The sequence below is a fragment of the Electrona antarctica genome, assembly GCF_951216825.1.
Source record: "Electrona antarctica genome assembly, chromosome: 3".
Lineage (NCBI taxonomy): Eukaryota > Metazoa > Chordata > Actinopteri > Myctophiformes > Myctophidae > Electrona > Electrona antarctica.
In genome coordinates, this window is record NC_136808.1 from 12,236,668 (window position 1) to 12,365,597 (window position 128,930).

The 128,930-nt window shown below is 42.6% G+C and overlaps 6 protein-coding genes across 13 annotated transcripts in view; 2 read left to right on the forward strand and 4 right to left on the reverse strand.

The window, feature by feature from the left end:
• rnaset2 (ribonuclease T2) overlaps positions 1-3,446 on the forward strand; it is a 9,125-nt gene extending 5,679 nt beyond the window's left edge. For all 3 annotated transcript variants that reach the window (XM_079496926.1, XM_079496927.1, XM_079496928.1), the window contains 2 exons: positions 1,090-1,164; positions 2,803-3,446. In XM_079496926.1, the coding sequence (XP_079353052.1) occupies positions 1,090-1,164; positions 2,803-3,024 (297 nt within the window). In that variant the 3' untranslated portion in view covers positions 3,025-3,446. The remainder of the gene's footprint in view (positions 1-1,089; positions 1,165-2,802) is intronic.
• Positions 3,447-11,320: 7,874 nt separating this feature from the next.
• On the forward strand, positions 11,321-37,554 carry rps6ka2 (ribosomal protein S6 kinase, polypeptide 2; the record flags this gene model as incomplete). The annotated part of the gene is made up of 22 exons (XM_079496201.1): positions 11,321-11,425; positions 15,109-15,225; positions 16,862-16,943; positions 18,871-18,951; positions 19,482-19,561; positions 22,587-22,693; positions 23,200-23,237; positions 23,715-23,857; positions 24,537-24,607; positions 25,552-25,640; positions 26,492-26,556; positions 28,754-28,856; positions 29,013-29,146; positions 31,194-31,316; positions 31,951-32,040; positions 32,542-32,700; positions 33,673-33,834; positions 34,355-34,431; positions 35,109-35,226; positions 35,576-35,632; positions 35,742-35,822; positions 37,360-37,554. 22 exons carry the CDS (start codon positions 11,321-11,323, stop codon positions 37,552-37,554), a joined length of 2,277 nt encoding a protein of 758 aa, XP_079352327.1.
• Positions 37,555-48,700: 11,146 nt separating this feature from the next.
• On the reverse strand, positions 48,701-68,225 carry depdc7a (DEP domain containing 7, paralog a). 2 transcript variants are annotated; one of them, XM_079496592.1, is made up of 9 exons: positions 68,099-68,225; positions 58,379-58,826; positions 56,531-56,661; positions 55,256-55,448; positions 51,808-52,037; positions 50,842-50,984; positions 50,227-50,352; positions 49,544-49,622; positions 48,701-48,910 (listed from the first exon to the last, which is right to left on the reverse strand). In XM_079496592.1, the coding sequence occupies exons 2-9, from the start codon at positions 58,810-58,812 to the stop codon at positions 48,702-48,704; spliced, it is 1,545 nt and encodes a 514-aa protein (XP_079352718.1). In that variant the 5' UTR covers positions 58,813-58,826; positions 68,099-68,225; the 3' UTR covers position 48,701. The 2 variants fall into 2 exon arrangements, with proteins under 2 accessions (XP_079352718.1, XP_079352719.1); XM_079496593.1 differs by lacking the exon at positions 68,099-68,225 and adding an exon at positions 63,520-63,565.
• Positions 68,226-74,308: 6,083 nt separating this feature from the next.
• Positions 74,309-95,316, reverse strand: qser1 (glutamine and serine rich 1). Of its 2 annotated transcripts, XR_013789606.1 has the most exons (14): positions 94,694-95,316; positions 90,600-90,703; positions 90,039-90,185; positions 86,399-89,644; positions 85,535-85,863; positions 85,185-85,301; positions 84,501-84,634; positions 83,227-83,411; positions 82,258-82,395; positions 80,987-81,084; positions 80,505-80,651; positions 79,009-79,104; positions 74,664-76,370; positions 74,309-74,592 (listed from the first exon to the last, which is right to left on the reverse strand). XR_013789606.1 is itself a non-coding variant. In XM_079496662.1 (13 exons), the coding sequence occupies exons 1-13, from the start codon at positions 94,882-94,884 to the stop codon at positions 76,230-76,232; spliced, it is 5,073 nt and encodes a 1,690-aa protein (XP_079352788.1). In that variant the 5' UTR covers positions 94,885-95,316; the 3' UTR covers positions 74,309-76,229. The 2 variants fall into 2 exon arrangements, 1 of the variants encoding a protein (XP_079352788.1); XM_079496662.1 differs by having other exon boundaries at positions 74,309-76,370.
• A 362-nt stretch (positions 95,317-95,678) lies between these two features.
• Positions 95,679-102,287, reverse strand: prrg4 (proline rich Gla (G-carboxyglutamic acid) 4 (transmembrane)). 4 transcript variants are annotated; one of them, XM_079497715.1, is made up of 8 exons: positions 101,960-102,287; positions 101,595-101,707; positions 101,332-101,495; positions 100,484-100,511; positions 98,176-98,320; positions 97,854-98,036; positions 97,650-97,720; positions 95,679-97,532 (listed from the first exon to the last, which is right to left on the reverse strand). In XM_079497715.1, the coding sequence occupies exons 2-7, from the start codon at positions 101,701-101,703 to the stop codon at positions 97,693-97,695; spliced, it is 657 nt and encodes a 218-aa protein (XP_079353841.1). In that variant the 5' UTR covers positions 101,704-101,707; positions 101,960-102,287; the 3' UTR covers positions 95,679-97,532; positions 97,650-97,692. The 4 variants fall into 4 exon arrangements, with proteins under 4 accessions (XP_079353841.1, XP_079353842.1, XP_079353843.1 ...); XM_079497716.1 differs by having other exon boundaries at positions 95,679-97,720; positions 102,006-102,287; XM_079497717.1 differs by having other exon boundaries at positions 95,679-97,720; positions 102,003-102,287.
• Positions 102,288-106,907: 4,620 nt separating this feature from the next.
• On the reverse strand, positions 106,908-115,885 carry eif3m (eukaryotic translation initiation factor 3, subunit M). Its single transcript, XM_079496747.1, has 11 exons — positions 115,745-115,885; positions 114,771-114,903; positions 113,989-114,127; positions 112,817-112,940; positions 112,114-112,208; positions 111,353-111,436; positions 110,581-110,680; positions 109,478-109,559; positions 108,919-109,062; positions 107,476-107,536; positions 106,908-107,161 (listed from the first exon to the last, which is right to left on the reverse strand). The coding sequence occupies exons 1-11, from the start codon at positions 115,784-115,786 to the stop codon at positions 107,038-107,040; spliced, it is 1,128 nt and encodes a 375-aa protein (XP_079352873.1). The 5' UTR covers positions 115,787-115,885; the 3' UTR covers positions 106,908-107,037.
• Between the last annotated feature and the right edge of the window lie 13,045 nt (positions 115,886-128,930).

Sequence of the window (128,930 nt, forward strand, 5' to 3'; positions counted from 1 at the left end):
AATCTGAGTAAATGTTGTGTTTTTTTTGTTAGTCCACATACTGTACTACTCAGTGAGCATTATTGTGTTCATACCACTGTGGAAGTCAAATCATGTCATATTACATTGGCATGAAGATTGCAGTCTAGCATAATGTGAATGCATGATTGTATTGCGGATGACCTTTTCTGTCATGTATGCCATGTATGCTACAGTATGTACCTACAGTACAGTGTATGTCCATAGCCTTGCTGCCGTTGCATTAAGGCTCTGCCACTCTTTGCTTCTAGCCCTCGCATGAAACGCAGACAAGCCTCTCCTCTGTAGCGGAAATATATTAAAAAAAAACGTTTTATCTACTCACCAATACAAAGGCGGTTTGCGTAATTAGAAACACACTCTGAGCCCCCCACCACATGTATAAAATGCACTTTTTGGCCAGAAAGGGATTGTTTTCCACCGTAAAATAAATACTTTTAGTTACTCCACTGCGCCCTCTACCGATATTGCCAAGAGAAAAATCTCAGACAACATTTTCCTTCCGGAGAAAAAAAATCCCTTTCTGGCCAAAAAGTGCATTTTTTACATCTGGCGGGGGGCTCAGAGTGTGTCCACTAAGGAAAGTAGGCTTTCTAATTACACAAACCACCTTTGTTTTGGTGAGTAGGTAAAACGTTTTTTATATTTAAGCTACAGACGAGAGGCTGGTCTGCATTTATGCGAGTGTAGGAAGAGAACAGTTCCATAGCTCTAAATGCAACGGCATTAGAGCTATGGACCAGAGCTAAGTGTATGTATATCATTACTGTTGGGCAGAAACCTTGTAGCTCCATATATCATCTTTTGATGTAGCGAAAAAGTAGCGAAAATAGCCTATCCAGCGGGTCAACCTGTTGGACCTGCGGGCAACGGGCCGGCCCGCGCATCACCACTACATTGGATCCATTGGAACACATGCTCATTGTTCCATTTCCTGAAAAGCAACAAGGTTTCCGTCTTACAGTGATATTATGTCCATACATTATTCTTTTACCACCTCCTATACAGTATTTAATGCTCTTTTGCTATTCATGTGGACATACCTAAATAAACCATTTAATGTCTGTGTAGTTTGCAGACATTGAAGCAGCCATTGAGAAGGCCTATGGTGCCACGCCTAAAATCCAGTGTGCTCAGGAAACCCAGGTAAAAAAAATCACATTCACGTTCACGTATATCTAGTGTAGACGAACACAGGAATCCAACAGGTATAGATTACTGAGTGCAATTCGCTGGATGCCTCCTTTGTCCTAAAGCATCACCAAACGGTATTGTGTTATTCTAGTACTATAATTATTACAATATTATATTACACCTATACTTCAGTTGCCTGGCGTCCTGTAGACCAAAACTCTTCACCGAAATAGCCCATCTACAAGATCACAACGCGTTGATCTTGTAGATGGGCTATTGGGACGAGAATGTTAGTTTGCCTATTTTCACTTAATGCTATTATTATGACATGCCAAGAATTTGGACGCCAAGGTTGTTAAAAGACAAATCTCCACAATGGCCAGATCCTCTCGTCAGGTGGGAGCCGCGATGACTACAGTAATAGAGACTACAGTAATAGAGGCTTCCCAGAAAGTCTGCCACATTGCACAGTGGTGGGAAAAGTGCCGAGTAGTTTTACTTCAGTAAAAGTATCAATACTGTAATATAGTAATAAAGTATATATATAATAAAGTAAAAGTCCGGAATTGAAAATGCACTTGAGTAGAAGAATGGATCGGGTTCACAAGCATTTATTTAAACAGCAGAGCAACGTTTCGGTTTTTCAACCTTCCTCAGGCTTGATTCAGAATGGGCTGACGTTGATACATTCGAGAAGTATAAACAACCAATGAAAAAGCACGTGATAATTGTTTGACAGATAACGGCGGTGTAAACCAACATCATGTGACTTAAAGGTACAGTGTTTCTGTGAACAGTCCTCATTTGACCTTGACCAGCCGGTTGTAATAGGCCCTTTGTGCAATGTTTTTATTTTCCACTCTTGTCATTATTATAATCTGTTATTTGCAATGGTAAATGAGGAATGTTCACAGACACACTGTACCTTTACCTCACATGACGTTGGTTTACACAGCTGTTATCTGTCAAACAATTATCACATGCATTTTGATTGGTTGATGTTTATACTTCTTGAATGTATTTGCCCTGTGTCTCGCTGTGAATGTACAACGTCAGCCCATTCTGAATCAAGCCTGATATGAGGAAGGTCGAAAGACCGAAATGTTGCTATTTAAATAAATGCTGGTGAACCTAGCAAGTGGCAGTGTGTATAAAAATCTTTAGAAAATAGCAGATCTACAAGCTTCCAATGCATCGCATTCGATGCATTGTAAGCTTAACTCATTTAGACCAGATTCTAAATCCTGACAGTTTTCTAAAAAACCTATGTTTCTATCTATATCAGTGGTTCTCAAACTATTTAATTTCAAGGACCCCCAGAATTATATGTATTTGGTCGCAGACCCCCATCTCAAAATATGTTTTCAGGGACCCCCCAGAAGCAAAGATTTGAGTTAAAACCATTTGCTCTGAAAGAATATATATATTCAAAGATTTGCGCCACATTTTCACGCTTTTTCAAAAATAGCAGATCTACAAGCTTATAGCGCGGCACTCCGTGCTATGAGCTTGTAGATCTGCTATTTTTCTACAGCTAAAGTATAACATAATGCTTAACACACCAAAAGGTAGTATACTTAGTTACTTTCCACCACCACTGGCCACATGTCTGTCTGTAATATGCTTGTTTGTGGGGGTCGGTGTTTCCAGGTTAATGCAGGTGTTCAGATCCTGGGCCAGATTGAAGTCTGCTTTAGCCCTGAATTCACCCTCGTCGACTGTGAGAGGCAGTACAAGTACACCAATGTGGAATATGCTGCTGCTGCACCGGCTATGGCCGACCCGTTCCCTGCTGCTGCACACGGGTTCAGAGTGTGTGACCCCGACGTGCCCGTTTACTATCCACTAGTACCACAAACTAGATACTGGTAAAATACTGCCATGCGTACTGTATGTATCCATTGTACAGCCTCCATTACAAAACGTTACATACATGAGCACGTGACGCACGCACACACACACACACACTCCACAGACTACTACATTTCAATGAGCTTCATGGAGGTAAAACCACTTTCAATGTCCTTATCTGCAAAATCTACAAGCTCACAATCGTGTCACAATCAAGTTTAAATGCTTAATGGGTTTAGTGGTTAATGCCAGATACCGACACATCAAAGCTGTTATGCTGGAGCTACTGTCCTTTTCTGAGTTCTTGTGGAATTTCATTGACAGTGGCCAATATTGTTGTTTCTCAGGGATGTGGCAATCTACTGCAGGGGTTCTCAACGTTTTTGGCTGGGGACGCCCGGGAATGCTTTGGCCATGTCTCACGCCACCCGCCCCGCCCCCCATCCCCACCCCCACCCCCAATACAAATTGGCTGCTACATAAAGCAAAAATACATCATAAATAAATACTGAAACCAGATATAATCATTATGGAAAGTTTATGCATGCACTATGTGTACTATATGTAAACTCTTAATTTCCATTTTCTAGCCATTCATAATTTGGCGACCCCCCCGGGGGTCGCGACCCACGGGTTGAGAACCCCTGATCTGAAAACATTTTATCACATGCAAACTGAAGTGTATAAAGTGTTGTTCAGTCTATCATTAGGTTAAGTTGCTTATTTTGTCTGTTAATTAATGCATTAATTTGATTTAGTGTAATTATGGTATGAATTAATTAATTGTGTAAAGCAGCTATTCTGTGTAATGAAAAAAAGGTCCCGTACACTGTCTTCACATATAGAGCAGCAGTTTATTTCAGCTGAGTGACAACGTTTCAGTCTAAAACATCGTTTAGAACATCGTGTGCGGGACCTCTTTCTTTTCTCATGATTCGCATTTCTTTGCCTTGTGCACAAGGACTTTTCTCTACATAATATAGTTAAAATCATGAATGAAGTAAAGTTTTAGCAATCATTAAATGTATGACTTGACTGGCATTATTGTGTTCTAAGTCTTAACAAAACACAGTTTCTTATGTACTGTACTGTCTAGCATTAATTTTGTTCTCTTCAAGTTTCATTATATTTTCTGTCAGGCATTTGTTCATTTGGTGCCACCATGTGGCTAAAGTCATGCACTGCATCTCCAAAAACATGCAGTTTCTATTAAATGGTAAATGGTGCATTTATATAGCTTTACATAGATTGTGCATTACATTCACCCATTCACACACCGTTGCCGGAGGAAACGATGCAGGGTACCAACCTGCTCATCGGGAGCAATTAGGGGTTCAGTGTCTTGCTCAAGGACACTTCGACACTAACTCTGGGGGAGCCCGGTTTCGAACCTTGCGGTTCCCATCCGGCCACTCTACCCCTCATCCACCGCCGCCCATTAGTGGCATGGGTGAATCAGGGGTGGACAACAATACATGACCTTAATTATTACAGCATACTGTACATTAATATGCAATACCTCCTGAGTCTAAACATGCTATAGGATCTTCCAATATAATCCTATAGGATTCTGAAATACCAGTAGATTCATATAGGATTTCATCAGAAAATGCTATAAGACCATGTTTGAAAGATGAATCAGAATCAAAATACTTTCGCATTAAAAATTAAATTATCAGCCATCTCCAAATGTCCAAAAAGGGCACATAAAGGTCTCCTAGGTGAGTGGTTGCCTTTCCCCACCCCACATCCCCCCACATCACTGCAACATTGGAATGATGAGATTCTCAGGACCTATACATCTGGCCTCCTAAAGAGAAGGACACCCATATCACACAACAGGTAATGTATCAGAGTTTGGGATTCTTGCTTTCCCATTGTCCTCATACTTTTCCTCTTCACTAGCTTTGGATCCAATGATGGGCTGTCAGGATATTGCAAGTGGGCCCCCAAATAATTAGCAAAACACTAAGATTGTAATGATCATATACTACTGTAACATTTCCAGAACAACATCTTTAAAGCCTGACTCTCTAGCCCGATGGATAAATATTAAATATCAATATTTTGATCTCTTCAATTACGGAGCCTTAATCCCATGAAGACAGTTTAATAATCCGTCTGTTTCTGGGAACACTGGGCTAAAGAGTAAAGAGGTCTGGTAACGTTTCCAATATTCATCAAATGCACTTATGGCCCTAATTCCATCAGTGCCCCACCCCTTATCTGTAAGGCCTCACTCACACTGTTGCAACATGCATACAACATTTGTCTTGTGTCTTGTCCGTGTTTAATGGCCGCCCCAATGCATTTCCAATGGAAGTCACATGGTTTGACAAAACATTTTTGTCTGATGGCTGTGTTGTGCCCCCCTCCCCCACATCAAACAAATGTTTTGTCAAACCATGTGACTTCCATTGGAAATGCATTGGGTGGCCATTAAACACGGACAAGACAGATGTTGTATGCATGTTGCAACGGTGTGAGTGAGGCCTAAAGGTCTTTGCCTTTTTGTTTTGTTGAGGGGCACTAGCCCCTCCTATATTCAGCTATAGTGTAGAGTTTTGTCCTAACACAAAATTCCAATTGACAATGTATGGAGAAAACAGTATACATTGATCCCATCTACAGTTAGACAGTAATTGGTTATTGAATGCAGCTTGTGCCCACCAGATAACTTCAGAGAAGACATGGACGTGAACTCCTCAATATTCACAAAATAAGGCCTATAGCGACATATAAATACTATATACCGTATGAAACAGAAGACTCTCTGCTTTCATAAGAAAAAAACTTCTACTGTAGTAATAATAAAAATCACACCCTTGTGAAGTGAGTGGTGCAACTCTGTCCCATATTCTGTTCTCTGCTTATTCAATACAGCTCGCTATATACGGACTGAGGCAGAAAGTCATGTAAACCTTTTATTTACAGTTTGGTCTGTAAACTTCTACTGTAATAATAAAAATCACACCCCTGTGAAGTGAGCGTTGCAACTGTTCTGTACTTATTCACTACACTACTGTTCTCTACAGTTGCGCGGTGCAACTGTAGAGAACAGTTGCACCGCTCACTTCACAGGGGTGTGATTTTTATTATTACAGTAGAAGTTTACAGACCAAACTGTAAATAAAAGGTTTACATGACTTTCTGTCTCAGTCCGTATATAGCGAGCTGTAGTGAATAAGTACAGACGCCGCTCTGGTCGAGCGCCCGCCGGGTTGATCCAGAGGAGCGTCCCGCCGGGGCGGAGGGCTGCGGGGGTCTCCGGGCAGGCTGGCCGGCTTTCGCACGGACCATGGTGAGAAATCAGGCTGGAACCCACGGACCACCAGTCCCAGCAGCACCGTACGGACCACCACGGACCACCACGGACCACAACAACAACAACCGCCGACCTCTGATATGTTGATATTAAAGCGTCCAGACGTTACACCGAACACGTTGTTGTTCCTTTTCTGCAAATCCTATCAAACCAAAACACACTGTCTGTAACTGACTGAATGACTGACTGAATGCACGCTAGAGTTATAAAGTTATATTATAAAGTTATAAAACACTGTCTGACTTCAACATAGAGTTATACAGTTAGTTATAAAGCCCTTTCACACGGTCTCTCTCTACTGACTGCTCCACCACAGTTAGAAATAATACTAAACTTATGAAATTCAAATACCGCATTCGTCTTTCCTGTCTCGACTCTCTCAGCCAATCAAATTGAAGCTAGTGGGAGGGGCGAAGAACTATTGGGTATGATTGGTTCAGGAAACGATCCAAACAACGGAGCAGTTTAGAGGCGCATTACTGCCCTCTACTGGACTGTGTGGAACTGGAGAAAATATCAATATTGAATACATGTAGGCTATTTTATAAACTTAATACTACCGGTATCTTACTTTCTGTTTCTCTCGTCTTCTATTTAATGTTTTCCCTCTTGTTTAATTCTCTCTGAAATGGTATACTAATAATTGTAACATAAATTCTTCTTCATTTATTTTAACATAACCTAGGCTAATACAATACTAAACATTTATTTTAACATAACGTAGGCTAATACAATACTAAAATGTTAATAATAATTAAAAAGAATAATAATGCTTTCTGAACCAATATGTGAATGTGACCCATACTGTCTACCAATGTACACAACAGTCTACCATTATGAATATACAGTCAAATTAAAATACATCATTTGACATTTTTGCTTTTATTGAGACAAAAAGGTAGGCTACGCAACTTCTCCAGAGGCCTTTATTCCAAAAGGAGCTGAATTAATACGTTTTCTATAATGTGAAGGTAAATATAGACATATAGTATTAAAATAGAACATATACGGCTCGCTTTCCTACCTATTATATAATTATACATGTTTCCAACCTATTAAAGGGGAAAACCACCCATTTTCAACATTTTACTATGTCATTAATATACCTTAGAGCTGTTGTGTGGAAATAATAAAAAGGTCCCCCCATTCTGGGTTTCCTAGAACTGTAATTATGAAAAAAATCATTAACATGGTGAAACACATCTTGATGACATCAAGATGTGTTTCACCATGTTAATGATTTTTTTCAGACCTCTAGTTCTAGGAAACACAGAATGGGGGAACTTTTTTATTATTTCCACAGCTCTAAGGTACATTAATGACATAGTAAAATGTTGAAAATGAGTGGAATGCCCCTTTAAGTAATAAGACCTGGTACTTAAGACACGCAAAATACAGCCCTGTGTGTCAAATATCTTCAGATAACACATTGAGCCGTCTCACTTTCAGATATGGTTTAAATGTATTAAAAATTAGAGCCATTTAAATACATGAAAAATACAGTGCTTAGATTAGTTGTGTGTTAATTTCTACCGAGGGGCTGCTGAAGAGATATTCACATAGACACTTATGTCTAGTATTGTCTATACCCATTATCGTTTGAAACCTTGAAAAACGGCAGTCCTCACTCCTCACTGGAAGTCAAGCCTGACCACGCCCACCTCGCCTTCATCTCTGTCCCCCTCCTCGCCCCGTCTGTCGCCTCCTTCTCTTCCCCCTTCCTTCCCTCTGTCTCTCTCTCTCTTCTCTTTCCCACTTCGTTCCCTGTGTCTCTCTCTCTTCTCTTTCCCCCTTCCTTCCTTCCCTCCGTCTCTCTCTCTCTTCTCTTTCCCCCTTCCTTCCTTCCCTCTCTGTCTCTCTCTTCTCTTTCCCCCTTCCTTCCCTATGTCTCTCTTCTCTTTCCCCCTTCCTTCCCTATGTCTCTCTTCTCTTTCCCCCTTCCTTCCCTATGTCTCTCTTCTCTTTCCCCCTTCCTTCCCTATGTCTCTCTTCTCTTTCCCCCTTCCTTCCCTATGTCTCTCTTCTCTTTCCCCCTTCCTTCCTGTCTCTCTCTTCTCTTTCCCCCTTCCTTCCCTATGTCTCTCTTCTCTTTCCCCCTTCCTTCCCTATGTCTCTCTTCTCTTTCCCCCTTCCTTCCTGTCTCTCTCTTCTCTTTCCCCCTTCCTTCCCTATGTCTCTCTTCTCTTTCCCCCTTCCTTCCCTATGTCTCTCTTCTCTTTCCCCATTCCTTCCCTATGTCTCTCTTCTCTTTCCCCCTTCCTTCCTGTCTCTCTCTTCTCTTTCCCCCTTCCTTCCCTATGTCTCTCTTCTCTTTCCCCCTTCCTTCCCTATGTCTCTCTTCTCTTTCCCCCTTCCTTCCCTATGTCTCTCTCTCTTTCCCCCTTCCTTCCCTCTGTCTCTCTTCTCTTTCCCCCTTCCTTCCCTATGTCTCTCTCTCTTTCCCCCTTCCTTCCCTCTGTCTCTCTTCTCTTTCCCCCTTCCTTCCCTCTGTCTCTCTTCTCTTTCCCCCTTCCTTCCCTATGTCTCTCTTCTCTTTCCCCCTTCCTTCCTGTCTCTCTCTTCTCTTTCCCCCTTCCTTCCTGTCTCTCTCTTCTCTTTCCCCCTTCCTTCCCTGTCTCTCTTCTCTTTCCCCCTTCCTTCCCTATGTCTCTCTTCTCTTTCCCCCTTCCTTCCCTCTGTCTCTCTTCTCTTTCCCCCTTCCTTCCTGTCTCTCTCTTCTCTTTCCCCCTTCCTTCCCTATGTCTCTCTTCTCTTTCCCCCTTCCTTCCCTATGTCTCTCTTCTCTTTCCCCCTTCCTTCCTGTCTCTCTCTTCTCTTTCCCCCTTCCTTCCCTATGTCTCTCTTCTCTTTCCCCCTTCCTTCCCTCTGTCTCTCTTCTCTTTCCCCCTTCCTTCCCTCTGTCTCTCTTCTCTTTCCCCCTTCCTTCCCTCTCATACCTCTCTCTCTCCCTCTCTCCCTCTCTCTCTGCTTATGCAACACTGCAGTTCTGCAAAGCAAGCTGCTGATATGACAGTTCCAGGTGTACACGTCGTACACACACACACACACACACACACACACACACACACACACACACACACACACACACACACACACACACACACACACACACACACACACACACACACACACACACACACACACACACACACACACACACACACACACACACACACACACACACACACACACACACACACACACACACACACACACACACACACACACACACACACACACACACACACACACACACACACACACACACACACACACACACACACACACACACAAGGGATCAACCAGATCCGTCTAACTATTATGATTATGTGATTGGTGCCCTAGTTAGTAGATTTCTCTGTTTATTGATTTAGTTATCTCTCTCTTTTGTAGTAAAAGTGTTTTTCACCCATTCTTTCACTGGACAGGAGCGGAACACTTTGATGTAGAAACACTGTCTTCACTTACGTGCAAATGTATTATGCATCGTGTTTGCACGACCTTCATCAGGCAACAGATGCTTCGTGAAGGTCGTGTGAACGTGAAGGTTGCATTAATACATATTTTGCATGTAAAGTGCAGACAGTGTGTGCAGGATTACTATCTATTCTCACCCTGTTGACTTTCACTAACTTGTTGTTTGATCAGTGGTTCTCAACCAGTGAGGGGGTTCCAGGTGGTCCCCAGCTAAATTATGTTAGAGTTGGTAACCAAATGGACCCTTATAGATATAGGTTTCATTTTACGCTCTCAAGAGTTAAATTATTGTTGAACATCTGCATTACTTAAGAAGTCTATACAATTACAGAATGTACAGTCAAGAATTATTATTTTGATCAATGCTTGCCTATTATCTCTCCTAATGGTACCACATCAATACAGCATGTAAATGTGTACATATTCTATGTGTTGTGGCTGCAAGGCTAAATGTCATCAAATGGTGATCCCTGCATGGCTCCAATGCAGAATAAATAATGGGCTGATATGAAAAGGGCTGAAAAACCACTGGTCTGGAGAACATGTCATTCTCTCTAGAGATTATCCTTTGAGTGCAACAGATAATTGTTTTTGCACAGTTTCACACAGTTTCCGTCTTAGGTCGTGTATGTCGCGTGTCTCTATATACAGTACTTCTTAAGTCATTTGGTTTGGTCATGTTCTCTTTCACTTGGTCAGCATCCCTGCCTGCACGCGTGTCTCATTGGATCATGCCATGTGAGGGCGAGAGACAAAGCAAACCACGTGGAGGGAGGGAGAGAGAGACAGAGGTAACCATGAAAGACCATGTGACCCAGCCAGCTGTTGCTGTTTGCTGGTGGGCGAAGGGGGTGGGGGGGTAGAGGAAGCAAGGGATAACAGGAGGTGAGAGGGAGGGGTGGAGGGAGAGAGAGGAGGTATAGGGATAGAGGAAGGGAGGGGTTGGAGGAGCTCTTTTGGCACACAGTGTGACCAGTGTGACAATCCCCTGTACTGCAGAAAGAGAATACAAACACTCTCAGAGAGGACAGACAGGGAGACAGAAAGAGAGAGAGAGAGATCTCACGCACACCACCTCCTCTCTCTCTGTCCTGATTCAGCGGAACATTATAATATCTCGACTCGTGTTGCCAAGCCGCCGGCCGCCGGTAGAAGATAAAAATTGGGAGGCAAAGAGGACCGTCTGTGTCCCTGCCTGCCTGCCTGCGTTCTTATCCGTCTCTCTGCGTACCAGGCTTCCCTCCACCACAGGTGCAGGTTTGCGAAGAGTGAAGCGAGCAACAATGGATGGAATTCAATAGGCTGGCTGGGGGCGAGGAACAAGGAATGAATGAATCATGCATGTAAGAACTGTTTGTGTTTTTTGGGTGAGAAGAATCAAGAAAACTGGGAGAGGAATAGCAAATCATATTGATCTCTCTCTCTCTCTCTCTCTCTCTATGTTCTCTACCAGGACCCTTGCAGATTGATGAATATGATTATGGGATAGGCAGACAGGCCTCGATCCTTGTTACTATGGATACCAGCATGCGTAAATTCACTGTGCGAAGATGGTTCTCCATCTATCTGAAGAACAAGGCGGCAAGAAACAAAAACAACACCAGCATCAGTCAACTAGAGGTCAGTTATGAGGCTCTATCTGTCCAGCTGTAGCCTGTATACCTGGATGAGGGAGTGACAAAACTCCCTCTTCATCTTTAAAAAGAAGGAAGGGAGCAGTCAGAAACAAGAATGAAAGTTCTGTCACCTAGACTAGAGGGTGTGTGTGTGTGTGTGTGTGTGTGTGTGTGTGTGTGTGTGTGTGTGTGTGTGTGTACCTGTGCGCACACATCGCCTCATCGGTATAAGAGCGTATGTGTGTGTGTGTGTGTGCGCGCGTGTGCGCAGATGTGTGCACGTGCGTGTGTGTGTGTGTATTTGTTTTGCCTGTATTGTAGTACAGGATTTCTTTACCATTTCCCTGCTGTCTATATAGCAGGGAATGCCATTTGTACACTCAGAGTTAAATTAACATTGATTTTACAATATAAATTGGGGGTCCGAGAGATAGAAATGCCATTAAATGGGGGTGCGTAATGCATGTCGAACTGAGGGTCCTTGAAATTAAACAGGTTGAGAATCAACTGCTATCAACTCATGGGGGTCCTTGGCATATCTTTTCAAATGGGGGGTCCGCGGGCTAATTAGTGTCAATTTGGGGGACCTTGACATGAAAAGGTTTGGGAACCATAACATGTTCTAAAGAGAGAGACAGAGTCGTGCAGACAGTCCTATCGATTGACAAATCAATACAGATCCTGATTGGCTGGTGGGAGGAATGAGGCGCGAGCAGAGGTTCTATTAATAGCCGGAGAAAGCCACAGTGGTTTCAGATCATTTACCTGAGTATTGTATTTGGGATATAAATAGACACACAGCCCTGCTGCTTTGCTATAAAGGTCCTCCAGTGCATAAAGCATATAAACCAGCATATAAAGGTCCTCCAGTGCCATGGTCAATCCACTTGACACAGTTCTAACCTCTCTGTCTCTCTGTCTGTCAATATGACTTCCACGTACACCCGTCTATCAGTATGTCTGCCGGTTTTGTTTCTGAATTGTCCCAGTGGCATAATAGTGAGCCTGCGTCTTTTGATGTTTTGACTGCGTTCTGCAGAATAGAATATAACATAAGACATAAGATGCTAGATTGAACCACAGAGAGCATACTGACTGGTTGCTTCACGCCCTGGTATGGCAACTGCACTGACCACTAAACCGCAAAGCATTGCAAAGGGTTGTGCGGACAGCCGAACGCATCAGCTGATGTGCTCTCCCCTTCCAAGCCCTGTACGATGAACGCTGTGTCAGCAAAGCTGGAGGAATAATGAAGGACCCAAGCCATCCCAACCGCAGTCTGTTTGAGATGCTGCCGCTTCGCAGTATCAAAGCCACTGGAAATAGACTTCTTTCCCCGAACAATCAGATACATGAACGAACTGATAAGAACCAGAGTGTATCAGCAGGGAAAACGCTAGCCCCCCCACCCCCCCCGCACCTTTGCCCTCTTCCCGCACTATTAAGCTCGAATTGCACCTCTCTACACTATATATTTATGGAACATAGCCTACTGTGAAGTTATCTACAAAAATAATAATAATAATAATACAAATAATAACTTTCCTACTACAAGGAAAACATGCACATGTACATAATTATGATACTCTTTTTCTACTCTTTGTTTTCTCTTTTTTGCACTCTATATTCTATTCTTCTGTTTGCTGTGTTTTTGCTGTGTGTTTGCGGTTTGATGTTATATTATATTATATATATATATTATATATTTTGCTGCTGCATTGTCTGTAAGGAAGCCAAACAAAAAATATTTTTACTCTTATGTACCGTACACAAGATGTAACAATAAAGTACAACCTTGAACCTTGATTCATTTGGATTTGACATTCCTCCATTACAGGCCGAATAAGGAAATCACTTTCTGAATTTCAGATTTGTATTGAAGGGATTGCTTCTTGAAATGCAGCATCCAATTATAATCATCCCATGATAATCCCATAAACAACAGATTTAGCCATCCAACTAAAAGGTTCCTGCCCTCCACGATGCCTCCATCAGCTCTGCTGCATGGGGCGCTCCAACGAAAACAATTGCTGCCAGAAATATGGAGAGGGCATGGGGAGGGGAGGGGGAGGGGGAGGGGAAGGGGGGGGGGGGGGGGGAGGATGGGGAGGGGAAGGGGAGGGGATGCTTCTTGTTGTCATACTCTAATACAGACCCAATGCCCCATCTCAGCACTGGCCTCAATGGCATGCCTCGCTAATCATTAGACTCCCATAAACTGACATTCATTTTCATTTATTTTTCGTTTTTCTTCTAGGTTATATGACCTCAATTACACCCAAAAAACCTGAACATTCAGTGGATTTTCTGTGGTCTGAGATTTTCTCTGTGTCTGTGAAGCCTTTTGAGCTGCAATGAAAACAGGCAAAACAGTGAAAACAGTGACATCTGCTTACATCACACTCCACAGGAAAATCAGAGCACTTGTTTGAGCCAGAAAACCCCAGACCACAGACAATCTACTGAATGTTAAAAGTTCAGGGTTTTTTGGGTGCAACTGAGCTCAGAAAACCAAAAAAAAATTGTCACAAACAATCCCTTTAAAGTTAAGTTTTAGACCGCGACAGAGTCTGACATACCTAGCTGGTTAAAACTGAGGCGATGGAGTCCGACATTAAGACTGAGGTGGGTTTGGGGTAGGGTTAGCAATGTCCGACATACACACATACATACGTGGCCGGTTATAAGACTTAGTGTAGGCTTAGTGACTACTGGGTTGGGCTGCTGGATGCAAGGGGTTGGGCTGTTATGTCTGGCCGATATAGTTGACGGATGATTTCACCCGCGTGCCAAATAGCATGTTCCTGCGCACGCATTACACCCTCCGTGTGAAACGCATCACTGACTGTGTCAGGTGAAAATAAGCGTCTGGTGATGTGTTCACAAGTGCAGTGCACGTTTTCTTTCTTCACATGTGCACAACTGCACATAATGTACAGCTAGTGACTTATGAGCAAGCCAGTGGTTTGTCTGAGCCAGGTATTGTCTGAGGTCATGACAGTGATACTGTTATGTAAACTATCTTTATGCTCAGAGCAGTATTGCTGAGTGCCACTGTCAGCCAGTGATAAGGCTTACATTACACCACAGTATCCTTTTTTGCTCGTCATTTAAAATATCTCCCAATTTGTCTTGGGTAGGGTGCAGACAATCACGTGTCTCAGCACATATAGAGTAATGTTATATTATAGCTAATCTTATAGAAGTATAATTATATACCAGTAAAATCATATGTGTTAATTTATCCATTTCTATCTGAGTATACAAATGGACCTTTATGGGTCCATTTGGCAAATGGTAAGTAGTGCATTTACATATTATCTAAAGAGCTTTAAATTACAATGTGCACTACATTCACCCACACACACATTCACAGCAGGAAAATATGCAAGGAGCACAGGGACACTTGAGCCATGCAGGGATTCGAAACGGGAAAGTTCCCAATGAAGCAGCCGCTCGATAGTCAGTCACCATATTCAAAACGGCGGCCATTTTGCTATTTATGTTAATGAAATGCCACCCCATTCTTTTGTATGACGTGTAAAGCAAAATGCATTTCGTATAACGCACTGCTGCATTGTCAGTCTCCCCTCCCTCTCATCTATTAGCTATTATTTGCAACTGTATACGTGACGACTATTTCTCAGTGGCTGTTTTACTGTATTTCTCTCTCTCTCTCTCTCTCAGGATGACAGTATAGTGAAGGAGATTGACATCAGCCACCATGTGAAGGAGGGCTGTGACAAGGCGGACCCCTCGCAGTTCCAGCTGCTGAAGGTGCTGGGTCAGGGCTCCTATGGAAAGGTGAGTGAGCACCAGTGGTGTAAAGCAGTGGTTCCCACACTTTTTATGTCAAGGACCCCCCAAATTGACACTAATTATCCCGCGGACCCCCATTTGAAAAGATATTCCAGGGACCCCGATAAGTGAAGAGTTTTATGGCTCTAGCAGTGATTCTCAACTTGTTTAATTTCAAGGACCCCCAGGTTTGACATGCATTAGTCATGTCCCCCCCCCCCCCCCCCCCCCCTCCCCTCCCCCATTTAATGGCATTTCTATCTCTGGGCCCCCAATTCATATTGTAAAATCAATGTTAATTGTTAACTCTGAGAGTGTACAAATGGAACCAGCTGCACCTGTTAGGGTCCATTTGGTTCCATTTGTAAACTCTCTTGGTTACAGACCCATAAGGGTCTGTTTGGTTCCAAGATATCATTTAGCTGGGGACCCCCCTGAAACTGCATGCCTCAAGGACGCATATCAACGCATTGTGAGCTTGTAGATCTGAAATGAGTACTTTTACTTTTGGTAAGTTCCAGTACATTTTGATGCCAAGACCTTTGTACTTTTACTGAAGTACATTTTGAATAACAGACTTTTACTTGCAACAGTATTTGTAACAGTATTTGTAAAGTAAAGTACACTGCGGTATTGATACTTTTAGTACAAGATATGAGTATTCTTTACTTTTTCCACCACTAGCATTGTAATCTTCCCACATTTACTTTCCCCACATGTACTACTTTTAACCTAGTCCCTATTTTGCACGTCAAACTCATTATAGGCTAAAACCAAACAAAAACAAATTTCACAAAATATCAAAAGTATAAATATTTTCAAATTCACAACTCAACTCATCACATTGTTATACTGTATGCATGTTATGTTGTGAACTTGTACAGTACTATTACTGTACTTTGGCTATTTTTGCAATTTGTCATACAATGGATAGGGTGTAGACTAGGGCTTAAGTGGTTAAACCACATCCATCATCCCAATTCAAATATGATGGATTAAAAAGATTATCAGATTATATTGTACAATGTGATTGACTGGAAACAAATAGAAATGTGTACTCTTACTTGAACCAGAATTTCCCAGTGCGATGATGCTAATAACTAGGGATGTCCCGATACACTTTTTCGTTCCTGATCCGATCCTGATACCACAATTTCTGCATGTGTTAGCCGATACCGATACCAGTGTTGTGATCTTGTGTTGTGTTTATAGCTATCTAGCTATATATCTTGTGTTGTGTAACTTGTGTTTATAGCAGACTCCTCACTCAAATGTGCACTTGCAGTTTGGGCAATTTGAAAGCAAATCCACATGACCCAACATTGTATTTACCTGCCATAGTGTCAACCCCTTACCCCTGTGTCGGATCGGTGGTTAGACTGGCATATTCGCCGATACCGATATGACCCGATATGACAAATAAGGGCCGATACCGATACTTTTCCGATACAGTATCAGGACATCTCTATTAACAACATTAGATGATTATAGAGGATGATACAGTGGTGATGAACCAGTGTAGGGCTGTCCAATATAACAATATTATAAGACATTGTTGTGATATGAGACTAGATAGCCTATCTGGGATTTTAATATTGTAATAATGTGATATGTGTAATATGGTTTTTAATCTTATTTGCAGGTATTTCTGGTCAGAAAGATCAGGGGACTTGACAGAGGACAGCTTTATGCCATGAAGGTGCTGAAGAAAGCTACACTGAAAGGTAATTAACTTACACACAGTAAGTGTAACTAAGTACTAAGTACATTTACCTATAGTTTTGAGGTATTTGTACTTTACTGGAGTATTTTCCAATACCGTACTTCTACTCCACTATAGATCCAAATATTGTACTTTTACTCAACTATACAATTATATGAAAACTTTAGTTACTAGTTACTTTGTACCAGTAAGACGCCTGAGGGCGAGAAGGTACCTCGCCCTAAAGGGCGCGCCGTCTTGAGTGTACAGGGTTTGATGAGGTCAGATCAACATATGGAATGTCGGAAAAGGTCAGCTCCATATATGGAGATCTAAGGGAGTCAGCGGGGGCAGTGTCTTGAGTGTACAGGGTTTGATGAGAGCCCAGGTAGGGCCAGGCCTTAATTTATAGGCCTGTTGAGAACGTAAATATTGATGACATCAGGGATCTCCATTATATGGGCTTAATTGCGACAGCAAATCGCATTTACTATGACATCAGGGATCTTCATCACTGATGATGTCACGTGATGTCATGAGACCTGGGCACCATGGGCTTTCCCATGTAGGGGGATTTTGAGTGATACACTGACGGACAGGAAATGCACGATTCCATAGTTAACTGCGACCTTCGGTTGCAATAATTTATTCAATCGCGATGCTCAAGGACTCCCTCAAGGACCCCTGGGGGTCCCGGACCCCACTTTGGGAACCACTGCTTTAAGGTGATGGAACTAAATTAAACTCTTTTTCTCTCCTCTCCTCACGCTCGTCCTCCTATGGAGACTCAGATGCATAATAGCGCAAAAACCTGTTGTTTTCATTTTGATTAAACCTAATAAGATTGATACAATTTTGATTGATTGCAATCAACAGATGCGCATTGTTGTGAACTCATGCCGCCTAATCCAAACAATGTGCCAAAAGAAAATGGAATTCATATATTTATTTATTTTTATTTTTATTAAACTACTTTGCAACTAATTTAGATAAAATTGTAAGAAATTCAAGAAAATGTCTAATGTGTCAATCCTGTGGCTATACGCCCAACTAGACGGGGTTATACTAAATTCAAAATGTGTATCCAGTATCTTTGAGCAAGCCTTAATCCTCTTAACCTGCATGTCTGCAATTTGTAGAGTTGATCCCCTGATGCCGTGCATGAGCAAGTGGCACAGACACAGATTTTGTTGTTATATAATCATAGTCGACCAGGCGGGGTCCCCCGCTCTCTACTGTAGGTCCACTTCTTTTATTCCCTCAACACCAAATCACAGAAAATAGACAATGTACGTAAGCTCACAATGTGAAAATGTAATGTTCGCCCTAGAGTATACAGGGACGCTAGGGGTCAAACTTCAAAGGTTTTAAAAGTGCCAGGTTTTGGAAGAGATGGACAATATTACTCCATGGGCTCAATACACGTTCTCTTCAGTTAATTTAAGGAAGTTGTTTCTATACAAAACTCAAATATGGGTATGAGAACCTCGCCATAGCTTACTGATTACGATGTAATTTAGGTTCCATGGATTGTGTGTGCAGAACCCCCCCCCGGCTGCAGATTGAGGGTTTCCATGGAACATGGCTGTGGACTAGGTGTTATTATTGTTGTATACTGTATCTTAATATTGTAGCCATTCTTATTACTGTTGCAGCCCATCTTTGTGTCTTCCCCTCTATCCCTATATCTCTCTTGAGATAGGGAGATGTCATCAATGAGAGTCATTCATTACACCAAAGTAAGCATGGGACCCTCTCTGCACTTTTGTCAAATGCCTGATCAGGGGGCAATTGTCTCTCTGCTTTATATCTGAACTTGTTGTGACATGGCACTATAATAAAAAATGAAGTGAGATCAGAATGAATGCACCATTATTAATAACAAATAACTTTCAGTTCTTTTACACATGAGTGTATTAAATGCCCCCTCTCCATGTTCTACTCCTCAGTTCGAGACCGTGTGCGGTCGAAAATGGAAAGAGACATTCTGGCAGAAGTGAACCACCCGTTTATAGTCAAATTGCACTACGGTAAGTCTCGTTTTACAGTCTGCTGCATACCGTCTGTGTCCGTCTACGTCTGAGCCTAAAATGTCTGACAAAGTTAACACAAAATGTATGTATTTTGAAATCTAGCTGCTCTCATGCTTTCCAGCCACCAAACCTTATCAACAAAAAAAAGTGTCCAGACAGAACTATTTAATACCACCAGACTTTAATGCAGATGAGAAGCTTAAGGAACTGCACAAGAGTTACAATATACAGCTTAGCGCAAAAAAAAAGAAAAGCCGAGTAGTTGATGGCGAATGTGTCCGGTGTGAATATTGGCTCACATAACATATAAACCCTTCATTCAGTATTAAAACCTTGAATCAGCAGTGTGTGTGTGACTATAAGCTTGAAGGTTGGCTGGCTTGCTGGTTTTCGCTTACTAATAAGGTTGCTTAAATGTCTTCCTGTCATGTTTTTTTATACGTGTGTGTGTGTGTGTGTGTGTGTGTGTGTGTGTGTGTGTGTGTGTGTGTGTGTGTTCGTATTTGTGTGCGTGCGTGTGCATGTAGCCTTTCAGACAGAGGGGAAGCTCTATCTAATTCTAGACTTCCTCAAAGGAGGGGACCTGTTCAGTCGTCTGTCCAAAGAGGTAGGATTTTAACCTTGTCACAACCAGCAGGATCATGACTTTGGGTTCCTGGGGATATAGGGGCTGAGCATCTTAAGTTACAATTATCCTTAAACATGCACATTTCCTTAGAATATCTTATATGAATCTGAAAACTTAATCTGAAACACTGGAGGAAAAAAAGTAATGGAGCTGGGAACTTCTCCTTTGGTCCACCCATTCTTGGGACATGTGAGAATGGTCCAGTGGGGGAAAATCCCCTTGTGGGAGTATGGGATTTTACTCTATCACTCTATCACTAAGCACGGGTGAAATTTCACCTGTACACCTGCCTGTAGAAAAAAAACAGGGATGTAGGCAGGGAAACAAACCTGCCTTCTATGATGTCACTGAGCATCATTGAGGTACTGAAAGGCCCACCCACCTCAGACATCAGCAACATTATGATGTCACTGAGCATCATTAAGGTACTGAAAGGCCCACCCACCTCAGACATCAGCAACATTTTCAAAACCACAAAAACATAATTGTCTGCGTGATAATCACCCGGGATTATAGTGTTCTAGGGTTAAAGCATGTGCTTTTCAACTCGCTCATGTTACGTATTTGTGTTTGTTTTCTATTGTTTGAGTGTTTGTCATCACCCTCACTGGCAACTGAGACATTCATGAGTCATGACAATTGGACTTAACGTCCTAAATGATATACAACAGGTCATTTCGAGGAAGCAATCTGATTGGTTGAAACAGCTTTCTAGCCGTGCTTTTTAACCACGATTTTGGATTTGGATCAAAACTCAGCCGTGCTTTTCTCCCAGAGCGCAGCAGACTCGGTGGCTAGGCTAGCTAGTTTCTTGGGACATTTGTGGTCGTAGTGGCTACATCCGTCATTAAAGAAAATATTATTTTTCAGCGATTATCTTAGTTTTAAGGGTAACTGTTGTATAATTGCAATACTACACCTGAGGGTGTTCTTCATCGTCACTTCTGGGATGCCTTTCAGAACTCGCCGGCTGACGATAAAGAACACCCTCTTGTGTATTGCTTAAATATAGCACACCACACCACCGACCCAAACAAATTAGTTGTGCCTTCTGTACACAGTACAACATGTCCTTACCTGGTCCCTCAAGATTTGAATGATTGCATTTGGCAACGTCCTCTCTGTGTGTGTGTGTGCGCGCGCGCGCGCGCGCGCGCGCGCGCGTGCGTGCGTGCGTGCGTGTGTGTGTGTGTGTGTGTGTGTGTGTGTGTGTGTGTGTGTGTGTGTGTGTGTGTGTGTGTGTGTGTACGCGCGCGCATGTGTGTAAGTCTATGTGCATGTGCATACATGCATGCCAAATTTGTCCTCTAGAAGATATCTTTCTAAAGATATTGTTTACCATTAACTGCAGAATCTGTAACCTGATAACTGTGTATGCAATCATGTTAAATAATTCAAATTAAACTTGTGAATGGGTTCTTATGGAGAGCTTGTCCGTCAACCTGTTAAGAACAATTCTTTAAAAGCTCTGAGGTGACCTTTCCATTCATAGTAGTGACGTTTTATTACAAATCATGAACTGTGGCTCTAAAAAATAATGCTCTGAGAATACAAACACCTGACAGCAGGCCTGGGATTTCTTCATTTTATGGACCAGGCCACATGGCCTTTGGTGTTGTCAATTTTTTCTGCGCCATGGCAGTACGGCCATAAACAAAGTCCAAGGAAATATCTTATTCTGTAATTTATGTGAAGTGAGATAGATCGATAGATAGATAGATAGATAGATAGATAGATAGATAGATAGATAGATAGATAGATAGATAGATAGATAGATAGATAGATAGATAGATAGATAGATAGATAGATAGATAGATAGATAGATAGATAGATAGATAGATAGATAGATAGATAGATAGATAGATAGATAGATAGATAGATAGATAGATAGATAGATAGATAGATAGATAGATAGATTTGTCCAACAGCTCCAGTGCAATAGGCTACATACAGAATAAAAAGAGCATGATGAACATATAAGAAATACATTACATCAGTAGATAGAATGCAGTAGAAAAAGACAATAGCTATAGGTTAAAAAGGCATAAGTTAAGAATACAACTAAAACAAAACAAATACATTAACTAACCAACCTCCTCCCGCCTCGTCTCCCCCCATTGATTCATTGTACAGTCTAATGGCCTTCTGGATAAAGGAGTTCCTAAGTATCTGTGCTACATGTCTGGGATAAAAGCCTGTTACTACATTTGCTCTTCTAAGAGTGCTGTGTGCAGTGGGTGACTGACATCATCTAGAATGGCTAGTGTCTTGGCCAGAGTCCTCTTCTCTGCCATCACCGCCACAGAGTCAAGCTTGGTCCCAGTCACCTTGCCAGCTCGCTGACAGGGACCAAGCTTGACTCTGTGGCGGAGGAGAAAATGGTACAGAGAAGAAAATGGTACTGTACAATCAACTGGGGCAGTGCGGGTGGGGCATCAAGGCCACTGTGGCCTCATAGCATGGGCATACGTTTTTGAGAGGCAGAAGGCCAAAGTGAGGGGCAATGGCTGGGTTTCCCAATTAGGAACTTTGTAAGAAGGCCGCCTTAAATTATGCTTAAACTTAGCTCTGTTGGTAACTGTGACTGCCTTCTTTTAATTATTATTTTTAACTCTTTCTATATCAATCGATGTAAGCTATAGGCCCAGGGCATATGGCCCAGTGGCCATTTTGTGGTGCCACAATTCGAAAGCCCATTCATTTTTTCCATAGAGATTTCAGAAGATATTAAAACAAATATCGTTGAATATATATTCTTTCACAGCAAACGTTTTTAACTCATATCTTTGCGTCTGGGGCGGTCCCTGGAACAACATATTTTCAGATGGGGATCCGTAGCCATATACTTTTTGGGGGGTCCTTGACATGCCAACCACTGACATAGAAACGTAGGGTTTTTCAGAAAATTTAGAAGACATACAAATTTTGTAGAATCTGGTCTCAGGTCTCAATGGGTTAAACCGTTCTTTGTTGTGATATTTTGTATTTTTTGGTTTTGTTCCAGGTAATGTTTACAGAAGAGGAGGTAAAGTTTTACCTTGCAGAGTTAGGCCTGGCCTTGGACCACCTCCACAGCCTGGGGATCATCTACCGCGACCTCAAGCCTGAAAAGTATGCGCGCGTGTGCACACACACACTCACGATCTAGCACGAGTAGTGAGCTTGTAGATCTGCCATTTTCCATTACAATTTATTTTGCCTATAATGACATGAACAAAAGGTTGAAAGTGATTAAGAAAACCTGCCAATATGATAAAGGAAAATAGGAAGCCCATGAGTTATTTCCCTTTTCATCCAATAATGTCCAAAATAAAATGCCCACGAAATAAAGCTTGCATTTAATGGACGAAAATGAACGAAAGTTGCACTAATATTTTAGGAATAGGTCAACAATACAAATGACGTTCGTTTTGTGGATTCATTTACTTTTAATGAGTGCCCCCCACAAAATGGACCCTGAGAGAAAGAAAAATTATGTTGTACATTACATTGTTTATTTTAGGTTTATCTGTATGTTATTGTATATACATATTTTTTTTTACAAGACTGTATGTTGATCTTGTATCTTCATTATGCTGAAGCAAATAGTGATGCTAATTCTCTTTTTCTTAACACAGTATTCTTTTGGATGAAGAGGGACACATCAAGATAACTGGTAGGTACCCAAACTCAATCAAGACATCATCTAATAGTAAATGGCATTCTGGGAAGTTTTTCACCGGCCGATTTAACCCTGGCTTACACTTAGTTGTCTGGCTATTATCATCAGCCAGGGCACAGTATGTGTGTGACGAGCAGGCTGCACTACTCTGATTGGTTAACCAATAGTCCGCTTGAATAGTTTCGTAACCGCCCCTTGGAAAAAAAATTAAACACCCTGACCAAGGGGAAACCAGACTAATATACACGCAGTGATATTAGTATGGCTACGCGAGGCTACCTCTAACTATAGATACTGTACCAATCAATAGATTATTATGCTTTCTTCCTTCTTCCCTCTCCATAATTCTTATTTTTCCTCTTTTCTATTTATTTCTAACGTCTCACATTCCTTATTAATAATAATAATAATAACACATTTACCTTTTGATTTTCTTCCTTTTATTCTGTCTCCAATGCTGTCTCTTTTTAGACTTTGGACTGAGTAAAGAAGCAATAGAACATGATAAAAGAGCCTATTCGTTCTGCGGAACTATAGAGTATATGGCTCCAGAGGTGGTAAACAGACGAGGGCACACACAGAGTGCCGACTGGTGGTCATTTGGGGTATTGATGGTAAGACCCTAACCCAGTCTTGCACTTATTACAGTATATTCCACTTTGATAGATCCTTCTGTGACCTAACCCCACTCCGCCAGGTGGTGGCGGTATTGAGTTCACACACACACAGTGAACTCAATACTGCCACCATATGGCCGAGTCAGGTTATCTGTGACCTACTCTACAGAAATAAGTTGATTGTGAATTTTAGGTTGTATATAGGGGAATAATCACATATCTATATATGTATATACATACATTATATATATATATATATATATATATATATATATATATATATACCAAGTAACTGGTAGTGTACTACGAAATCATTGCCTTTTAGTTGGCTTGCTCCCAGTTTACCCACGCTCAGTTTTCACGCTGAAAACAACCTAGGACTAGCAAAACAGTCTTATGTGTATGATTGTTGTACGGTTTGATCCATTGTTATAAAAAAAATAGTAATATGTTTCTACGCTACATAATATTGTTCTAGATAGATGTGCATCATTTGATTGAGTTTGTGTAGCTGGTGCCGTTTCTTTTAATAATATGCCAAAACGCCACTGAAACCTGATAACCACTTACTTAACCAACTAAACCATGACAACATTCAGCCACTATACAGTAAAATATCGCTCTTTACAGTATGAGCCCTGACAGAAATGCCATTGTTTGTTTGTTTTCATTCCAGTTTGAGATGTTGACAGGATCCTTACCATTCCAGGGAAAAGACCGAAAGGAGACAATGGCACTTATTCTGAAGTAAGATAATGTAATAATCATAGAGTAATAAAAGGATAGATCTACAAGCTACGAGCTTGTAGATCTGCCATTTTTGAAAAATCGTGAAAATGTGGCGCAAATCTTTGAATATTTATTCTTTCAGAGCGAACGTTTTTAACTCAAATCCTTGCTTCTGGGGGGGTCCCTGGAACAACATATTTTGAGATGGGGGTCGGCGGCCAAATACATATAATCTTTGGGGTCATTGGCGTGAAAAGTTTTGAGAACCACCAATATAGAAATATAGGTTTTTTAAAAAAAAGGTCAGATGCCGACATCGTCGAGTATCCATGAGTGTATTACTGAGTATAACGCAACTATAGGACCTTTCGGTTTGCCACGCCGCTGCCTTTGATAAGAGTTATTTTTCTTTGTTCTCTTTTCTTTTCTGCACTGTAACCATCTAATTTGGATTTCTTTTGTTTCATGCATCCTATAATGTAATTTTATAACAGCGTTTCCTTTGCTTGATGATCGAGTTCGTGTAGAGCAGTGGTTGTCAACCTTTTTACATCAAGTACCACCTCAGAAGATATCGGCTCTCCATGATGTACCACCAGAATGACTTAATAACTGATGTTAAAATACAGGAATGTAGACTTGCCCCATCCTATTCAGCTATGCATAGTTAACATAGGAAGGAAATGTAATTTATTCTTTGAATAGTTTTTTTTTTTTAATTATTATTCCCATGCCGATAATGCTGCTGCTCTGACGAAACTGTCTAATCCGCGCAACTGATGATATTTCTAATGTGATTAATCCGTTTTCAAAATCTTCTATTACATGGTATACACACACCACAGGTTGAGAACCGCTGGCGTACAGTAGACCATTGAATTGCCTTGTTGAAATGTGCTCTGCAAATAAAACTGCCGTGCCTACATTAGTGTGCTTTCTCCTCATGCCTTATGTGTCTCTAGGGCCAAACTAGGGATGCCACAGTTCCTCAGTCCTGAAGTGCAGAGTTTATTGCGGGCGCTCTTTAAAAGAAACCCGGTTAATCGACTGGGTAGGTGTAAGCATCACTCACTATACCTACTGTATGATGAATGATAAATGTTATGATTAACTAAGTGTGCAGAGGAAAGGAATGGCCGTGATCTTGGTTGGCTGTCTCAGTTGGGCAGAGCAGTCAAAAATAACACCACTGGTGGAAAGTAGCTAAGTACATTTACTTAAGTACTGTACTTAAGTACAATTTTGAGGTATTTGTACTTGAGCATTTCCAATTTCCAATACGTTTACATCTACTCCACTACATCTCAGATCCGAATATTGTACTTTTACTCCACTAGATTTATTTGAAAACTTTAGTTAATTAGTTAGTTTGTACATTTTGATTATTATTACAAAACACACATTAACCACTTCAGCCCTATATACATTTCGACCATTTGAAAATAGCCGATCTACAAGCTCACAATGTGCCGCGATGCGACGCATTGTGAGCTTGCAAGTTTTGAATTCCGGCCATTTATTAGATAAGAGGCACCTAGGATAGAGGAGAGATTGTTAATGTCGTTAGTGTTGAGGCCACAGGGAGTCATTATAATTCCAGACCATGAGATAATAATGATCTCATGGTCTCGCGGTTTGAGTAACAGAATGAAATTAAAGTAAACGACTTCATTATGTCAGGGTTATTGGTTGGATTGACAGGTGTAAACGATTGTCAGCCCATAATGTCACCTTGATGCTGTCTGTCTGTTTGACAGACAGTTGCGGATACAGTCGCAATGTGCAATGTGGCAATGTGCCACATTAATTGAAAATGATTGACAAGTTATTAATTATATTAACGGGTCTTAATAAAAAGCTCTCTCTCTCTCTCTCTCTCTCTCTGTATATTTGGATTGGCAGGTGCAGGGCCAGATGGAGTGGAGGAGATTAAGAGACACCGTTTCTTTGCTCCAATAGACTGGAACGTAAGCAAATGCCATTCTCTGTCTGCCAATATCATCAATGTGAATGCCACAGACGAAAAACAGTCTAAGTCCACACTATTGATCCATGATATATAAATGATAGATAAGGGTTCAGGACAACGAGGCCTTTTCGTGGAGGGGTCAGAATGAAATTTGGACTTAGACTGTTTTTCGTCTGTGGTACTCGACTGCCTGAATGCCTGTTTTTCAATGGCCTTTTTTCATTCACAATTTATTGGGGACACCTACTGGGTAATCCTCACATCATAATCTGACACATACGGTGTAACGAAGAGTGACAGTGTTGTGTAAAGGCGCAGTTAATCGTTCCATAATTCTTTTGTACTTTTATTCAAAAGGTACAAAAGAATATCGAAACCTAATTGTTTCTGATAATGCAAAGCCATTACATTTAAAAGTAGTTTACAATGTGCATTTTGATTGGTGTAATAATGCAAACAGGAGGGGCAAAAACAAGCCATCAAGCACAATCCATTATTAAGAATTGACAACAAATATTAGTTCACTATAACTACAACTTAAAAGTTAAAACCCATGAAAAATAGATTTGTGCTTGGACATACAAATTACATTAAATCCCTGTGGGTCGTAACCTGTAATATGCTGTGAAATAAAATAGGAGCCCAGTTTTGCGCCCCAAGTTATTTAATAAAGGACTGCACCACCATGTCCAATTTGTGGGTGCTTTCAATGTGTGACATTAACTGTGTTGATCGATGTTAAAAACTGTTTGATTACATGTAATAAAAGGATAGAGACTGAACCGGAGCGTTAGCCCCGCCCCCCGCTATTCATTTCAGTGGAAGTTGCTCAGTGGCGTTTTGAAGCACCCGGAAGATCCGTCTACTTCCGCATTTGCCAACCAAATTTTGGTTGGCAAATGCGGAAGTGCAACCGAGCACTCAATGTTAAAGCCCGCAGCTGCGCGGGGTTTCCTCGTCATGAATCCACGGGTCCGCCTGCAGTTCACGCTCCAACCAATAGGGCCGAGTGCTTCAACGCTGGAGAGCCTCCCTGGGGGCTTGGGGTAATAATGGATAATAGTAAGGGCATTTTATCAGGTATTTGACCAATCTGGGAACTAAATCGTTACCAAGAAATTTCTTCACCAATGTGTTTCTAAAGGTGTCTAATAACATATACTAAAAGTTTGAAATTCAACTCCTGTGGGAAATTGAGTTATTAGCATAATATGTGACCATACCCTTAACATCCTATATAAGGCAAAAAAGTCCAAATTTCATCATTCTTTAAGTAGCATGTGACATATGAAGCTAGGGGGTTTTCATGATTCTGAATCCATTCCAAGCATTAGTTTTGCACAAAAAACACTCCTTGGGCTAAATTAGGCCATATCCACTTGACCAAATGTGCTGACCTCATCACGTTTGTGAGGCCGTTTTCCTCCCAAGGAGTGTTTTTTGTGCAAAACTAATGCTTGGAATGGATTCAGAATCATGAAAACCCCCTAGTTTCATATGTCACATGCTACTTAAAGAATTATGAAATTTGGACTTTTTTGCCTTATATAGGATGTTATGGGTATGGTCACATATTATGCTAATAACTCAATTTCCCACGGGAGTTGAATTTCAAACTTTTAGTACATGTTATTAGACACCTTTAGAAACACATTGGTGAATTTAATTTCTTGGTAACGATTTAGTTCCCAGATTTTCATAGATTTCTCTTACTATAAGACAATGCAACTTTCCTGTCCCATTCTGAACATGGCACTTTCTGCTTTGCCGTCTGATCCTACAATAACCAGAATTCCCCCGAAAAGACATGGTTCTTGAGCAGTTCCCTGGGCCATTTCCCCTAGTGGCAGAGGGGAGGATGGCTATAGTTAAGTATGTCCTTATGTAACGCCTGGGATTCGAACCCAGGTCTCCCACGTGGAAAGCCAACATCTTATCCACTAGCCTAATGGGGAAATCCCTTTATCAGACAGAGTCCCAGATCCACTACCACAACAATCAGTGTTGCTGTTGATTTCCTGCTATGGCAATTCAGAGCCCATTGGGACCAAGTATTGAATCATTAGGGGCTACTCCTACTGATGGACGTGGAGTGGAGTGTTCTTCATATTAAAAAGAAAAATGAAACATTTCTCTCTGATGACCTGTGAATAATAATGATCGGACCAAATTATTATGTTTTGTTTTGCCTGTAGAAGTTGTACAGGAAAGAGGTGAAGCCTCCATTTAAACCAACAGTTGGAAGACCTGAAGACACATTCCATTTTGACCCTGAATTTACCTCCAGAACACCCACCGGTAATTAACACGCACGCACGCACACGCACACACACACTCAGTGTTCTGCTGCTATTTAGTCATGTATTTATTTAGTTTAAGTTCATTTAATAGTGAACTTGGACATGAAATAGTTTGGGAACCACTGGTGTAAATAATGTGTGTGTATGAATTTAGATTCTCCAGGCCTTCCCCCCAGCGCCAACACACACCAGCTGTTCAGAGGATTCAGCTTTGTAGCAACCAATCAGGAGTCCACTCCAGCAAGTTCACTAAGGCAGGAAGTGAACAACATCAACCCCATAGCACAGGTAAATGTGTTATTGGGAAGCTATATAGTAACAACTTACCGACTTATCTCATTTATTCATTAAAGGGACACTTATATATATATATATACTTGTAAAATATATATAGAAGATTTAGAACACTTTCTAATATGTGGTTTTAGATATTTTAGATTTTAGCAGTGTCCATGATGTACTGTAACAGACACTGGTCTCACTTCCTTCCTGGACTACATCAAGGAAGCTTAGAGAAGGAAAGGACATGGTCACGTGACTGGGTTGCGCCATGACACTTTCATGGATGCTTTCATGGGAGCCAAACACACCCGGAAGTTCGGCAGAATGCACTGGAGTCAATGAGAGCTCAGTGACCAGCTTATGAACAAACACTATTTCTGAAGTAATCACTTCTGGAAAAATAACAGAAGACATGTACTGTAGCCTAACACATTATTGTCTGCTGTGTTGCTTTTCGATGTGTACACTGTAATTTTATAGAGGTATGGTATCTAAAGAGCACAAAGCACCTTTCTGAACGTACCAAGTATCGCGAGACTTCCCACCGTTGTCTGTCTGTCAGTCAAATCTCACGATACCGCCGAGCCAGAAACGGTACCTGCTGCCGTTTAGATCCCCAAATAAAATGATATACTGTGCACTCTGTGCACATCGAAAAGCAAATGATTAGAAAACGACCTGTGTTTTTGTCTTCTTTTATATTCCTGAACCGATTATATGACAAAGGTCTCAATTGTTCAGAAATAATGTTTGTTAAGAGCTGGTCCAGCCGGCTCCATTCACTACATGTATTCATTGAACTTCCGGTGTGAGTTTTGGCTCCCATGAAAGTGTCCATGAAAGTGTCATGGCGCAGCCCAGTCACGTGACCATTTCCTTTCCTTCTGAAAGCTTCCTTGGACTACCGGCTTTTTAGACAGCTGGTGGATGGAAATTAAGCTCCACCCACGCGGCAGATTACCACAACGGCCAGATTCCCGGAAATACTGGCCCCCGCGGCAGTCAGCCGCGGGGGTGGAGCTTAATTTCCATCCACCAGCTGTCTAAAAAAAACGGAAAAGAAGCTGGCCGACAGAGAAAACGTCCGCGGCTCTCTGGTAGATGTGGCTACAGCCTAAGACAGCCCTCCCCCTATATCCACAAGGAGGAGCAGTGCACCAAAGCATTATGGGAATTGTAGTCCAGTCAGGAAGTGAGCCCAGTGTCTGTGACTCACAGACACTGGGCTCACTTCCTGACTGTGACATCATGGACACTGCTAAAATCTAAAACCACATATTACACACATAAAGACCCCCAGGAAAGTGTTCTAAATCTTCTAAACGTCATGAACATATATTGGTTTGCGTCCCTTTAACCTACAATCATGTATTCTTCTTTTACTAAACTGATTCATTGATTGGTTTGGCCTTTCCAGATTAATTAGTTAGAGACTTAATTAACAAACCAATTGTTCAATGGACTTAGATACATGCTGTCGGCAAGAAACCACCTAACTCCATTTTGGAGGTTTTTGATTTTTGTTGCATAAATCAGTGCTATTGAACACCCTTTACGTCTGTGTTGTTTAAAAAATATTGAACCAATGGAAACTGGAAGTAAAAAGTGCTTTGGACAAAACCTCTTAACTCCATTGGACCCTCAAACTGCCTGCTAAAGCAACTAACCTCTCCCCCTCTCATGCAAGTAATTGACAATATATAAAGTCACAACACCAACTTTGATGAGGAATTATTGCTTTGTTTTCAAAATATACGGTTTTCTTAATTTCCTGAAAAGGTTATATTTTTTATTTCCTGGAAAATGAACATTTTGGAGTTAGGTGGTCCTGACAGTAGAGATATAATCTATTCTTAATTTCCCTCTTTGGGGCAATTAAATATAAATTGTAAATGGTGCATTTTTATAGCACCTTTAACCAAGGCGCTCCACCGTCTGACAACATTAAAAATACATAAAATATGTATATTAATAAAGAATACATAAAATATTCTTAATATCCACAACATCTATCCACAACAACCCCCCCCCCCCCCCCCCATCTCTTCCACAGAAATTCCACAGTGATGTGCCGTTCAGTGACGTGTATGAGTTGAAGGAGGAAGTTGCACAGACAGCAATGTCAGTATGCAGGAGGTGTCTGCACAGAGTTACTGCTGTTGAGTATTCTGTTAAGGTAAGGACGTCTACACAGAGTTACTGCTAATGAGTATTCTGTTTACCCATTTAAGCACTGAGACCAGAATCTACAAATGTCTAAGTCTTCCAAATCATGACAGTTTTCTGAAAAACCCTGTTTCTATGTCAGTGGTTCTCAAAGTTGTGTAATGTATTTGGCCGCCGACCCCCATCTGAAAAAATGTTGTTCCCCCCCAGAAACAAAGATTTGAGTTAAAAACATTCGCTCTGAAAGAATACATGTTCAAAGATTTGAGCCACATTTTCACGATTTTTCAAAAATAGCTGATCTACAAGCTCTTAGTTGATATATAGTCGATGTACTTTTTTTTTTTTTGCATGATTCGACTTAGAGATTGGTGTAATTTGTGAAGTTATGGTGGTGCGTTCAAGTAAAAGTGTTTTTGTAATGGACCTTGTATTGTAAACTATAGCATGTCAGTATCCTGCATTACTGTACACTCATCCACAATATTATTCTGGAGATAAATGCTGAGTCACTCTTCCACTGTGGAAGGGGGGGGGGGGGGGGGGGGGTACTGAATAATGTAAAGCTACCACAATGCATTCCACATTTCCAAGTTGTATTATTTTGTAATAAAGACATTCTCTATATTTCTTTACTTTTACAGATTATTGAAAGATCAAAGAAAGATCCATCAGAAGAGATTGAGATCCTGTTGAGATATGGACAGCATCCAAATATTATTACTGTAAAGGATGTAAGTGTAATCAATAGAGGTCCGATATTCACTTTTTTTGCCGATATACCGATATCGTCCAACTCCTAATTTCCGACAGGCACACCTGCCCTCTGCAGTGCTCTAATTTGAAAGTGACTGAAGTCTGTCTCATTTCTCTCCAAAGGCACTTGAAAATTATGGAATATGATTAAGGCTTACTGTGATTATGGTAGGCTCACATTTCATATCACACATCATACAGTAAGAACTTTTACCGAGATTGGACACCAGATTGGACTTTGTAGCCCTTTTCAATGCATCACTTAATTGTATAGGCGAGTATTTGTTATATGGGTGTTGGAAAATTAAAGTGCCCCCTTTGGAAAAAATATATGCCCCCTGCTGATTTGTGCCTGGAGACACTGTGGTCTTGTGTGCTGAAGATAGTTGCTTGTACTGATCGATGTTGTTTGTGTGTATGTGTCCGTGTGTGTCCGTGTGTCCGTGTGTGTGTGTGTGTGTGTGTGTGTGCAACTCCAGGTGTTTGATGATGGCCAGTGTGTGTACCTTGTTCAGGACTTACTGAGAGGACAGGAGCTGCTGGATAGAATCCTGACCAGCACAACTTTCACTGAGAGGGACGCGTCGGACATCTTCTGTACACTCTCCAAGACAGTAGAATACCTGCACTCACAGGGGGTAAGAGATGGGTAGAAATGTTTAGAGAGAGACGAGAGAAAGACACATACTGTACACTGTATGGACAGTATGTGTCAAAATATGGACGTTATTATTATTACCGGTACCTTATATTATCTTGCTGGTAGTATAATGTTAGCTTGCTCAGGACGGGAACCCCTGTTTTAATCATTACGTTATTCTTTAGCTATTGAAAAATAGCAGATCTACAAGCTCATAGCGCGGCACTCGGTGCTGCGCTATGAGCTTGTAGATCTGCTACTTCTGAAATAAATCGTAAAAATCTGGCGCAAATCTTTGGATATATATTCTTTCAGATGGGGGTCGGCGGCCAATTACATATATTTTTGGGAGTCCTTGACATGAAATTGTTTGAGAACCACTGACATAGAAACATATGTATTTCAGAAAACTGTCAGGAAAAAAAACTGTTAGAAGACATTTCTACAGGCCTAAATGGGTTAAGTGTGCAGCAGTGTCTAGCACCTACCTACTGTAACTGCAGACAGTGTTCACTTTTTGGTTTAGTAGGTGGTGGGAGTGCAGCAGGGCAGGGATGACATTACTCATGCCAGTAGTTCCCGCTGCAGATTTATATCATTCATGTCATACTGTATTTATTTTCTACTGTAGATTCTATGACATTCTGAATTCATTTCCGGGTTTTAGGACACCAAACTGTGGCACTCTATTGGATGTAGCAAGAATATCAGAAATCTAGGCCTGGGCCTGGGCATAATGGTCCGGGCACCATAGGCTGCTAATCCAGTGCGACAGTGTGTCGTGGGTTCGACTCCCGATCCCGAATAAATGCAAAAGCCAACATACATATATACTGTATCTTTACAAATGGAGACAGAGGAAGAGACTTTTGTGGAAGTCATAGAAATGCATGCAGTGTTTAAATAATCACACTACGGTGTAAATTAAATGTGTGACAACCCGTCTGTGTGTGTACATGTGTCTCCGTAGGTAGTACATCGGGACCTGAAGCCCAGTAACATTCGCTATGCAGACGACACTGGACTCCCAGAATGCATCAGGATCTGTGACTTTAGTGTTGCTAAACAACTCAGAGCTGAGAATGGTTTACTGATGACTCCTTGCTACACAGCTACCTTCATAGCTCCTGAGGTATAATAATAATAATAATAATAATGTTCCACAAAATGTTTATCTTCATATAATTGCTCCTCACTAATGTTCATGATAAAATACCACAATTTTTTTTCCTACTCAGTCTGTGTCTCATAAGAGGGCTGTGGGCAGTTCAGCAACCCGTCCACCAGTGACATCATCGTTAGGCAGATTTTTTTTAAACAAGATTTTAAAATATATATATATATATATATTTAGATTTTTATTATCGTGAGAACGTATGCTTCCATTATTGTATTTAGCTTGGATTCGCCATCGATAATGTCCAATGCCCACAGCCCTCCTATGAGACACAGACTCAGTAGAAAAAAATTGTGGCATTTTATCATGAACATTAGTGACGAGTCTGACGACCAATTATATGAAGGTAGGTTGAAAAGTGGTGAAGTGGTCCTTTAACCCCAAAGGGAGAACAATGAACATAATGCATGTCATGTTCTCCACAAATACAATCAATTGTTTGTATCATACATGTATGTGCGTGTGTGCGTTACAGGTAATGAAGAAACAGGGTTACGATGCAGCCTGTGATATCTGGAGCCTGGGTATCCTGTTATACACCATGATAGCTGGGTAAGTATTGAAGTACTGTGCTACGGCCACAGTATCGCTGCTCAGTTGCATTTGCAGAAGGCTGTCAAATGTGTATTGAGCAGATCCATAGGTCAGTGGTTCCCAAAGTGGGGTCTGGGGATCCCCAGGGGTCCTTGAGGGAGTTCCAGGGGGTCCCCAGCTAAATGATAGTTAGGAACCAAATGGACCCTTATGGGTCTGTAACTCAGAGTACAAATGTTTTGTACACTCAGAGTTAAATTTACTTTGATTTTACAATATAAATTGGGGGTCCCAGAGATAGAAATGCCATTAAACGGGGGTCTGTAAAGACTAATGCATGTCAAACTGGGGGTCCTTGAAATTAAACAGGATGAGAATCACTGCTAGAGCCTCTCTTATGGGGGTCCCTGGCATGTATTTTCAAATGGGGGTCCGCAGGCTAATGAGTGTCAATTTGGGGCTCCTCGACATGAAAAAGTTTGGGAACCACTGCTATAGGTGTGTATGAATCTAGCTCTCTCTCCCTGTGCAACTATAGGATGGATAATTGTATTTTTTTTTAAATTCCTGCTTTAAAAAAAAAACACATTTCAAGTTGCATAAAAGCTTTATGAAATTAATTTCTCCGCTGTCTGATATTATTTCCTTAATGTTTATAAAACAGCATCTGGTTATTGTGTACTTTCTCTGGTCAGTTTCAGTCCGTTTGCCAGCAGTCCTGAGGACACTCCAGAGGGGATTCTGGCTCAGATCGGCAGTGGGAAGGTCCTTATGTCTGGGGGGAACTGGGACCTGGTGTCAGACTCCGCTAAGGTTAGCTACTCATGTTTGTTGTTCATTGATAGGTGCTATTGTAAGTAACATACTGTAAATATATTAATTAACACGGTATGGTGTCATCGATAGGCGTTATCGTATGATACTGTAACTCTAACATGGTATGGTTTCGCGAAAACCGACTGCATGGTTAAGCCAGAACTGCTATTTTTTTGGCCGAAGGAGAAGAAAAAACAGACAAATACAATAATGGACCAAGAAGTCCCTTCGGCCTTGGTCCATTAATAATAATAAAATGGCACAGTTCTAAAATAAAATAATCAAATAATAGTTAAATAATAGTGTGTGTGCGTGCATGGTGTGCGTGTACATCTGCATGTAACAGGATATTGTGACCAAGATGCTACACGTGGATCCGCACCAGCGCTTGACTGCCCCACAGGTAAACTCACAATACATTTATACAGCTGCACTTTATTATTACTATTGTTAGTGGAACATGTTAGAGAACAGTCCATTGTGATTTGAATGATGCTCCCCATCCATGGCAGATTCTTCGTCAGCCCTGGATCGTACAGAGGGACCAGCTCTCTGACAGCCCTCTCACCAGACACGACCCGGTGGTAGTCAAGGTGATGGTGTGTGTTCCCCCTGTTTTGTACCGCATGTGTACGGCATTGCATGTGTTTTGTGTTCACTTGTAAATTAGTTAGTTGTGTTTCTGACTTGTTTATTGCATGTTACATTATCTAGTTGTTGTTACCCTTTTGGTTGCTAGAATGACTACAGTACTTCTCTGCTCATTCTCTATACCCTTACATGTTTGTTTCAGAATTATGTACTGTGGTGGTTTTTGCTTGATTGATTTGTTGATTACTTTATTAGTAATAAATGTGAAGCGCAGTAAGACATTAAGGCTAAAAGTATAACACAAAAAAGTACTGGGGACTTGTGTCCAATCTGGTCCTACGTAGGCTATTCACCCCGAAAGGTAGCGTTTAGTTTGCTTTATTTTAGATGATGGTGGTGGTAAATGTTGGATGGATAAACTGAGACGCTTAAAGGAGAATTCCATGCTAGAAGGCTTTCTTACCTTTCTTTATAGTTGTTACGTCCCCACCAAAGAGGTCCAGGTGTTTTTTTGTGCAAAAACTCCTTATTGGCTATTTCCCCTACCATAAGCCCTCAATGAATTGCATTGAATGGGAATTGAATGGGGTATGGGGTGTTGTGCTAATTCGCTTATTTCCATCGAAATAAGTAGTAAAGTGTGCCGCTTGGGATATTATTTACATTATGAAGAGAGGGTGGGGAGAGATACAAACAAATAATAATTTTGAGTGATGGAAATAAGCGAATAAGCACAACACCCCATAGCCCCATTCAATTCCCATTCAATTCAATTCATTTAGGGCTTATGGTAGGGGAAATAATAAGGAGGTTTTGCACAAAATAAGGGGCGATTCATACTCCTATTTTAGAGCCGAATAAAAGTCGGTTCGGCTCTGTAGAGCCTACAATGTGACGTAATTTGAGGTTCGGGGGGGCGGGTACCGTCCTAAAGTCGGCTCTTCGGTGCTACTGAACATTTCTGACGAGCCGAAATCATTTCGGCACTACAGCGCCGAAACAGCGGTAAAATAGGAGTATGAATCGGCCCTAACACCTGGACCTCTTTGGTGGGGATGTAACAACTACAAATAAAGGTAAGAAAGCCTTCTAGCATGGAATTCTCCTTTAAAGGGACACTTCACCCTGCAAAAAAAAATGTTAATGCCGTTTATAAGATTTAGAACAATTTCCTGGGGGTGTGTAATGTGGTTTTAGATATTTTAGATTTTAGCAGTGAGCCCAGTGTCCCTGATGTCATGGACACTGGGCTCACTTCCTTCCTGGACTACAATTCCCATAATGCTTTGGTGCACTGCTCCTCCTTGTGGATAGGGGGAGGGCTGTCTTACTGAGACAACATGTAGTCCAGGAAGTAAGTGAGCCCAGTGTCTATGACATCAGAGACACTGGGCTCACTGCTAAAATCTAAAATATCTAAAACCACATATTACACACATAAAGACCCCCAGGAAAGTGTTCTAAATCTTCTAAATGTCATTAACATATATGCTTTTCCCTTTAAAGCGAGACAATGTTGTTCTCCTTTCTGTCCACCAGGGGGCACTCTCTGCCACCTATTCTGCTCTGATGCGCTGTCCTCCCATCCCAGTCCTGGAGCCTGTTCTGTCGTCCAGTTTAGCTCAGCGACGGTCAGGGATGAAGAAAGCGGATGAAGACGAAGCTAATGAAACGGAGCCTCCTCAACCTACACCACCTGAACTCGTCTCGATCAAGCCCAAAGAAATGAACTAGTAGGCCTAATCCCAAATAATAACAACAATCCTGTATCATGGGTATTTTTGTTTGTTTGTTTTTTGAAAGGAAAATCCTCTCCTAGGATAGAATTGGAAGTAATTGCACCCCATGGAAATATAATACCAGCTTCATAACACTACTGTAACCATCGGCTACACCAAAGTGTCACTGCTACTTACTCTGTTCTGTAACCCAGACTAAAATACAGACGCTTCCTGTGATTGGCTCTTCTAGGCCTACTCTTGCTGTTAAATCGAAGAGTAGACTATAATATCCTTTCAATAAACACTTAACCTCACTCACATGTACACAGTAAAATCCTTAGTTTATTAACTCTGACATTGTACATACTGTATACGCATACACAAAAACGTTTGTTTCAGATCATTCTGGATGTTTTCTGGGGCGGATGTAATGTTTACCTCAGTTCTGGGAGACAGTCAGAGTAAGTGTCAAGTCTATATGTTTTTGTCAGAACAAAAATGTCTGCACTAGTAAACTAGTAAGCTAATGAAGCTCTGCACTAGTAAATAGAAAATCAGACATGTACGTCTGAAGTGAGTGGTGCAACAACGCCCCCTGTTGGTACCCTAAATATACATAGGGACGGACATGGGGACGGACGGACATTGCTGGTTATAGGAGTGGTTGCACCACTCAAAAAAATAACTATGGGCCTCATGGCCCGGCAAGGCTACTTCTTCTACTTCAGTGGTTTTCAACCAGTGGTCCTGGGACCACCAGTGGTCTTTGAGGAGGTTCCAGGAGGTCCCCAGCTAAATGGAGAGTTGGTAACCAAATGGACCCTTGTAGATCTTGAACTCTTGACGGTGTAAAATTTTACGCTCTCAAGAGTACTTTTTTTTTATAAACATCTGCAATTAGTAATTAGTTAATTTACAAGAAGTCTACATAATTAGAGAATGTAGAAGAATTGTTATTTTGATCAACGTTTGCCTGTTATCTCTCCTATGGTACCACATCAATACAGCATGGAATTCCGGACAAAATCTTATCCAACGACAACAAACTGTTCTAAGTTTTGGGTCTGAGAGGCTAAACCTCATGCTGGTCCGTGGCTCAAATGCCGAATAAATAATGTACCTTGATATGAAAAGGGTTGAAAACCACTACTGTTCTACTTGGTTAGTCATGTTGACACATATACAATCAAAGGTATAACCTTACATAATACTTCTACTGGAACCTGATCTGTGATGTGAAACATCTGGATCTTGTAGTTTGAACAAGTGGAATTTCCGTTTTTGTTGATCAGCTGTGTCAACATGTTCCGTTGGAAGTGACGCCGGGACACGAACCCAGTGCCACATGAATTTATAATATGAAGCAATACGACAATGAAGTAGCTAGTGTAGTAGCAGGGACGTGCAGAGAGTGTTAGAGGGGCAGGGGCTGAAATCCCATAAGAGGGCACTTTTGGACAAAATGTGCGAAAATAGCAGATCTACAAGCTCACAACGCGTCGCACTGCGACGCGTTGAGAGCTTGTAGATCAGCTATTTTCGGGGCACAACCCAGCACTCTTTAGCTAGTGGAGATGCGGGTGTAACGATCATGGATTTCTAAACAAATTTGTTCAATGCAAAAATACTGTGTTCAATTTCAGGAGACTTCGGGAAAAAAGCAATTCTCCTGAATGCTGCCTTCCGGTATGGCATGGAAGGAAAGGAGTGGTATTTGCATTTCTTTCACCATGTAGTAGAGATGGTTCATCTCAAGGGATTGTTCCTAATAAAGAAATTTCAGACAGTAAACGCTACATTCGTGATCTGGAGAGGGCAATAATTGTTTTACAGACGGGTAAAAGGGCAGGGGCTGAAGCCCCCTTTGATGTCTATGTGTGCACGAGTGCACGTCCCTGTGTAGCATGTTCTGTTGACATATAATGTGTTAAAATCGAGGTTTCACTCAATATTCTTCCAACCGTATCGAGTATCATTTACAGTTGGCAGTGACCACTCACTCGTGTTGTTGTTGTCTTCTACCAGTAGAGTAATGCAGATTTAAATGTGTAAAATCTACTTATATTTATCACTAATGTGCTTCCATCAGCTCCATGTGATAAGTTAAGTGTAGTTCCCCAACAACGCTGCAGTGTGTAAAGGCATTTATTCTGTATGCGTTAAAAAGGATAATCCATGTTTGTTTTATTTCTCTCGTGCGATATTGCAACGGTTCTTTGGCCAAAGATTATTGAATTTGACAAATTCATCCACTGATGTGAAATGCAAATTCTATAGTGTCAGGTTGTGTGTGTGACTGTGTGTGTGTGTGTGTGTGTGTGTGTGTGTGTGTGTGTGTGTGTGTGTGTGTGTGTGTGTGTGTGTGTGTGTGTGTGTGTGTGTGTGTGTGTGTGTGTGTGTGTGTGTGGCCCATGCATCGTTTGTTGGATTTGATTTGAGAGCTAAACACAACGGAGAGCCACTGTGTCAGAGAAATATATTTTGTTTACTGCGAATGGTTATAATGTATATATTGTGCTGCACAAGCAAATAAGGGGTCAGATTGCACCGGTTATCTACTTTATCTTTTAATGTCATGCTGTACATATTGTGTTGCAGTGAGTAGTGACTATAGAACCAGGGAAAATCCTACATTTCCTGATGTTCACCCAATCATCTTTGGATCATTTATGTTTAAGTTATATTGAGATGTTCTGTAGGCTACATCCCTGTATTGTCGTGCAATAACCATAAGAGAGAGGTAAATCTGTACATACTAGTGTTCCTATTGTATTGTGTTGTGTGACCACCAGTGATTTTGTAAATACTGTAGTGTGTATATCTGACCTATCATTGAATTGGTTGGCTTGAACGCCAATGTTTTACAAATAAATTAAGAAAATCAAGGCAGTGGAACCAGCGTTTTTTTTTTACATTTTGCATACTGCAGGATGTGTTTTTCATGTCAGAACAAATGACTTTCATGTAGGGCCATGCAGGGACAACCCTTTTTTGTCCATGGCACCCTGATGTAAAGAGAGTTTTGGTTCAAAATTGAATTATATTGTTTACATTTTGTTTGTAAATACATCAAAGATGCGAATATAATCCATTTCTAATGGATGAAGCCTTGGCCTGGAATCAGGTGGTCTCCACCACAGAGGGGCGCCCCAGGCAGCGCAGCCACCATCGAGGCGCAACCAGCACATATCATAATTGTAAATGAGAAACTAATTGATTGTGATGTTGAAAATTATTAAATTAATAATATAATTAAAATAATAATTAAACTACTCCTCATTTTGGCTGGGAACCCAGCCTATAGATTCTCTCTCTCTCTCTAATTAGCAGGCAACAGTGCAACACTATCTCTCTCTCTCTCTCTCTGTTTCTGGCACAACAGCGCCACTTTTGCCCCTACTGGTACTCTAAACATAGTCACATAGGTTGTCACATAGTCACATAGGTTAGGACGGACATTGCTGTTCCTTGGAGTGGTTGCACCACTCAAAAACAATGTGATTTGGACTTTGCTTTTGTACCAGATGCAAGTAAGCTCAAATTGTGCATAGGGTAAGCTAATTGTTGCAAATTAGACTTATTGCAAAAATGTAATAAGAATCTCAAATGGTGTAATGTACTATATAAAAACAGTACATTTCTTTTTTCAGGTCTAATCTTCCTCTTCAGAAAATGTGCAGTAGCAGATAAGAACCACTAGATGGTAACCAATCACAGCCTATGTGCTCTGTCCTTACTTGTTGTCCCTTCAATTAAACAAAGATATAATATAAGTAGTAGGCCTAATTGTTTTTGGAGACAAGTAAAAATTATTAAAAGTCAGTGCTCAGCTTCAATCACAAATCACACCCCAAGCCAGAAATCTTGGTGTAGTCGGTGGAATCAGACACGAATCTCAACAGCTATAGATCAAGGTCAGACTATGCCATCAGCTTTATATCAAGGATTAAATGACTTACAGTATTATGTCTCATGAGGATTAGGAAAAACATGTATTCATCTTAGACTTGACTACTGTAACGGTGTCTTTAGGAATACACATGTTGACAGTCTCTGTAGTAAACTACAGCAAAGACTTCCTTCGGTGTCTCAGGGTTCATGGTGTTGACCAAAGATTTATGTTAGTGTTCTATCGAGCAGTCTTGGAAAGCCTGGTCAGGTTTGTTGGCATCACAGTTTGGTTCGGTAATCTCTCAATGCAACTGAGGTCTAAATTGTTCAGATTGGTGCAGACTGCAGGGAAGATCATAGGGGTAAAACAACTCCCCTCTCTGCAGTCTATTTATGAGCAGGCTACACTAAAACAAGCTAAAAAAATCGTCAGTGATGTTACCCATGTTTTAAATGGCGAGTTTGTACTTTTGCCCTCTGGGAGAAGATACAAAGAACCAAAGTGGAAGTTCATCAGATTTAAAAAATCGTTTGTACCAGCATCAACTAAGATGTTGAACGAGGCTCTGAAACAGCAGTAACTGTGTGAGGCTAGATTATCCACATCATGTGTGCAATTGTGTAATGTCTTCCTCTGTAATGTATTTTTGTTTGTCATTGATGTTTTATGTGTGGCTGTGGCTGGGGTGAAAGCCCAAGACAAATTTCCCTTGTGGACAATAAAGTTTACCTTGACCTTGACCTTTACAGGCCTCCCTAAAGACCACAAAAAGTTAATCATATTACTCCAGCATCTTTATGGCACCCTGTCTTAGCTGTCAAAGTTATTTCAAAACACTACTCTTTATACTTTATTGGATTAGCATTGAATGGTTTAGGACAAAAATACATTTCTGATCTTCTGCTACATGATGAACCCTTGATACTTCTCCTGTATGAAAAGCCAGGCCCAGAGTGGTGCATGCGATTTTAATTATTTTAACCAGTGCAATATAATGTTTTGCTGGAAGTGTCATGCTTCCAAGGAAGAACTTACAAGACACTTTTACATTTAATTTTACATATAGGCATAGGCAATGACAATGAACCAACATGACAATTCTAAATATACTGTATTATACAGTATATAATATACTCATTACAGACAATTACAGGCTACCGCTTGTTCTGTTCCATAAAAGCTTTTAGCTGGCATGTCAGGTGGATGTGTGGTGGACTCATCAGCTCTAGACCAGTCCCCAGATAGGAAAAAACCCTTCAGAAAATGTCGCTGTAGGCATTCTTGCAGAAAAGTATACTTAATGTGTCGTTTCTATATGATTTTTATGTGCTGAATCCATTTCTGCCATATGCAGAAATTGAGTAATTAGCACAATTAATCACTAAAACGTGAAATTGGCTATAATTCTGATAAATTGTACTTAATTTGTTGTTTCTATATGATTTTGATGTGCTGAATCCATTTCTGCTGTATGCCGAGTGCTACGAGTCACCGAAATTGAGTAATTTGCATTTAGTATTTAGCATTTTTTTGTAACCCAAGTTCAATGTAACCCAAATAAGAATCCACTGTATGCTGGTGAAATAAGGGTCCCAGTATTTTAGAATTCCTCTTCCAACATCATGGTGATGTTTTAGGCAGAACATCCTGGGCAAAGTAATGTATACATTTAGGCCCCTGGTGGTGACCCAAAACACATTGAATTCAGTGGAGTGACATAATTAGCTATTCTATAAATATAATGGTGATTTCTGCTTTGTAGAACTCACCCCCAGAATGAGTTACAGCCACGTAGCTGCACTGTACAGTACACATTACTGTCTGGTGCTCTTGAACCCGGGGATATGAGAACAAAGACGGTGAGTGCATGGTTTCTGGCCGTTTTATAGGAAGCAGAAGTCCCATAAAAATATGCCGTTCCATAGACTAAAATGTATTCTTGGTATTCACAAATATAGTGAATGGAATAGTACTCCTGGTCAGGACGGCACTAGAGCTCTGTGAAGGGGTCAGTTAATGGAGCCATTTCTCACTCTGTGAATGGCAGGAGTCACCAGAACGTCATGGCTCCTGCCTCCTGAGAAGCACAACATCCAGATGTGTGGCTGGAGTCTTCACCAGAGCGCCAGGGCTCTAGTGAGGGTTCCAGTTCTTTGGAACCACAACAGCTGGATGTGTGGCTGGAGTCTCCACCAGAGCACTGTCCACTTTCTCGATGGGACAGCAAGAATCTCCACCATGCAGAGCCCCAGGGCTCTAGCCTGGTTCCCAGCCTGATTCACTGTGTTCCGTCATTTGTTTTGTCAAGCGAAGTGACAAAACAAATCATGGAACGCAGCAAATTACTCTGGAAACCAGGCTCACAGGGCTTTTATAAGATTTATTTATCAAAATTATAGCTATTTCCAGTTTTTAGTGATTAATTATGCTTTACTCAATATTTCTAACAAAACGGTGACAACATTAAGCATTACGTTTTTTTTATCAGAATTAATTATGCTAATTGCTCAAACAAAACTGACTCGTATCACTCGGCAGAAATGGATTCAGCACATCAAAATCATATAGAAACACATTTTTATTAAGGGGTCGCGCTGCTGCCTCCTGCATTATGTGCAAATGTGAAACAGATGGCACGCAGGGCCGTTCAGTGACTTACGACGAGCGCTTCCAAACTCCAACACTTAGAAAAAGAATCACTTGCAGAGGATGTCTTGACAGAAAGTAGCTCATAACATGTCTACGGTGGATTTCTATGACACAAAAGCTCGGCAGATTGAAAGGATAATTCAAGCTTGCCCAACAACTGCAATGTTGGTGAGTTTAACGTTGTTTACAAGCAGATCGCAAACACAAATTGGATGAGTGGGGAGTCAATGGAGGGTATTGCAACTCTAGATTCATCCCATTATAAAAAAAATCTAGAGTTGCAAATTGCGGCTACCTAGATGTGTACCAAGAAAGAGTAAAGTAATCAAGAAGTCCCCAAAGTTATAAAACAAAAAGGCAATGCATTGCTCACCGAAAAAGGAAAAAGTAAGTATCTTCCTCACCCGACCTTCATGTCAAGAGTCCTCAGCTGGTTCCTTTGTTCAAAAGCTCTGAATTGTTTGTTCAGAGCTCAAAGCATCATAAATGTCCGACCAAACTTTCCTTCTTCCCCTTCATAAAGTTCTTCGGTTAATTATTGAATTAATAAGTTCAGATGTTTTGCTTAGTATTGGCTTTAAAAGAGTTTGTTTGCCAAACAACCACCACCAAACACAAACACTCTTCTTACTGCCCAAAATGGAAGCCCTGGTTGCCTCACTTCCTGTATCTTTATAGCTTCCTGGCACCTCACTTCCTGGAACTATTCCTGGAACTATTGCTCACGTTTTTCCCCACAGCTCCCCCTATGATCAAACCTTGTCAACAGAAAATGGATGACCATGCAGGTTTAACTACACAAAACACAATATATTCTCTGTACGTTGGGGTTATATATTCAACAATATTTTAACCAATATATTCCCTTGTTATCCCCCAGTATATTTCATTTTCTTTCAATACTCATACAGGAAGGACAGGAAATACATTACTTCAAACATTTATGTGGCAGTGTCACAACTTGTGACCTCACTAGAGAGAGGGTGGAGGAGCTGGCGAAGGTGCATACAGCGAGGAAGCTGGACGCCATCGTGGCAAATCCCCCACACTCCCTCCACATGGAGAGAGAGGGGCAGCTGAGCAGGCGGGGAAACGATAGACTAATCTAGAGGCCTACTCCGTGTGGAACTGTATGATGATGAGTAGAGTAGCTATGAGTATTTCCGAGACACACCATGGTTGCTTTGCCAGGTCAACTGTCATAACAACTCGCAATTAATAATAACTGTACAATTCTGCTCGGTCACTGACTTTCCTTCTTAGTAAGGCCTCACTCAGACCTTCACAACAGATTGTTGTATAGCTGATGCATGAGACTTGTTTACTGATGCAAGCTCGCAATTCATTTCCAATGGGAGTCACATGGTTTGAAACAACATTTTTGTTGTATGAGGGGGAGGGGGGCAGTCGAAACACAGCCGAAAGCCGTACAACAAAAATGTTGTGTCAAACCATGTGACTTCCATTGGAAATGCATTGGGGCGGCCATGACACTTACCCTTTGTTTACATCTAGCATCCAACAATGTTGTATGCTATAGATGCGAAGGTGTGAGTGAGGCCTCACACTGTATGGTGCAGTTATTATATGTACCCATTGCACTGTTGACACTGACACACAGCTTGGTGGCGAGACATATGGTATGGAGTTATATGGACAACTGCATGTGACTGTGGGTTGTTGTTCTGCAGTGAAGGCTACTATTTTGAGGTATATTGTGCCTGCTTCTTCTAGGGGCGAGATACTGTGATGACACTGCGTGACCTTGTGCTTTGTTTTATTATGCGCAGTGCAGGTTATTTGTATAGGTGTATAGCCTATTACTATATACTGTTATATAGAGCACCGAAGTCTGACGTCACTTTCAGTAGAGGGCGCCTATACACAGGTTCATGTATTTTTTTATTTGCAGTGAAATCTCCATTTTTTTCGATTTTAGGTCGCTTCATATAAGAACTGTGTTTGAAAAATAAACCGACCACCCCGGCCTTTCTGTCAGGGGAGTGGCTGTGCGTCGTTAATGATGTCCATTCATATTTGATACAGCCAGTTTCTGGAGAAAATGGAATTAATGTGGCCGCAAAAGCCTTGAAACTACATATGAAGGCAATGTCGCTGCTAATATACGTCATGCCCAGCTGTCAACACATTGCGTTCCTGAGATTCCTTGTTGACGTAAGCTCAACTGGTGGTGACTCGACTCGTACTAACCACGAAACATTAAATATCAATAAAATAAAAATAAAAATAAACGTAATTAACATTCGGTTTCTGTTGTGCGACAGGCAGATGCAGCCACCCTGCCTACCCGGAAATGTAGTCTCTGGGTTGTTTGAATCGTTTCTAACGCTTATTTTGTTACTCTTTAGGTATATTTGTACAGTTCCACCTTCAGTCGATGCTTCATATCCATATGAGTGAAAAGGCCGGGGTGATCGGTTTATTTTTCAAACACAGTTCTTATATGAGGCGATCTAAAATCCCCCTATGGAGATTACAATGCAAATAAAAAGTACACGAACCTGGGGACTGACGCCCTCTACTGACAGTGACGTCAGGACTTCGGTGCTCTATTGATTGTGCTTTTGTATTGTTGTTTGTATTTCTTCCCTTTGTGTTGCTGTATCAAACAGTATATGTATTACTCTCTATCTGTAACTCTGTACCTTTTTTCCCCCTTGCTTTTCTGCCTTTTGATAGTTATTAAGTGAAGATGGACAGGAAAGAAGGAGAGAGAGAGGGAGACACACAACAAAGGTTGTCGGGAACGGGAATCAAACCCGCAATGTGCTATCAAATCTATCAACATTAGAGCCTAGGTGCCCGGAGCGCTAGGCCAGAGATCCAGGCCATAACTCTGTAACTCTAACTGCTGTGCTTGCTGCCTCTTGGCAATTGAATTTCCTGTGGGATCAATAAAGGTCTGCCTGTCTATCTATTGACCGATTCCGTAACGGGTCTCATGGTCGCAGCCTACGTATTTCCTGTAGGCGGAGACTACAGGAAATACGTAGGCTGTGACCACCTCATACTTTAATGCTTAGTATGAGGTATAACGGTATAAAAATAGCATTGTGTTCCTAAAACAGAAAGATTGGGTATTGGGGTAAGACTGACGTTATGTATCTTTCAGGACCTTTCACTGCTTTGTCTCAACCATTACTCAATGGCTCTGGTCTCAGCCACCGCGGTAGATATTTTGACATTCCGTTTGTTTTTGTTTTTTAATGTTGCCACTACTGTTGGAGCAGCTATAAACTACACAGGTTCATCCCGATGTTCTGGGCATCTTTGTAATGTTAGTGTTAGTAAAAAGCAGGTAAAAGAGTAACGTTTGAGGCAGACTAACATCAGTCACTTTTCCATTCACTGTAGTAGAAGCTTGGTGCGGGGAAACCGCAGATGTGTCGTCTCCGCCTACAGGAAATACGTAGGCTGCGACCATGAGACCCGTTACGGAATCGGTCAATACAGCTGGGATAGTAGGTACAAACATGCATACACTGAGACTATTTGTGCTCTTTAAAGTGTTCAGATTTGCTGTCGCCTCATAGGTAGAAGGACCTGGGTTCGATTCCCGCTGGGGATGCTGTGAGGTCAGTCAGTTACTCTCCCCAGGTTGGCAAAGGGAGTGTAGAGCCCAGGATTACATTAGATAATTGACACTGGGTGAAAAAATGGGTTACAAAATTGTGGGATAAAAAAAATAGCAAAAAACAAACAAAAGAAAATGTTCAGACTAAAATTCCTGTTGTTCTTTTCTCCAGACGTTGTTGTTGCCCTATGCATCATATTATGTCTAAAGAAGAAACCACATGGATCCAGCAATTGGGGCCGTCAGCCAATCCTGATGTTTTATATTCCCAACGCAAACCACAAACCCTGTTACACAACCACAAAGAATACATTCATTGAAACAGGATATGCAGAACTTCTGACCTTCTGCATGCTGGCTGTAGTGTGGACTGTGTGGACACAGGCTATTGTCAAGAAGCATTGCTCTGTGACACCACCAGAGCCCTCAAGAACACTTTCTGTTCATTTGATTTTTCCAATCTCAGTCTCCAATTGTAGTCCACTGTCATGAGTCATGATGGGACACGTACGTATGTCCTTCAATATTCCAGGTCATGAGTCATGATGACACGTATGTCCATGATGACACGTATGTCCTTCAATATTCCAGGTCATGACACATTTCTCCAAATTCACATTTATGCAGACTTTCACATTCAAACCTTCAGATACACGTAATCCCTCTTTACACCATAAATATTTATAAATCTTTACACCATTTACATATCTTTGTTCAGCTTTTCTTTTTACACTATAATACATTTTATATTCAACATATTATTCAACATATAAATATCGATTTACTTAACCTATTTAGACCTGACATCGAAATTTAAAAAAAAGTCTTCTGAAAGAATATATAATATTCAAAGATTTGTGTCGCATTTTCACAATTTTTCAAAAATAGCAGACCTACAAGCTCGTAGCGCGCCACTCGGTGGCGCGCTATGAGCTTGTAGATCTGCTATTTTTCAATAGCTAAAGTATAACATAATGCTTAGTTAAAACACCAAAAGGGGTTCCCGTCCAGAATGGGTTAAAAGTCAACACAAGGCAATTTTACTCCCAAAATACTGTGTATAAATCTCTGGGTGGCCTTTATAGAACTGTCCAAGCAGCCGGCTTTTCTCCTTGGAGGAGAGCCTAGGGTTCTCGTGAATTGTCCGGAGTAAAGACCAAAGTTCTTCTTTGGTAGTTTTCTGTGCATTCTCCACGTAGGTTTGACCGCTTACTCTCTTGCAGTATGTCGTGCCTGAGTGAGAAGTATAGGAAGAAAAAAGTGAGGGTAATGTCTGGAAGATGCATGTCCTTACAAAAAAATGTTCACTGAGTCAAATGAACATACATGTAAGTTAAAGCAAAATTACACTGGTGGCACTACAACAGCCCACTTCACATTTTGCCCTAGAGCTCTTAAATGTAGGTTGTACAATCAACATCTTTCCCCCTGGATACCTTGGATCATGACACCAGATATACAGGCCCCATTTGTGCCAGATTACAGTACATGTTCTGCCATTTTGTTTTCTTCAAATCACACAATTTGCTACTACTGAGTCTCACACAAATTGGTACACATTATCATTCAGATCCCATTCCAAATGGCTATGACTGCCTTCCTAACTTTGTAGGCCCTATAGGTCGGCAACTGAAGATCTGTGCTCCGAGGATCACACTTTTCTAGTTTGCATTCGTTTGGATGCTACAAGAGTGACTTTGAGAACAGTTTTGTAAATCAAGGTGGAGAATATTTTTGAATTATCAATTTCTAATCAACAGAGCAACTATTTACAATATTTGGTGTTACATCATGGCAAGGTAACTTACACGACCTAAATCTCCACCAATGTTTAATGTTGCTCTAAAAAGAAGAAAATCTACAAACCTGTTGCGATATGAGGATCTTTTCCCTTTACAATACTCCTTAGTTTGCTGCTGACTAACTTGTGCAATGACGCAGGCATCTGGCAAAAGAAAGGCAACGTGTAAAGATGTAGTTTACATCTATTTTGATTCCACCAACACCACGTGTTGTGTCTCCCCCAAACCCATGGTGACGCCACTAAGCAGTGTGCATCCATTTCACATCACAAATGGAACAGTCTGTTTACTAACTGCAATCATTGCTGGAGTTGGAATCAGATAGTGTATCTATCAGAGATAGGGTTGCCTGGCTAGCGTAGAGAGAAGATGCCATATTCTCTGTCTCGACCTACATTTAACTGTGGCAGCAGACACACACATATTGTAGTACGTAAGCATGCTTATAAACAGCATGGGTAAATAGCGTTTTATCAACCCGGGAGGCATGTGTCCTCCCACAGGAGTCATCTCTCACGTATAAACAGCCCATGGAGACCTGAGACCAGATTTTATGTCTTCTAGTCTAAATCATGAGTTTTCTGAAAAACCTATATGTATATCAGTGGTTCTCAAACTATTTCATGTCAAGGACAACAAAAATGATATGTAATTGGCCGCCGATCTCAATCTGAAAATATGTTGTTCCAGGGACCCCCCCCCCCCCCCCCCCCCAGAAGCAAAGATATGAGTTAAAGGGGCCCTCACCTTGAACACATCACAGTGATTATCCAACATGAAGAGAACCATCAAGTCCACTTTCCCTTTGGCCAGCCTCCTGCTGTATACGATGGCACTGGAGAATGCCCTCTTTACTGCCATCCTGTTTTCAACCTGCATGGGAGACACATCAGGGATTAGCAAATGTCAAACACGTATACACGTGTACACACACAAACACACGCGCGTCTCATGCGTCATGCACACGCACGCACACACGCACGCACGCACACACTCACGCGCACACACACACACACACACACACACACACCGCTGAAGTGCCCTTGAACAAGGCATTGAACCACTACGATGAAATGTTCTATGAGCAGGGCCTGGCTGGAAACAAGTTCTTGAGCTTAGCCCAGATACCCTGGGTAAATATAGTAATCATTTCATTTCATTTCATTTCATTTCATTTCACACACACACACACACACACACACACACACACACACACACACACACACACACACACACACACACACACACACACACACACACACACACACACACACACACACACACACACACACACACACACACACACACACACACACACACACACACACACACACACACACACACACACACACTGCAGCTCACCTCTTTGTTCAGTTTGACCTCCAGTGGTTTGGCGGCAACCGCCATGAATCTCAGGAGCCTGCGCAGCTCCTCCCTGCTGCGAGAGCTCTGTAGCTTCAGGCTCAGCTGCAAAGCCTCCAGAGCCTGATCCTGCTTCCCGTTCACTGATGACAGACACACACAAAGCAACCCCGATGAACAATCTGGAGTTTGGGGTACTCAGCTTACTTAGAGTAGTACAGGGTGAATGGGAGTGATACAAATGGCATGGGGAGGTATCCTTTCACTTTTAACACATGCTCGATAGCTATGATTGTATGTTTGAGGGGCCCTAGTCCCTCCTATATTCAGCTATAAAGGTATCCACACACCGGGCGCGAATCGGATGCGAATTCGGTGTGCAACCACTTAAGTGTAGATTTCCGTCCTACATAAACATTAAATTCCTATTGACAATGAATGGAGAATTTTACATCAAAGGGTCTGAGCAAATCGGCTTAGTGCATATTTTTGTCTTACACAAACATTAAATTCCCTTTGACAATGAATGGAGAATTTTACGTCATAGTGTCTGAGCAAATAGGCATAGTGTGTATTTTACGTCATGATGATATACGATGCAATATTTAACTTTTTACAAGTTAAATCTTATAATGGAAGTCAATGACGGTCGGTACAGGCTAAAAGCTCAATATGGAGATGATCAACGTCAGGGTTTTGGCAGGGGAACAGAAGGATTAGCACCACATTAATTTAAGCGACAAATCAATCTGGCAGTTAGAGAAACACAATTTTGCAGAAAGAAAGAAGACAGAATTAAGGAGGTCTGGTATTTCCCGGTAAAAAATAAAAAAAGTTATTTCCTACTGCTATAAGCGTTATAGCGAGAGGAAAAGGAAGGTGCTATGTATATATGTTGGCATGAAAACTCACTAACTTTAAAGGTGATAAAACATCAGAAAGCTATGTGACAGCGTTGACTCTTACCCAGGAGTTCAGAGATGCCAGAGTGGATGTCAAAGATGTGGTTGCTAAGCAACGGAGGGTGATAATGTGTGTGTCCATAGTGCCGAGAAAGGATCCCGTAGAGCAGACGTTTACACTCGGCCTGGTCTTCAGCACAACGAGCCAAGCCTCTGCTCACCTCCACCACCAGCTCATCAGGCAGGAACTCCAGACAGTCCACCCCCGCTGACATCCACTCATCAGCCCTGTAGCTGGCAAAGGAAATTATACATTATTATTATTATATGTATATATTTATTTAATTTTACTTTCAGTGATATAGACCCACGGTTCCCAAAGTGGGGTCCCGGGGACCCCCAGGGGTCCTTGAGGGAGTTCCAGGGGGTCCCCACCTAAATGATAGTTAGGAACCAAATGGACCCTTATGGGTCTGTAACTCAGAGTGTACAAATGGCACTCTCAGAGTTAAATTAACATTGATTTTTACGATATAAATTGAGGTCCCAGAGATAGAAATGACATTAAATGGGGGTCCGTAACCTAATGCATGTCAAACTGGGGGTCCTTGAAATTAAACTGGTTGAGAATCACTGCTAGAGCTGTAATAAAAATATTTTCAAATGGGGGTCCGCGGGCTAATAAATGTCGATTTAGGGGTCCTTAGGAAAAGAGAGGAAGCCGCACACTCATATGCTCCGAAGGATAAGTTTATTGACGACGTTTCGAGCCAAGGCTCTTCATCTGGTCAAACTCAAGATGTCAGTGATCCACCCACTTAAATAGACACCCACGGGTCACGTTACTAGTGTGGGTGGAACCAACACAACATGGTCATTAGATCAATTAATGAAATATCATTAAATATAGTGTTACACATTTCTCAAATCCACAGCCGTGGAATAAGCAAAAGGACATCATGATTATTATAGAATCTAGGATAGTGATTCACATAATCAGGTATTATTACTTAGGCAACAATTCGAATATATACAGTGTACAATAAAGAAGTTATAAAAAATGGCTGATGGGGAAGTCCTCGTTCATTCCCTTTGGGGACATTGTATTCAAAGTGTAAATCCAAAAGGATTCACGTTGTAGCAATAGTCTATTTAGATCCCCTCCTCGCCTGGGGCATTTTACATGTTCAATCCCCTGATCAGGGGATTGAACATGTCCCACCTCCATGAAGTGATGTGCGTATTTTACTATAGTTTCTGTATGATTTAGGGGTCGTTGACATTAACAAGTTTGGGAACCAAACATTGCTATGATGAAATCAAACCAAGAAACATAAACAAAATAAAAACAAAATAAGTGTGCCTGGAACTGCAGTTATTCCTGTACAGATTTCTCAATCCAGTTCCGTTATTATGTTGTTGATTTGCTATTTGCCTATTTCTGCTATTTTATAATACAAGGCATCTGTATACATTGTTTACATATCGTTGCTGTCCGTTGGAAACCTCATAACTCCAAAATGTTCATTTTTCAGGAAATGAAAAATATGCATTTTTAAGGAAATGAAAAATATGCATTTTAAGGAAATGAAAAATATGCATTTTTAAGGAAATTAAAATATGCATTTTTAAGGAAATGAAGAAAAACATATTTCTTAAACAATGGAATAATGCCTCATTAAAGTTGGTGTTGTGACTTTAGATATTGTCAATTACTTGCATGAGAAGGAGAGAGGTGGTGGAGTTAGCTGTTTTAGCAGATAGTTTAAGGGTCCAATGGAGTTCGAAACAACACACAGATGTAAAGGGTGTTCAATAGCACTGATTTATGGAGAAGAAAATGACAAAAACCTCAAAAATTGAGTTATTAGGTTTCCTCCGGACAGCAATGATGTTTTTGTTGTAAGTTGAAAACCTTGAGAAATCTTTACAAATGTTTTCTAATGGGGGTCCCTGAAACAAAATATTTTCAAAAGGGGCTCCACGGCCGTATATAAAGTTGTTGGGGTCTTTGACGTGAAAATGTTTGATTCTCTAACCTATAGAGTGTCGCAGTCCCGCCTCCTACCCTGGCCCAGGAAATGAAACCCAATGCATTTCCCTCATAGACATTTTTTAAAGTATTTATTTAAAGACGGTTACGCCGCGGACAAAGCCAACTCGAGTCGTGACAACTCATGACAACACAAACAATATTTTGGACCAAACAAATAATTACAACGAAGAAAAACAACAAAAAAAGTGTTGTAACCTGCCGTTTTTTTCTTCTTTCTAATTATTTGTTTGGTCCAAAATATTGTTTGTGTTGTCATGAGTTGTCACGACTCGAGTTGGCTTTGTCCGCGGCGTAACCGTCTTTAAATAAATACTTTAAAAAATGTCTATGAGGAAAATGCATTGGGTTTCATTTCCTGGGCCAGGGTAGGAGGCGGGACTGCGACGCTCTATGACGTAATACTATGTCGAACATAGGCCGCTGTTAGATAGATATAAATATTGATTGAGGTAGAAAATCGGTTAATTGTATCACTGACATCTTGAGTTTGACCAGATGAAGAGCCTTGGCTCGAAACGTTGTCAATAAATTTATCATTTGGAGCATATGAGAGTGCGGGTTCCCTTCTCTTTTCATTTTTTAATTGTGTCCCTGACCTTAAGATAACCACAGTGATTCAGAAACACATAAACTGGCCATACTTATCTAATAAACACAGAGACAGCGCGCACACGCGCGCACACGCGCGCACACGCACGCACACGCACACACACACACACACACACACACACACACAACACAACACAACACAACACAACACAACACAACACAAAACAAAACAACACAAAACAAAACAACACAGCTCTGTTATGTAACACTTAGGAGGACATTGGTGGACATGTGGGTGCGAGGGAACAGCCTGGACAGATGAGATGAATGAAGGGAAGAGATTCCTTAAAGGTTTTTGTTGAGATGAGATACGGAACACGGAACAATGACTCATTCCATTCCTGCGTCGTTCAACCCCCAATGCAAAGCATTGGGCCAACATCCCACTTAGCTTAGCTGTGATATAATCACATTATAGCACAGACTGGAGTGAGTGCTGTAGTAAAATGGTTAGCAAATATGGCAACGACGTCCAAATTCCACATGATTTAAAAAATATATATATATATTCTTAGCCTCAGCGTGATATGGAAGGCGTATAAAGGCATTAGACTTAAGTTCATAGCCATGGTTATTATATGGATGTGAAGCAAGATTGAGAGATTTGAGCTGCTCGTTTCATAAGAAGCATCGCATAAAAAGCTTATTATACAGGGTACAGACTTTAGTTCCGAGTTCCGACATACTATTGGTCCGACTGTCATTAGAACGACAAACCCTAACCTAACCATAACCGCAAGCACGGGAGCAATGGCTGCATGTTCGACCACATGTCCGACCGTTGTTGATTCCGCGTGGCGGACCTTTGGTATGTCGGATCTGCGTGCGCATCCCATTATATACATACTGTGCTTCGCTGAAGGCCTTGAGAACCTCTCTGTCCAGGTAGCTCGACGTGTAGAGCAGGGCTGGATCGCTGTCCATGTCACGCTGAGGAGGCCTGGCCTTCTCCTTGCCCTCCAACAAGCTCTCCAACAGCGGTAGCTCGATCAGCTGCAGCAACCTGAACACGGCCTGCTGCTTCCACACCTCGTCTACCACTGAGAAAAATATAGGGAATGAACCGGTGTTGATTTCATCGACCAAAATGTTCGTTGACTAACCTTTTTCACTGACGAAAACTGGATAAAAAATAAATAAAAACTAGGCCATGGTGACTAAAACTATGACTAAAGATATTGACAATTTTGGCAACAAATAAGAACTAGACTAAAATGTTAGCGAGGGACTAGTGCACAAGAGATCATTTCATGTTTGGTTGCGCTCGGGTGTCTGAAAATAGCCGATCTACAAGCACACAACACGTCACAGCACGACGCCTTGTGTGTTTGGAGATCGGCTATTTTCAGCATGCAACCAAGTTTAAAATCTGCCATTACAACGCCATCGTGTCCCGCCAAAAATGCAATTTTGTCGACAAAAAACAACTGTAGATTTAGTCGACTAAAATTGTATGATATTTAAAACTAGACTGACACTAAAACATTTCAGATGACTAAAACTAAATTAAGTTTTATTCCAAAGACTATGACTAAACTAAATTTGCTGTCAAAACAAGCATGTATTGCACGCACGTGCGCGCACGCACACACATGCAATCCATTAAAAAAAACATAGGATATCCATCTAACGTATCCTATGTGAGTTGTCCTGACCTGAAATGAGCAATGCAAGTTCAGTCAGGAACATGTTAATGGCTTAAGCTGATTGGACCACTCAATAGCACACATTTAAAAGCCAACCAATGATCTTCTCTACACCCTTGTGTGAAGCATTTAAATGTTGTAATCAAAGTACAGTTACAGTATGCCCTCAGGCTGCTCTCCTGCTGCTGTGCCGTTGTCACAGCAGCAGGAGAGCACACACACACACACACACACTCACACATACGCACGTACGCAAGCACGCATGCACGTACACACACACGCACAAAAAAACCCAACCACCTTTTAGCATAATCTTTGACTGTACTACCTGTACTGTTAATTAACAACCGCATTAATAAAGTATTCAATCAATCAAAAACTATCAAAACCACTGACACTAATATGCTACATAATGTGATCTTTACTGCAGTGAATGAGTACAGGAACATGACAACACAGCTAATACCGACACTTACGCTCTTGTGAAAGGCCAAGGTTGATCATCTGAGGGGTGATGGTCGAGTTCAGGTTGAGGTTTCCAAGAACATCCTCCAGTGTTTTGTCTGATTTCACGGGTGAGTGGGTGGAGTAGCTCAGGTCCTCTTGTCTGGGGAGTCCCAAATGACAGCAATCAGTAAACATATCACTGGAACACATTTAATATTGAGCTGCTAATGTTTCTTCGCAACAACTAATTGTTCATTGGTAGAATTGAATAGGAAAAATGTACTGGAGCCTTTTCTCTTTTGCCTTTTCAACTATTATTCAATCAACAACAAAGCTGAAGTAATTAAGGTTTACAGAACAACAACTCGCCAACTTCCAGCTTTGACCAGACAAATTCAGTTATATACACGATGAATGAAGTTCTGTTCAGGTTCCATAATTTCCATGTCACAGCACATGAGTCTCATTTTAACAGACATAAATTGTAGGCAGCAGGCCAGGTACACCCATGAGCTGTCACTCTCAGCACTTCACATCACAAGGGTGAGAACAGGGGACGTTGAGGCCATGTGATAGCACTACCTGGACCCAGGGCCGGATTAACACCTCTGAGGGCCCCTGGGCACTGAAGCTCGAAGGGCCCCCCTTCACACACGCGCAACATTTTTGCTGTTTTGGAGCCGTTTTGGGGCAGTTTTATGCCGTTATATTGGCCTATTTCCGGCCGCCTACCCCCCCCCCCCCCCCCCCCAGAGTGACAGCCAATCTAACGCATTGTTGCTGCTTTACACACAATTGCACTTTTCAGCTGTCCTTCTCACCAGGGGCCCCTGGTGCACAAGGGCCCCTGGTGCACAAGGGCCCCTGGTGCACAAGGGCCTCTGGGCACGTGCCCAAAGTGCCCATATGGTAGATCCGGCCCTGCCTGGACCAGTCCTCCTTACTGTCTTAACACGGAGCCCGCCAGAAGCCTAGAAAGCGTAGATTAACTTTAGTCTGGCAGCCCGCCAACAGCGTAGCCTACGTTTTCTAGGCTTTATATTCTTTAATCCCTGTTTTGATCGGATCGCATCGATAGCTGCCTCTCGTTAGCATCCCAGTGTAAAGTGTGACAGTGGACGCGGCCATTTTGAAGATGCGCGCGCATCCGCTTGCACTCTATGTGCTGCTTTCAATGGCCTGTATCTCCAAATCGGCGTAATGAATGTCGTTTCTGGTGAAAACAAGGTTTTTCAACGGCCGACAGCAGGCGCTGTGATTCTCGCGGGCGAGCGAGAGAACAACCACCGGTCAAGACACCACACACAGCATTACGTCATCGTAACACCCGGTTACGGATATCTGGCTCTTCAAAATAAGGGTTGAAAGAGGAAAAACCTTGGCAATGCGCGATAAATTAATTAATTAATTCTGGCAGTCAAATGGTTTTATTTGTGTGATGGTTCATTATATTAAATGTATCTATTAAAATGAACTGGAGCCTTTTCCTTTGTCTTTATATCTATCTGCCTCCGCCTTTCTTTATTTCTCTTCTCAACACCTGACCTTTCAACAAGAAACACATTTTATGATGAGACAGATATCATAAAATGTTCATATACTTAATGAAGAGGGCGGATTTATATCCGGGATGATAAAGTGGCTATTTGTAATTATGAGAACTGAATCGGAGACGTAACTGAATAATGAGGCATCTAATGATTCAAGTCAGGGTTCGCTACACTTCAGAGAGCCATTCATTTGGACATTTAGACAAGCCCAATCTAAAACCCTGTGGGATTTGGGATCAACTCTTCAATCTGCTATCGGGAGGAAGGAGACCAAAACTGAACAAATACAATTTGCATCTGAAACCGTTACGACTTATATGTCTGTACCGTTTAAACGGTGAACTTTGGTCATTGTCGTTCCTCGAGTCGTAGCCGCCACTCTCGATGGACGTGGAGTTGACGTTGGTCAGCAGGCAGGGGTTGGCCGCGGACGTGAGGAACCTGTACAGACTGAAGCTGCTGTCCTCAAAGGCGACACGCCTCTTCTCCTTGCCAAACACCTTGGTGCCCACGGCCTCGATCACCCGCGAGTCCATCAGGGCCTGGCAGAGGCGCACGGCCTTGTAGCGGGGCACCTCCTCGTCGCCGCAGAAGCGGCTCTGGATGACGTGCGCCAGCACCACGTCCACGGCCTCCGAGCCCAGGAAGCAGTCATGGTAGACCTTGAGGTTGTGACGTCGCCGTTTGACCTCCACGCTGGACTGGAGGTTGGAGATGATGCTCCCCCAGATGAAGGTGGCTCGGAACGGCTTCCCGGCCATGTGCTGACCCTGGTCTAAAAGGGAGGAGGGGTGGGGAGGGATAAATAAAAACCGCATGGTGGGAGTGAGAGGAGAGTAAAATCGTGGGAAATACTTGAACTATCCAACAGAATATAGAGCCATATATTGCCTCCGAATTATCTAAGCCGGAAACCTTGAACTCTGTACAACTTTAATTTAGTTAGCAATATCAAATGGTTTGAAAATAATGTATGTAATGTATGGAAAATAAGGATAAGGATAATATCACCAATAGCAACATGCTGTTGTTGTTGTAGTATACACAGAATACCATTTTCCGTATGTGACTTCATAAATACAAAGTCGTGATCCTCAGTTGTAGGAAGTAATTGAGCAACTGTAGCTCACATGCTGGCAACTTGTTTCATAATCACTGATCAGAGCATTTGGTTGCTAATTAAATTAAAGTTTTACTGAGTTCAAGGTCAATGACAATGTTATACAACAAGTGCTCCTATGCAGTATAAAACAGTAAATGTACAGTATACACATAGTGTCCACCTAAACATTGTTATCTTCAACACACAAGGGCTGCACTGCACAATTAATCAAAAGTCACCAGAAATCATGATTTGAGGCTTCTCGGTTATATACGTAATTGTGGAACTTGACAATAAATCAAAGCAGTCAGCCGTTGGACCTTGCCCTCATCTCCTTGCATTACACAAGGATTAATATTGTAGACTATTGACTAAGGATACTTATACTGACACAGCACAATCAGTAAAAAGACAGTACAAATATTATAAAATCATATTAATTGTGTCCCTCAACTTGAGAAACTGTTTGAATAGCACATACTGTTGATTCACCATGGTTAGGACGGGAACCCCTTTTGGTGTTTTTAGGCGTTATTGCGACCGAAAGCCGCAGTTAACTATGGAATCGTGCATTTCCCGTAGTTTGTGTGTTGGTTGGGTGAGAGAGCGCGTGACATCACGTGACATCATCAGGGATGGAGCACGTGACATCACGTGACATCATCAGAGATGGAACACGTGACATCATCAGGGATGTCATCAATATTAAGCCCATATATGGAGATCCCTGATGTCATCAATATTGGCCAGCAACAACTCTACATCTGAGGCTCAAACCTCAAACCCTTACATCTCCATATGGAGCTGACCTGTTCTGACATTCCATATGTTGATCCTTCTCCCTCCATCCTTCCTCTTCGATGTCTCCCTTTTGACTGATACCCGACTGATACCCGTTTAAACTCTAGACTGACCTGCCCAAAAGTTATTAGTGCAGCCGCGCCCGGCAGCCGGCGAAACCGAGAGTTAACAGGCCCGAAGATTAAGATCTTACCCCCCATGCCAAAGCACCAGCGCTCGCCCAGCAGTCTGCTGTCACCCAGGCAGATATGTTGATCTGACCCCCCCCATTCCAAAGCACCAGCGCTCGCCCTGCAGTCTGCTGTCACCCAGGCAGATATGTTGATCTGACCCCCCATTCCAAAAAAGCGCCAGCGCTCGCCCAGCAGTCTGCTGTCACCCAGGCGGATGCGTGCACGCGACCTCGCCCCCTTCTCGCCCTCAGGCGTCTTACTGGTGTTATACTTTAGCTATTGAAAAATAGCAGATCTGCAAGCTCATAGCACGGCACCGCGCTACGGGCTTGTAGATCTGCTATTTTAGAAAAATCTTGAAAATGTGGCGCAAATTAATCTTTGATATATTCTTTCAGAGTGAACGATTTTAACTCAAATCTTTGCTTCTGGGAGGTCCCTGGAACTACATATTTTCAGATGGGGGTCTGCGGCCAAATACAGATAATTCTGGGGGTGCTTGACTTGAAAAAGGTTGAGCACCACTGACATAGTTTTTCAGAAAACTGTTAGGATTTAGAAGACATTTTGACATCTAGTGTCAGGTCTAAATGGGTTAAGTACATGGCCTCCTCCATGGTCTAGTGACTATCATAGCAGGAACTAAGCACAATCTTGACACACACGATTGCACAAGGAAACAGATCATCCAAAAGAACGCAGCCTCCGTCCAACGCTTACAACACAATGATCATATTGTAAGCATCGTCTCGTGAGAGACATCTCAACATGTCCGTGAGACCATTGTAATTTTGACTAGGTGGTCGCACACACACACACACACACACCCACAGATACACACACACACCCACACACACACACACACACACACACACACACACACACACACACACACACACACCCACAGATACACACTCACACGGTCTCGAGACAGACTTTTGAAAAGAGGTTCAATGTTTTCCCTTTGTTTTTCGCATATTCCCAGATTGCACACACAGACAGACACACACAAAGCATCATTGCAGTTAATTCATGACAATATATCAAAATGCACAGTGCAGACACAATAATTGAATTCAGTCCTGTTCACCAAACCACAACACATGTAATGTCGCCATCTGGGTCTGATTTGACTTAAGGATTTATAATACTTGATGCTGATTGAGTTGGTTGGCGTGGGAGAAGAACAGGCTGTGATGGCATGTGTTATGTCCTCCTATACCACTGTACCAGTGAAACTCCTCACTGCCAGGTGAAACCAAGCCACCCATGACTTCATGTATGTCAGAAGAGACACATGCTCAACTACAAGCTCACACACGACTGTATGGGCGTAAGAAGGTATGGATTTCACTGTAAGTGTAAGGCAAAATGCCATACTTATACTAAACTGGCGGGAAAAAGGAATAAGGGGAGGAACTGCTGCTGCACACCGACGTGTGAGTGTGTGTGCGCGTGCGTGTGTGCGTGCATGTGTGTGTGTGCGTGCGTGTGTGTATTGTGGCTTTTATACTGCCTCATCAAGTGGGAACCATTTGAAAGTCTGGTAAGAAAATGTTTGCGCATAGGTTCGAGGAGGAGGAGTTGAGAGACTCACAACAGGGACAGGAGCCATAAATCAGCTCTTCAGAACACTGGCAGCCACAATCCCCAAAGTAGCCTATGACAACAAACAACCACACACTCGACGACTGTTACCCCTTTTGTAAAAGAAACACACACACACACACACGCGCACACGCACACACACACACACACACAAACACACACACGGACAGCAGAGTATACGGCCAGAACAGATGCTACCCTCTCATTCTATTCAGAGGCTGCACATGACAATGCGGGTACAGTTGAAAACATAGTGGACATTTTATCTTGAGGAAATGCCCTTTGATTAGAATAATTTACATCAAACTGGCTATTTCCTTCTGGGAGAGACTATACTCATTTGCATATCAACAACTGGTTGGTTGGACTCTGCAGACTGGTTATAACAACCTGACCTACAACCAATGTCTATGAAAATAAATAAATAAATTAATTCATAATAATAATAATAATAATAATAATAATGATAATAATAATAATATTAGGTGAGTTTTGTTGATTACATCTTGTCTACTGAGTGATTGGCCATTTTTCAAGACACCACCAATGCTGACAGCATTATCATGCATTAGAATAAGATAAGAAGAAGAAATTCCGTTTAGTGCAACCATAACATATAACAGTATCAACAGAGAGAACACCAAGGACAAAATAAAAATAAAACACTGATGGGGCAACTCATGGCATAAAACTGTTAGTCCATTAATAAGCATTCTAATGCACCGTTAAAAATAGTAAAATACACCAATAAAATGATATTAAAGTAGATAAAATTAGGAGAATGATTTCTCATGTCTCAGATGTCTGGGGGACCCTGCATGCCTGGATTAGATTAATCATAATAATAACTGAAAACGAGGCACTATAGTCTATCCTATAGTCGCCATGGCACGGGTTGGAATGGTTGGAATGGATCCTAAACCCTGCCATGGGAACCTTCCTTGCTATCAATTCCTGTCATCTCGTGTTGCTTCCACCGACAAGAGATGTGAGACCCAGTTTGCATAGCTGTCTGCCGCCATAGTCTCTACATTGTGTCTCCCAGGCACCAGAAGCATGCACTGTGCAGCAGCCTGGGGACTCACATGCATGTTCCCATGAGGCCGACTGATATGGGAAGTCATCTCGGTCAAGGGCAGCATGAATGAACACTGTTTGCGCACAGTGGTGACGGTAAATAACCGCAGAGGGAGCAGCGCTGCCTGTCATGATTGTCATCACACCTAATTATTGTGATGATCATTAAAGCTCAACACACAATTGAAGTGATCACCACTTATTATGCTACTACAAGGCTACTATAGTATAGTGGCAAGTGGTGCAACATAAGGATATTATATACGTTTATATAGAAAACACGTGAATAGTTTTTTCTTTCTTTTTTTTCTTTTCTATGCAATTCCCCCGAGGGCAGCGTCAGGTGTCACTCAGGCTCAGACTAGTTTAGAGTTATACTATAATAGCCTATAGGCTAACCGACAGAATTAACACGAAAGCAAGTTTGCTTGGCTATTGGTGTGTTTGAATTAACTCAAACAACTTTGTGTATTTAAAAAAAAACACACAGCAGCAGCACTGACAATTTGTGCAGTCACAACTTTCCAAATGAGCACATAATTGCTTCAAAGGGGTGAGATAGTTCTACACATGCAGCAGGCTACAATACATCATTATTCTGCAAAAACAAGATGGTAATTCAGATGTAGAACTAGCTAGTCAGTTAATATTGCAATAAGAAGAAGTGCAAAAACACATATCCTACTAATTCTGCTATTAGCCTATACCTGGTGGTCGGTGCAGGAAAACGTTCCCCGGTGCGCTCACAGAGTTCATAGTGTCTAAAACCCTAAAATCCTTCCATGCAGCTCTCTGGCCGTCGCGGCTCTAGTCCCCAAAGTCCCGTCACTCCCCAGCCAGTGTCCCACTGTAACGTGACGCACGCAATAGCAACAGAAACCGTTCCCTCCTCCTCCTCGAACCTCAATACATTATTCATCCATGTCCAGTTACACCAATAACACCTCCTCACGACGTGGTCATTAACATGATAATGAAGCGCCCTTTAGTCAAAGAAAGTATACCCCCTTCCTTCACCCCTCCCTTCTGTCTTTCCCCTTTCTGTCCACTCGAGTTCTGCTCTTGAAGGCAGTGCACGCACGCACACGCGCATTCTCTCTCTCTCTCTCTGAGAGAAACACACTCTCAGAGAGGCACACACGCGCGCGCGCGCGTGTACACACACACACACACACACACACACACACACACACACACACACACACACACACACACACACACACACACACACACACACACACACACACACACACACACACACACACACACACACACAAAGTAATACAATGAATTAAAAAGGCAATATTCTCCAAGCCTCACCCTTTATAAATATGCACAGCATGTGTGCTGATACTTTTTGTTGTAGTTCATTAACATACATTAATGCCAAATGGAAACTGTAGCCTAGTAGTAGCCTATAGGTAAGGTAATTTCAGTTCAGCCAAGACAATTAGACAAGACAAGACGAGACTTATTGTGAAAAGAAAATAACTGACATAAATGGAGAGGTCAGATGATCGCTGTCTGTCTCATCTCAAACAGGTCAGGTGTGACACGTTTCACTTCACTGAATACCTAGCCAAAGAGGCTCAGGTGTCAAAGCAGCCATGGTTCTTTCCCAATAGAAACCTCTTCATTCCTTACTGTACATATCCATTGTAAATGGAAATGGGCCACAGCTGTTTTTCAGGTAAGGAAACATAAGCCTATACAAATGTCAAACTGGGGCAAACTGCTGCGGACTAACCTATCTATCTTTGAAGTGGAAAAGTAAGGTGACACTGTAAACATGAGATGTGTGCAGGCGTCACAATGTTGGTCACTGGCTCACGATGTTGAAAGGTAGACTTTTCACGGTATTGTCTGCATGTTTGGAAAACAAAAGCATGGTGCAACAGCTGAAGAAGAATTAAAGGCACTCATGACAAACCAGTTTGATCACTAGTATCCATCCTAAAAATATATTGGCATAAGGCATAAAGATGCTTTGTCATTGCAGAGACAGAAAGTGAGAGAATGAGGAAAAGAAGAGAGATAGAGCTGATTTCAGCATAAAAAATGTCCTTGATCTGCATGAGTAAGCCTGGGACCGAGGTTAGTGGGCCGTGTGCATTTTTAAAACTTAGAGCGGTGCCCATTGGGCACTGGCCTACTTGGAACGATCCAAGTTGGAAATGCATGCCTCACCCTGCAGTTATTATGTCTGTGTCCCTTTTATGCCCTATTTATTTCTATATCATAGAAATAGACTATGTGACAACTGGGTATAGTCTGGTGACCACCGGAGAGACGGGTGACAGCCGGAATGTAGACGGCACCCGGGAGCAGTATGGGTTGGCGCCCTAGACCATTGCAGCTCAAGAATCCGCCGCTCCTGAATGAAGTGTGGACCTGGTGAGACATAGGAGGGGCCCGGAGGGGAGTCAACCCACAGAGCCTATCCTTCCACGCGCCAGACCTCCTAGTCCTTGTAGAGTAGTTTGCGAGCGGCGGACTGTGTGGCTCTGGTCTTTCCCTAATGGGACTGATCGTGGGACTGGGACGTAAAAGTCGGGACTTGATCACCCCGGCTGGGTCAACTGAGTAAGGGCCGGGGTATGATGTTGTGAGACCCAAAACCCTGATGACCTTGGGATACATCACTGAGGATACGTCCCAGGTGCATCCATGCAATGTTTTTTTTTGTTTTGTTCTTTGTCAGGCATGCCCAAATATGGAGTCCATGCAGATGTCAGAACATCACTGTGATGTCAGAACAGGCCAGTGATCATAGGTGTGATCGATTATTGACCGGGTCCCGGGCAGAGGATTTTGTGCTGGTTCTGGACAACCGGCTATCCGACAGACTCGACACTGCCCCACTGTGGTGGTGGAACACGTGTGTCAAATTTGAAGTCGTGGGGCCAACGGTTCTCGAGTTATGTGGATTAGACATATCTACACACGTACACACATAGACGTGGTGCATTTATAGATATATGATGAATCCATGGATCGTGTTCTGGCTTGGATCAATGGAACCAATGTAGTGTACACACTACAGCACTTTAAGTTGCTACAGTAACGATGTATCTGTCAAACTACTTCACTAGAGAGCGAGAGAGAGAGAGAGACACCCACAGGCACAACACTAGAGGTCGCTTCACTGAGCTCGTACCCCCCAAATTTGGCACACACATGGGGATGAATGTATGCTACTGTTCTGCAACCAAAATGTGGAACGAGCCTCCACCAGCAGCCATCAAATGGTGCGACTCCCTATCACCATTCAAAACTACCATAAAAGACCACCTGTCCACAATTTACAACAGGACCTAAATAGGTATTCTATCTTGTCACTAGTAGAGAGAGAACCCCCTACGCTGTTTTCTGTAAATACATAGAGAGAGAGAACCCCACTATGCTGGTTTCTGTAAATACATGGTATTGATGATAATCTGTATTGTATTGTATGTCAAAGTCAAAGTCGTACGATTAGTCACACACGTTACCGCAGTGAAATTTGTTCTCCGCATTTGACCCATCTCTTGGAGCGGTGAGCCTCAGCGTGCGCCGTGCTCAGGAATCATTAGTTGATTTGACTCCCAATCCAACACATATCTAGGCATTGGGTCCCATTTTTACAGTCTTTAGTATGACCCGGCCGGGGATCGAACCCCCGACCTCCCAGTTTCAGGGCAGACACTCCAACCACAAGGTCTGGTCTTGATGATGAATTGAATACATAGGACCATGATAAGATTGTGTAATAAACACAAACATTGAAGACATAGTTGAGGACCCAAATTCTGATTGGCCGGAATGAGATGTATGATTGATGATGTACGATGATAAGAGCGCCCCTCACTTCACACGGGTGTGATTTTTTTTATAATCATGTTATAGTATCAATAAAATATTTAAATGTTTTGCCAATTATTTGAGGTCCCTCTTGCAAAATCCCGGCCCACATCTCAATCATTGGTTTAGACCAGTGGTTCCCAAAGTGGGGTCCGGGGACCCCCATGGGTCCTTGAGGGAGTTCCAGGGGGTCCCCAGCTAAATGATAGTTTGGAACCAAATGGACCCTTATGGGTCTGTAACTCTGAGTGTACAAATGGAACCAAAACACTCTGAGTTAAATTAACATTGATTTTACAATATAAATTGGGGGTCCCAGCGATAGAAATGTTGAGAATCACTGCTAGAGCCTCTTATCGGGGTCCCTGGCATATATTTTCAAATGGGGGTCCACAGGCAATATTAGTGTCAATTTGGGGGTCCTTGACATGAAATAGTTTGGGAACCACTGGTTTAGACATTAAGACCGGACTAGCGCTGCACTGCGGCGACATGGGCATAAGGGCTACGCTTGCATGCGGGCCCTTTGTCTAAGACACATTTCTTCCTCGGGAGACAAATAATAAAGAACCTTGAACCTTGAACCTACTAGGATGATGTGAAAATAGACAACAACACCATTTGAAGAAGTGGGTTTGTGACAGGAAGGTCATCAGTTCAAATGATCAGACTCCCTGGGAAAGGAAAGTAAATAAGTAACACTTTTCCCCATTAATAAAAAAAAACCCAAAACAAAACGTCCATTAAGCTTTCCTCAAGGCATCAAACCACTGACTGCACGAGTGGACATTAGTAGAAAGGAAAGACTGCTGTTTTGGCAACATGCTGGTGTGAATGTACTGTAACTTTAATGTGAAACAGGGTAGTGTTGAAAAAGAGCATGACGTGTGTTTAGCAAAACCCTGCCTTGAATAAATAAAGGTTACAGACAGCGAATGATACTAAAGGCGTATGAAAGCATACAAAATATAATTCCTAAAACTCTGAGGATAGAAACAAAACAAAAACAAAAAAACGTAAAAAGCTATTTGCCTTATTGTAAATAGTATGACCAAATGTTACATGTTATGCTAAATAAATTTGAGCTAAAATGTATAACATTTGAATATATTTCCCTCTTAGTCTTTTGTCACTAACACTATAATCCCATTTTGCAAGAATAGCAGAAAAATTAGGGATGATAGGCCTATTATTGTCGGATATAGGGAATATGTGAGATATTTGGGTCACATGTCAGAAGTTGACCCGAAGTGACAGGTGCGTATAGAATATGGAAATCCAAATGTAAAAAGCGGCCCACACACTGACTGGAATTTGCAAAAAATATACTTTCTTTTACACGCCCCAGACAGTGTACAGTATCGCTCACTCTTCAGTCTCAGAAGTGAATTCATAATATCTAAATATGTCTAACTTTAAATACTGCATATAGACTTGTGGACTTACCTTTTGTTAACGGTGTATTCAATTCTGTACGTGGTTTATATTTCCAAATATAAATGATGGAAGAGAACCATCATCATGTCTGAGTTAGCTAGTTGTGTTTTAGTCAGCGAAGCAGCATTAGTATCATTCAGAGGGTGCCAGAACTGGTTCTACCACTCTGAGCCAGATATGTGGATATTTTGTAAACCACTCACAGAGGCTACACACACACACAGAGAGAGAGAGAGAGAGAGAGAGAGAGAGAGAGAGAGAATTACTCATACTCAGTAAATCACAATCAGATTAGTTTGCAAGGTCAGATCTATGTTTGCTCTCTTAATTTCTGTGCAAGTGTATTTCCTGTACACGTACATTTCATTTCAGTTATGCAGTGTTAAGGAAAAACATCTGAAGAATAGGCATGAGCAAAGATAAGATGACAAATATTATTTAGAATTGTCCCAGTGTGACAGCATCAGCGCACCCAGTATGGAATGTAAAAATGAAGGGAATATATTGTCTAAGTATAGACTATAATTAGCCATGTGAACCAATGGTTGCAGAACTACAGTATGTGTGGCCCATCTACAGCCTGGTCATGGAGCGGATTGAAGTGCATTTTTCTTTTTTAATATATTTCTTTTTACTTTTTGCCTTTATTTATAGGTGTACAGTAGGTTGACCGGAAACGGGGAGATGGGGAGGAAGACACACAGCAAAGGTCGTCAGGATCGGTACTCGAACCTCAGATTACCAGCCTAGGTCCCCCGTCCCCGGAGCGCTAGTCCGGCCCGAGCCTACAAGTGCATGCCTAAAAGTCATGATGTACAAGAACACCCCCTGTCGCAGGGACTCATACCGGTAATATCATTTATATAATCTTTGGTATGACCCAGCCAGGGATGAATAACCCGACATGACCTCCCAAATCTCAGGGCAGACACTCTAACCACAAGGCCACTGAGCTGATTAGAAGGAAATATATGAAGACACCTCAATAGAAATGTAAGAATGTAAAATTCATGATTACTGGTAACTGTTCAGGAGGGAGGGATAGCGATAGCGATAGGGTGTTCAGAAACGGGAGGGGTAGCGATAGGGTGTTCCTCCACATGCGTTACACTCTCCCACTGAAACTCCTCATGAGAGAACAAGCGTCTGGCAACTTCAAATGTGTATTTGAGTTGACACGTCTCACGCTTCCCGCATGGCCAGTAGAAGAGGCTGATAGCGATAGGCTGTAGGGTTTGTTTTGCTTTGTTTATCGTTTTGTTATGTCTGTGTTTTTTTGTTTTTTTTTAAATAGTGGTAAAAATGAGAAATTATGACTTGCTTAGTGGCCTATTCCCTGAGATGGAATATTTGTTGTTTGTTGTATCATTTATTTATTTATTTACATAGCACCTTTCTAGGCATGAGCCACAAAGTGCTGCACAGGAATAACAAGAAAATTCACAATAGAAAAATAGAAAAACAAATAAGTGACATGATCTAACATAATGAACGCAATAAACAAGAAATACCCAAACATTAAACAAATCAAGATAACACAAGATCAGTAATAAGGCAAGGAAAAACAAAAAGTTATTTATAGGAATGTTTTTTGAAATAAATGGGTTTTTAATAGGGATTTAAAACGTGAGGGAGTCAGTGAGGCAAATTAATTCTGGAAGCTCATTCCAGAGCTTTGGTGCTCGGATGGCGAAGGCCCGATCACCCTTTGTGACGTAGTTCGCGGAACAGATTTTTAGGAACCCCTTGCCTGCAGACCTCAGGCTGCGAGGAGGGTCGTGAGGGGTCAAGAGCTCCGCAATATAGCTAGGGGCAAGACCTCTTTGAGCTTTAAAGGAGATTATTATTTTTTTAAATCAACTCTATAGTTGATCGGAAGCCAGTGAAGCGACATCAAGACAGGGGTGATATGATCACACTTTTTGGTATTGGTTAAAAGCCTAGCGGCGGCATTTTGCACTAATTGCAAACGGGAGAGTGATTTTTGTGTTAGACCTGAGTAAAGAGCGTTACAGTAATCTAGACGGGACGTGATAAATGCATGAATGACCTTTTCTAAATCGGCGCTAGACAGGAAGGACTTGATTTTTGAGATGTTCCTAAGTTGGAAAAAACAGGTTTGAACCACTTTTTTTAGTTGAGCATTACAATTAAGGTCTGAGTCCATTAGAACACCTAGGTTCTTTGCAGTGGAATTTACATTTATAGAGAGGTTGGCAAGATTGTCTTTTAGAATTTGGGTGGATTCTGGAGGGCCGAAGAGGATTATTTCTGTTTTATCTGAGTTTAGTTGAAGAAAGTTTTGGGACATCCAGGAGTTTATGTCCGCCAGACAGGCTTTCATACTGTCTAGGCTCCCAGATATCATTGTTCTGCTGTTTGCAGTCGAGCTCAATAAAAGAGAGAGAGAGTAAAATGGTAACTAATTTTTGTTACCACATCCATATTCTGGGGGAAAAGTTAGCCAAAAAAATAGCAGAGTTTACATTGGTTATTTGGTGTGTACAGGGGAAAAAGAGCTCCAAGTACAGAACCAATGCAGGTCTGTTTTAGAAGTTTAAGTCGTTAAAAGAATGGTTTATAAAGCTATTTCTGAGCGTGTGAATACGTGTACGTTTTTCTATGTTGTTTTCTGGAAGGCAGCTTAATTTGATATGTATATTGTTTATACATATATTTTATTATATGTTTAATGACTAATGAAAACAAATACTACTACTAAAGAGCTCAAGGAGACCCAAACTGACTAATATTCTTGGTTTGCATCCTCATCCTCAGGTGAAACGGGTGCATGACGTATAGTCATATACTAAATGCTCATACATAGTCTGGATTCTTGGTGGTGAGGTGACCACCGAACTACAACACAACGTCACGAGCCGCGGTGAAGAGCAAACCACCGCCACCACCCCAGCCCTTCTGTTTTTACTCACCACCGCTATTAGTATTAGTTCATATCTAACAATATAGCAGGGCATTAATCACTCTTGGAAAACAGCCTGTCCGGAATTCTCCTCCTCCCAGCTAGCCTGGCTAATAAGCCAGACTAATATCACACAACACTGTCGCGGTATATCAGTCTGGGCTGGCTCCACTTGGATTTCATTTCCCGGGGGACATTTTCTCTTTGACGCAATTGGTCAGAGCTACTGTCAGTCAAAGGTCTCAAGCATTGAACGTCACTGTACCAAAGCCCGCCTATATTGCATACCGTGTCCCGATTGGTCCGACCTGTTCTCTGCTGTAGGAAAGAGGCGTGCTACTGAGCCTCGCCAGACCGTAATCCGCTGGTAGGCAACTTTTTTTTGCCAACGGCTGATTCGGTCTGGTTTATTAACCAGGCTCCTCCCAGCACCTACGGTAAATGCTCCCTCAAAACATGTAAAAACAGCTATATTAGGTTGTACTGATGTTTTGACAGCATCATGTCCAGTCATATTTGTTGCTCTACATGCTCGGGCTTAGTTTTATTTATTTATTATATATATTTTTATATATATATACACATTTTTAACCTGCGATTTTGTAACCCATTTTTTTCACCAGGTGCCAACTGCCAATTGCCTAAGGTGTAATCCTGGGTGCCACTTTCCCTCTGCCAACCTGGGGAGAGCTCTGAACTGAGCCCATGCTTCCTTCAATGCATGAGGAGTGATCAGGCCGCATCTTATCACCCGACAGGGGAGTTTCCCCCGGTAGGACACAGCACGTGGAAGGAACACGTTATTCCAACCAGTTCCTTTCCCCTCCATCAAGTGCCCCGGCTGGCCATGGGAAGGCAGCTGGAGACCAGGCAGGATCACTGCATGTTTTTTGAGGGGTACCTAGGGGACATGGGTAGAACATGTAAACTCTACACAGAAAGGCCCTTTCACCAACCCCACTTAGGGTACGAGCGCTGATGACGCGGAGAGAACACACCCCCAAGCGTCCCTAGGGCGGGAATCGAACTCGGGACCTTCTAGCTGTGAGGTGACAGCGCTACCGACTGCTCCACCACTCAGCACAGGCTTAGTAAACATCCCTCCATTGGGCTATATTCCGTTGACTCTTCCTCAAAGGGCCTCTCTCAGTCCTTCTCCCACATGCATAACTATGCAACACATTAAAATTAATATGCCTTTCGCCTGGAGAGCAGATCTTAAACAACTATCTCTGCCCAGTGTTGCCCGTATTGGAATCCCAACAGCTCGTCTGGTTGGTACTCTCCCAGACTCCCACCCCCGCTGCTCTCAGGCTCCTCAGACAGAGGCCTTCCTCATTGAGCTGTTGTCCGAGCACAGGGAGTCTATTGTGTTTTGGGGTACATATAATTCCACATTGTGACGGCCATACTCGAGAATCATATTTTATTCAACAGGCCACAGGCTCTTACCGAGGAGGACACAAAGTCCGGGCGCCCGTTCTGAGTGAATAGTTTGGTCATGAGGGCATGGTGGGCGAGCATCAGTCAGAGTGTCTCCCCGCCTTGGAGTGTGTCCTCCCTCACAGGGACATGAGTTCACACTAACCCAACACACACACATGCGCGCAGAAGGGGAGGTTATACACTAACTGTTCCCTCTGTGTTGTTGTCCAGTGTTTTTGTTGTGTCAGACACAATAGTCTACTGGCAGATAGAAAAAGTGAATCAGATAAGTAACTGCAGTAGGGCATTCACTTCTAGTCATTTTTACTAGTTGACTAGTTGCCTAGTTGACTAGTCGACTAGTTGTTTAACTACCTATTATGTAAAAAAAAAAAAAAAAATGATGTACATTGAAAAACTGTGTACATGGTGACTATAACTATAATCTACCTGATTATTATTTTTTTCTTATCAACTAGTCAACTAGTACCAACAAGGTCGACTAGTGGATTTATTAGTCGACTAGTAAACTAGTCCCTTAATGCCCTAAACTGCAGTGGCCATGGCTAAAACATTTTAAGTTTCTGTACAGTACAGAGTAGTAGTTTCTGTACACTAAGACAAACATGTACACTTCATGATCTGCTTTACTTTCACAATTCAGTAAGACATGTATGATAGCACCTCTACACACCTGTAGCATATTCAATTAGCATGTTTACTGGCTATTCATTCACCTGCTGATAACGGCAGTGATTACTGATGAGGCGTGCATGTTCCGAAAGCACTTTGGCTAATAATAGCTGACAGCAGAGCAGGAAACAAACTTGTTACGTTTAAAGGAATGTACTGCATGCTTTATGTGGCAAGTGGAAAGAGACAGGACGCCACTAAATTAACCTTTTAGCCCTGCCTGCACAGTGCAGTGTAGTGAGGTTGGAGTAAAGTGGGTCAGTAGTCGGTCTTTTTACACTATGTGTTAATAATTCAATCAATATACAATATTTTGAGGACAGTTAGTGAGACCACCGGGCACTAAGGACGGAAGTTTCAGTCGGTTTCAAACTCTTTGGTATGGTTGGTTCAGTCGGTTCAAACCATTGGTATGGTTGGGTGTAGGGATCAGTACAGCCTCAAGGGGCTTTTAGACTCTAGTCTTGTTTGCCATGCAAGTCATTGAACGCATTGATGCCCAATGGAAGATGAACACAGCTGATTTTGGTGACACCATGGCAGTCCAGGGGTGTCAAACGTCCGCACGCGCGCAGCCCCCAACATGATGAAACATTAGGCCAAGAGTGGCGCTAGTCAGAGTAGACTCTAGCACCACTCTTAGGCCAAAATGTCAACTTGCAAAAAAAAAATATAGCACATTAATGCTCTCTATGTACCATAACCATTTAAGTAACCCCCAGGCCATTTCCTATAGCGCTACCCTCAAGTAAAAATGTCAGCTTTGCACACACATTCTCATAATCTAATAAGCAGATTTCAGGGAGAACTCTACCGATATTGGTGACCACATGGCCTCTATATCACCACTCCCTCTAGCCCCCTCCCCACCTGCGCCACTGATGGCAATGGTTGTTGTTTCGAAGTACTTTGGTCCAGAGTTTAGAGTCAGACACTTATAGATTTGCCTGCCCAATGATTATTAAGACGGATTCCTTCCATGACAAAATGGTAAATCATTCCTCCTACTACGAAATAATAAGAAGGTTAGTAAATATTATGTCTGATAAATAATCCACACAGATCAAATATGAAATTTAAATGAAATGCATATGTAAAAGTGGTAATTACATCTGAAAAGTAATGTAGTAGTTTTTATTTGATGTACATTCAATTCTACTTATTTAACAATCACAGTGTCCGTGTTAATTAAGTAGGAAATTTATTTTCACATCAGAAAATAATTGCAGTGTGAACACTGGAGGAGTCAGAACTGTTCAAATGTAACTTCGTGGACTGATCCTGTAGTAAAGATACAGTTTGTAAGATTGGAGGCCTTATGAAACCCACATGCATTAACCCAGGGGTTCTCAACCTGTGGGTCGCGACCCCTCGGGGGGGGGTCGCCAAATTATTTTAGGGGTCCCCAAATTAAAAAAAAAAAAATATTTTCACGATTTTTCAAAAATAACAGACCTACAAGCTCGTAGCGCGCCACTCGGTGGCGCGCTATGAGCTTGTAGATCTGCTATTTTTCAATAGCTAAATTATAACAATGCTTAAAACACCAAAAGGGGTTCCCGCCCAAAATGGTTTAAGGTTATTGTAGCAGTCAATTTATATTGGGGGTCGGGAGGGGGCGGGGCGGGGGTCCCGAGACTTTGCCAAAGCATTTTCGGGGGTCCCCGGCCAAAAAGGTTGAGAACCCCTGGATTAACCTATAGCTCTTGGGTGAAATGTGTGCCATCATTACACTGTTTGGTACCACTACAGGCCTTTCGATAGCTGTTGTCCCAAATATCTAGAAAGCATCAAGCCAAAAGCATACATATCTCAGCATGAATACATAGCCAATGTCAGCATTAGCATGTTAAGTAAATATGCCAGATACGTGACCACACCCATCACAGGCGGTGCTTTCCATTTTCCATAAACTTTACAAACTGTATCTTTCCCCCAACAAAAGAAAAGAAGAAAGAAAGAAAAAGGGTAATTGATATATAAATGGTCCATTCAGGAAATATCTCTGCAGGGGGAGGGGGGGGGGGGGGGAGTGTATTACAAAATTAATGACCAAGCAACCAATATAACAATTTTTCCTTCTGTGAAAAATACATCTATTTGTGATAAAATGTAGGTTATGTCTGTAAAGATAGAGTACAAAGACGACATTTTTCTTTTACCCTTAGGTACAAGGTAATAACATTTCATTACCAAAAAATCATCATAGAAAGCGGTATTTGAATTGCACCAACTCTATCAGCATAAAAAGTCATGTTGTGTAAGCCAAGGAGTTATTTGAAGCACATGTATCTTATCGTTTATCAAATTCTTCCTTAAAAAGAATTGCTACAACAAACTCCTCCCCTTACTCTTTTATTTTCTTTTTTTGTACAAAATATACATTATATATATATATGTATGTATATATATATATGTTTGGCGCACCGTTACAAAAATTGATGTTTTACATACAGTATACGTCTATACTTGTATATCTTTACAGTAAAATCAGCTCTGTATTCAGGCCTACTTATAGAATGGCTGATAAAGGCGTACTGTAGGTAATAAGGATGCTGCATTCTGATTTGCGTGTCCTCTATTCTCCCTATCCTAATTGCTCTGGCTATCTAGTGCATGCGCATTGGTTACCATCTGTCATTATGTTTACCCAAACAGACCGATTCTTTAAAAAAAAACATAATATAGATCTATGAAAAGGTCCACTAGCAGGTGGTGTGTAACTACTAAAAAACAAACAAACATGAGGACCAGAGGAAGGAAGGGTTACAACTTACAAGCTCCTCCAAAATGCTGGCCACCAGCAAAGTCCATTGTGTTGATTGATCCAGTTAGTGCCATCTAATTGTATGGGTTGTGGTAAATCCATGGGAGTCCATCCACCATTAGGCTACAGATCGTCCGCCCCCAAAATCTCTTAGGCATGTCAACAGACAGGTCCACTCCTAGATACAAACCTCTCAATTAGGAGGACGCAGAGCCCCACTCTATCCATCATCATGTTGTCGCTTTGTTTTGCCAGAACCAAACCACCCACTCATTTTCTTAAGTCTTAAGTTGGCAGGGCTTTCCTTTCTCTATCCCTCTCAGTTGGCTGAGCTATTGGCAGGCCTGCTGCACTTGACTGAGAAGTTCTCCAAAGCGGTCGAAGAGCCCCTCTACCCAGGCTCCGTTCTGCAGGCACATCTGTATCGTCTCCTCCTGTCCCAGATCCCCTGTATGCACCCGCAGAGATGCGATCTAGAGCACAAAAAAACGATTGTTAAGGGAGAGAGGGATACGTACAGAACAGGTTCATGCTGCGAATAACCACTAGATAGTAATGATTTGGTCTCATGGTTATTTCTGTGTTTTGTCAGTATTGTACGCCACGCATCAAAATCCTTAACTAAGGGCACATTCACACCTGTAGTTCGGTAGACTCCGTGCGATTGGGGGGGGTGAAGTTGCATCATTGTTGCATTTTTAATTTGGCTTGGTGTTCACATAGTTTTGTTTTCTTTTGTTTTTGTGTTACAATAAATTATACTTTGCGTAGTTAGGACGTAAAGTGAGGGTAACCCGGAAGCAGGGGGGTGTGGGGGACTGGACGTCAAGTGTGTGTGACACTACACTGTGTGACACTACACAAACAAACCTACCACTTGCATCTGACTCCAGATCAGCGGAGCCATCAGGATTCCCAGTTCCAGGCTCGTGATCTTCTTTGCTTGTTGGTTTGTCGCATAATATTGCGCCCAGGTCTGTACTGCGAGCGCAAACTATTTACTTTAATGAGACATTGTGCAATGAACCCAATCCCCTCTATTCTCTCGCTCCTATATATCCTGTACACTGCTGTGGTTTTTTTGGTGCGTATTAACCATCAGTATTTGATAAATAAAATGTGATTGTCTGGCCATATTGCAATAAGGGCTTCCATCTCTTCACTAGACACACCTGTCCACGGGACATCTTTACGCTGCATAATAATTCCTTCTCCTTCCTCCTCGTGTACCAAATATCAACTTCTTCATCCCACAATGGCACATTCTTTGGTTCATCCCCTATATTTGATGCGATTGTATTCAGACCTGCGGTGATCCACCCTCTGGTGCGCTTGGAAGCGAACCGAGACCCCGTTTTTTGGAGGATTAGAATCCGCAACAGAATTGGAATGAGCCTCTCACCTGCTCAAACAAAGCGCACTTTCAAACAATAAGCCCCAGTAAAAAAATCCTAGTGTGAATGTGCCCTAACAGTGTACACAATGGAACCAAATGGACCGTTATGGGTCCATCTGAAGTTCTGAACACTCCAAGGTAAAATGAAAACGTTTCTTTTTGTCATGTGTGGCTTCGCCTTTATTTTATATATTTTATGGAGGGACAGACAGTAGGCTGAGAGGAAATGGGGAGAGAGATGGGGGGAAAACATGCAGTAAAGGCCGTCGGGATCTGGAGTCGAACCCGCGGCACACTGCCAGACTGGATTACCAGCCAAGGTGCCTGGACCACTGAGCCATGGCCCAGGCCAAAATGAACACATTTTACTGTTGCACAACACAAGATGCTTACAGAGTGGGATAATAGGCTTCCCATCCCATCACTTCCAGAATATTTCTCAATCCCAGTGCCTTAAGAAAACTAGGACCAAAAGCAGTGAAACAGAATTAACTGTGCTATTCAGTATTCTAATCTCTTACGTCAAAAGAAATGTCCACGATCATTAACACCTTGAGGGCCTGGGCCTATTTAATCCATTAATAAAATGTGCCCATCATTTATAGCGCCCGGACCACTTTTACCGGCGGACCGGAAGTTGTTGTGAATGTCTGTGTAGCAGCTAACAATAGCCACACCACTCTAGAGTCGATCGACAACAACGGGAGGTAAGAATAAATCTATCGCGACTAGCGACTGGACCGCGGAGCGCCGTCTAACACAGGATCTTTTTTCATAATTAGACGGGATGATTTAGATCGCGAGTTATGAACGTTTTAAGATTTTCGTTTTCGTCCGCTAAACAGGCAGGGAACATTTTCGATGATGTGTCACTGTTGTGCAACACCGAGGATTGGGCAACAAGCACTCCTAGGCTGTGGAGCGATGCGACCGGTTTTGATATCATTAATCTCCGTCCTATTTATCAATCTCCGTCTCGGGCAACTGACCGTGCACTTGAACTTGACAGTGATCTCCGTCTGGGGCCATTAAACTGTTAACTGGTTCCGTCCATCCGACGTGTCCACACAGAGTAAAGGCAGCCATGTCTTTCCGGCACCCCAGAGCTTCTATTTTGAAGGCATCCCGGCACCGATTGTGCCGGGATGCCTGGCAAATTATTTCAACAGACCTGGCCCTCAAAGAGCACAATCCACCACGGGTGGTCTATAAGAGACCCCCGAACATGAGAAACAGGTTAGTGAGGTCTGATTGTCCACGTGACCCTCCACCCACTCCTTTTGGAGTCCTGTAGAACTAGGAAACTATAAATGTAACAACTGTCAACAGTGTCATTTCACCCAAAAACTAGAGATTCTATCATCCACACACGGGAAGAGCATTAAATGTCAGAGGTAATTACATTAAATGATTTACGGGCCGGGTATCATTAAATGTAAGACCAACAATGTGATCTATATGCTAAGATGCCTGTGTGGGCTCGCACATGTTGGCAAAACTACCGGAGCTCTCAAAACGAGAATTTTGGAACACCGAAGCAATATCAGAAATCACGATTAGAAGAGTCCTGTTGCCTCTTTTAGTTTTCATATTAGGAGAACAGCATGTGCCCAGTCAATGCACAGCTTGCTGTAAGCAATTATTCATTCACACACACACACACACACACGCACAACACCACATGTCCCTGGAATGTGTGTAGAGCGATGTCTCACCTCGTCCTTACACATAAGGTATGTGTGGTACTTGTAATGCTGCAATGAGTGGTACAGGGAGAACCACTGGGTTTTCTGCTGGTCCACTGTGTATTCCTTGAAACAGAGAAGAACACAACACATACATTGCCAAGATATTTGGAAAAACACGACTCGGACATAATTTAGTCCATGAGTCAGATCACAGAAGAAAGACAATGTTGCTTCTTGTAAAAGGAGTTTAGAGTTGTTGTATTATGCCCTCTACTGGACAAATAATTAAAGTGTACAATGGTGGCCTGATGAACAAAAAATAAGTAGATATATACAGTAGATAGAATAGAAATAAAGTAATGAGTAATGAAACACAATCTTTCTTTTTTGCTGTAACTATTTTTCTTAAAGGTATATTCAGTGATTTCACTTCATTCAAATATCACTTTTTTTTTGGATAATCCTCCCTACTATAGAGTGTGCTGACCATATAAGGAGTTCCTCCCTGTCCCCAGTGAGCCCCTGGGGTCAACAAACCCTAGTTTCAGTTTTGGTGGCGGGTGGCAAAGCCTTCATCCAATCAGGATGAGAGGGGCCTTCCTCCAATCATGATCGAGTGGGGGCGGGCCTTGGTGCACATGCTGTTGGCCTGTTGCACTTCTCCCCACTGTAGTGCGTGCATGTGCACATTTTGTTACCGGGGCTGACTGGGTGGTTTTCCAAATCACCCAAATCACTGAATGCTCCTTTAAGGTAAAATATGTCAATCCTTATTCACCCAGTTTCACCTTCTTGCCCTGCCTAAAAGAACGACACCTGACTCTACTTTTGGAGCTTGTGACCCAACTAGAGTTCTCAACGGTGCCCTAACTGAACAGGCCCGAGGCCCGGCCCGACTAATTAGCATAGATTTTAGGCCCGACCCGGCCCTAAAACGTCGGGCCGGGTCAGGTTTGGGCGGAATTTGAAATGCCAGTCAGCACCATCTTCATAATAGAGCATCTTCATAATAGATGCATACACAGACAGAACAGTACTATTATTTTTATCATTATTAAAAAAAATGCTATATATATATATATATATATATAGTCGTGTCAGGTCGGGTTCGGGCAGAGTTTGAGAACTCTAAACCCAACCCAACAGCCTTTATACCAAGAAAGGAAACGCAAGTGCTTATTTGACAACTGCAGCAAGATGGTGCTACTGCCATTTTGGACAGAACTAGACAACTTGCTGTCAAAAGGTGGCATGAAGAAAAACAATGCACCGTCATTAAATGATGTGAAGCCTGCGGAGCTACTAGTTCTGGCAGATAACTCAGAAAGCAGAGCCAACTCAACATCAGCACAACTCAACAACTCACAGGCACACTTCATTTCGTTGGGGCAGGCCATTTAAACCTGCCTGCTCTGCTACATTACTGCAGTGCCATGCAGTGCTTTTCTCTGGAACGTTTTTGCCCAAAATGACTTCTATGTTTCTGAACAGCACATCCATTTGTAGCATGTTTTAGGTCTCACCAGTGGCACTTTGTTGGCCAGCTTGAAGGGCTTCATGGTCTTCTTGTTGTAAGCCTTCCCACTGAGACGCACTTTGAAGGCTGGGGTTTCTCCATCCTTGGTCAATTCTGTTACCACAGAGATCTCTGGAAAGCTGTCCAGGGCCGTCTAAAGACATGGATGAGAGAAATGTTTTAGAGACACGACCTTGTTGTGATGCCATCCTTGAAGTTGTGATTATATCAAATAAAAACAGTTTGTGAACGCCTTTGACCTTATTGCGTACAATGGAAATAACTTCTGAGTATTCTCTTAAATGCAACCACATGTGCTCGTTATTAGGACAAAATACAATAAAATGTGTAGACCGATTAGCTACGGTAACACAAAAGCCACAAATCGTGTCGTGAAGTAATCACACAAACTACTTTTATTCTTGTCCCAACTCCCAACGTGTTTTCCAAAACATCATTCAGCAACAAACACCGATAAGGGTAATGCACCTTTAGGAGCTGTCCCATATGCAGTTGGGGAAGGAGGCGTTTCCTGTTGTCAGTGATCATCCCGTCCACCCTCCTCATATGAGGCAGCAGCAGCTCATCTGAAATGAGACATGGGGAAGCAATCCATTTTAGATCAGCCCCTGTCCTCTTTTGTTCAATGGGCTATAGATAGACCGATTCAGAAACGGGTCTCATGGTCGCAGGCTACGTATTTCCTGTAGGCGGAGACGACATATCTGCGGTTTAAACCTGCACCTCTTCTACTACAGTGAATGGTAGAGTGACTGATGTTAGTCTGCCTCAAACATTACTCTTTTACCTGCTTTTTACTAACACTAACATTACAAGACACCCAGAACATCAGGATGAACCTGTGTAGTTTATGGCTGCTCCAACAGTAGTGGCAACATTGCAAAAAACAAAACAAAACAGAATGTCAAAATATCTACCGCGGTGGCTGAGACCAGAGCCATAGAGTAATGGTTGAGACAAAGCAGTGAAAGGTCCTGAAAGATACATAACGTCAGTCTTACCCAATACCCAATCTTTCTGTTTTATGAACACAAGGCTGCTGTACTTTATACCTCATACTAAGCATTTAAAGTATGAGGTATAAAGTACACCATTTTTTTAATGTTGCCCCTACTGTGGCATTTACTACTGCATAAACTACACAGGTTCATCCCGATGTTCTGGGCATCTTTGTAATGTTAGTGTCACAAAAAGAAGGTAAAAGAGTAATGTTTGAGGCAGACTAACAGTCACTTTTCCATTCACTGTAGTAGAAGAGGTGCGGGTTTAAACCGCAGATATGTCGTCTCCGCCTACAAGAAATACGTTGCCTGCGACCATGAGACCCGTTTCTGCATCGGTCTATATGCACACAGAATAACTCTTCCTACTTCTGGGCTGCTTCCCTACTTCCTTCACAGGTGTTACCGATGATACCAATTAAGGCTCCATTCCATTTAGTGTGCAGTGCTTCTCAAACTTTTTAATTTCAAGAAAATTACACACCCGTACGGGGCCATTTGGAACCCACTCAAGGACACTTTGAGACCCACTGGTGTAGCAGTGAGCCAACACGCACAATAGCAGCACCCTGAATGGAAGAAAGCCTTCATTAGTGTCAGCGGTAGCACCTGTGAAGGAAGTTGGGAAAGGGCCCAAGTTGTGTGTGCATGGTGCCCATTTCCATCTACTGCTGGTGCCATGTCACTCCGAATAGGAACATCGACCTCAGCAGTGACCTCAAATGTACATTCGCTCACCGTTGTCCTTTTCCAGCGCCGTCAACACGTCCTCGTCCAGGGCGACGCTGACGAGCAGCTCCACAAAGCTCCTGAACGTCTCCTTCATGGTCCGCGTGTTCATCAACCGTGAGCCCGGAGGAACCGGAGGACTGAAGTCTTGAGAGGGAATGATGTGATGAGAGAAGCAGAGGAGTCCGAGAAGCAGAAAAGAGAAGTGATTTATTATCATAGTCCTCTGTGGGATTGGAGGGTGAAAGAGAGTAGTTTAATTCTTTCTGCGCAATCTACGAACATATTCGGAACCCCTAGGCTAGGGTACGGCAGGTGACAGCTACGTACATGTTCGTAGACAACCGTATACTCCATGAAAGCGGAAACCGTCAATTTACCTTTTAGCATTGCTCCGGTTGCTATGCAACGCCTCCGTCCCCACCACCTATGGGTTTTTTCCATCCAGCTCCATTGAGCCTCCATTATAACATGATTTTCAAAGCCCTGTATCTCTAAAGCTTCGAGCGCTTCCCGATGATCTAATTTCATTTGTGACTTTGTCTCGCATCGCTCCGGACATGTAACCGTTTCTGACGAGAGGTAAGGGGTATGAGCAAATGCTAATGATCACTGTCCTCACAACAATAGCCCCCACCTCACTAATAACCCGGAAATGAAACCGAGGCTCGTAGACTATGGGCTCCATTTTCGTCACCGCTAAACCCCTTATCCCTAAACTTCTTTTCCTTTTTTTACTATTTTGCAAAACATTTTTGAATAGTTCAACTAGCCAATCTACATTGACACGTCGTGAGCTTGTAGACTGGCCATTTTAACTATTCAAATTTTTTTTGCAAAATAGTAAAAAGAAAAAAAAAAAAAAGGCAAAGAAGTTTAGGGATAAGGGGTTTAGCGGTGACGAAAATGGAGCCCTAAGAGTGAACGGCTGGCACAGGTTAGGTGTGCTTATGCTACCATGCTTAAAGGTTTCTTCACCATAGTCACCGCCCTCCTCATCGGAGGAGCCTGAAGGAGTGCTTGAGAGGTCCTCCTTCCACTTCCTCCTCTTCTTGGGTGGCGGTTCTGCCTTGGACTTGGGCGGTTTTGGCCGGGGCTTCTGGTTCAGGGTGACCAGGGAAGGGGATGCTGTTAGGCCCAGCAAAGTCTTCACCTGAGAACCCCTGGGTAAAATAATAACACCACAATAGCAATTCAAACCTTGTGCCCTTCCAGAAAGAATCCGAGAAGACAAGAAGAATTTAACATCACTCACATCAACACTCACTCACAACTCGATCAGGTCATTCCTTCGCAGAGGTAATGTTATGCATGCATAGACTTTATGTTGCTATATTGCAGTTGTAATTGCAGTTTTTACAAGACTTCCAGGAATAATGAAGATAAACTACATGGAAACGCACTGATTTGTATTTTTTGTTAGCATTTTTTTTTTTTTATATATCCTAAAATTCATTAGGCACAGCACACAGTCTGATCCGTATTATTCTATTAGTTGGGAGCCAAGGTGCCTGGACCACTGAGCCACAGTCCAGGCCGTTTAGCCAATTTCATTGGCTCAGTTTGATGCTTTGCTATAATACACAAGCCACATTAAAAAGAAGACCACCTATTTAAATATATTTTTTTTGACATTTTTTGCCTTTATTGATAGGGCACAGTAATTAGACAGAAAAGGGGGAGACAGATGGGGAGTGACACGGCAAAGGCCGTCGGGCTCGGGAGTCGAACCCGCGGCACGCCGTCCGGGCCGAAGACCACCCCAGCAAGCCAAATGACGTTACGATGACGTCCTCCGGTGACGTTCAGGACTAGGCCAGATCACAGCCCATATGGGGATGATCTTTACATCATTTCCAGGACGTCTTAACCAGTTGAAATAATATAGCTTATTCTGGGCCAGATCTGACTAGTCTTGGTTTGGCTTGATCCGGCCACAATCGAGATGTCACTAATTTGTCCAGGTCCTGACCGTGCTTGCTGGGACCAATTTGATCCTGAACAGCGGCTGACAGTTCAAAAACCCAGTCTACTGGAATAGGAAATCAATATTGGAGTTCAGCGTTACACCAAACTCAAATTCTGTGACTGGCTTGTGATTGATTGGGGGATGAACTAATAATCACTGAGGATTCTCTCTTCGGCATCGGCCTTCTCGAAAACAGCTGCAATTGAACACTTTTAAGACTGAATAATAAAGTGAAAGGAAATGGAAATTCAGACTTAGTATCAGGCTAGGGGTCACAACTTACCTGAGCGAGTTCATGGGCTTGCAGCGTGGCTTGCGGCTGCAGACTCGTACATACTCCCTCTTGTTGACAGTGTCTAGAAACTTCACATACACCCTCTGGTACATGGTCTTGGCATCGCCGAAATAGCCAAGATACTGTGCAAACACAAACATAAGCAATTTAAAAGTGATGCTGCTATATACTGTACATAAGAACCCCAAAATGGGTTCCCTTCCTGAATGGGTTAACCCATTCTGGGCAGGAACCCCTTTTGGTGTTTTAAGCATTATGTTCTACTTTAGCTATTTAAAAATAGCAGATCTACAAGCTCGTAGAGTGCCGCACTACGAGCTTGTAGATCTGCTATTTTTGAAAAATCGTGAAAATGTGTTAAATCTTTGCTTCTGGGGGGGGGGGTCCCTGGAACAACATATTTTCAGATGGGGGTCGGCGGCCAATTACATATATTCTTGGGGGTCCTTGACATGAATATGTTTGAGAACAACTGCCATAGAAACATGGGATTTTCAGAAAACTGTCAGGAGTTAGAAGCCATTTGTAGAATCATTTCTCAGGTCTAAATGGGTTAAGAACATGACCTCTATGTTTACGTCCCCATGCTGATATGTGACATAGGGAAGTGCGTACTGTATGTGCATGTATGCTTATTTATGGTGTGTTGCGAGTGTGTGCAGGTGTACTCACGCTGTTAGTGGCAGAAAACACCCTCTTCCCATCCCTCAGCTCTGGGACAAACTTCTGCAGCAGAGCCTTCTGGACCTTCCAAATGGCTGGAGGCTCCTGTCCCGCTTTCATTGTCACCTACACACACACACACACACACACACACACAAACACATGTGAACACACCATTAGTGCAGAACATGCCTCAGCATGTGGCTAATGTGTCTTTCCTTTCACGTGGTTGCTGGATGTGGATTCAAGACACAAGACGCAAGCTGATGTTAATGCCAGATGTAAGCCTATAAAAGGCCACATGCATGATGCATCACCTCCTATAAGCATGTCCCATGTTGTCCTTCCCTAAGCCATACCTTAAGGCTCTCGATATCCTCATTTCTGACGACAAACTCGTCCCTCTCGCGGTACATTCCCTCGCCCCCGCTGTCGGACAGCTCTTCGTCGGTCAGTCCCTCAATGGCCACACTGGGCAACTGGACAGCCAACTGTCCTGGCGGGGCCTGCTTTGAACTCTCCTGGACTGGTGGTGACGCCAGGACAGGTGACGCAGTCATCGCTGCAGAGGCTTTCGTCATGGTGTCCCTGGGAGCGGCCGCTGGCTGCGGCTGGGTTTCAGCAATAGACTGGGGCACGGTACATAGCGTCTGCTCTGACTTCATCACAGAAGGGCTGATTCTGTTGTCTGCAGTAGGGTTTAAAAAAAGAAAGAAAATCACACCTGTGTGAGGTGATGGGCGCTCTTATCATCATAATACATTTTATTATTATTATTAGAGTAATCTAATAAGAGTAGCGACGTGCTTTGATCTCACCGCAAAGCGGGTGCCTATGGGCTATAGTTCCAAACATTAGAATTATCCCATTGAGATAGAATGAGCACTTCCGCATTCCATTGTTACAATGGGAGTCAACGCTAGTGTCGCCACTCTCTTACTATTCCACTCAGATTCCACTCAGATTCCAGCCAATGAGATGAGATGTCCAGCTTTTAATGTTTACACAAACACTCAAAACTGGCCATTCATAATCAGTGGCATTTAATGTTTGTGTTGGGACAATGACGTAAAACTGGCCATTCATTATCAATGGCATTTAACATTTGTTAGGACAAGGTTTGTGTTTACACACACTCAAAAAAGAAGTTCAGTAAAACAAATTAGAATATATATATATATAGTTTTTTGGCTTGGCATGTCATCTATAAGAGGTGTAATTACCTGTCCTGGCTCTCCTATCTGAAGACTCATCCAGGGCAGAGAGGGCTGAGGTGATGCTGTTGCGCAGGGCCTGGTTCTTCCCAGTATTCTCCTCCTCATCAGAGCTAAATGACGGCAGAGTCTCCAGGTTCTTCTGCAGTTCCTCGTCCAGCCGTTTTTGCTGACCGCTTTCCCCATGGCCCCTCTGTGGACTCAGTTTGGGGGGCAGAGCAGGCAAGGGGCAAGGGGACTGCTTAGATGAGATGGAGGGCTTTCTGGGGCGACTGATAGTGCGTGTAGGACTAGGAGAGTAGTGTTGCTTCGGGCCAGATTTGAGGAAGTCTAAAAATGAGCCCATGAAGCCCGTCTTCACCTCTGGCTGTTTCTCTTCCACTTCCCGGATCTTCTGTCTGATCCTCTCCTGCTGCTGATAGCCATCATACACGGTATGTGAGGAGGAGGGAGAACCGGTGTCACTACCACGAGAGTTCTGCCGCTTGGTCTGCCCGCTGCGCTTGGCTGGTCTGCCCTGTGCACTCTCCTCCTCCAGCCCAGATGGCTTGGATAAGCACTTGCTACGAGCCTTCTTTTTTGGGAAGGTCTCAGAGCCTGGGGAGTCTACGAGACCATCCTCCCCTTTGACAGACTTTGCATTCCCCTTGACAATGTTCTGGAGTCCCGAGGGGTCATATGCCTGGCTGGTTAGATGGTAGTTATTCTCAGTGCGTCCTCCGTCTCCATTTGGGTTGAGGTCCGAGCTGGTGTTAGTGTGGACAGGTTGTCCGTGACAGTTTGTAGTTATTTGACCGCCATTTAGTGTCATTGTCATGCCGTGGGAGTTGGTGATGATTGGCTGTTGTGCCGAGGAGAAACTAGGAGAAATGTGTCTCATGTCAACAGTTTGGAAGTGCCCCTTGGAGTCTACCATTTCCCCATCGCCCGCGGATGTAGCTTTGACAAAGTCCTGTGGCGTGACACCGCATGCAGCCACCGTGGCAGCCAGGATGTCGTCAACATTGGAGAGAATGTTCCTGTCATCTGCCAGCAGCATGGAGTCAGGGAAGCAGATGGAGTTGAGAGTAAAGTGGTTCTTGGCATCATGTGACTGCTGATTAGCAGACTGGCCATAGTGGTCCTTTGATGCTAGGTGTTTCGAGTCTCCTGTGCCTGAGCTCTGAGCTGAAGCTACCACACTCTGGTGGCTCCGGCTCTCATCACTGGCACTCATCAGGTACTGGACCTGCGCCGAGCTTTGAGCAGGGTGCATAAGTGCCGAGATTACCTTTGATGAGTTTTGACCCGAGTGGACGAGGGGGTGCTGTAGCAGAATCATCTCGTTGCGCTCGTGCAGACCCTGGATGCCAGGGACCCTGATGAACTGGGTCAGAGCTGCTGTAGGCTGGTTATGACTCTGGTGGTTTTGTTGGTGTGGCTCAGAGGATTTGAGCAGCAGAGAGTGATGTTTGAGGTGCTCCGAATTAAGGGGCACATGGGAAGATATAATACTGGCGTTAGTAGTTTTTGTGTTAGCGGTTCCCTCACAGCTGGCACTGCTTAGTTGGACGTGCTGCTGGCCCACAGAGTCCATCCTTGAATTCTTTACCTGGGCCACGTTTGTCTGGCCTAGTCCCATAAACTGGTCTTCAGACCGCGAATTGCTCCGGATTACGCTCTGCGTTTTGTAGCGGTCGTCCATTTTTGAGACGACGTAGACCACGTTATTGTGAGCACCCATGTTGCTCTCAGCTTGGGTCTCCATGGAGACTTGCTGGAGCGCCTGCAGGTCCTGAATAGGAAGCTCTTCAGATTTTTGTTTGCCATAGGCCGGCTTTAGGTCCTGCACTGAGGCTCTAACATTGTTCTGTAAGGCTTGTGCATGAGGAGCTGAAGAGTAGCTGGGTGTGGGCGCGGACAACAGGTATTTCTGGGACTGCGTGAGCTGCTGGGTAAGAGCATTATCCGTTTTACCTCCAAGTGAAGATTGCATCAGACTGTAGCCCTGTGTAGAATTTGATGTAGATAGACTCTGGGTACACGTAGATGAGTAAGAGCTGAGGGATTGTCCTGTGGCATAGCTCAGAGATTGAGAAGTCGAAGCTTGCCCCTGTGACTGAGATGGGTAACTCACGTTAGGGGTGACCTGAGAATGAGAAGCAGGGTAGCTCTCCGAGAGGTTCCCCTGACATAGGACCTGGACTTGGGTTCCATACTGGGCCTCTGGGCCCTGTTGTAACACAGGACTGGAAGAGTAGACCAAGGCCTGACTAACAGACGCCCCGTTGCCAGAGAAAGAAGGCAGAGTCTTGTAAAGGGGAGGCAGTTTATCTGTGGAGGAGTGGGAGGGCTGGGATTGGTTGTGGGAGGTGATATACGCTTGAGAGAGACTGTTGGACAGCAGACTGGGCAGCTGGACCGACTGCTGGTTGGCAATGACAGAGTTCTGCTTTTGTCCAGGGGAGGAATATCTTTCAGGAGAGCCTCCTGTCAAACTCTGCGAATGCCGATGACATTCCCCACCCTCTGAGGGGTGTGGGGCTAACTTGGAAGAGGCTTTAGCCTTGGTCCCCAAAGCAGATGAATAACTCCGAGTTGTTGACTCCGTTTTCGGTTGCGAGGCACCATTGACCCCCTGAGAACGGTCCGCCCCCGTGGCAGGGCTGCACGACACAGGGGTCCGACGAGAGGGTTCCTGCTGGTAGGACACCTCCGCTTCACCACCCGAGCCCAAGTACCCCTGTAAGGAGTGGTGAGAGCTGGGTAGCTGCTCTGAGGCCGCGTGGGTACTGGAAGGCCTCTGATGGTGTTTGATCACACTACATTCCCGCTGAAGTGCTCTCTCAATGGAGCCTGAGAAGACTGGGGCACCATAAGGCTGGGGGGCTCCGTGAGGGATAGCCAGAGTAGAGGGCAGCAGACTGAACTGAGGCTGAAGGAGGTGGGGGGCTGACTCCTGGGCAGAGCGGTACGTGGAGGATTGGATGGGCAGTGACGAGCCCAGTGAGGGGGCAGAGAGGTGGTTGAAGGCCAGGGCAGTGTTGAGGACAGTCTGGCCGGATTTGAGGTGGAGGAGGGGATCGTGGTGAGAGAAGAGGCCATTGGTGGACGTGCTGAAGGCAGTGTCCTGGAGGGCTAAGGAGGAGGCGGCGGCATAGCTCCGGGAAGGGAAGGCACCAGTGTGCTGATAAGATGACAGAGTGGCAGGAGAAGGAAAAGTGGCAGTAGATGGCAGAGCACCAGTCAAATACAGCTCTGTGGTCGAGTTGGCACCTGCATGAAGAGGAACCATGAGAATATAAGTAAAAGGGGGAATATGAAGCCTACATGTACACCGATTGAAAATGTATGAATCATAATACTAACGCTTGCAAATTCATTACAGGACGCAGGAGGCCGCACATTTTTTCTCAGTGGGACAAATACACTAGGCTAGCCTCTAGTACTTTGTATGTGTTATAGCAGTGTTATAGCAAAACATGTTCTTTAGTTTTGGGCCCGAGAGGCTAAATCTCATCAAATGGTGGTCCGTGGCTCAAATGCTGAATAAATAATGGGACTTGATATGAAAATGGGTTGAAAATAGGGTTGAGTTATAGAAACAAGTCAGTCCACTTTTCCAAATAGGAAATTCTAAGCAAAGTTGCCATAACATATTTGTTCTCACCAACGGGCCATGATGTAGTCCTGAAAGGAGGGAGCAGTGAGGCACCGACAGGACCAGCCTGAAGGCTTCTGGACTCCATGGCTGACAGGAAGCTCATGATTGAAGTCTCAGAAGTATTAACATCTGAGTCAAACACTCCTGACAGACCTACAAGGGAGATGAAAACGAATAAGACACAGATGGAGGATTTGTTACTGCCATTACTAAGGTCAGTCCAAACATATTTGTCCTAGGGCTGGTAAATTAAAAAAATAACAATGTTGTTTATTTGACAGGGACAATACAATGAACAATGCATCAAATTATAAAAACAAACAAATTTTTTATTGGATCCGAGCAGCGCTCGCTGTCCCTCTTCCGCTGGTATCCTGTTTTTACAGTAATTTTCTATGGGGATGTTTTTATAATACTACTAATCATTTTTGAATATATTTAATATAATCAGGCCAATATTTAAAACCAAATATTCAAATTAAATTTCTGGGGAATGTCAACAGCCCTAATGTGTCCTATGAGAAGATAAATGTGCATGCTGCATAGCATTTCCAAGTTCCAACTGACCTGCAGGATGATGTGACGTGGTGTAGGTAGGAATCTGATGGGCGGAGACGTAGCTTTGCCGCTGGAGGAGTTCTGCGTCAAGATGACTTGCACCATAACTGGAACTGCAAGAAAGCACATATAAAGCTCTGGTCTCTTTCTGAAAAAACATATACGTATGTATGTATATATATGTGTGTGTGTGTGTGTGTGTGTGTGTGTGTGTGTGTGTGTGTGTGTGTATATACATACACTTCTTTACATCTGTAAACCTCAGTGACGTAAAGAGTTCTATGGAGCTTTCAAAAACGTATCATGTGCATTGGTTTCAAACTTTCAATTCACATCAAAACAAAACTCAACCACTTTACATGGGCAACAATATACGTCTATAAGTAGAACCTGGCACAAAAACATGTTCATTCAGTCTGTGTGTCTCACACCCTATAAAATGTATTTCCATGACTTGCCGTTAGAAGTATAACCTTACTGGTCTGCTAGCTCTACATTATCAGACCCTCTGAGCTGACCATCCTCTTCTTTGATAATACATTGACGAACACACAGTTATCATGTATTATAGAGTATAATAGGTGACCTATAGTATAGACCATTGGCTCCCAACCTTTTTATACTGAAGTACCACCTCAGAAAACATTTGGCTCTCCAAGTACCACCATAATAACTGATGTTAAAATACAGGACCGTATACCTGCCCTTTTTGTTCCATTCCTAAGCCAATAATGCTGCTGCTCTGAAAACTCAGTCTAGTGATTAGACTGATGAGATTACTAATGTAATTAATTCCGTTCTCGAATCTTCCATTACCGGCTAGGTGTGGTGTTCTGCCATGCTCATTTCAGCATGGCTGGATAGCCTATTTCAACCAATTGCTTGGTCAGAAGAACTACCCGTCCTGTAGTAATATATACCTGCATATTTCATTCCACAATTTACACTTTTGTCTCCTTTTTTGGGCGACTCCTCTGTACCACCAGTGGTACTAGTACCAGTGGTTGGGAACCTCTATAGGGTACCAAGGTGGCTAGGAGAGAAAAGCTTCGGTTTGTCAGACAAAATGACAGTATTGCTTTAGCAATGGTTTGGGTTTTTGGCAGATCAACAAAAGAATAACAATGTGAAAGGAATAAAACAAGAAATTATCACACAGTGATATTTGTCAGGTGAAAGAAGCACTGTCACCGTTGTGTTCTCCCCCCCATATTAGTATGATTATTTATATTTTAGTAACGTGTATGTTTGTGTGGCACAACCTCGCGGCGGTTGTTTGCGTGTTTGTTGTTTGTTGTGTGTGTGGTCCCCCCCCATATTAGTCTGATTATTATTTTAGACACATGTTTATCTGTCACAGCCTTGCGTTAATGGCTTAATTCATTTTCAAACTGTCCACACATCACCGATGTTAAAAGATGTTGCGAGTGATTCTTGCAGCGTGCTGCGTCTGACTCTGACTGGATAGCTGGAGTATGCAGCATTGGCTCCGCCTGTAGCAGGAGTGCTTGCTGTCCCATCCCATTGCCCAGAGGTGCATGTGATGATGCAGATGAGGCAGCCAATCAGGCTGGGCCGTCAGTATGACTAGGGATATAACAGGTAGTCTAGTTTTCATGAGCTTATTATTAGTCAGGTGGTTTCACCTGACAAAAAAGCAAATACTGAAGATTAGGGAAAGTAGTATTTGGAAAAAGTGATGATCTGTCGACCCTTTTCTCAGTCCAGTCTGAAGCGAGTGGTGCAACAGCACCCCTATTGGTACTCTAAACATCGGGACATCGGGACATAGGTTCATTGCTGTTCCTTGGAGTGGTTGCACCACTCAAAAAAGGAGTCCAGACACAATCGGCCACAGCTAGCCTGATCTCGCCAGGAGGCAAACAGCTGTTGAAGAACATTGAACTGAGACGGAGTAATCTGCCCCCATCCCCAACACACACACTCACTCACTCCATTTTCCCTTGATATCAAAAGCATGAATCAGGGAGCAGGCTTATAACCCAATGTCTGCTAGTATGTCGCAGGGATTTACCCCCAATCCAACCCTTGATGCCGAGTGCCAAGCAGGGAGGCATTGGGTCCCATTTTTAGAGGCCGGGGATCGAACCCCGACCTCCCAGTCTCAGGGCGGACACTCTAACCCAGTGGTTCCCAAACTGTGGTGCGTGCACCCCTTGTGGTGCGCGAGCGCCTTCTAGGGGGTGCGGGACATGAAAAGGCTAATGGTGGTGCTATGGTTTTATTTGAAATATTTTAACATATTATGTCAATATATGGCAAGTATATGCAGAATATTGCCTATGTTGCATATATATGCCATATTCAGGTTCATATATGTAGATAAAAAAGGAAATATATTTGTATATAGCTTATGCAATTTATATTCCCATGTTCAGCTAGGTCGGGGAGGTAATGGGGGGTGCATGTCCAAAAAGGTTTGGGAACTGCTGCTCTAACCAAAAGGCCACTGAGCTGCTGGTTATAACACAATGTACTAACTATATAATTTGTTGTCAATGTAATAAAGTTGATCAAGTTCCCCTGTAGGACTGAGGCAGATTCTAAAAACGCCTTCTAAAGCTTGACTTAAGTTTTCTGGAGAAAATTTAAATCTAATCTACTCATTATAAAATTACAAAACTGTTGCTTCAATCAATTGCTATACTGTACATAGCAACAAGAACCCTAAAATGGGTTCCCATCCAGAAGGGTTAAAACACCAAAAGGGGTTCCCATCCTGAATGGGTTAAGAAAAGGTTTCCAGGCCTTGTACAGGACAATCAGAAAATAAATACGCTAGTCAAAAACATTTCCTTATTCTTGTCTCTCTGACTCAGCGATGACTTCTTTCAACATCAGTTGAGAAAAGTTCTTATATAAGAATATAACAATTTAGCTTCTCTTTTTTTTGCCCCAGAATGCCGATTGGCAATGTATGGCTTGTTATAACTGAAGCAATGATGATAAGCTATATCAGTACCTCTATCTTTTTACCTGGAAGGGCAATAGGGTATAAGGGTCACTTTGTTAAACCCATTGTTTTCAGTCAGTCAAAGTAAATACAACAACACAGGTCACACAAAGACAAAAGCATTGTTAGTCTGAAGACACTTGTGTGTTGCATCATGTATGTTATGTAGAACACACATTAATAGGCAGAATGTGTGACATTCTCATGTGACAAATACAATGACACGTTGACTGTATAATGGTTGCCCACTAGTATTGCAATTGCTGAAAGGTGCGTTGTCTTTATTATTATTATTAACAAGCGCCAATAGGCCAATAAAATAGGTCACTTATGATCTGCTAGTTGGGTAGCTAGCTAGCATGACGGCCAACTTTATTGTGGGTGGATAGGGAGGCTGGTTAACACTGATCCAGAGGAGAGAGATTCCTTCATGCTGAGACGCTACCACTTCATACATGCATGGTGACAACAGCAGCTCCAACCTAGCAACAACGACCAGGGGCGACACACACACTCATTGCATTATGTCATGCTAAACACACGTACACACATTCAATAAATGCTAACTAGCTATAGCTGACTAGCTCCGTTTGTATTTGTGTGAATTCATGTGCGGGAGGAAGGAATGTCTCCCAGGTAACAACAACGCGACTGCAGGCTTTAAACTGGACCTAGCAGTCTTTTTTCCCCCACAACTGTCATACGACCAAAATGACAATATGTCCAACAACAAAAACGACGTAATTTCAACTGGGAGAATTAAGAAGACGCGTCGACACTGTATTTAGTGTATTAGGAATCGTGATTTGTTTTATGTCGAGCGACAAACAGGAGTCCAGACAGTCACTACTACTATTTATTTCGTCGTACGGGCGCTGTCACGTGCCGAGAAAAAAAGCCGACCTACAAGCCCAAAACATGTCGTGGACGTGACGTGTTGTGAGCTTATAGATCTGCTATTTGTCCCCCCCAGCACGCGATACGATAGTGCCTGGCTCGTACGACATCAGCAGAAAAGAAGACCCTTGTGTAATGTAAACTAAAAAAGCAGGCCTTCCATCCATCACCGTGTTTTCCCTGTGGAAGGTGACCCACCCCGAGCCGCCTTGCCTTCATCTCATATGTATACCTTTGCTTGATGCTACTCGCTGCTGCGGCGCTGCTGCGCTCATAGGAGGCCCAGGGAGACGACGACAGAGACGGGGAAGGAGCCGCAGAAGCTGCGGTCTGTGCTGCTGCTGCCGCCGGTGGCAGCGGCGGCGGTGGGACCAGCGCGTCGGCGAAGCTGGACGTCGGCGGATAATTCCTGCTGTCCATCATCCGGCGAAAGCTGCCCTTCTTGTTGTTCCCCGACGACAGAGCTTTGTGGAGGAGCGGCGGCGGCGGCCAGCAGCACACACCATTGTAGCACCAATACCAGAGCAACAACCAGCCAAGGAAGGCAGCCACCGACCAAAACAATCACATTACCAAAGCGATAGACACCCGAGGGGGAAAAACCGAGGGGGAAGCCACGCGAAGCTTTGCTATTACACGCGTCTTGAGAGAGTCTAATACCTTCCTCTTCCCCGGGAAACAAAAAGAAGATGTGTTAATAATTGCTCACATCTCCCGATGTCCACAACTGTGCAGAGCAGCAGCGCTGCATGGTTTCATGATGTGCCCCCATGTTGGGTCATTTCCCAGGATGCACCGCAAACGGTTACTTGGGTTGGAAGTTTTATTTGACTACCGACCCTTCTTCTTACCACCTGCATGCATGGCTGTTTTACAGTTATCAGGCTATGGAGGTCGTGTTGTTTGTATCATATTCATGATACACACTAATAATGTATCAATAGCCCATTGTGTGTGTGTGTGTGGGGGGGGGGGCAGACAGACATCATGAAAATGTGTGAAAATGACAGCATTTTGAGACATACTTTTAGAGAAAGAGGCTAAGAGCACACCAACAAAAGACTGAGTGGGAGAATCAATCATTCAACAGTCAGATTCAATATTATTCCTTTTGCCCTAGTTGAAGGACAAAATCTGTTAATTTGATGCAGTCTGACTACACCTAATGTATGAACAGGAGGAGTAACATATTTGTATCATGTGGCTGAAAACCAAAACACACTTAAAACTTTATTTAAAACATTTGACAGTTTTCAAGTATTTTTGCTTACAATCACTGAGCAGCAGGGGGGGGGGGAAACAACCTTCAGTACATTGACCCATAAGGTCATCGTGAACTTTGGCATCATAAGTCTGTTAGACATAATATCTGATGAAACAGGAAGAGGTACAGTATTGTCAAGGGCCCCGCTTCTTCCTCTTCTGAACTTAATTTCTGCATTATGTCATGATTTATCAGACATCAATACTTCACCCATTATTCAGACATTGGTAGCCACTTGACTCATCACTGGTGTAAAAACATTAAACCTTTACCATTAACCTTAAAAAAAACTATTGATGGAATCAAATATTGCCATAGTTTATATCTAAACCTCCGTTGCCTTTTTTGTGCCATAATACATTAGGCAGTGATTTCACAGGTTAGCACAGTATTTACTGGTATATAGATATGGTGATGAACACAGATTTCCAAAAGTTTAAAAGGTAGGCTACATTTCAGAGCGCGGTGATCATATTTCAGATACACCAGAGATTCCAAACTAAACAGAGCAGGCTCAAGTTGGAAGGAATTGGACTTTTGATTATGGCATTTCCATTTATGGACGTGCCAAAAGTCCATAAAAAATTCCTTGTCATCATTCATTTTACTCTTCATTCAGAATCACATGAGCATCTCCCTTTAATTATAAGTAATATTCATCTTACATGGTAGATGTGAATGTTTCTAGTTGAAAATGCAAATAAAAACAGTTTAAATAGTCTTACATGGTAGAACAGTACAACTTAGCTTCAGCATTTCTACTCAAGCTGAGACTAGTTTCTTTTCATCTTATTTGGCTCCATATACATACTCCATCAACATGGATGTTAAAAAAAAAATCATAGACAAATGATGAATAATGCGCCACAATACAGCAAACAAACATCCATGTTATTAGACTAGTGTCTCTGTGTACAGAGGTGCCATGTTACTGGTCTGCTGTCATGCCAGGCAATATTTGTCTTTTAACCCGTATTAAATATTTATTTTATTTATCCGTTTTGCCAATGATGGATTGTCTTTGGAACCAAATATGAAAGAAAAAATAATAAAAATAAATTAAAAAGCTTTGGTAGTATCCTTTAAAGGAGAATTACGGACTAGATGTAGTTGTTACGTCCCCACCAAAGAGGTCCAGGTGTTATTTTGTACAAAAGCGCATTATTGGCTATTTCCCCTACCATAAGCCCACAATCTGGGTTGGGTTTTAGTGCCAATTCGCTTATTTCCATTGAAATAAGTAGTAAAGTGTGCCGCTTGGGATACTATTTACATTATGAAGAGAGGATATATATATATATATATTTTTTAATTCATTGAGGGCTTATGGTAGGGGAAATAGCCAATAATGCGCTTTTGCACAAAATAACACCTGGACCTCTTTGGTGGGGACGTAACAACTACAAATAAGGTAAGATAGCCTTCTAGTCTGAAGTTCTCCTTTAAGGTTTAGCAATATGTAATTCCCAGTTGCAGCAATAGCTTACGACACATTGGTTTCTTCATTTTCCATTCACTAAAGTATATAATATATAACAAACAGTAAACAACCACCAACAGTATAATCAACTACTAAAAGGGGCACCTGGCATGGGCTTGGGGCCTACAACATCAAGCATGTCAAACATGATCATTCTTTTGTGAACAGTTACTAGAGTTAACTAATAAGGAGTTAAGGAATGCACATTGCTGTAATAATGTTCTGTGACTAGAATTTTAAGACGAGTATATTAAAAAAAAACATTTGGAAAATTGAACAAGTTCTTAAAATCGTAGGCTCCGGATGTGACCATACCAATGCTGTACATGTTGAAAATCGTAGACGCCTGGCATTCCCATACCAATGCAGACAGTACATATTGGAATTTATATAAATTTTGAAGTAGACCCTGAAGCAGAGGTGATTTTAAGATGTAGAAATGTCTGTTTGATGTTGACAAATATGTAGACGTCTTGTCCCACACATACTATCGACGAATGCTTCCAGGTCGTGAGCTTGCAGGAAAACAAAAACAATATGTTAAAATAATTTCTTTAGGTCGCATGTGTTAGCGTGTCCTCAGTCCTCATACAAGTAAGGATTTAATAAGTCAGCTGATGCATTTATGAATAATAACTGTACAAATACCCAGGATAGGGTGGAGGTGGGGCATCATGTGGTCCATTCTTGCCTATGGCCTGCTCATAGGAGGGCAGCCCTGGGGCATCCATGTCCTCTATTGGCGGGGGGACGACAGGCTGTAGTGACACCTCCTCCAGTCTCCGAATGATCAGAGATGCATTACTGCGCCTTGGTCGTGACCTCATGGAACTGAAAGAGTTGAATAGAGGCAGTGAGGCGCGCGCACACACACACACAAACAAACACACGATGCATTAACGCACAGGTGCATAACCGTGGGTATGCTGCTAGCAAGAATGTTATAACAAATTATGAGAGTTTCACTCACCTGCCACGGCGGGAGAAGTCATCCTTGCATTTGCCTTGACAGAAGTACCAGACCAGAAGGCCTATAACAACTACTGACACCCCAGCAACAATCAAGCCCACAAGAAGGGATGTAACGTCCACACGTGACGGATACTTGTCCTTGTCTGTGCACCAACACAGATCAAACCATGTTATTTTAGGGCTAGTACAGTATAGTATACACAACATGTGACTAACCAAATAGTCTTTGATTTTAATATAATAGCAATTGCAGAGTTTAGTTTTCTGGACAACCAAATAGACAAACCTAAATAAATAGTTGTCAGCGGTTTTGTCAGTAATCTACCAGAGCCATCTAATGGAAGAGTTACGATATTGAGGGGGCAGAAACCAGTGGTGGGCCGTCAGGGCCAGCAAGGCCTTCTCTGCTGTACTGGCCCACTTGCCTGATGCAGAAATTAAAATTTATATTTTATAATAAGTTTTTCTTTTTAACAAATATTATATCTATAATATTATCTATAATATTATATTTATTTCGCTGCCACTGCACTGTTTCTCACTCAGACAGGCTGGATGCTCTGCTTCCATTCTGTGCAGGTACAACAGCCCTGCACCAAATGAGATTATTTCATTGTGTTGTCTCCGGGTAAGATTCTCTACCGGGAGGCCTGCAGAAACTCCAGTGAATCCCCTTTCTGTTGAAATTAATGGGAGCAATATAGAGATTGACATGTTCCTTAGCCAATCAGATTTCGAGTTTGACCTGCTGGGCGTTTTCTTCATGTACCAGCGCCAGCTAGATGGCCTTTGCTTGGATCCCATCACTGGGGGGAAATATTGTCAAATTAGAAAAGAGAACTGGGTGTTTCAAACTTTCTGTGCGAGTTCCCATATGTGGGTTGATTGAGGAGCTAAATAGATTTAACTCACAAACGCGGAAAACGGCTGAAGGAGGAGAATAAACAGATTTAGTGGTGGATTTACAGCATTTTTCGAGAATGAAGGACTTCAAGAAAAGCTTGCAGGGTAGACCATTGGTATGATGCAGGCAGCCATGGTAAGGATCTTTATATAATATTTATATACATGCGATCGCGATGCGACGCAGCTTATTGATGATTGATCGTTTTATAGGCTATGGTTGTGGACTTCAGGACTTGTGGTTGTCCGTGCTGACAGTATGTGTGTGTGGCCGAGTCTCATTTTGGCTGTGCGCTGCGGAGCCACTTGAGTGTGTGTGCGTGTGTTTAGTCCCCGCCGGTGCAGCATAGCTGGGATATTACAGAGCCTGATGGTTCAGTTCCACCAATTCTTGCGTGGTTTAATGTTGTATAAGAACATATGACAGGTTGTTGGGGGGGGGGGGGGGGGGTTGAAGGCCTAGTTCATTTCGGCACGGCCCGCCACTGGCAGAAACAGAGCGCTCGAGCGCTGTTCATGCAGCTTGAAAGGGGGACAAGCTGGAGTTTGAAGCTTGTGCAACATGCCAACTGTTTTAAAGTATTGTACAGTAACAACTAAAGTCTCTAATGTTTATATAAAAGGAGGAACTAACCAGGTGCTCAACAGAGATAGCAAAACGTGATGATGATAAAAAGGTGCTCACACGGATCAAAAACGGGATCAAGACATAGATAAAAAGAGAGGATCCGGGCACTCAAAGAGAAAAAATTAGGCAACTGCCAACATGTTTCGACCAACAAGGTCTTCAACAGGGCAAGAATGATGAAGACCTTGTTGGTCGAAACATGTTGGCAGTTGCCTTTTTAATTTAATAAAGGCGTTCCTCATTTTTTAACTTTGAGTGCCCAGATCCTCTCTCTTTTTATCTATCTCTAATGTTTATGTTTTCTGCCTACTTTCGGTCCAGGACTTGTCCACATTTGTTATCCCCAATCTCAATTTAAGTCTATGTAGGAGAGCCACCATTGGACTGGAGCCCCATGAAGTAAACAGAGTTTTCGTAACTCTGTCTTACTCTATGGCCCTGTAATCTACCATATAATTAGTTGAACAAGTAGTGGAACAGGTTGGTTTGCACCAGCAGCATCATATTTGTCTTGCAAGTTGCAATGCACAGCACAACACAACTGAACATATTTTAGCTATAATCATTCAGAAATAAAGATGTAAAGTGACAGTCCTGTATGAACAGGTAGTGGAACAGGTTGGTTTGCACCAGCAGCATCCTATTTGTCTTGCAAGTTGCAATGCACAGCACAAGACAACTGAACATATTTTAGCTATAAACATTCAGAAATAAAGATGTAAAGTTGAGCTACATAATTAAACCCAACATTCCTTTTCATTCTGTGATCTCTTACCCTCTGTGTACTTCTTCCAAAATGCTTCCTGCAAAATAAAAGATCAGTAACAAGAAGTTAGTGGTAGGCCTATCTGATGTTCTGCTAGCCCCTCTCGGGACCCCCTCGGTTGAGCTCTTTTCATCGTTCACCCGTAGGGTCCCTTAGCATTTATTCAACTCTATATGGTACACAGCTGTACATACGCTCCGTTCAGGCAATGCTAAGCAAAGCAAAGTTACTATATTTACCCAGGGTATCTGGGCTAAGCTCAAGAACTTGTTTCCAGCCAGGCCCTGCTCATAGAACATTTCATGGTAGTGGTTCAATGCCTTGCTCAAGGGCACTTCAGCGGTGGTAATTTTAACGTGTCGGACCGCTGATTCGAACTGGCGACCTTCCGGTATCAAGACCGCTGCGCAATCCGTTCGGCCCCCGCTGCGCTCCGCTTAAGTGGTCGTGATATGTTTCAAAGATGCATAACACTGCTATAGGAGACAACGGAAACGTGGAAGAATTTTCATTTGGCGCAGATGCCGTTAAGTTTTTTTCCCGTTTTGGCTGCTCTGAAATTCTCTCTTCCTTGACTTCTTTATTGACTTCCCATTGTACCGCCTCCCGCACCGACACTGGCTAGCTGCGCGTCCCTACGTTCCTGCCTCTGATCTGCTCTGTCGCAGCTAGCCAGTGTCAGTACCATATAGAGTGGAATAAATGCTAAGGGACCCTACGGGTGAACGATGAAAAGAGCTCAACCGAGGGGGTCCCAAGAGGGGCTAGGTTTCTGCAAATCATCATTCAAAAGCCTCTTCTGAATGCATGTTTCCCAAATGCACATAAAAGTATATAGCATGATAGCATCACTTAACTGTATCCTGGTCATTTTCAAAAACCTCTCGTGCTTCCTCATAGTTGCAGACTTCTTCATAACACTCCCTCTCCAAATTTCCAGGAGTGAAGATCTCAAAGTCAAAGCGATTGAACAGTAGGTGGCGTCCCAAGAACTTATTCGCCTCCTCTTCTCCCACAAAAACTAAAAAGGGTTGACTCAGTTAGGTTAAATGAACAGAGAATTGTGTCAAAATACAATCAACATTAAACAAACTATAGACATTTGATGACGTCATCTCACCTTCCTGGTTCTCTGATCCTGCATTCGGCAGCGACCTTCTTTTGGTGCACGCGAGGTCTCCACAGGACAGCAGTTGAAAGAGAAGAAATAGATAGAAAAACATGGCCATTCACCTGTTCAGGTGGGGCATTGATTTGTATTACTATATAGCACAGCCACAGCTCTGTGACAGAGCTAGTTACCAAACACACCCAGTCAGCTTATCAGTTGAACTTGTAGGCAAGGCTAGTGTTGGCTCAGCTGGTTTCGAAATCAACAGGTACAGATAAACAATGGCCTATGGATTAACAGGTTTAGAAAACTATAAGGCCCGAAAATTAACCATCTTAATTAGTTCTTCATATCAAATAGACAGCATCATATACCTGTTTAGGACAGGGGTTTGGGTCGGTGGATAACGTGACTGACTACCTTGAGCGATCGCCCAAAACAGCTGAGTTGTAGTGGTGGTGGAAGTTCCCCTGCTGGAAAAGTATCCCGCAGAACATCATTTGTGAACTCCGTGTTCTAGGCGTAATCACACACTAGTCAATGAGAGGCACGTGTGACATTCCAGCGAGCAAGTATTCGGTTTAATTTATTCCAAAACCACCGTTGTCTAGTGCGTGCTCTACCTAGCCTCTTCCGTTCCGATATACTACCTGTGTGTGCAGAGTGGACTCAGTAGACCGAGCCAAAGCGAAAGTTTTCAGTTTCACCTGGAAATAGACTAACCTTGCGTCACTCCGCAGTACCTGTGGTAAGCCTGCTTTCTATCTACTGCTTCATGCACAGATCCTGTCTAGAGCCCGCCTACTGTATCCGGTCATTTGCACATACACATACATGTACTCACGTAGGTCGTTTCCGCATCCGCTCTACACCAGATCTACCATATGCAAAGTGAAGTTATCCATGTGGAGATCCAAAAAAAAAAAGTTAGGACATGGACACTGGGTGGCACCCAAAACCAACAAACATGACCCGTACAATGATCTCACTTGCCCTTTGGCAAAGACATTCAAAAGGATTTCTGCAATATGACTGCCTTCCCAGTTCCCACGCACAGTCACCATCAAAACAACTTTCTAATTAGCGCTGCGCTGTTGGGATCAGGATCACTTTAGTTTACAACAGGCATGAATCATTAGTCATGAGTCTCATGAGTCATGACTCATGACCATAAAACATTTGATTCTGTGATGAACAAAATACTTTTATTTAATTACTTTTTTGCTGTTTTCAAATATTATTTTGATCCAGAATCAAATGTTTTATTATGGTCATGATTCATGCTTCACCAGGGGAGTCTTCTTAAAATAATTTATCAGGGGGGAATTAACCAATTAATGGGGTTTCTATCTGTGGCACCACAAAATGGCAGCCACTGATTGGATTCCAAAATACAATTCCAATTAGAGCTTGGAACCAATCCAGTTGGATAAAGTGAAGTAAAGTGTACCTGGGAAGTGAATGTCTAATATTGCTGATTGCGGCTAGTAGTTGATGGGTATCACTTCTGGAAGATCTGAAGATTCACTTGCCTTTTATGGCTGTGGTGCGTGTCCGGATTTCAGTCATGCCCAAAGATAGGGCCATATGCAGCTTCCAAGGTGGGGTATATGATGTCAGACCTGGGTAAGTCAATTATCTTCATATATGGGGTAACGATTCCAGGAGAGTTTATGATGTCAGACCTGGGTAAGTCAATTATCTTCATATATGGGGTAACGATTCCAGGAGAGTTTATGATGTCAGACCTGGGTATGTCAATTATCTCCATATATGGGGTTCCAGAAGAGTCTATGATGTCAGACCCATGGGTACGTAAACTATCTCCATATATGGGGTTCCAGAAGAGTCTGTGATGTCAGACCTGGGTACGTCAATTATCTCCAGATTTGGGTTTTTTTTTCTATAGAATAACTTTAAAATATTCACACACTGACATTGTTTCCGTTTGTAGGCTACAGTCACTCACTTTGTTACGTTATGTGTTGTGGATAAACACAAGGGGTGTACACTGTAGTATACAGTGTGTAGAACTAAAACGAGTCCACAATGACTAATAACTGATAATCTGGAAAAGTGATGACCTTCAACCTGAGCCACTTTGGGTGACATATAATTCCTCCCTTTCACTTCATGGACTGAATTCTTATGTTTTGTCTTGCAGACACTGGCTATGCAAAGTGACCCCCTGTCAGGCTGTCTGATACAATTTACTGGGATTTAGGGGACAGCTTACTTTAATGACCCCTTAATGGAGCAAAGAGAGCCCCTATGTCATATTTCACCAACCTGCGTTTCATTCCCAATGCTCTTTTTATGTTCACAATGTTGTCTCTTTGCTTTTTAACGGGAGTGTGTAAATTACTCTTGTAACACAATGCTGTATTTTGGGAGTACATGGGCTTTAAGATCCTTTTAAAGACACAGAAAACCTCTTATAGCAAAATTCAAAGTAGTGAACTCGGGAAAGGAGTCTTAGCAAGGTATAGGAGGTCCCTATACCATGCAGTCCTTGTATGGGAATAACGGCACTTCATGGGTTTCTGAATCTGCCATACAGAAGTGACCTTGATAGGATTCACTCTGTAAACACGACACAATTAAACATCAAGTGACAACATAGACTGTTTGTATCACTAGTGTACCCGTTTCTGCCTGGCAAAACATGATGTGAATAGCAGTGTTTATGTCTCACACTCGCATGTAAATAGATATATCTTTCTCGCTAGCCCAGTGTTTATGTAACGTGGAGATAGGATGCAATCAGCCATTTTTCTGGCTGACTACTACTGAATGGTGCTAATTGAAGTGTAGTGAGAGCCCCTCTCCTCGCTGCGACTTGGCTGTGTCTCTGGATAATGTCAGAATTTTAGAATTACCCCAAGGAATGTTGATACAGAGAAATAGGGGTGATGTGAATGTGAAATTCCAGACTTTATCTAGCGTGTGATGCTAGATGATATTGCCCACTTGCACCACACATAATGGCACCGTTATGATGATTAATAGAGTTAACTGCAGCTGGGGTTCTGGGGAATTCATTTAGCTCTCTTTGGGACATCAGTGAGGGGTGATTGATAATTTAGGCTATATTTGCCAAGGGGGCACAGCCAAGTAGCCACAGCCATTTGTAAAACTAGCTATACGAAAGGGTCACTGATATGCACCGCATAGACCAACCCTAGCATGAGATATAGTAGGATGGAGGGATCTCAGAAACTGATTATTATTTGGGATTAAACACCTCATGTAGTTGAACAGAGAAAGAAAATGAATCGGAGGTAAAGAATAGAATACATTGAAACAAAGATCAGGACACAAGGCTTTGCTACCCTTCTACTGAAGCCAAATTCCTTGTCTCTCCAATTGTTCCTATCTGCTCCCTTTACGCTCCACCTTGCGGGTGACTGTGATGAGGTTGTGCTCCCTGAGAATGTGTTGTATGATTTACTCCCCCTGATAAGATGTGGAGATGCTGCTCCCTGTGGACATGCAGATAGAAGTGAGGGGTGAGCTTCTGCAGACTTGGGGTAAGGACTGTGACATATCATCACCAAACACAAGTTTGATGGTTTAGTGGCCAGTAGAATGGCTTTGGGACAAAGCTTGTCTCCTAATTTCTCTCCCGTGTCTCATACTCCAGTTTTAGTTGATAAGGTGACCACCGAAATGACGTCATGCCGCGGTGATAAGCCACTCACCGCTCACCCTAGCACATCTCTGTTTTTACTAACGGTGGTTACCTTATCTCCTAAAACTGGAGTTTAATCTTTCAGCTCTGTAAGAACACCTAATGCACACGTATAAACAATATTGCAAGACTCTGTGTCAAAGTAAAGTCATTCTTAGTGATGGAGAAAAGGATTCCTCGCCACAGTACAATTAGAATGGTATCACAGCTAAACAAAAGGACAACAGGTTAAATTTACAGCCGGACAACCATCGAAGCAGCACTGTGTGGGTTGGGTGTGTGGAAGGGAAGCACTGGAAGAGTGCAGTGTCAGTAGTCTGCTCTTTGTCAGTTTGTACGGATTTCATCACAGTCCCCACAGGGGCAAAGAACTCTAACAGACCCCTTTTACACCTAATGCCTGGGCTATATATCACCAGAGCTCACATCCTAATGCTCTGGACTATTGCCTGAAAACAGATTTGAGCACAAATTGTAAAGCTTTGTGGGGTTCTGAATTTAGTTTAGCTTTTATTCCTTCGCATTCGGCTAAAAAAGATATATCTTGGTAAAGAATTAGAATTTCAAATTGTCCGACTAGGTGTCACTTGCCAAAAATAACACATTTTCAAGGCAATGCAACATATCGATCCGTAGTGATTTAAATTTAAATTAGTATTAAGATATGCAACTTTCACACTTTGCACAAGACACAGGTCTTGTGCAATGATCAATAGAGCCATTCAGAATTTCACTGAATTATGACTAACAAGCAAGAGATGTGTGGCGCTTTAAGAGGTCCCGGGTCAGCCTGACCGCAAGCTGCAACTGTTGATGCTATGGTCTGATCTGACCTCAAGTTGACAGGGTCACCTTAAGGTCATGTTATCGTCACTTCTGCAGTTTTGTTCCAAGAAAACCAGCCCTTTTGTCACATTTAGCAAGAGGCCATTTCTCACCTCAGTCACAGCTCATCTAATACTGCCAATCTGTCTTTAATAAGAGCCAGATGCTCTCAGATGTGTGCACGCACGCGCGCACACGCACGCACGCACGCACGCACGCACGCACGCACGCACGCACACATACACACACACACACGGTTCGAGTCTACCCTGTGCTACGATCCATCTATTTATGGAGGTGGTTAATCATGTGACCTTAATGGCCATCAACAACCGACTACTTTGGTATAGTAGATTAGTGGCTATAACAAATTGTAATTTGAATTTATATATACTAATTCATATTCTCTGAAAGCAGTTTTATTTGAAAAAAAAAAAATCAGGATAAGAACCCAGATCTGTTTTGGATGTCTGAGTGTTTTATGTTAAATTGGTTGTTCAGTAATAAAGTTTTTGTTTTTGGAAAATTCATAGAGAAGGCATGGCAGTTACGTTGGAGAACGATGTATCCATGAGTAACTGTCTATTTGTGTATATGTATCATTATATATGTACAATTTTGTGAGTGTCTTGTAAGCCCGTGCGGGCTGGGCACCTTATGATGTAGGACACTTTAATAAAAACTATCTATAAGTGGATGCTGCCTGCAACACGTGCTTAACGCTGCACCTGTACGTACATGGATCACATACAAATAGCTTCATCACCACAAAGCTCAATTATTATTATTAAAAAAGTGAGAGGCAATCACAGAATATCTCCACTGTTTTTTTATTTAGCTCATATAAAAATGGTGATCAATTCAAGCCTGGAAATGAGTAGAGCTGAGAGCGGAGTAGAGGAGTTGTTAGTGTAGACACTGAGGGGAGAGGCGGTATTAAGCAGAGGGCGACAGGGTTTGCAGGCTGGTCTTCACCGTTGCCAGGTTGCCCTTCCAGGAGCTGAGGCTGTCAAACAGCTGCTGCCACTGCTGCTTGCCGAAGGTGCGGTGTGTGCTGTGGCTGATAGGGTAGCAACAGAAAAGGGTTCAAAGTGTTAATTTGACACTTAAGAGCAGGCCAACGACGACACAAACTGATGTCGAGGACGGAGACATCTTACATCATCAAGGAAAGATGATACAAAGTCTAAATAAATACAATTTTAACTCAAGTCTGCAAGGCAACACTGTATCCACACACAGTTCAGCCAAATTCTAAAACATTCAATATGAGCAGAGATTTACTTGCTAAGAAATAATTAATTACAACAAAATGCAATCACTATATTAGTTAAAGCTTTGTTGATTCAAGCAGATATTTTCTCAACTGCTTACCTCACAACAACCTTTCGCTGCGTTTGGTCAATTTTGCAATACACCATCTTGGTCCGAACGGCTACAGAGGGAAAAAAAGCATACAGGCATAAAATGAGACATGTAGTTTCAGCATAAACACAAAGCGGCTGTGTACACCAAAAACCATACACCATACATCCAAACAGAAAAGTCCTATCTGATTGCATTAAACGTTAAACGATGTTAAACTCACTTTATGCTAACCCTAGCCACTCAATGTATGCATGCGCATACCATCTATTCAAATCAGACAGAGAGATAGCGATAAGAAAGTAGCATCCAAGCTAGGTCATACAGACAAAAACATTTCTTCTCCCCAAAATGATCTGTAGTCCAGACTAGACCTCATTGCAAGCCGACTGCAGCCATGACACTTTGACACTCCCTCTGTACACATGGGTTATTTACTTAGGTCCATCGCTCCTAGTGGAGCATCGGCCATCGACTACTTATCCATCCAACATGGTTTTGGGCTGTCCTTTCTGCCTCTGTACACAATGGGTGCTGGTGACCAATTTTTACATTTTTCTTTTTTTTTACTGGTGTCCAGTCACGTTCTTTCGAGTCTGTGTGCAGCGCCCTGCACCATTCTAACAGCTGCTCGTGGCTAACAGCCGTTTGTTTCCCGATAGCCAATGACGTCACTAGCACAACGTCACCGCCAATGTTTTCTCTTAAAGAGACAGATCCCCAGTTACCAGATCACAGCCAAATGCGGTAAAAAAAATAATCACGACAAATGATTCATTTTAACTTATGATGCTGCCAGAGTTTGTCCAAAATAAAAGGCGCTAGAGTGCCAAGCAGATGAGGCAGATTTTACTCTGAAAAGCCCCACCTTCCATTTCCCCCCAAAACCGGAAGGTATAATCTTCCATTACTACCTCACGCTACCTGGTCTGATCACGCTTTAGAAGCGTTATATTCCAAACGAGATGCTTGGATAAGTCAGAAATTAGAACAGAACATTGCCGTTCTGATCAAAACCATGGACAGTGACGTAGATTCAGAGATAATAGCAAGTTGTCGGCCCGTAAACGGGGAAGTGAATGATGTCCAGGAGCGCTGAACAAGGGGTTGCTTAGCAACGGGAGCGGTCAAAAAATGGATTACAGCGATCCTGTTTGAAATCATTAAAAAGGACCTAAAGATGCCTATACACGTTCTTAGCACCCGCAGTTTTTATTGAGAGGACGAGTATACACGTTTTTAGCACAAAAGGTGTTAACAGACATCCATCTGTAAACGTAGTTCTGCCACCCATGTGTACAGGAAGTGAGGTAAAGGAAGGCATCACAATGGCGCAACGGGAACTATGCAAACTTTCTTTCCGGTCTTCACTAGCCTACGGCGCCGTTAGAAAATGCTTCAATATACTTGCAGACTGAGCACAAAGATTAATTTCAGGTCTAGCGGGCATACCGTCAATGACGAAGGCTTCAACATCCTCAGCACCAATCTGTAGTTCCTGTTGCATGGTGTCAAAGGAGATGTCCTTGAATTCCACCGCCATACCCATGAATGTCAACAGACGCATCTTGGCCATGTTTTGCTCATGAGAGAGGCCTGGAAACCAGTGTACAGGGATCATTAAACACACACACACACACACACACACAGTCAATTACACATAACTCTGGGAGTTTCCCCATCTTAATTGCATCTCTAGTCAGGAGCTTGTGGTCAGGAAAATTTACACATTAACACAAACACCATTCCACGATGTATTTTCTTTTGAGAGCCCATCCTACGCACTCTTTTAATTATACCTCAGCTTAAGTGGTGTGTGACAAGAGAGACACTGCTGATATACACATTCCTGGGCTATGTCAACAGAGCAGTGGAGTAGCTTTGTGTGTCCGTGTATTTGATTCATAATTATTTATACCCAATGTGTTCAGGTAAGACAAAATGTAATCAATGTATATCAATATTGTGCAGATATCGATGGACTTGTACATCCGTAGTTGACACTACTCACCAAGAGAGTCAATGAAGTCTTTGCAGTTCTCGTAGAATTTTACATATGCTACCAGTTTTCCACTCACAAAGATGGTTAATAGCTGTGAAAGTGACAAGGAAAGAGGGGTGCATTCAATGCATTGATAACCAAGATTTATCAATTGTGAAAGCTGATAATAGCTGTCAAAGGAAAGTGATGAGGAAGAACTGTTTGTACATTCCAACATTCAGAGAAAATGGAACACACATGCATTTAATAATTATGTACAGCATTAATTTACCAAAATAAACAAATAATTGAAATATGGAGATACACGGTTTCGACAGCAATGATGTGTAAATATACGGTTGTGTGAAAAAAGCCTAAGACATCACTAACATATAAAGTTTTACTGAAAAAGTAATATATGCCGAGATATGTATCTATGTACTGTACATATCTATCTTTTTAATAATAATGGTGCTGTCCTAACAATGGGGTGGTATTTGCCTGCCCCTTATTTCCTTTTCCATTCATTCTGCTGTTCTGTCTTCATCTCCTCTGATCGTCTTCTCTGAATTAATAATAACTTTGTTCTGTTTCTTCCTTCTCTTTTTTCCAGGTGGTTTCTATCTGTGTTATCTGTCTGCCAGACGGTCTGTTATGACGGTCTCTTAATTCTTGAAATTAAGGTTACCCTACACACTACCCATTTAGCCATCGTCTAGTCTAATCGTCGAGTGTACCCAATGAACCAAATTCACATGTTAGGTCTAAAACCCAAGCCACACCAATGGGTCGAGATGCAACGAAACGGTTTTAGCGTTCGTCCCAGCAGTGTGATATGTCCTGCTGCACGTCGGCGCATGTCGCATTGTCGACCCAAACGATTCAATTGGTTCAATTCAATGGTTGCTTGCAACTACATGTGTCTACTATTGGTGTGGTTTGGGCTTTCGCCTACATGTGAAAAAATGCAGAGGTGAGGCGGCAAAATTTAAACTCCTAATAAAACCATTACATATTTTAATGCCTTCAATTTTGAAGAGATATAAATGAATATGGAATTAGCCCTACAGTATATTCCCCCACTTCCATGTGTATCTGCAGGTATGATACAGAGCAGATGCTCCAGTACTCACATCATGAATGAGTTCTCCCTCAAGGAAGCGAACAGGTTTCAGGGCCAGAAGGTGGTCAAACAAGAAGGTGTTGGGGTCTTTCAGAGCGCGGACAATACATCTGATAAACAGGACAAGCACATGTCATTTATATCTTCAAAACATGAACCCTAACACCTAACCCCAACATTGACCGAAAAAAATGTCTACAAGCTCACAACATGTTGCACTGCAACGTGTTGAGTTTATAGTTTGGCTATTTTCGGCAAATAAATGGGGTGCGAAGGGAAAAAATGGACCAAGTATGGATAACTCTGTGGGACCCTGGTCAATTAAGCAATATTACACGAGAGGGTGTGGGTTAACGTGATTATTGCCACGACAGGGATGCGGTGAGGAACGAGACGAAGTCGAGTTCCGCAAGCATCACTGAAGTGGCAATAATCACGTTAACCCACACCCTCTCGTGTAATATTGCAATTATACAACAGTTACCCTTAAAACTAAGAAAATCGCTGAAAGAATATTTTTTTTTAATGACAGATGTAGTCACTACGACCACAAATGTCCCAAGAAACTAGCTAGCCTAGCCACCGAGTTTGCTAGCGCTCTGGGAGAAGAGAGCAGCTGAATTATTTGTTTTGATTAGGTGGTGAATGGTGCTGGTTTAACCCACAGCTAGAAGGCTGTTTCAACCAATCAGATTGCTTCCTCGAAACGACCTGTGGTATAATTAAGTATATAGGGTAATAGCTGAAAAAAAAGGGGGAAAAACAAGGTGATCCATTTTTACTTGTGGGCATCAGTACGTGCATGTGAAGCATTGTCTTCTGTGTAGCTCCCCAGCAGTTCCACCATCACTTTGGCAGCAGGATCGCTGTAGAGTAACACAAATCAAGGGAAAACGTTTTGTATAATATATATATATATATATAACTGATCTGAAAGAGACACCGTCTTTATAGTCTCGCATGGCCAGACTGTTGCCTCACAATTTTTCAAATGCTTCCGTCATACAGTCTGGAGAACGAAAGCTCTTTCCATGAGTAAGCGATAAAGCGGATGTGACGCATCATATCACTTGATGTGGTTGTGTTTCCAACGGCGGCGGTGGCTCAGGGGTAGAGTGGCCGGATGGTAACCGCAAGGTTGCATGTTCGAACCCGGGCTCCCCCATAGTTAGTGTCGAAGTGTCCTTGAGCAAGACACTGAACCCCTAATTGCTCCTGATGTGCTGGTTGGTGCCTTGCATGGTTTCCGCCGCCATCGGTATATGAACGTGTGCGTGAATGGGTGAATGTAATGCACAATCTATGTAAAGCTTATATAAATGCATCATTTACCATTTACCAACGGTGCTACAGTTCCTGAGCACCGCGTAGTGATCGAATAGCTTTCCGGTCTGAGCAGCAGAGACAGCTTCCGTTACTCGGCTCTTGGGAGCTGTAGTTCCAGACTCTTTATATAGCATTCAGCGATTGTGGAATAGTTGTCTGGCTACGCGAGACTAGCGTCTTGACAGTAAATCAACTATTATGGTATATGGGTAGTTACCTTTTTTTGCAGTCCACCAGCGCCTCATAGACCAGCCTCAACAGTGTGTGCTTTTTTTCGGTGGTCAGGTTCCAGTCAATAATCCACTTGCGCACCTGATCAGGAGCAGACAATATTAGTAATCTTAAGCCCAACGCGACACATTGTGAGCTTGTAGCGACACAGTCATATTACGATGAAGTATAAATTAAGTGTATGTCGATCAATACTTTCTAAGTTGATCAGTCATTTGTTATGCTTATAATTTATTAACAAGGGCTTGTGACAAAAATAATACAATGGATCTACATTGGATGAATTTTCCTAAAAGTAACGATCTTGGACACAATGAATTGAATTTTTATAGCGCTTTTCCAAGAGCTCAAAGCGCTTTTGCAATGGCAGATTCGTCTGGCTAACAAGAGGCTAGTGAATTCTACTGTTCCGGTTCCGTGTTTAATAGACACATGTTTACAAAATAAAGTATTTTTTATTCTGGCTTTGATGTAAATCCTAAACATGATGGAAGCAGCTGCAGAACTTGTGGTGCTGAATGCAGTTAATGCACTTGTTAGCGCTCTCCTGTCAAACTGATAATATAAGAGAAAAATTGATCGACAAATCAGTAAATGGCCGCAACACGTCGACTCGCCAAATACCGAGTCGTTCACATCCCTAGCGCCAACGTGCAGTGTTTCTGGTGACTCTGGAGAGTGGGGTCTACCTGGTCCAGGTCCGTTGGGATGAAGGCGATGGCATTACAGGTAGCTGCCACCTTGATGAGGCCGCAGAAGACTGTGTACCTCACAGGGGTGTTTTCATCCATTCCATGGAACAGGTTACTCAGCCTGTTAAAAGTGTGCAAAAGTCACAGTTGGACGACTATCTAGTCTAGAGAGTATTATTGTAGTAGTAACAATAGTATTGTTTGTGGTGCGTCTGCTTTACAAAATGTGTTCAATAATTTTAAAAACTATATAACATAGGCCTGCATTTTGAATAAAAAAATAATTAACGATCAAGTCATCTGTACAGAATAGTTTTTTAGCATTCTTGATGCCAGCGAGGTAGGCAATCTCCTAGATTATATCCTCTACATTGAGCATCCCTGTATTACGTTCACAAAACAAAGTCTCATTGGACTGCCTCCTCAGTCAGTCAATTCAAACTCATCTGATGTCAATTTGTACTCTCAGAGTTATGGGGGTCCATGGCCCTAAACAGGGGGTTCTTGAAATACAATTTAAAGAAAACTTTGAGAATCACTGGTTTACATCCAGTGAGTGTATATTCACAGTTTTAATAAAGCACAGAGAAGTACTGCAAGGCCTCTGAGGGAGCCAGGTAGGGATATTTGCCCGATCCGATGTTTATATTTTTATAGAACACTTAAAGGGGAAAACCACCCATTTTCAACATTTTACTATGTCATTAATATACCTTAGAGCTGTTGTGTGGAAATAATAAAAAGTCCCCCCATTTTGTGTTTCCTAGAACTGTAATTATGAAAAAAAATCATTAACATGGTGAAACACATCTTGATGACATCATCAAGATGTGTTTCACCATGTTAATGATTTTTTTCAGACCTCTAGTTCTAGGAAACACAGCATGGGGGAACTTTATTATTTCCACACACAACAGCTCTAAGGTATATTAATGACATGGTAAAATGTTGAAAATGAGTGGAATGCCCCTTTAAGCCATATCACAATAGTACAGTATCCAAAATCAGACAATATCCAGTCTAATATCTTGATATGGATATAATATTGATACTGGGGATGTCCCGATCACGTTTTTTTTTTTGTGCTTCTGATCCAATTCCGATCTTTTGAAAATGACGTGATCGACCCCAATTTGGGATCACGTGATCAGATCAACCCTAGAACTCACAGCTGCATCCTGAGGGAGGGTCGTTCTCCTTCACGAGGTTTCACCAGCTTCTCACATAGGCTCTCAATGAGGGCCTCCTGCTTCTCTGTCTCCAGGATCAATAACAGAGACACGATACTGTTCATCACACTCTCCACATCTGTAGGCAGAGAAAGAAGAATGTTTCACACATACATACATACATACATACATGCAGCCGGCTAATGTATTTGTCGCTGCATTGATGATCCCCACAAACGGTCAGGGCGCCTGTTCAGGGGGGGAAGAAGTGGGGGGGGGTAGAGTGTACCTCCACATACGTTACGCCCCCCTAGTGAGACCCTTCACAATCAGGTGAAAAGATGATGGTGGCTTGACGGCCTGGGTATCGGAGGAGACCCGACTGAGGCCATCTTCCCAATGACTTATTGTGGGGGTTTAGCAGAGATGGAGTACTCGTAGAGAGGCTGGGGAATTGGGAATTGGCTTTACTAAATTGGGACTGGAAGGGGAGAATGATTTTTTTTGGTCTGGGAGGGGCATGTGTTGCTCAACAACATAGTCTGTTCATTATTTGTCTGCCCTGTGATCTCTGAGATTTATATTATTGGAAATTGCAATAAAAACTAAGATTTTGAAAAGAACAGTCTGATGGTGATTCTGATAGGGAGTCAATGAGCTACTATGCATTTTCTAAAGCCTGTGCACCAATTTGACAAAACCAAAAAGAAAAGAAAAGATGATGGCATGGTTGTAATAAGACCCAGAAAGGCTTCATAAATAAATATCAAAATTATTATTACCTTTGTCATCATCCTTGAGACAGACATCACACGCCTCGATGATCTGAGCCAGATCCACATGAAGTCCACTTTCAGAGTTCTCCTCTGAGATCTCTGCCCCTTTAGACTTTAGATAGGCTCTGAGCTCAGAAGCCTGGTTAAATAGAAAACACATAACATTTATAAATGTAGCCTTACACTTGAATTTCACAGAATTTTCACAGAATTACACAGAATTTCTTGACAGAAAGTAGCTCATAACATGTCTACGGTGGATTTTTATGAAACAAAAGCTTGGCCTAGAGCTGCAATGTTGGTGAGTTTAACATCGTTTAATACAAGCAGATCGCAAAAGCAAATTGGATGAATGGGGAGTCAATGGAGGGTATTGCAACTCATACCATTATTTTAAAAAAAAATCTAGAGTTGCAAATTGCGGTTATGCTAGAACCGTAAAAATCTTCTCTTAGGGGGGTCCCTGGCATCATATCTTTTCAAATAGGGGTCCGCGCGGGCTGATGAGTCAAAGTGTCAATTTGGGGGTCCTTGACATGAAAAGGTTTGGGAACCACTGACATAAGGGAAGGGTCCTACTCCTTCAACGACATGAGTTAGTTTATTCAGACACAGAGCAAAGAAGGTGATCACATCATCATCATCATAACGGTCATTGTGAATAAAACAGATATGTACAACATGTACATACATCGTTCACAGCTGTAAGTGTAGCCCCTTGGTTACCTTTTCTGTATTTGGGACTTCGGTACCGACGTCCCAAATACAGACAAGGTAAACTAGGGTCCCGAAAGGGGCTAATAACACATCACAGCTGTAAGTGCTGCAGACAGAACAGCGGGGTACAGTTAGCATTCGCAAGATAACTAGCATGCTAAGCTATAATATTTGAGCCCAAATCGCACCATGGCATGTGGCTATAATGTCAGCCGCATAGTTAATCAGGTATAACCCCTTCTAAAAAAAGGTTAAAGTGGTACCTGATCTTCTTCTGTGATATCGATAAAAGCCGGGACGCTCATTTTGTGCGTTTTATGGAGCTGTTGTTTGATCCACGCTCACACTACTGAGAGACACTACCGGAAAGGAAAGAAACAACAGCGCCGGTCGAAAGATTCTTCTTCCGGGTCATGTTGTTAAAGCGACAGAAGCCCCTTTTTATATTACACCTGACCTGTCTGTCTGACTGTCTGTCTGGCATCACTTTTTAGACTCTATTGTCTAAACTAAAGTCTAAACTATTTAATTTCAAGGACCGCAATTTGAGAACCACTCTAAGGAGCTGCCTCTATTGGTAACACAGGATGGATTTTGGATTTGGGTCTCTAAATGTTATGATGAATTGAAAACGGTGGACCCTCTTGTAAATAAGTTATGGTGTCGTCCACTCACACAGTCAACAGTTTTTTGTATTGAGTTATGCTTGAAATGTACTGTAATTCTGCAAACTGTTAATAAATACTTCAATCAATCAATCGCAATCACTATTACCATTATAACATAACAGACAGTAATGGTAATATAGTGGTTCTTCTCAAACGTTTTTAATTGCAAGGACCCCCATAACATTGTGGGGCAGCAGTGGCTCAGGGGCAGAGTAACCGTAGGTCACATTTACTATGAAAGCCTGCATTTCCGTGTGTCACGCCACGCCTCCATATACTGTATGGTCACGCCTTGTGACATCACGCCCCGTGACATCATGCCTCCATATATGGTCACGCCTCGTGACATCACGCCTTGTGACACGTCACGCCACCATATATGGCCATCTCCATATATGAAGATCACGGCACTTACCTCATCTAACCCTGGATAACCATACATGGAGAAGACTGGATCATCGTCACCTAGATCTGCATATATGGAGCCGGCCAGCAACTCTACATCTGACCTCAGACCACAAACCCTTAGATCTCCATATATGGAGCTGACCTGCTCTGACATTCCATATGTTGAACCCTCCCCACCCGTCCTTCCTGTTCTGACATTCCATATGTTGATCTGACCTCATCAAACCCTGTACAGTAGTGTACACTCAAGACACGCTCCATATATGGCCAGTACAGAAATTAATTAATTCCATATGTTGATCTGACCCCCCCATGCCAAAGCGCCAGCGCTCGCCCAGCAGTCTGCCGTCACCCAGGCGGATGCGAGGTCGCTTTTCGCCCTCAGGGCATCGTATTATAACTCTGAGTTACAGACCTGTAAGGTTCCATTTGGAACCCCCTAGCTCAGCTCAAGGAACCCAGAGGGAGTCTGTCTGCACCCCACTTTGAGAACCACTGCGTAATGTAACTTACATGTCAGTCACACACCTTCCTTCCTTCCTGCCCCCAGACATTCAATTGGCCCATGCATGTGGCACCGTCTCTTCTGACCAGCCGGAGCTAGATACAGTGAAAGGGATGTCGCTGAATGATGCCGCTGCTAAACTAAAGTAATATTTCCACGTTGTTGGTCATACAGTTGGAGGCCATCGATATTGTCCTTTTCTTTTTGCTGAGGTTTGCGTGATCTGCGCAAAAGGACAGTTAACCCATTTTGGGCGGGAACCCCTTTTGGTGTTTTAAACCAAATGTTATAATTTAGCTATTGAAAAATAGCAGATCTACAAGCTCATAGCGCGCCACCGAGTGGCGCGCTACGAGCTTGTAGGTCTGCTATTTTTTGAAAAATCGTGAAAATATTTATTTCAGAAAACTGGAGGATTTAGAAGGATTTTTTAAAATGTTGAGGTCAGGCCTAAATGGGTCAAATGATAAGGGACAATATCGGTGGCACCCAACTGTAAGTATGCTATGATACTTTTGTCCACAAATGGCTTTAAAAATGTCCCAGTGCTGGATAGCTGCAACTTTATAGACAGCCTTATGACAAGACTTCCACCTCTTATCTGTGTGTCCCAATTTCAGTCATTCTTGTCCATGTATTTATCGCCTCTTTAGGGGATTAGGTCCTGGATGTCTTGGATGAGAGTTACAGAGTTAAAGGTGATTCTTGGGAGAGGTTATCTGATTGAATTACATCCCCAGCCCTGGCCTGTGAGAGGACCACCGTGACAGGTCCCAGTGCTTTCAACCAAAAAACAATGCAAGCGTCAGGGGGGCACATTTTCAAAGCACATAACACACTGACCCATGGATGTGCTCCCTAGGCCTCTATGTCAAGAGGGATTCTGTGTATAGTTGCATTGAGAGGCCACTTTGTGATTGAGGTGATCGAGGTTAAAAGAGTAAGTGGGGCTCCAGTTCACTATAAGACCATGAACTGAAGTTACCAGCATCAGGTGTCAGGCAGGTTTGTCCTCTGAGGTGAAGTAAGTTTAGCATCATCCATATTAAAACTATTGGCTAAATGTGTGTGTGCTCCTCCTAACTTCTAAAATGTAGTGAACTCTGTCTGAACAGTCATAATTCTGCTGTCATAGAACTTATATTTCAAAGTATTTCAAAGTTTATTATGTGTGTTGGGGTTCATATATTGAGGAGAGAGAGAGAAGGTGGGTGGGGGCTGCAGCAGCCATTTAATAATTCCTCAAAAACCTGCTTGTCCGATATTTCACATGCCGCAGTTACAGTTAAGGAACTGGATTCTGTTTTATTGCACTTCAGCGGGATAAAGATCTTAAAATAGTGTGCTGAGGGGAAATGGCTGGTGGAGTGTTTCACCATAGTAGTTCATAGGATGCGTCATTCCGTTAGGAAGGCGAGTGCCTGGTACCAAATCCCACCCTCACTCTCTCCTTGCCCTTGTGCGCTGTCACAGCCAGGAATTTATGGCTGCTTCTCCACAAGCGAGCTTGTGTAACTCTGAGGCTTTCATTAGCTGATTAACAGCTGTTGTCAAGTGCCTGGTGTATTTCAAGTCCCGAATAAGAGATTTGGAGGCTTTGAAGCTCCAGGTGCTCATGAGACATTGTTTTGGGCTTCTCTAAGGTCTAAAAAAATGCTAGGCTGTGATATGATGCTTTAGAAGTCCATATAATGTACCTGGTAGTATAGTACATACTGAAAATAATGTGTTCGTTGTATGAGCTGTTGAGAGAATCTTGGACCGAAGCTAAAGACATTGTACCTGGTACAACTTACAAGTATTAGTTTAAAAGGGTGTCTGTCTGTTTTGAATCATTCTAAGACTGCCCTTTGCTTGACACTGTATTCTTCTAGTTAGTCATTTGTGTTGGCAGGAGACATCACCCATGTTTACAGTATGTTGTACTGATGCCTGATATGGTGTAACTCTGTGTAGTATTTCTGGCTAGATTTCTGTGGAAGTGCAATAGTGCATTGGCCCTTCATTGCTTCTCCTTTTTCAGGCAGGCTGCATCATTCAATGTTGTACATACAGTATATCTTCACGTCGTGCAGTGTGCTGGGCTGGGGTCATGCCTGTGTTATCCCAGCCTTATGTTGCTTCGGCCCTATATTTTCCCTCAATTTAGGGTTAGATTTGTGGTTAGGTGTTATGGTGCGTTCAGACGGGCAGATGAAACGATGCAAAAAAACGCATCACAGCATAATTTGCGGCAGCTTCACGCGTCATAGCTGCTTCGTAGCTTCACGTCGCTGGCTTCCATTGACAATGAATGGTGGACTGCATCGTTTCATCTGCCCGTGTGAACGCAACGTTAGGGACGGGTTGAGTTGGGGTTAGTGTTAGTTTTGAGGGAACATGTAGAGCTGAGGCGTCATAGGACTGAGGGAACAAAGGTGGTAGGCTACATTGTGTTTTGGGGAAAACGTTGCACATGCACACATGTATGCAATTGCACACGCATGTACGCACAAAACAGATAAAGAGAGGGAGAGGAGATGTCTAAAAACACACTTTTTGCTACTACTCCTACACAATTTGCCCAAAACTCACATAAATGGTTTCACGTTATCTTTGGAGTCATGCGATAATAAACATGTATCATTCGGATTCGTCATATTCTATTCCGATTGACAATGATTGTCGTCCAAAGTTTTAGGGAGGGCCCTATTTAACACAAATCATGAAGATGGCGTCCAATTTACCCCACATTTTTATCACACATTGAGGGGCCTCTAAACCACTGTTTCCCAAACAGTGGGTCGGGACCCATTTGTGGGTCATGGGCCAATTTTTATGGGTCACGACTCACGAGTCACAACTCGAGTAAATAAAATCCCATTTTATTTTCTTACATATAAAAAATATATAGGCTATATTTTAAAAGGTAAGGTTTCATCATAATCTGCACTCTCATCTCATCGCTAATGTACGCACAAAACAGATAAGGAGAGGAAGAGGACATGTACTGTAGGAAAGAGAGAGACTGACGGGGATAGAGAAACACAGACACAGGACAGGTCTCACTTCTCTTTGAGATTGTGTGCTTTGTCTAAAAGCAAATTAAATGACCATCGCGGTCTGTTCCTGTGGTCAGCTATCCATAATAATCGTGCGTGCGTGCGTGCGTGCGTGCGTGCGTGCGTGCGTGCGTGCGTGCGTGCGTGAGAGAGAGAAAGAGAACTTGTGATATGGGAGAGCAAGAGAGAGAACAGAAAGGCAGGGAGACTAACGAGTCTTTATACACACATACTGTGTACAGACAGTGATATTTTGGCAACATCTAAAGTCACCGAATCAACATCTGTTGCCCCTGAGAAGAAGACATAAAGTAGACAGTTTGAACTGGATCAGCATACAAGTAGTTAAGCAGCAAATCACTGGGAAGTTACTCATGCGATGAGTCCTTGACAAGGTCACTGGCTGATAGATGAGCCCATGCAAGGGGATTTTTCAGAGGCTGTGGAGGTGAGGTGAACGGTGGGAACCAGACAATTAGTGGGTGGAAGGTAGGCAGCCATGTTGGACGATGACTATGAGATTGATTTACATGGATACTAATCACTTGGCCTGCCTGGCAGGGAGGAATATACACCTGGGTTCTAGCTAACTCAACATACAGCCATTTATCTTTGAGCAGGCTTAAGCAGGCAATTAGCCAGCAGTTTAAGAACTGTTATGATTACCCCGTCGCCGGGTGCATGGCGGAGATAATGATTTTGCCCCGTCTGTGTGTGTGTGTGTGTGTGTGTGTGTGTGTGTGTGTGTGTGTGTGTGTGTGTGTGTGTGTCCGTCCGTCCGTCCGTCCGTCCGTCCGTCCGTCCGTCCGTCCGTCCGAGATTCTTCATATGCTATTTATTGACAATGATTGTCGTCCAAAGTTTGAGGAAGGGGCCTATTTAACTCGAAGATGGCGTCCAATCTACCCCACATTTTTATCACACATTTGAGGGGCGGCGGGGCCTCTAAACAAGTCACAGAGCCAAAAGCCGTTTCACATACAGACCCATAGAGGGTGCCAGCCACGGCACAAATTCTACAAATGTCACTGTTGCAGAAACATGATCTGTTTCACCCTCATCGAGAATCAATGACTGTCAAACATTTTAGTGTTTGCCGGTAATTGCTTTCAAAAGTGCTGTTTTTTATTTAAAATGCCATATCGTGAACACAAACATCCAATCAATCTTCCCTAAATTGAAATCGCATGTTGAGGTTGAGGGGCCTCACCTCCGAAAGCCCTTTCACTTCTGCCCACAGGGGCAACCACAAACATGCAAAGTTGAACCGCCTGTCTGTCACACAAACTCCGTTTCCCCCTGCAGCTTCCCCGTGTCCTGCAGGCTCCTGCAACCCACGACTGACTGACACAGCCCTGGCCTGGGTAGGCAACCCGGCCTGGTGGTGATCTGCGCTCCACTTTTCTAGTTTGTAATTAAATATGGATGGGCTCTTATGTGTGTGTGTGCGTGCGTGCGTGCGTGCGTGAGTGAGTGCACATTCATGTCACAAGGTACTGACTGGCTGTGGCCTACTTTGTTAGCTGTCCTATAGTGATCAATTATCTGTTCCATCTGTAGATAATCAATCACACTAAATCCATGAGTCCATGACTGAGTAAAATGAGGTAACACACTTTCCTTTGTTAGATTAATTCCTGCTATTCAGTGCCTGGATGTTAAAAGAGTTGATATCGGTTGATACGGACCATGTTCAACCATCTCAAGGGAAATGAAGATGGTATAGCCAAATACCACTGTTATCTTGCCATGTCGCCTAATGAGCATATGCCAACTTCATACCACTCCAAAGACTGCAGCGATCAATCAAAGTGGATTCACGGTAGTGGTGTTGAGCTATCTCAGGTCATTAATTCCCCCTATGTTGGAATGTGCTGCTCTGTCTCAACCCAATGGCCACAGCAAAAAAGAGAAAAAAAAGTAAAAGAAAAAGAAAAAAGCCACAATCTTCCAGGAATTCTGACGTTCCCGTCTGGTTTGGTCCAGTCAGCGGAGCAGGAATGGGGCTTTGTAAATGATGGATTGGTCTCTTGTCATCAGAATGTGTTTATATTACACACACTTATACTGCCTGGGAGGAGCGAGCATGAGGTTCAAAAGGCGGTTAAAACAAAGAATCAAATTTGTCTTCATTTGGGGATACAGTATATATTTTTGCGTCTCAATGGTAGATGGTATAGATTTTTAGATCTGTAGATTTCAGAAATACCTGTTAAATGTAGTATACATGTATACTGTAAAAAAAAAAGTACTCTCCTGAATCTCTAACCTCCTTAGAGATTCAGTCAAAACATGTGAATCAGACATGTGAACTCATTGAACTGACGGTCACAGAGATTGTCATAACAGAAAAAGTTCCCTTTTTATAACTTCCCGAGTTAAGTCCACACCTGATTTCTCAGAAACCCATGGAGAATTTGAAATTAGCGGCTTACATAATATGTTCACGTAAACAAAATAAATCCGCCACCAAACCTATAATTCCAGTTTGCAGATATTTAGTTGTGAGTAACATATGGAGTCACCAGGCTCTTCCTCAGACTTCTGAGCCTGCAGCGCATGGTGACCAGTTATGTTTGGTTTGCGGATTTATTTTGTTCACATAATGAAGCCTCTTTACCAGGAAATAATTCCCCGTAAATCTTTCCCATAGACGTTTCAAAAAATATTTATTTAAAGACATTTAAGCCTCGGACAAAGCCAACAGCCGAGTTGACAAATCATGACAATAAACACAATGTTTTGGGCCGAACAAATAATTAAAAAGAAGAAAAAACGGGCAAGGTACAACTCTCTTTTTAGAGTTTTTCTTAAATAACCCAAACCCTTTCTAATTATTTGTTCCATTGTAACCCAACATTGTTTATTGTCATGATTTGTCAGCTCGGCTGCTTTGTCCGAGGCTTACAGATCTTTAAATAAATACTTATTGGAATTATTTCCTGGTGCCTCTTCGTTCTGAAAGGGGGCGACGCTCTATCCAGCACCCTGCTTTGGAGGTATGGGATGTGAGTGTCTTTTGCACCTTTTCTCATTTTCATACTTTCAAACATATGAAGGTACTAACTAACCAAATACCTTTAAAAGTGGCGATCAAAAGTACGATGAAAAAACGAGTGATAGTTCAAAAGGTCATTCAGGAATGAGTGAACAACCGTTTGAACCTGCCTGTAGGACATCCTGTAGGACATTTTCAACGTTCTGCAAAATGTATTATTAACACAGATAGATAAAATGTCCTCCCCTATTATCTTTGGATCGGAATTTAGTTAGTTATCATAATAAAGCATTTATTGTGACATTTTTGAGTGGTGCAAACCACTCCAACAACCAGCTTTGTTTGTATCCGTGTTTGTGTGTACCTGTACGTGGGGCCCAAAAGAATGAGCATGGTTACTATGGTCACTGACATTACGTCAGACCACAGCTGATCAGGCTATATAAGACCTTGCACCACTCAGTTCACACGGGTGTGATTTTTATTCATTACGATCCTTAAATTCAGTCCTCATAGGTTACTTTCAGAATTAGTTAGTTTGATCTGGATTCCAACCCCATCATTATGGAAAGCATCAAAAAAGCACAAAACAGCTTGTACATCACAAGGTTCCAATGTCATGATGACATTGTAAATATAATGTTATTTATTGCAGCCACAATGCAAAATAAGTGGACCCTTATTTGGCTTGAATGTGCGATTGTGCGGCCATGCCCCAATCATCTTTATTAACCACATGAACCTCACTGTCCCTATTCTGTTATAGTAATAAGCGAACATCTGAAGTAGTAAGTAAGCCCTGCCGAGGCATGAGGCCCATAGGGCATTCAGTATACTAGGGCATACAGTAGGATCCATCTCCTGCTTCTGTAGCGTGAGACAGCTTGATGTACAAGTACACCCCCTGGACATGACGCTAGTATGTCACAGGGACTTACCCCGAATTCAATAGATCAGCTATTTTTGGTCAAGATTCAGCCACGTATAAGTCAGCCTTTAGTGTATCATACCGTCTCTTCAGTGGCCAGAGGCTGAGTGCTAAGCAGGGAGGCATTGGATCGCATTTTTATTTTGTCTTTGGTATGACCCGGGGTGTCGGGGAATCGAACCACAACCTCCCAATCTCAGGGCGGACACGTCTAAACGCAAGGCCACATGAGCTGGAACATTTGGTAAAAATAGGCAAATTTCACAGCGTGTTGCATTGGGACGCATTGTGAGCTTGTAGGTCGACTATTTCCACTATTTGACTCAAAAAACAAAGTATATACTGTAGGGTAAACAAACATCTGATTCATTTCATAAAATGTATTTTTTTGCTGTCAGTTCCACAGAACTAATAATGGTGCTCAAGGGTATGAAAGCATTCAGGAACTGCTAAAGTTCTCTGAAATGTTTTCTGATGACTGTGTGTGTATAGACCACAGCTGCTAGGGTGTGACAGGGTGGAAGGGGCTGTGGTTTACTGTAATGGACTGATAGGGGTGACCTTGGTCCTGACTCAGAAGCACCTGCTGGGATGAGACAGAGTTTATGGGAGTTTCTATATGAGACAATACTATAGGCATGTAAAGATTCACTGTACTCACGATACGATTTGAATCACCATACTAGGAGGGACGGCGTTAGGAATCTGGAGGCCCGTTTCGAGATCAAATATGAGGCCCCCATATACAGTATATCTATCACATATTATGTTGATACAGCCGGATTGATACAATTAGTTTGGACTGTTCTATATCGCACACAGCCATTACTCTCAACAATTACGCAGCAACAACACCTCTCCTCATCCTGTCGTCCCTTCACAATAAAGTGTCTCCCCTTTTCCTCCCAATGCCGCACATTTTACCCAGGTTATTAACAGGAAATAGGTGTAACTTAACATTGTGGGAGAGAGCAAGGCAGCGAACCAGAGAGAGAGAGGGCCAAGGGTGGTGGGGAGTTGACTGGTGCCTGACGGTCAGTTGGTGCTTGGAGGCCCCCCTGAGGGTGGAGGCCCGTTTCAATTGAAACTGGTGAAACATAGCTAAGGCCTTCTATGTGACGTAACATCACTGACGAATCCTTGATATTTTGGTGGAGGTGAACGGAACACTGTCCCCCTGCCCCTCCCAGTGAGCTGTGGCGTTCCACAAGGAAGCATACTTGGACCTTTACTGTTCCTAATAATATTAGGAACAGTAAAGGCCCAAGTATGCTTCCTTGTTTACATATATTATATGTAAACGACATGACATCAGCTTGTGACTGCAACTTGTTCCTGTTCACAGATGACTCGGCACTGCTGGTCTCGGACAGGAACAAACTACAGGTTTAAAAAGCCCTCAGCTCTGAACTAGGTAGAATCTGCACCTGGCTCGCGGATAACAAACTATCTTTACACCTGGGAAAAACTGAATCCATTCTTTTTGGATCAAATAGTAATCTCAGCAAGGCAGATGGCTTCTTGGTTAGAGTGGGTGACAATATTATCACACGAAAAGATGAAGGTTCCATCCTGGAGGCAAATCTTTCCGGTGATAAAATGGCCACCATCGTAATCAAAAAAGTCAACCAAAGAACAAGATTCCTATACAGGATTTCCTCACTGGTCAACAAAAAACACCTTGAAGACCCTAAACATGAGCCTTCGTATAAGGTTTCTTCGACTATGCATGCACCTCTTGGTACCACAGCACCTCAAAGGCCCTTATAACAAGACTCCAGACTTCACAAAACAAACTGGTCAGGCTACTACTTGGCCTCACTCCACGAACCCACCTCACCCCTGCCCACTTTGACAGGCTGGAATGCTGGAGTACAGCATCTTGCAATGGGTCTTGTCTACAAGATTCGATACACCACCAAGATACCCATGTACCCGTCTAAATACTCCCTTAATGTCAACAAAGTCCACACCCACAACACCAGGGGGAGTTCAACAAACCATGTGCAACCCAGATTCGGCACAAACAAGAGACTAAATTAATTTCGCTCTACAGTCATTAAGACATGCGAATCCCTTGATTCCTTCAAAACTGCTACAGGACACCTACGGACAGCTGCAATTTGAAACTGGCCCCCGTAAAATCTGAATCCCCCAACCACCCCTTTTTCCTTTTTGTCTCCACCAGGCCGAAGGCATGGTGAGAGAGTATGTTTTGCACTCCGTCCGTGTGTGTGTGTGTGTGTCCGTCCGTGTGTGTGTCCGTCCGTGTGTCCTTCCGTCCGTCCGTTACCAGCTAATCTCCGGCACCGTTAACCCGGTCCATGCCAAACTTTGCACACACACTCCCTAGATGCCAACGATGAACCTCTGCCCCGCATTTTCCAGAACGGCCTGTTATAGCGCCACCATGAGGCAGCTTTTCACATTTGTTACCTAAAACTGCACCGATCTGCGTGAAACGTTGCATGCACACTCCCTAGAGGCCAAGGACAAACCTTTGACCTGCATTTTCCGCATCTGCCTTTTATAGCGCCACCAGGAGGCCGACTTTTGTAAAACACATTTTTGGATATTACTCCTCCAGATTCTGTCTCACAAATCGTTACACAGTATCTCTATGGTCATGTGCTCAAGTCGGATCTGTCCGATATTTCATATTCCACCCTAATTGGCTACAATTGCCTTTCACAGTTTGCAAGATTGCCCCGTTTTGAACAAAAGCCTCAAATCATGAACACAGCATGCAATTTACGTGAAATCTTTCACACATTTTCTTACTAGGCTGAGGAATATATCCCACCCTTTTCACATTGGCCTGTTATAGCGCCACCAACAGGTTGATTTTAGCAAAACAGGTTGATTGGAACAAAATGCCTCAAATCATCCAATTGCCATACAAGGCAAACATGTTTATATTACTACTAAACATTTTGCCAAACATCTCACACAGTCCTATCCTCCTGGTGGAGACCTGTGCCCAGAAGGGCACTTTTTCTAGTTTTCATATGCTTTTTCCCTTTTTACCTCCTTTTATGATAATTTCCTGTTTTTGGCTATATAGAAGTGTATATTTGTACGTCTCTAAATGTTCTGATGAATTGAAAATGGTGGACCCTATTGTAAACAAGTGCAATGCTTTATGGTGTCGTCCACAGTTAACAGTTTTTGTATTGAGGTGTGCTTGAAATGTACTGTAATTCTGCAAACTGTTAATAAATACTTCAATCAATCAATCAATCAATCAATCAATCAATCAATCAATCAATGGTATATCTTCATGTGACCGAGTCAACTTCTCTCTGCTGGAAGGTTCTATTCACGGCCGCTTTGCGCCTCGCATACTGGTGGTGGTACATGTCCCACGGACCGACAACGTTGTGTGTTTGGGAACCTCTGGTTTAGTGAATCTTGTGATGTCTTTTTCGAATTACTAAGAAGTTATAACTAAGTCCATGTAGCACTGGGACATCGCTATGCTTTGGGATATAAATGTTGTTTCTGCCACAATGTTACCTTCTTTGCTAAGGCGTGTGAATGTGAAGCGCTTTTTCTAAGGCCTAAGCACAATGTATTTGTCTTACTGTAGACAATTTATGGCTGTATAGTAGTTCAGCCATAAGTGTGTGAAATTAGCTTCTTCATTCTGTTAAACTAAAGGACATAAACAGTGAGTGTACATGGGGGGAGAAAGCAGAGGTCTTCAGCTTGCTTGTTCATACACTGAAGGATCCAGAGTGTTCATTAATCTCTGACTGTATAATAAATGAACGCTCTAGGACTAGGTCTGGTATAGAAACAAACATCACAGACAGATACTAGAGCCATGTTGTGTCTTTTACACAGAATCCAATCAAACGTCTGTTCTCTCTCTGATCCTTCTCCACTCCTCCTATCTGCAGTCTGATATGCAGGTCACTTTGAAGTTTGCAGAGAGTTGATAAGACTAAATTAAAACGTGGATGTTGTTGCCTTATACGTTTGGGGGTGTTAGAGCGGTTGTGGCGAGAACAAACTGTCCTCGCCTGACTTTATGCACACAAACAATTATTGTCCAGACAAGCTTTTGCTGTTTGCGGTTAGGGTGACCTACAGTACAGTACTACATATGATTGGTGGTTATACCAAATGTTGTTGTTTTATTTATTTTTTGTAGTTTGCAATAATTATCGTTCATGCTTTATTTCTGCTAGATACAGTGAACAGAGAGACAAATGGGCGGTGGGGGTGGGGGGGCATGCAGTAAATACTGATTTTAAAGAAAAAAAAGGGGGGAAATGAGCATCAGCTGAATACAGACACACTCACACACCTGCCCTCTGAGAGTCTGGAGACATTTCTCTCCAAATGCCCTTGAATATGATGGAACAATATCTTTGCTTTCCGGGACGCGGGACAGACGATGCAATTTCGGGACTGTCCCGCGAGATGCGGAACGCGTGGTCAGCCCAGCCGACACAATAGTGGTGGTCCCCGTGTTGCTATTAGTCAGATGTAAACGCATGTGCTAGACTAGAGCAGGGGTTCCCAAACCCCGTTACCTCCCGACCTAGCTGATGCACCCCCTGTGACCTCCTGACCTAGCTGATGCACCCCCTGTGACCTCCTGACCTAGCTGATGCACCCCGTGACCTCCTGACCTAGCTGATGCACCCCCTGTTACCTCCTGACCTAGCTGATGCACCCCGTTACCTCCTCACCTAGCTGATGCACCCCCTGTTACCTCCTGACCTAGCTGATGCACCCCCTGTTACCTCCTGACCTAGCTGATGAACCCCGTTACCTCCTGACCTAGCTGATGCACCCCCTGTTACCTCCTGACCTAGCTGATGCACCCCCCGTTACCTCCTGACCTAGCTGATGCACCCCTGTTACCTCCTGACCTAGCTGATGCACCCCCT

What these genes read in the sequence shown, in the direction of transcription:
- depdc7a (XM_079496592.1), bottom strand. Translation starts at nt 58,812, where the DNA reads ATGGCCGGGAAGCCGTTCCGAGCCACCTTCATCTGGGGGAGCATCATC. An exon ending in CCTTGGCCTTTCACAAGAGC is followed by an intron (nt 55,449 to 56,530) that starts GTAAGTGTCGGT and finishes TATTTTTCTCAG; the next exon opens with TGGTAGACGAGGTGTGGAAG. An exon ending in ATCACTGTGATGTGTTCAAG is followed by an intron (nt 49,623 to 50,226) that starts GTGAGGGCCCCT and finishes TTCTTTTGCCAG; the next exon opens with ATGCCTGCGTCATTGCACAA.
- qser1 (XM_079496662.1), bottom strand. Translation starts at nt 94,884, where the DNA reads ATGATGGACAGCAGGAATTATCCGCCGACGTCCAGCTTCGCCGACGCG. An exon ending in GCGAGTAGCATCAAGCAAAG is followed by an intron (nt 90,704 to 94,693) that starts GTATACATATGA and finishes GCTTTCTTGCAG; the next exon opens with TTCCAGTTATGGTGCAAGTC. An exon ending in GGCGCTGGAAAAGGACAACG is followed by an intron (nt 81,085 to 82,257) that starts GTGAGCGAATGT and finishes GTCTCATTTCAG; the next exon opens with ATGAGCTGCTGCTGCCTCAT.
- prrg4 (XM_079497716.1), bottom strand. Translation starts at nt 101,703, where the DNA reads ATGGCCATGTTTTTCTATCTATTTCTTCTCTTTCAACTGCTGTCCTGT. An exon ending in TTGGAAGAAGTACACAGAGG is followed by an intron (nt 98,321 to 100,483) that starts GTAAGAGATCAC and finishes GTTGGTGCACAG; the next exon opens with ACAAGGACAAGTATCCGTCA. An exon ending in GACTTCTCCCGCCGTGGCAG is followed by an intron (nt 98,037 to 98,175) that starts GTGAGTGAAACT and finishes CAACTCTTTCAG; the next exon opens with TTCCATGAGGTCACGACCAA.
- eif3m (XM_079496747.1), bottom strand. Translation starts at nt 115,786, where the DNA reads ATGAGCGTCCCGGCTTTTATCGATATCACAGAAGAAGATCAG. An exon ending in AGACTTCATTGACTCTCTTG is followed by an intron (nt 109,063 to 109,477) that starts GTGAGTAGTGTC and finishes ACTGGTTTCCAG; the next exon opens with GCCTCTCTCATGAGCAAAAC. An exon ending in TGAAGCCTTCGTCATTGACG is followed by an intron (nt 107,537 to 108,918) that starts GTATGCCCGCTA and finishes TTCCCTCTGTAG; the next exon opens with CCGTTCGGACCAAGATGGTG.